This window comes from Leptidea sinapis, chromosome 6 (genome assembly GCF_905404315.1).
Source record: "Leptidea sinapis chromosome 6, ilLepSina1.1, whole genome shotgun sequence".
In the NCBI taxonomy this organism is placed as follows: Eukaryota; Metazoa; Arthropoda; class Insecta; order Lepidoptera; family Pieridae; genus Leptidea; species Leptidea sinapis.
The window spans coordinates 15,504,782-15,629,787 of record NC_066270.1 but is presented as its reverse complement, the minus strand read 5'-3'; the positions used below and the strand labels follow the sequence as shown (position 1 = coordinate 15,629,787).

Sequence of the window (125,006 nt, the reverse complement as noted above, 5' to 3'; positions counted from 1 at the left end):
AGAAGACTACGCGTGTAACATTAGGTACAATAAGATGGCTTTAGCTTACAAAAATGAGTGAACATCGCAGAGCGATAAAGATTTTTAAATACGCTATAATAAGTATATATAGTACATAAAAATTCAATCTGTTCTAAAAACGTTAACAACCTCAAGCTATTAGCAATAGTCAACAATGTTCGTTATTCTACCATTTTATGCACATAGAACATAAAACTACCTAAATAGAGGCTTAGGCGTGTAACAACAAGTTAATGACTAGGAGCAAGTTTTTACATTAGTGATTCAATAGAAATGACGTTATTTTCAAATCAATTTGACTTGTTTGTTAAATATTGTTTATAAATGATAATATAGGTATATCAACAATAACGAAGATTCGAAGCGTTATGCGTCACCTTATAATATGTTGCCACTGTCCCAAAACACTTCTGTTTTTGTTGTTAACCTCTTTATTGATTATGTAAATTTTTTGAATGATTATATTATAAATAAATAACAACATAGAACAGCCATTACGTTCTTGACAAAAATATGATTATGTCAATATTTTGAGCAAGTGGGATTTGAAATATTGACTTAATACTTATTTATTTAAGATGAAATGATAGAACGATTATACATCTGGCCTTAACTTGTCGAGAGTACAATGTACCTAACTATTCATCAATGCGCTATTCAAGAACGAATAAAAAGGGGCAATGGTGCGACCGAATGGCGTAGTAGCATGAATGATTCAGGCTCCAATTGATTAAACGCTAAACATTAAACGTGCAACATTAGACATTGCTTTATTATAATATCAACCATATCGCTCAAATACACCACAACGACAGATACCAAGCAACACACACAGAACAATGGGCTATATTCTCTCTCTTTAAGGCGATTATACAAATTTTAACTCTATTAAATTGCACACCGACCCATTTCACTAAAATTTAAATTGCGATATATATATGTAATGCTGTATAAAAATATTAAAGGAAATCGTCATTTAATATTACATAACATTAATCAGGGAATTATTCCAACATACCTGTTAGTGTATTTTACATTTATACATTGAGACGAACGAATAATTCTTACTTAGAAGCTAACTTGTACCGTAGAAGCCTAATTCACAACAAACTACACGCGACAGATTTTAATTATTACTTTAAAGCAGTTGTTACGGTCTATTTTAATGCAGAGGAAAAACCTTATAGTAAATTTAATATACAACTTTACGTATTACCTATAATTTACAGCATTCTAAGTTTATTATTCATTAAGCATTCAGATACCTAAGTTTAATTTGGCGTCTGTGGGCTTGCAGTAAGCATTCCGGAGTTTCCGAGACCACCAGACTAGATTTTTTTATTTTTCCGAATAAAAATCCATTAGGTACGTACAAAACGGAAACATTGACAATTACTCAAGTCAAATTTCAGCCAAGGCTTGGTACCGATTTTAAAGAACATTGGCCATTTTCCCATGCATGATTTATTTTGCGCGTCCACTTATGAAATATAGAGAGACTGTCTCGATTTGATGTAGGAAATAATATTCAGTATCAATTTTGTACTTAAAAAGCCAAGTTTTTCAATACAGGTTAGGATTATTAGGAGATTAGGATAGGTAGATTAAAACATGTATTTTGATCTACATGTATAAAATTATAATCAAAATAATGGAAGAAAATGCAAAATTACTCAAGAAATACTAAAGTCGTACAACAAGAAAAGAACAATGCAATAAACTGTAAAATATTTGTACTAGGTACCTACACCATACAGCCAAGCTCTTACTTTTGATTAAACATCATTTTTTGTCGCCTTGTTTAAATGTAATTTTAACATTTTAGAGACCAAAAAATAACAATTTTTTTGAAGTAGGTAATATGTCATAACATGACGCTCTTAGTTACAATTTGGCTAAGCTCCTTAAACAGTAATGGTAAAAACCGGTTTGTATTGTGTTACCGGTTTATTATTTCGTAGTGTAAAAGTTTAATTATTATTATATTCACGCTTATCAACCGTTTAATTATGTAAGACTATTCTATACAAGCCGAGCAGTTACCAAAATGTTTGGGTTAAATGTACAATAAAAAATAATAAAGAGTTTTCTAACTAAGAATATTAGGCGCAACGCGCGGTGTGCCACCAATGCCATTTTAGCGATTAAGTTAATTTTTCTAGTCTATTGATTTTTGGTTTCCAAGCCTTGGTATCTAAAGTCGTTGAACATAATTTTGCGACAACATTAGAACCTTTAAACTATTATTTTTTAGAAAATCTGATTTGGTTTTTATAAGTATTTGAAATTTTATGTTTTATCCGTTAATAAATAAAACTTATAGCAAGTACATACTTCAACTAATTTTCTTATTATATAATTTCGTACCATACATATCTACACATTAATATCTTTGTTTCTTACCTTATTAAATATACTTTTATTATGTAAGTAGGTAATCCAATTTATTAAATCATAAAAATTTCAAAGAATCGACATAAGTGATTCTTAATAATTGGCTGTATATTGGGATATTTAGGTGGGTATGGCAATCTTATAGCATTTTTTTTATTTTGAAATAAAATACTTATGCAGGTAAGGCCTCCAATTTTCAATCAGCATATTCATACTACAGACATAAAAAGCGAAGTACTATGAACATGGATTTACATCCTACCACAGATGAAAATTGAGTAACAACAGCTCAATGTACATTCATGATTGAATTTTGAATAATGGAGACGGGTAGTAGGAAGGTAAGATCAGTTTTATTTTCATGGTAATTCCAAAGAAGTAATGAAAAACTTAAAGGTTTAATATCCTATCTAACGTGCACAACCATCTCAAATTTATACATTATAATTTTATATATCTATTGAATATAAACTATACTAATAATGATATACGTGTACCTAAGTGTAATGATGTTACATGAATTTATACACAAAAATATGTGTTATGAATAGGTTTTATATCTTATAACATTATATTCACAATTGCTTTTTATTTTACGTTGTTTTATGTAAACCGTAACCACAATTATTATAAATACTTGTTCACAGTTAAAGAACAACGGAAAACGAAAGCCAACGAAAGGACTATCTCACTCGCTTTCGGTGGCCCTCCCACTGTCCCTCTCTCTCCTTCGTAAGCTTTCTTACGTCGAATCGTCATATTATTATGTGGACTCGGTATAACAGTGGTTTATGACCTCATAGAACCCCTTGAGGCTCGAACTTTTGTACTTATTCTCACATTTTATAGACATTTTGTCACATAATTACAAAAATATGGCAGTATCCGTTCAATTCCTTATTGAACTAACGCAAATGGACTAATTCATTAATATTAATCGTTAGTGACGAAAGAAAATAGTAATTTCTATCTAAGTTTAGGGCCGGTTTATACCTATTCCTAAATATATGATGGATTATAGAAGTAACAGCAAAATGCCGCAAAATTGACCAGAAGCGCCAATGAAGAATATCATTAAATTTTAATTTTTATGATACAATATGCTCTATTAAAGTAAAAAAAAAATGTACGTGATGTATATTCTGTTTGCATAATATTAAGTTTTTCTATACGCTGCGAAACGGGATCGCTGACCACTGTGACTTTACTACACTTAACTCATACCAGCGCGCAGTGTTATGACGTCACGCGCCATTTTAAATATTTAAATAATGCGAAAACGAAAATTATGGGGTAACTTCAAAACTATTCTAGTGATCTTATTGAAACAGAAACTTATGTATTGTTTGCTAGGCGTATAAGCTATACGCTCAGTTTTTTTATTGAGCTGATTGGACGAACTTATTGATAGTCCTCATTAACGTCCGAATTGCGATATTTTACCTTACTTGTACTAAAATATGCAAATAATATAACAAAGGAATTTTGACGTTCGTGTCATTAAATTCGTGTGTGGAAAGTCAAAACTCCCCTGAACTTGTAGATTTGTGTATTTGCATTAACTTCGACGCTCTATAAAAATAGCTCACTAAAGAATATAATATAAAAAATGTTTGAATATCTAACAAAATGTCTAAGTACGTAACACTAACTGCATGAAATGTTTAATGGTAACGATAGTAATTATTAATGTATACGGAGTAAGAACTTAAGCGGGTGCAATCAATGCGCGAAACACACACGAAATGCGGGATCTGACGGCTGTCACAACAAACTTTGACGTCTGTCATATTTGACGTATATCTAAGTGATTGGTCATCGCGTATAGTGAATTTCAAATTGGTCTCACACGAAATTCCAAACTAAAAGCACGCGGAAAATGTGAGTGATTCCGCAGGTGCGATGAGTGTCACTCAAACCAATTGGCAAGATTTAAAGGTTCGAACATTTATGTTAATCTGGACACTACAGTCAGCAGTCCGCAATTGCGTTGTGTATTTATCGCATAAGGGTCTAACCTTTTAGCTACGTTCAACCCAGAAGATACGATGTAGGTATCTCATGTGAGGGACATCATACGGTTGAATGATCGACAACAACTTATACATAATGACCCTATTTCTAAACAAACGCATTCAATTAAGACCACTATCGTTAAAGCACCCGGAGTTAGCACTAGGTACACTGCAGGCTTCTGAAGCCTAGAACGCGAAAATAATATCACACTAAACATCAATTCGCAAAAATCCGTCTTGACACAATGACGTTAAAGTTCATTTATGCTTGTAATTGTGCAGCGCCGCTTTCGTACACCGTGGACAATCCCCGCCCAGGATAAAAGAAAAAAAAAACAAAAATAATAAAAATTTATTAATAATGAATTCTAAAGGATATAAATTAAAATTGATAACATGTGCATTGTGATAGCAGAATAGCAATAATCTAGGAACTACTGTGTAACCATTACCCATATTATAATGTAACTAAATAATAATTCAAATGAGCAATGATTCAATGCAAACTACAATAGTGATACATACAAGGTGGTAACTATTAAGCAAATATCAAATAAATCACAAAATATGCATTCAATGAATGTTATTCATTCAATCAGTCAACATGTTGCCTTATATGTCAAAAATCTATCGAGTAGCACGTTATTCTATAGAATAAGGAATGGACGCACTTATAATTATGAATTAATTATAATAAATATAATAGGCACTGCCTTATATAATGTCTTAAATATTGCAATTGTTTGAGATAGGAAGTTAATTTACGAGGCCAATACCTCTCCAATAAAGAAAGATGATTTTAATCTTGTAAGTAAAGATGTTATCTTAATTGTAAATCCAAAAATAGCTTTGTTGGGAGAAAACATTGAAGCAACTTGAAAAAGTATAGCAAATTAAAAAGTGTGGACAGAAGGCTCTGGAGTATTTAAGGAAAGGATATTGGAAAGTAATTGAAGAGTTTTGTGTTATGTTATAAAGCCTTATCAGTACTTACTGTGGGTGTTTTGTATATAATACGAACGGGGCCTTACAAATAAATAATTTTATAGTAAGTATAAACGAATGTTTAATATTTAACAAAACTGTGAGGTAAAATTGTCAGTCTAGGAATAGCTTATACCCACCATAAAATTATTTTTTCCAGACCCTTCCTTTTTCGGCATGATTAGGTCTGATTCACCGAAGGTGTAAATGTAGGTATATTATCCCCAATTTCACCATTGGAGTATAACGCGGTGAGATCACTTTGAACTAAGCTTTATTAGTTAACAGATTTAATGCAGATTTCACCAACACAAACTAAACGCAGTTATAGCCTAAACACGTTTAAACGCCAACCGCCGAATTTTGAACGTTCAACATATTGGATCGCGTTCAAGAGCTGTCACTGTCATTGTCGTAAGAGAAACATTGACATTTAACAATTTTGATTATAATCATACTTATCGATGATAGTTTTGACAGGTATTTGATACATTCTTTTGTGTATGGACATGTAAACTCAGTTTACGAAAACGTCGCTCAAACGGTATTGGTGAAATCGCTTGTATTTAATCTAGATCAAAACTGGCTTTTGAACTCGTTTACGTAAAACTGAGTTTTATTGGAATCAGTTTGAAATGTCAATGGTGAAATCGGGGCTAAATGTATTATTAAAACACCGTTAATATTTTTTTCAAGTTATAATTATCCTAGTCCGTGATTTTTTAGGTAGCGCTTAGATATTATTGTAGATTTTTTATTGAGATTAACTTTTATGCTCTACGATAGAATCAATCTATTGATGGCAGATAATTTATTTAAAATGTATTTAAACCATCGCATATAAATCGCTTACTGGAATTTTATTGAATGTAATGAACATTCATTAATGCCGGAACTATCTGGGTTGATTTCCTTTTGATTCTATCGGTTAAAATATTTTATATAGCCAAATTTGTCATTGCAAGTATAAAAAAGCTCTGATTGCGCAATACATTAATGTAGTGAAGTTGCGTGGTAGTCCAAAACTGAAACTCAATTTTATCATCTTTGATAACGTTCTCGTTGCTTACTAAGTACTTGTTTCTAATCAAAGTTTATAAATTTGAATAACAGTGTATAGTTTGCCGCTACAAAGCTGTGAGTTTCAATATATTGGGATCACACCAACAAATCACTCTTAATGCCAAATTGTTTCCGCTAGCTAATTGAGAAAATACGATGGAATTGGCTTAGAGAAGCTTTAACGGTATAGTGACACGTTGTAGAACTAACATTAATTGACAGTTGAATTCATAAGTTCTTATTTTAAATTGACGCTAGTTTTAACTTCATAATTTCAAATGGATAATGGTGTTTAACCAGAGAGATATGGCTCTCTGGTTAAAGAAGAAAGGTTTTACTTAAAGATATTCTCGCCATTTATACCATAGACTATCTAAATAGCATTAGTTCTACAAACAGTTCATTTTGTGTTTATTGTTGGATACTTGGATGTTGTGTCTTAATAAACCAATATATATTGTAAAGTGTTAGGAAAGGGCGGGGAATGGATTGTCGCGAGTGACGTCACGGGCCCAGCCCCGTATAGTTTATATATAGGAGTAGGGTCCGTCAGTGAGGGCGCTGCACAGCAATAGTCAGGAGGCGTCGTCTTTGCCTGGATTGGCAACCGGCCCCGCACCAGTGGCTGCGCCCGCTCGCCGGCCTGAACGATATTCCACGCCAGGGTCGAATTGCATCAGTACGAATACCTGGAAAATTGAAGATCATTTTTAGATTCCTATTTTCGAGACCAGTATTGAAGAATGTACTGAAGGCTGCATCTAGTGCTCGTCCGACGGTGAGCGCTGACGACGGTCGAGCGTAGCGCGTATCCATATGCGCTGACCACGTTCCGTTTAGCGCTCAGCGGACCGCCAGCAAACTTGATTGCGAGTGTACAATTGAAAGTATATTATCGCTATAGCGCATCAGCAGTCCGACGTATGCCGGACCGACGACTCTCCTCAGCGTGACGTAGTTGTACGCGCGTAGCAATACATCAGCGCTGGACTGAACGTTGTATTTATCAAAACAATAATTACCTATAGATAAGCTAAAAATCATCAAACAGATAACGTAACTGTTACTGGTAATGTCATACAATGATGACTTGTATCTGAACCTAATTTAGATTTGCTAGGGCCAGATTTCACCATTAAAATAGAAGGCGATTAGAACATTTTGAATTAAGCTTACGCGTGTAAACGAGTTTAAAGATTCAATTCGGATTTCACCAATATAAACTGTAGTTTACCTTGTAAGGTATAGGCCTAAACACGTTAAAAATTTAACTGCTCACCGCCAAATTTTGGACGTTCAACATTCAATTCAATTTTTGTGATATGGCATGTGGCTGCACCAGTCGGGCGTAAATTATTTCGCCAATGTCGAGTGGAAGGACGTTCAACATATTTGATCACGTTCAAGAGCTGTCACTGTCGTTATCGTAATAGAAACATTGCCATTTAACAATTTTGATTTTATTCACACTTATCGATGACAGTTTTGACAGGTACCTATTTGATACATTCTATTGTGACAACATGTTCAAAAGATATTGGTGAAATCGGTTTGTGTTTAATCGATATCAAGACTGGCATTTGAACTCGTTTACGTAAAGCTGAGATTAATTGAACTCAGTTTGAAGTGTCAATGGTGAAATCGGAGCTAAGATGAACTAATAGGCAAACGTAGAGTAGGTATTATCAAACATAAATTATACCTGATCTGTAGGCAGTAAGCAGAAGTCATCAGGCGGGTTCGTAATGACGTATCTCTTGCTGGACGCGTCACACGATGACGACGTATCCCTGAACCTGTAGAGGCCGATGCACAGCATGCCGTATGTGCGTAACGCTGCCACAAACAAGTCGCCGTACATGCCTGCTTCACCAAATTGAGCTAGTGGACCATCGTAGAGAGAAATTTGACCCACACGACATCTGTCTCTGTAACAAAATACATTTTTGACGAGATGAGCAGGACGTTCAGCTTATGGATAATTTATATGCTCTGACCATCACAATGCAGTGCCGATCAGGATTCTTGAAGAACCCCAAAACTTCTAAGCGGCACTACAATTGCGGTCATCACCTTGAGACATGAGATGTTAAGTCTCATTTGTCCAATTATTTCACTAGTTACGGCGCCCTTCAGACCGAAATACAATAATGCTTACATTACTGTTTCACGGTAGTAAAAGGTGCCTTTGTGGTACTCATAATCTAGCCGACATCCTGTGCAACGGGCTTCCCACATTTTGATAATTCCTCTAAAATCGCTGACCCAAACTAAAAGTCAAAGCCTGCTAGAAAAAATATCGAAAAAATTTCGTTCACACCATTAAATTTGAGTCAAATAATGAATTTTTTTAAAAAATATGTTAAGGATTTTAAAAGATATAATGCCTTGTGTGAAAAAATTAAAATGGAATTGAGGTCGCGTCTAGGTCGGCATAATGATTGCATCTGAAGTGGATGATTCTCCAGGGCGTCTCTAACAATCGACGATGAGAAGAGAAGAAGACGAAGAAGAAACTAATGGTACATAAATGATATATGACATATAGATTACATAATACCTGTTAGCCAAGCTCTCGGGGGTAGAGTACCCTCCCCGAAGCCCCGCACCTTCAGCTAGTATCAGCTCTAGTTCGGGAGTAGCTCCGCCCGTTATCAGCGACCGTATCAATGTCAACGCGTTTTGATTGAAGTATGTCTGAAATAATACAAAAGTTGTCGGAACTTGGTCAGAGCTTGCGATTAAAGTACAGTCAGCGCGTGAGTTGAATACAGTCGGGACAATCTCCCCCGCTGTCCGCACGCCTCCCCCCTCGCGCGGCTGCAGTGTAGTGCTGTGCCGTAGACGTCGCTTACCGTACTAATATAATACTAAAATTGCGAAGCGTCTTATTTATTTTAATTTTAATAGTGACTGATCGGAGTGCATCAAGTTCCGTTCCAAAAAAATTGAGTTTTTATTCATCGCCAAGCACGAGAAATGGCGAATAATGTTTTAGACATGTGTGTTGAAGAAAGGCTTATAATATGATTATTAAGTTAATATATAGTGAACTTGAAGCATTGTTCTAATTTATCGACACACTCATGATTATAGTCATCAATTATAATTGACCTAATTTATGCATTTCTGAACTATGAATTCAACTCAAGTGATATCTGAATATAATTAAAAAAAAAATAAAACAAATCTTATATCTATATTTACAATATTATGACTACATTATAATTAAAACTATCGTTACGTGGAAGCGTACCAGAATACTGGCAGCATATCCAACGCGGGAATGCTGGTATATCTTGATACAAAAAATTACGCGCCATGAGGATGAGACAGGACGCCATTTTAGTGACGTCATAGTGACGCCATCTTAGACTTCAGGTCCAGTCAGACGTCACTAGACGTTCATTAAATAATGTTACCTCCCCTTTGTATATTTCAAGGTTAGGTATTGGGCTTATCATATCAAACGGATGGGACAGGTATAGGTCACTCCCATACAATCCCAATAAATAATAAATAAAATCATTTAGTTGCAGGTCCAGGGACCCATATAAAACATGTTTACATACAAGTAGTCAGAATATTTTGAAATTATAAAAAAATATGTATAAAGATAATTAATGAATATTAAATTTAAGGTCATTTAAGAAATATTAAGAGTTTTTTTTACGTTAGCGAACTGGTTTAAATAACCTTAGCCTAATAGATTTCAAGTTATGATTTATCCTATTTTTTGTCGTTTCCTGACTTACATGAGATAATAGTCACAGAGACAAGAAATATTGGCATGTGTGTTTGATTTTCATTCTTAAATAAATCTACTGGTAGGTTCCATATGTGTATAGAAAGTCATTGATAGAGAATAACATAGAAAAAAAAACTCACTGTTGACATGAGCGAGTCGAGCACGCTGACAGCGAACGCGGTACCGCACGCGAAGGGCTGCGTGAGGTACAGTTCGGTGTCTGGGTCGTCATCGTCGTCTTGGTCCAAGAACTGGACGTTGCTGTCATTGACTAACTCTGCAACATGAATAAACAATGTTGACTCATTTTGATTTTTAGCTTTTCGTATTCTCTATAGAAAATATAAAAATTATTTCGATACTGCAATTATTAGTTTCCGAGATATGAAATTGTAAATATATGCGCATGGCGCGAGTTACGACCGGCGGGTGCTTGCTACGTGTGACGTCACAAGTCAACACTCGCGCATACGGGTCACCAGGAGATTACGCAAAATATATTGTTTGGAATTTTTAATTTAAATATAAGAAACTCATGTGTTTTGACGAAATGTAAAAGCATATCCACTAAATAAGGAAATAAAGGAGTAACCCCCTTATTCATAATGGTCCGCTAACTTTAAACAGCCGCTAAGGAGTGTTTTTTCTCATTCTGACTTAGTTCAATAGAAGAAGACAGAGTGCGAATCAGCAATGCTTTAAGTTAGCAGAGTATTATGAATAAGGGGGTAAATGTTGAACTGTGACGTCACACAGCGACTACGCGCCCGCGCGGAAAATAAATATTTGTGGGAACTTTAGATGTGTGTAAAATCTAAACAAATTGGTATTTTGAAATAAAACAAAGACCAGTGTATGTATATAGGTACATATAGACTTTATTGTGACAAAGTTTCAAGCGATTTCGCATTCAACACTCATTAACATTCTTAATTATTTATTTATTTGTTTTTATTTATTGAACCACCAACAGTTTAACATACAAAAAATACAGTGTAATTATTTTATAATTGATTGAAAATAAGTTGCACAAATTTAATTTAATTTTTGAGACCAATAGAAATAGAACGTTTGGCTCAGTTAGTAAGAGCGCTCGGACGGAGCCCTAGAGGTCGCGGGTTTGAGTCCCGCATCGTTCATAAAGTTCGCGTACAAATTTAATTTGTATAATTTTATTTATCACTTCTGTGAGGGATATCATTTTAAATTGTAAATAATAGATGCAGTAGAACTAAATGTATGTGCATGATTGTGGCTATTATTTACTGCAAATCCGATTCTGGTGTGACTAATTTAGAGCCGGTTTAAAAATCAACGGTTGCTAACTGTTAAAATCATTTTGTACCTATTAATTCAATTATTTGAGAATTGTTTTATAAGCCTTCTGTGTTATTAATAAACTTGAAGTAAAGTTATTTCAAATTTTAAACTAAGTCTTTATCTTACCTTCGTTACTACAGAATAACATGACAGGGAGAAGTTATTTCAAACATGGCGTAAATTTACACAGCGTTTATTAATAAGACAGTATTTATTTGATGCTTATTTTCTATATTAGAGTCAAAACCAACGAAAATGTAAGCTACGTTTCTTGCGCTGTTGTAATAAACTTTAAGGTAAATAACACTCAAATTAAAACTATGTTCTAGCAAATGATTGTTTGATGAAAGAACCGTCCCCAACTAGTTTTTAAAACCTGTATCTTTAACATAATATTAAAATAACTGAAGAGCGCAAAACTTTTTTTTAATGAAAAAATTACATAATGTCAAGCCGTCTTTGTGTAGCCACCTGCCAATATCGAGGGAAAATAGAACAAAATATAACACCCTACAGTTGTATACAAGCCGAAAGAAAATCTCAGACGTCAAAAGTAAATCTGTAAATATTGCAAGGGTCCGGTTAGGAGCATGTTTTTGGCATAAAATGATAATTATTCTTTAAAATATTTTTTACAAGCGTCAAGGCTTAGTACACTTACCCGTAGACTTGGAATATCCTATCGTTCAGACGACCTTACAGCCTGATTATTCGTGACAAAGTTTTATTTGTCGATGTGTGCGTAAGCAAGTGTTTTAATATTCTAAATAATAAGGAGTTTATTACAAACGAGACTGACTGTTCACGATATGTTAATCAAAATCGGTTACATTAACAATAGATTCAATTTCCTTTTCTATCTTGCTGTAATAATGTTCGTTAGAGATATTCTTCTGTTTCGCATTCAAATCAAATCACTTTATTCATGTGGGTCACGGAAATGACACTTATGAAAGTAAAAAAATATTTTTTTCGTCTTGAATCTACTGCTACTTCGTAAAGGGTTGAGCTAATGAGAAGAAGTAGCAAGAAACTCATTGCCACTCTTTTAAATCAAGATTTACATTTTCAACGTTTTACAAATCATTTCAATTATAATATAATATGTAAAGTGATGCAACAAAACATACTCAAACGTCAAATAGTCAATGCCTTACACTAGTACATCAAAAAAGTAAATTAATAATAATTAATACAAAACAAAAGTTAATGAGTACAGTAGCTGTATCTTATAAGCGATTATATAAAAATATATATGTGAAATTGTATTTGTTTGTGTTTTCACTTACCCGTAATCATAGGTACATTGGCACCGTAGACAGATCCCCTTCTCTGCAGCAGCACAGGCGCAGGAGACGTGCCAGCCGCTTGCGTGGCATTGCCATTAACTCCGCTAAGAACGCCGATCGTGTCATCAAACGTCATCGCCTTGATGTTCAACGAAGCCAGGATAGCTTCCTTGTCAGCCAGCGTCGGGTCATCGTTGGATGGCACCTTCGCTGACAGGATGCAGCACATGTCGCATAAGTTTACATTAACTGCACGCAAGTCGGCTCGGCTTAGCGGTGAACCCTGCACGAAACCATCAAAAAATTTTAATCTGCATAAATATATATTTTTTATGACAGTAAGGAACGTGACGAGCAGGACGTTCAGCTGATGGTTATTGATACGCCCTCCCCATTACAATGCTGTGCCGCTCAGGATTCTTGAAAAGCGCAAAAATTCTGATCGGCACCGCAATTGCGCTCGTCACCTTGAGACATAAAATGTTAAGTCTCATTTGCCCAGTAATATCACTAGCTACGGCGCCCTTCAGACCGAAACACAGTAATGTCTACACATTGCTGCTTCACGACAGAAATAGGCCGTTTTGGTACCCATAATCTAGCCGGCATCCTGTGCAAAGGAGCCTCCCACTGGTAACTGGCTCAACGTAGTGGGGTTTTGCCTTAACAGTAACCTGTTTGACCTTTGCATTCTTGGGGAAGTAACCATTAGCCCCCTTTTTCATAATAGTCTGCTAACTTAAAGCATTGCTAATTCTCACTCTCTCTTGACCATTATGAATAAGGGGGTAAGTGTTTTAGTAGCCAACTGAGTAAATTGACTACTCTTAATCCTAGCAAAAAGAACATATACGAGTACATACATACATACACATAACATGCGTTCAGTTTGTATAATTGTGTAGAAAGGGGGCTCTGACTTTTTCAAGAAGTCAAAAATTCAACTCCTCTGATCTATCATTATATTAGCCAGTGTTATCGTAAACAATAAACAATCTAAATTATTATTCAAAAACAGTTTCAAGAGTAATACTAATAACATTTGGTTCCATATTGGCTGTCAGCAAGTTGACCCTCTTGGTCCAGCAATATTTAGCATTCCATCCCATTTCATGCCATTGATTATGCCATAAAAAAAATAAAATTACTTGGATAATGGTACTTTGGTTGGTGAACTGCACTCTGTTTTAAATGATTTCAAATTTGTAATAGAAACTTTTAGCAATCGGCCTTGACTTAGATTGTTCGGAAATCTTTTGTAGAGTGAATTTGACCAAATTTCAGACCGGGTTGATATTCCGGCCCCGATTATTAAAGTTTTAGATATGAATTCATTTCACCTTTTTGGAACTCCATTATTTCCTGTTGAATTCGGACAGACTATTTAAGATTAATGCTCAGATGGCCTGAGCCATTATTCGATATTTCTTAAGTGTTCTAAACTTACTTACTTCTTAAGGTCTAGCTTGTTAAATTTCCAAATTTACTAAGTGTGATTGATATTTCATTTAAAAATATTTTCGAAACCGTTTTGAATTCTTTGCCGACACAATTTAGTGGTTTGGGTACGCGTAAAGTTTCCGGCGTTACCTTAGCAGCGTTTCTATCTTGAGTTCAGTGCGTGCATCCTTTAGTGACTTTGTTAATAACGACCAGGTAACTCATACAATAGTAACAGTATTTGAATGAAGCTAAAAATTGTTGGTTAATTATTGCTGGGGCTGCTGCTTCAACTGCTTGACTAACATCTTTGTAGACACTTGGCCCGTGGGGCCAGAGGCAAGCAGAATGTAAAAATTACTATCTATGAGTACCAATACAGTAAATCGAAGCCCAAGCGCTGGCAACTGTTTCGGCCAACGGACCAGTCCAGCAATCGCGGAAATGCTGGCGGTATTCTTGGAACACTTCCCCGTATAATCATGTATAAATGGAAATATATTGCCCTAGAATGTTATGCTAATTATGATTGTTCATATATATTTGAAAAGACATGTACTGTGTGAACAGTAGCGTATTTTTTTTTTGTATATAACAAACATTAGTTAAATTAACCACAAAATTAGAGTAGATAAGAACTTACATTCAAAACAGAAATCTTTGGTAGATTCTGCAACATCTTCCACTCGCGCCGTATATAATCGACACTGCCCACGATCACGACGTGCTTCAGCTCGTGGTAATGGAAATTAGAAGCTCGCAGCGGCATCACCAGGTTCCTCAGACCAATGAGAGGGGAGTCTGGGTCAGCGAACAGACACACGACCACGTGTCCGTTGAGGACTGTCATGGCCGCTTGGTTTCTATCCTGTTTATACATGAAATTGATAATTCGAATTCAAATATTTTTATTCAAAATAGGATATAATTCTTCTTCAAAAACTATCACCCATTCGAAAAAGTATACCTCAAACCTGAGAAGAGCGTTCGCGTGAACGGGCGCAAGGAACTCAGTGGGTGTTTATATATATATAGATGTATTTAATGGCCTGAGGGCGGTCGCTCCATTCCCAATCTGTTGTATCATTAAGAAAGTAATTTTAGTAACATTTTCTGTGATCTTGTTATAAAAATCATATACATCGCCCCACACAATTATAATTAAAAGTTATTCCAAATTTAAAACTTTTTTGTCTTTATCTTACCTTTTTCACTAAGGCGATTTTTAATAGATAGAGTGATTCAAGAGGAAGGTTTATATTATTATACATACATAATATTGTAGAGAAACATTGATAATTTTAGTAATGTTATGAAGTAAAAGAACACATTTTTTGCGATTTCATTACAAACGCTGGCTAAATATGGTCTGTTCGGGCAACTAGTATAGTATAAGAGTAGAAAAAACAAAAGATTGTAAGATACACGTTATGTAAGCAATACCTGCTGTCTATAATTCCTTACAGGCTTACATCACTACAAAGAAATATCTGGCATTAAAAATATGGCCATAAATGAAACTTTTTCCATTTTGTGAACGTAGGTTAAATACTACGTACCTAATTTATTGTTTGTTTCCAAAGGGGAAAACATGGTGTCAAAAGCCATCAATTAATCAATTCTATTTGTAATTATCTTTATGTATACCTTGGTAGTTATGGGTAAGTACTAAATTGAAAAAAAAAACTGATTACTTTAAAGACGGTATTAACTTGATCAAGGCTAGTTTATAAAACAAAATGCAGCTATATATTTTATAGTCTATACCCATTCATAAAATAATCAAATTCATATAAAGTCGACTCGAGGCGACAAGACAAGCCGAGCGTGAGAAATCAGGCACATAAAATGTAGCGGGCCTAAATAAATTTTCACTTGAAAATAATTCAAATTGAACATACTAATATACAATCTTCTAGATTTCTTGCAGGGCTCCAATGAAACATCCCAGTGGAGTCATATTTCATTTCAGTCTTTTCAAAGTCGAAGTCTTTCGACTGGTCGTCAGCTAGGCCCGCTGGCAAACTGACACCGTTATTGTTTTGATTACCACCGCTACTGCGACTCGTTGGCCTGTCAAATTAAAAAAAAAAGATTACTGTCACATGTCATGTAGTATGCTTTGGCGGGAAACTATGTGCATGTTTGTTTATTACCTAATTTTGAGTGTTAACTTGTATTTTGTTGTTACATTAGTGTTTCAAACATATAAGTGACAAACTAAATAAAATAATCCGCTAATATTCCAAAAGATATTGTTCATTTAATTAATGTTTATTTTTTAATGAATTTCTGAAAGTAAGCAGATAAGATTGAAAATAGATGCAGAGAGAAAAATTCATAACATCCAAAAAATAAAAAAATACAACTTCCGACTTTTATAATTATAATAAAGCACCATTTATGTTGTTTTAAGTGATTAATTATTTATTTGCAAATATAAGTACCTGAGTAGGTAATTAAACTTTGCATTTTTTTTTCAAAACGTGTCAACAACGTTATTCTTCGACAGTTTTATTAACTCTCATAATATAATATAATTTACTATCAAGAGAGAGACACTCACATTGGTACAAATAAAAAATACTCAAGGCACATCTAATCTCAACACTGATATACAATATAATTTTTAATTAATAAATTGAAAATTTGTGCCACATATCTACAGTTAATCACATCAATCAAAACTAAATGACTCAATAAAAAATTTGTTTTACACGACAATTTTATGAATAAATTAGGATTAATTAAACATTGTAAAAGCGATCCGAGAAGTTGTATGACTAACAAGAACAGGTTCAGTGACAAAAAGATGCATCAACATAATATGTAGGGCTGTGTATCGCAAAACTAATTATTGTGCAGACTCTTGGTAGATAAAGACCTACTTACAACTACATACTATTTCTACACGCAAATAAATTATCAATGGTTTCTTGATTAAAACACATTATACTGTCGTGCTGCTACTAAGTGCAAAAATAAACATAAGTATCGAAAAACCCACAGACAAGAAGCACTAATGTCTAAAGACGTCTACACTCAAACTGTTACTCTACGGAGAAAAATATATGGAAAATATTGGAATTACATGAGTTTTTTCACTTCGTAGGCTAGATGATAGGCCTGGTAATTCGTATCTTGATCTTGCTGATTCCTGCAAACAGGGTCAAAGAATCTCCAATGTTTTCAGGAGTTTCAATACACGTGCGGAGTAGGTCCTAGATTATATTAGTTGCATTTCACGAAGCCCAGATTCGTCAAACACAAAAACATTCTAAATTTTGTGAAAAATAATTGAGTAGATGTTTTCATTCACCTACTTATAATTATAATATAATAAATAGATATCTAATATAAAGTGAATCATTTCTTTTAAAATTACTCTGTAGTTCTGTAGCTTAACGACATCCAATAAAAAATAGAATAACGAAATATATTTATAAATATAAGCTACTTCAACGCATTTTTGTAATTAGTGTTGTTGAAACTTGCGCGGCTTCGTCAAATGCATAGACAATTCTAAACAGTCATGAAGTATTTTGACTCTGTGCCGTGCATAGTGCATCGTGCCCTTTACACGTATATAAACAACATAGACATTAAAATATCTTAATATGAAGCGCCATAAAATAAAAACATTGATGAACAGTTTTCATTTTCTCTAACAGTTAGAGGCGAAATAATTTAAATTAATATTCGAATGAGGAGGAAAACAAAAAATAAGCTCAGATTAACATTAAATTAATACATGTACAATATTTTATTAAGAACTTTTATTGAGGACCTCAAAGCACGCTGAAAAATATTTAATGTAGCATTGTTGCATAGTGTTAAGTTATATCTACTTTCTTTAAATATTTTTTTTGCGGTTAGTTCTAAAACAATTGATTACTTTGTACTTTTATTACACATAGACGATTGTCTATCATGTTTTACAATAAAAGTGTTTCTTAAAGTCACCAGGTATCAGTAATGTGTAGATTTCAATACAAATTAACGACTTTTATTTAATTTGTACAATTTGAGGGTAGATAACGTATTACAATACGAAGCAGTAGTCGATCCTCTTGTGTTCTATTATGTAAAATAATTGTATTATTTATGTACCTTATAAACCTTAAAAATAAACCTAATTCTATATCTTCATAAGGGCAGTCAACGATCATAACTTTTAATTTAAATAATTGATATAATATTAATTAAAATATGACCGTATTGTGGCTCTTCATTGGAATCCTAATAATTTATGGAATATTGAAATGTGTTATATTAGCAACAAAGTTTATTAAAGTGCCCTTTTTCACCACGCTAACAGTTGCGACAGTTGTCTAAATTTCATTTAATAAATTTTACAGAAATTTTTAGTAATTCGATATTTTTATTGATATGGGTCTATATTATGTTCTACTTCGTTCGCAAGATGACCCTTAGTAACTAACACGAAAGCCTGACACAGCTCCGATGTGTGTTACCTATTTACCGGTAATTAGTTTTTATAGTTATGTTATATAGTTTTTTTCGGTAATTGTCACCGAATGATCCATAAATATGTCGACTTGGAATATTAGATATATTCCAAATACGGTTGACGGAAGCCAGGGCTGGTTGGTCGTGAGCGGGCGCTCTATGTGGTGCCTGGACGATACTGTCATAGGAAACTCTGCTTCAGGTTTTAAAATCAAATAAAATTATAGTTATTTAATATATTTATTGTTTCTTATCTAAATCTTTATAATCGTTAATATTATGCAACCATTACACCTTTATTTATTTTATATACTCAAATATCATAAACCGTCCATAATGCGTTCAAGAACCGCATATGACCACCATAAATAAATAATAGTTAAGCCTTTTTATGCCTTTTTTTATCTTAAAAAGCACCCCACCCTTTTTTTTACAATAAAATATATTTTTATTACACTATTTTCAATTTAAATTTATTTTCTATTTTTTAGTTGAATTTTATATAAAGCGTGCTTTTAAAACTATTAAGTACTTTAACATCAATTCCTGCCTTATCGACTATATAGATGAAAATTATTATTATATTATAATTATTGCAAATTGAAAAATTGAATAATTCTATCAAATTGGTGTAATGTCATCGGTCCTCGATAAATCTACAAAGTTTGAACGAAATCTAGCCGTTTAAGGTGGGTCAAAATCGCGCCCAAAGAAGTCGGTTACAAACATACATACAAACATACTGGTGAAGCTAATATAAAGCGTATAAAAAAGACTGTTCTGTTAGAAAAAGATTGCATATGTAAAAAAGTTATTATTGCTAAGGCTGCATTTAATGCTCGACCGATGGTCAGCGGTGACGTCGGTCGAGCGTAGCTATAACTATGATAACGCGTTCAGTCCAGTGCTGATGAATTGCTACGCGCGTAGAGCTACGTCGCGCTGACGAGAATCGTCGCTCCGAAAACTTTTCATTACCGTGATTAGTGGTTAGTATTTATGGTGGTCGTAATAATATGTGGCTCCTTAATGCATCATGGAGGCTTATGATATGTGGGTAGATGAAGTAGTGTATCATGTAACTGTACATAATAAATTTAAAATTATGTACAGTTACATAAAGTACTATAAAGTGTGTATGGATTGATGCAGCTGTTGCACTTAATCTTGTGGTTTTTTATTAATCTTAATATATATTTCTTTTGTGCGTTTGTTGTAACTGAACTCCTCCTAAACGGCTGGACGGTTTTTGATGCTTTTTTTGTATGTTCCAGTGAATTTCAGATTGGTTTAGATTCTCAATTCCGTCCATATCTTAATCTTAGTAACTTAATATATATAAATTACGTGACACGTTGTTTGTCTGCGATGGACACCTAAACTAATGAACGGATTTAAATGGGGATTACTTCATGGAGTGCAGCTTAGTCCAACTTGAGAGATAGGATAGTTTTTACGCACGGTTTGACAGTTCCGCTGTGAAACAATTTCATTATAACAACAGGGAGCATTTTTTACGAAATAATTCTTGATGTTTTGAAATATTATTGGCAAATTCCTATGAAAAAGTTTTTTTTTAATCCACAGAACAACGTCTGTAGAGTTAGCTAGTATATCTTATATATAAAATTATCGTGTCACAATGTTCGTTCCCGTACTCCTCCGAAACGGCTTGACCGATTCTCATGAAATTTTGTGAGCATATTGAGTAGGTCTGAGAACCGGCCAACATCTATTTTCATACCCCTAAATGTTAAGGGTGGTCCGCACGAAATTTTTTTTGACATTTTTTTTTAAATTTGTTTGATTATGAGTCAGCATTAAAAAATACATACAACTTCAATTTTCACCCATCTACGATCAACAGTTACTTTTGTATCGCGATTTTAATATCGGCAATACAACGTTTGCTGGGTCAGCTAGTATATTATATATATATATATATATATATATACTAGCTGACCAGACAGACGTTGTTCTGTACATAATAAATAAAATACCGTTTTTGATGAATTTGTGAATAATTTTTCATTGTAACATAATAATATGCTCCTTGTTGTTTTAATGAAATTGTTTCACAGCAGAACTGTCAAACCGCGCGTCAAAAATACTCTCACAGAAAATATGTCCAAACAAAACAAATATTGGAAATAAAAATAATTATGGGTCCCAAATCGAAATAAAAACTATCCTATCTCTTAAGTTGGACTAAACTGCACTCCATGAAGTAATCCCCATTGAAATCCGTTCATTAGTTTAGGAGTCCATTGAGGACAAACATTGTGACACGAGATTTATATATATTAAGATATGAAACACGTTGTTTGTCCACGATGGACTCCTAAACTAATGAACGGATTTTAATGGGCATTACTTCATGGAGTGCAGTTTGCTCCAACTTAAGAGATAGGATAGTTTTTATTTCGATTTGGGACCCATAATTATTTTCATTTTCAATATTTGTTTTGTATGGACATATTTTCTATGAGAGAATTTAGTGACGCACGGTTTGACAGTCCCGCTGTGAAACAATTTCATTGTAACAACAGGGAGCATTTTTTACGAAATAATTCTTGATGTTTTGAAATATTATTGGCAAATTCCTATAAAACAGTATTTTTTTTATTATCTACAGAACAACGTCTGTCGGTTCAGCTAGTACAATATATTTTTTAACTTACTCCTATAAGTCATTGAAGTTTCGACGTTTGCGTATTTTTGACATAGATTGTAGGTACTTAAGATAATTTAAATAACTTAAAACGATGAAGCTGTAAATGTTGATCTAAAAGAGTATCAATCAGTTTCTTGAAAATTCTTCTCTTTAAAGCTCAACCGTTTCCAAATTGTTGATAAATCGTAGAAAGTATAACTTTGGACATTCATAATTGACATTTCTTTGATAAATTTGACAATCCTAAATGAATGGAGTTATTTTGTTTATATTATATAATACGACCGTCTCACAACATAACTGTTATAAAACTAAGAGTTTGCGGTTAAATAAAAAAATGACAGCTGTCACTCAACATTTGTCGAAATGTCAGGAGATATATCTTGTCATCAATTGTCAGCTTGGTGAAATAGGGCCCAAATGTGTGTCACGAAACGTGAAATGGGTCGTGAAACAAAAGTTGTATATCACTAAGTTATCGGTAGTTATATTATATGCAAATGGTTGGTCGAGCTTTACTGTCACTTAACATTTTTAGATTTTTGGTGCTTGAGTTATGTAGCCAAAGCATTGATGTATAATAAACAACTAGACTCGCCTATTAAAAAGTCGCATTAAATATCTGAGGGGCGTTGTATGTAATAATGTAGACGACATTACCTTATACAGATAACATTAACACATTTATTCAAATTATCATCTTATTTCGTAGCAGTAATGTTCAAAGTCTATTTTACTCAGAAGCTCGGATGCGAAAACGATGCAAGAACACTTTGTTTTAGTAATTGAAATGTAATTATTTAGCAAACGCTTTAAAAACGCGAAGTTGCTCCCCCAATTTTGTTAATTTAAAGGGACCTGAAATACGGCACCATGCTTCTTATGTTTGGATACATGTTGTTATTATGACAGTTTTTCAATGAACACTTTATCATTGCGTGGCGTTGTATTCAAAGCGCGGTCGAAATAAAACTATAGCCTTTTAGACGTGTAGCAGGATTTTGCTTCAGACAATTTTCGAGTGTTACGGTGAGACTAGCTGTTTATTGTATTTTTGAGTTTTCACTGACTTACTTTCATTTTCTCCCTTGTATAGTTGAAAACATAAATGAGTCCTCGACTTACCAATAACATATTATCGCACTAAGCTTAGATAATGTATTCGTCTAGATAGTCTCTTCATGAAAACAGGTCAGATTTATTGCTCCATGTGCGTGACAAGCAACGTCTTGCACTCGTGATTTGTATGTAAGTTATGTTATTATTATTCAAAATACACGTTAACCGTGAACTTCAATTCTTATCGACATATCCACAGCTATCCTAGTCTATCTAGACGTATAAATGATCTAAGTGATTTGGGCTTAAGACATCAAACATGTGATAATGAAGGACACTAGACGACCCAAATACATTAATAATTTAATCCAATTAAAAAAAAACTCACGAAACGTCACTGTCTTTTATAGTAACTAATTTGATAAATGACGTTCTATGACGTTAATAATAAAACCTCTAACTTAGTAGTACCGTCCAATGTCTTTCGAGGTAGATTAAATATATTATATCTAATTATAAAATATAAAAAATGACTTACGTATCAGGTGGTTGTCTAGTTACGTTCGGCTTCACCTTATTGACCTGTCTTGTAGTGGTGGAGTTCATGAGCTGGTTGGCCATCGGTGATAAAAGTGCTGTGGGGGCAGCACTGCGATGGTTGCGGTTTATTACTTTGAAAACAAACAGGACATATAAGTTTGCTTGGAATTCATTTGATCATTTTGCCCTGTGCTTCCCCGGGGCAAAAAAAGAAAAGGGAAGTGCCAGGCCCAAGGGTGTCCTAAAAGGTGATGAAAGGGCATTTACCATCAGTGGGAGGCTTCTTTGCACAAGATGCCGGCTGCAACATCATTTCGGAACATTCTGTAAGTAATCTAGTAGCCGCAAGCTAGCGTAGGCACTGACACCTACGTCTTACACGTCGCGCCGTAGTCGTCAGAACTCGTAGGTTAGTAGTACCCGCGTAAGGGTGATTCAAAATTTGTTTTCTAAGTGTATAATTTCTTTGTTTGAAAATTTCATAATGTCAATTATATAACTTTAATTTTTAAATTTATTTTTTATGACTAGTGGCTCCATTATAACTCCACGTGCTATATATGAGATTTATAAGATATAAGTCTCATTAGTGATTAGCCCAGTAATTTCAATTGCGCTCTTCGAACAAATCTTACCCATCATGTGCAAAGAAACCTCTCTACTTAATTATAATATAATATATCTCTGTTTTATTTTTCACCAGTTGTACAACAAGATATATTAACTCACAAAGTTCATGAAGGTTTTGACATTATAAAGTATTTAAGTAAGATTGAACAATGGATTACTGCTTGAAATATACTTACAACTTATCTCTTCCCCTCTATCCCTAGCAACGTCACCTGCAGAAAAAAATGGAAAATAGTTTAGGGTTTGTATTAGAAAAAATCTATTACAAATTATAAAGGCACTGAATTGCAAACTACGACAGAAGCTCATTTACATCAAAGCATTATTGTTTCTCAATACAGCAATACATCGCACTTTTTACTACTTATCCGCACTTTAACCGCATAACAATAATCTTATAACGTAAGTATTTTTTTAACTTTCTACCTTTGAAATTATATAAATTGTTTTAACTATTAGATACAGTACTATGCATTGATACTAAGACATCTTAAAGTATGCTGCTAGTCCTGAGATTGCAACTAGTTTTCCTAAATTGACGGTAGTTGTGAAAAAGTTAACTATCGATAATAGATATTATATGCAAAGGTACGGTCAAAATAATAATCTCAATGTGTTACGCTGTGGGAATTGTACACACCCCGAGCAGGGTAAGGTGTTGGTTAACGATAAGTGCGTTTACGTTTGGTCCTTCGAGCCGGATTTGAACCAGCAACATATAGATATATATATATAAGTAAGTTGTGGTTGTATATAGTAACTGCCATAGTACGCAACTTTATTTACTCTTTATTACACTGACTTATAATGTAGCTCACTTTGTTTCTAATTTCTATGATGTCCTTCGCAATGATTCTAGTAAAAAAAGCGTGCGTATTGCTGCATGAGGTCAGGATGCTGTGGATTCTTGCAGGGCTCGGCGAAGGGTAGCAATCCATGAGTTTACTTCCGCTTTAGAGTTTACCAAGAAGCATAGCCATTTAATTGCATCATTAGACATTCTGTGAAAGTGATGTAACGACTCTTGTGTGAGAGTTCGATAGTGTAACGGATCTAGATTCTAAGGTGTTCAGAAATATACCGCTGAAGCGACTTAGTGTATTCAGTTCAAGCTCTGAAGGCCCGGTTTCGTTCAGTGCCATCTATGATGCGTGTCAAGCAACTAAGTGCAACATTGTAAGCCGGCTGTTCGCCAATGATAAAATAAAATAAAAACCACTCGGCTGATGTACCTCGGACATGGACCTTCTTGGGCAACTCTGGCGGCGTGAACGTGGGGGGAGGATGGTGTTCATCTGCAAAACATCACATAGACGCATTCCATTACGTGTTACATAACGACACCCATAGAACGAGTACACTACCCGACAGTCAATGTACACGTTACATTAGCTATAACATAATTTTATGCAACGTATAATAAGTTCCCCTTTTCTGCCATATAAACAAGAGCTACGCCAGTAGGTATTGACTCCAACATTACCCCAATTAAAACAAATACGAATATTCGTACTCCATCAAATTTTTTCTTCTAATCTCTAATATTTAAAGGAATAATTAAAAATATATTTTACTTTAAAATTAAAAACTGTGAACTATAATATCACACAACGAATGTAAAATTATATTTACCTAAAAAACTGGTGTATTAATTATTAACAATACTGGTGTAGCTCCTAATAGTGATAAATTAATAAATTCACTACAACACTGTTATGACCCAGATTATAAAAAATATCATTCATTTATTTTCATTATTTAAACCATGCAACATGCAGTTACCTATCGTAACACATCATGCAGAGCGTGCGTTCTCCTAATGCAAAATTTAACAAGTCTAAATTTATTACTGTTACTTTAGATCAATTTTATTTAAATCAAAAGAATCTAATGGCGGATATGATTTATGAGTTACATGACATGATTGGTGTATCTGGATTCTGGATATGGAATACATTTTTGGAAATCTAAATTGGGCTTGAAATTTTACAAGTCTAGTAAAATACCAGATTATTACGGAATCTGACCTTTGGACCACTGCAAGCCCTTATCTACCGAGGCGGGATCATCTAAATTTAATAAAACCTACACAATAAAATATAAATTGTAATCAAAGCGTTATAAAGTTAAAATTATCTATGACTTTACGACACCGATAAGACTATTGATGCATAGAAATTGAATATACCTAAGAAACATCAAATCGACGGTTGCAAATAACATCACATTAAACCTTCCGAAATACTTCGGCTAATGGTAATAATACATCTAACTGTAATGCACATAGATAACGTTTACAAGACAATTACAGAACAGTTAGGGCTTGCCCAGTCACTATGAGTACATACATACCGAAACAACATAATTATGATAGTATTATCTGTGATGGGAATACTTATACATGAAACCAAAAACAAAGGAAGACAAAAAATCTTCAATTGTTTTGTTTTCAAAACTATTATAAGTATTATAAAATCAATGGATCTTGCTTAAAATAAAATGATTCGTATAAAATATTCCAACACAGTTAAGTATATTCGCTTTAATTCTTTTATTGTAGAAGTCAGAAGAGTTTAATATTCATCTGTTCTAGCATTGGCTCTAAAAAGTTTTAAAGTTTTAATATCTTCATACTAAATATATCAATCGTCTCCTCAAAGCTTTAGTATAAATAAAGCTGATATTGACAAATCACATTAAGAAGTATGTTGAATCGATAGTACACTATAGTGACCATGCATCAGCACATTTATCAAGAGCAGCTCTAGCAGACTTGAGCGACTATGTCAAATATTTCACTCCTTAAGGTATTATATTTAGCGCAGCCGTTTCCAAGTCTGTTAGAGTAAGACCCGTGACAGATGCACACAACCCTTTAGATGGTTGGTTGCTATAAACAAGTTGCGAGTCTCGCACAATTGCGCCATACACCACATTGACAATACATTGACGTGTTTTGAGTTACGTACTTGCCCGCCCGACCATCTGAACGGCACGTACGCCTTTCCTGAACGTAGCCACTGAACCGAGAAAAATAGTTTCAAAGTTTTAATACCATATGAAAAGGATAGCGGGTTTATGCATAAGCTCAGTATTTTCTGGGTATTTAAGGTTATTTTGCGTGGCTTTTGCGTGGCTTTTGCGTATGCATTGCTTTTCACCGACTAAAGCCTGTTAATATACTTTGTGTGATTTACTATTGTACTATTTGCGTGTCGAATTTGTGAGTTAGCGTTTTGCTTGCAGACTTATTGACAGTTAGTTTGCAAACAAGTGTACGGTACTGTATAGTACTGTATAAACCTATTACCGTACCGTCTCTTACACATCGATATGTACTCGCATTAACATTTTGTTTCACCATTCCGCTCTGCATCATCATCATTCCAACATCTGGAAAAATCCAAATACTGACCTCCTGGACGAATCGTCAAATGTATTTCTTTGAAAATGGTAGATTTTTAAATAATGACTTTGTACTCAATATTTTGAAAACACAACATTCAAACTATGTATTGATTAAAGTTAATAGTTCTTATTTACACTTGATTACCTTAATTTATTTTGTAGAAAAGATATATTCATAAACCATAGATAACTATTACAAATAATCTGCGAATTAAGTTATATATAACTTGTTGCTTATCACAAGTAAATCTACCAGTTTCAAATCCTTAATGAATGAGTGGCACATATCTGACTTCAAGTTAATCACAGTCAAGATCAAGCTAGAACTGTCCTTAAAGCCTTTATTTTACATTTTCACATATTTTCAGGGGTCATGTCTTAAGAACTGTCCGAGACATGTTTTCGTGGATTCACATACTGTGTTCATGGGAAGTGCAAATTGCGATTCTACATTTCCTTCATGCATTGAATGTGCATCATATTTATTTATATACTAAGTTAGTATCGCTAGTTATAGTGCGTATAAATAGTGTATGATGCACTGAGGTAGCGACAGTAGGCATAGATATATATGTCTGTGAAACTGTAGTTGTTATATATGTTGCGAGCGGACATATACAATGATCTATATATTATGAATGCGGATCCGAATGCTTTCAAGCCGATCCAGTGAAGTAAAATTGCTATATACTCTGATATTTACTCCACTAGAATTCTGACATTTTGTACTAACGCTAATTTCAAACAGGTGCACAGAAAATTGAGTGCACTGAACGTATCTATTTAAAAATATCTACTTAAATATTTTGTTTATTAAATCAACTGTCAAAATTCCACGGAATCAACATGAGGGTTAGAAGCAGCGTATACATATACAAGTAAATTAGTTTTAAGAAAACGTAAATCATTTATGGTTATGTGTTTTGTGCAGTTACCTATATCGGCTCCAAATTTCCGCTGGTGCGCGGTCACTAAAAGTTTAGCCGAACATTATTTCATTATTATCTCGCAAACAATTATATATTCGCAGTATTAATGTGTTAGCCCTAACATATATGCCGGAACCCTCTCGTGAATTGGTCTAAGTATTTTGTTAACACACGTCGAATAGGCCGTATTATAGTATATACGTTTGAATGATATAAAGGCCTAACAGCGTAGAGCTACAATGGCGGCATAAAATATCATTTCGGAACATCCTGTCAATAATCTCGTAGCCGCGAGCTAGCGTAGGCACTGATACCTACTTCTTACAGGCCGCGCCGTAGCCGTCAGAACTCGTAGGTAAATAGCGCCCACGTAACAGTGATTAAAATTATGTTTCTTTTAATTTTTACATTTATTTTTTATGCTTAAAGTAGTTATGTCCGTGTGTTGCATTAATATCGCCATTTAAACGCTATGCTCTCTTCTGTGACTAGCAAAATATTTTATTAATTCAAACGACCAACTACTAAATACTTTTCTAACAATGGATCATATTTATATGAAAATAAACGTTTTTTTAAAGATATAAAAGCCCTTGAATTAATAAAAGAAGAAAAAAACATAAGTATGCCTGTTTGTGTCTTTTTTATTAGTTTTAAATTTCTTTTTTATAGTTAATAAACTATGCTTATTTTTATCTAATAAGTCTATAGTCTATAGATAGTCTCTTGTTGTTAGACAACCGATAAAAATAAGACAGGTTTAATACTATAGTGTAGCGCCGTTTTCACAGCTGTCACAGTCGTGATAGACGTATAAATGATCAAAGGTAATAGTAATATTGCGTATCCGTTACGAAATTTAAATTGTAGTGCTCTAAGGCTCTTGATGAAACCTACTTCAGGCAGGTTAACAATAAACTGTTAACTAATAAAGTATTATTATAATGTAAGTGTTATTAGTGAATCTCTATTATCGTTTATTATTGTACACATCATAAGAATGATAATATCTATAAAGATCACGAGGCTGATATATTTTGTAAGTTCTGTTAAATGGCCAATTAGATAATAACTGATCATTAGAAATTTAATTTAACTTAGAATATAATAGTTATAAATATTGTTTAACAATAAACAAGTTGGCCGTCCATATAGAGATGTTTGTTATAATTCTGTTTACCAAAGATAGTGTATTACAAAATATCTTACCAACCAATTCAACGATGGGCCAATAAGATACATAAAATAATAATACAATTAGTGTATTCTGTCCAAGCATTGGTGTTATTTCCAGAAAGTATGTCACAGCGTATTATCGATCGAATTCAATTTGAATAAATACGAAATAGAATAATTAAGAAGATCTTACAGTTTTTGCATTTGCATTTTTTGATCAGCGTTTCATCCTTAATGTCTTCATGACACGCTTTGCAGTAGTACCAGGCTCTGAAATGAGAAATATCATAGTTAAAGTTTTTACCTTTGTACCACACATTGATAAAATTCTTAAAAAATCGTAAAAAAATAATGGCCTTACAAATAAAATTGGCATAAAGTTATAACTAATCATAAACCAAGAAAATAACAAATGTTTACAAATAGACAAATAGGCTTATGATTGGTTCATTCGGACGTATAACGTTTCCCGCGTTTATTTGCAAGGCTGCTTGTCATTCGGAAAACTTCATAATTATCATTATATTGACAGTGTTGTCAACAATATTGTAAACATTTTTAACAAGTTTTAACTTTATACCAAGTTTATTTGAAAGGCCATAAGAATTTAAATTGAGAATAGGAACCATTTAAAAACACACAAACTTAAATAACGAATGTCGCAAACGTCAGAATGAGAACTGTTATTTATTACAAAGTAGTCATAAATGAACAAATACACTTGGAGATATTCCGAAAATATCACTGAGCAGTTTGAAACAATTTTTTAAACCATTCAATTATAATGGTTTAGAACTTTTTCAATTGACTTTTTTCTTCCGGAAGTACTAACGTTACTTGCGTCGGAAAAATAATCTGATTTATCCCCAAGTCATACCTAAAGAAGTTTTACTTCAAAAATTTTGTTTAATAGTTTTGCTAGAAGTTATTTAGAATTTGCATCCTCTGTTTGGAACCCATTTTTCAAAATTCATCTTGATCGAATATAAAGGATCCAAAAAAAAATTAACTAACGCTTTAGATTATAAAACCGGTAATATACAGAGTGGTTTTTTGAGAAGGGCGGTGATGGCCAAGTCGGAAACTACGAGACCTAGAGAAAAGTCAAGAAAGGAGTCATGCCCTCGATTTATATGAAAAGCAATTTGTAAAGTTACTCTATTTGCTTTAATTTTTAGTAAAACATTTCTTTGCAAAGATTGATCCTTATCAGTAACAGAGTCCATTGGTTCATGAATACAGGATGAAAGTTTTTTGATAAACACATTCGGGTCTATTTGCATCAAAAGTTCAATAAATTAAAAAAAACTAAATATACAGTTTTTGGTTTCTTATAAATGGGGAGGGGATGACTCCTTTCACGATTTTCCTCTAAGTAGTTTCCGACATGGCCATCACCGCCCTTATGACATATCGGCAAACAGACCTAGAATTGAAGATCTTGAAAAACGACGTCATTTTATTGATACTGTTATTTTGCATATAATAATTAATAATATTATGGATTGTCCCTTGTTGTTGCAATGCAAACATAAACATAACTTCGCCCTCAAAAACGCACATGTCATTCAAACGAATTATTTAATCTTGTTCTAGTTATTATTTAGAAAATAGTTTTGTTCGTCGTGCGAGTAAATTTTACAATAATAATTTTCACCACGATTATAGTGTAAATAATTTTATTTAAATTCTCATAGGATTAGTATGATCTCTTAAAGTATTTTATTTGCTTGTATAATTATAATAGACTGTTCGCTATTAAACTTGTTAATTAAGGAAACTATAGGTGTGGTATATGTTATTTAAATAAGTAATTGATTTGTTAGACTGTCTGTTTCTGAATAAATAAATAAAAAACAATTCGCCGTAGCACGGACTGTTTGAATTTACTTAAAATGCGAAAATATATTTGTACTAGTAGTTGCCCGTTGCATTCGCAACTAAAGGTTTTATCTCAATAAAGTGTTTAGGTAGGGATAACAGAGAGAGAGTTGTCATACTGAAATATGCAGGGCAAGCCTGTCAGCCATTAAGTTGTCATAGCGACATCCCATTCTGCACGGACGCACGCCAAGAAAGGGAAGATAATATATTCCCTTTGAGAAGAGTCAGTGGAGATTGCAAGTCCAGTATATCAAACCTGTTATTTAAGTATCGTAAGCGTATATTTTTCATAACGCGCCTATATTATATACACCACTTAGGACTATTTATATTAGAGGGCGTAAACACCAGGTGGACATGTGAGATACCAAGATGAGATCAAAAGATACGTTGCTGGCCTTTTAAGCATGCTCTAAGGGATCTTAGTCCAATTGATTTTGAGGTTGAAAGTTCCCAAGTACTATCAATTCGGCAATAATGAAGGAATTTGAAGCAAGTTCTTAGGTTGAAAGTCCCCAAGTACAATCTATTCGGCAATATTTCAGCTGGCTTATGTTTCCATAAAGTTTCTGTGCGACGTTTCTTGTGACATATCATTTGAGTAATGCACAAAATGTCGAATCACCTTAATATTATGACAGGTTGTGATGGCAGTAATGGATAGGGATAATTGTTTGCATGAGTTTGTTTATGATCGTCCCTGGCTAATATACAAAAAAAAGTGTGTGTACAAAGTACACATGTCAGAAGTGAAACCTGCATTGTGCATGAACCTCTAAACTGTATATGAAGTTCTGGTACATGTTGCTACGATGACACATGATTTCAAACGCTATGATTTACTTACGCGATGACATTACTAACACCGCTACCATATTTATGTTCTCCTGGTGTCTATGCAGTTATAAGTCGTTCGTATGACATAAGAATATATTAAGGTATACCTACTCGCGTCATACATAAAAATAAAATAGTATGCATATTCCTGTCTCATTCTTTGCCGCCTTCATCCTACACATTTTTGTATTTGTGTCTCTTACCTGTCGTTTTTTCCGTTGCATCCGGTTTGAAATCACAACGATTCTAAAGAAGTTTCACTTCAAAAAGAATGAAATATCACTGTACCTCTTAACCTCATCGGCACTCTGCGCAATAAAGAATCCCTGAGTGTTCGCGTGAATCTTCACATTGCGAGGGTTAATGGAGATCTTGCAGTCGGCGCCCTCCTCCCCTTTTATTTCTATCGCCAACAGTAGTAGCTTTAATTTCGTGAAACATAACCTGCGAACAGTTTTTGTTTCATCAACACATTTATATTTAGCTTATTATAACTTACCAGTGTTAAGAAGAAGTTTTACTTAGAAATAGCTTTTTGTTTTGTTTTATCTTATTATTTGTCATTGTTAGGAATTTTTAATTATAATTACTCTTTTTATGTTTGTTCTTGTTTTTAAGTTTACTTTAGTAGTTAATTGTTTTTAAGTTTAGTTAAGTAGTTAATTGTTGTAAGTTTTATTATTATTGTAATACTGTTATTCAGGCGGTGTGCCCTTGAGGTTCATGTGTCACGCGAGGGTCACAGAAAATCAGCGTTGCAGCACACTTGTGTTGAAACACATACTGAGTGGCTCCTCTTTAAACACAACACGTTTTTATATTTGTATATTTTTAAGTTTGTTATTTTTGTTATTTGTGTGTGTGTTAAAATAAATAGTTTTAATTCTTTCTTTCTTTCTTATAATTTAGTAAGGCAACTGCCTTAGCGTTTGATCAACAGAAGTAAAATAGCGCATAAAAAAATTAAGTTGTAATATTTCATATCAGTAATTTATTTTAATAATATACAGCATGACTTGTCAGACAGTATAACATTAAAAATAAATACTCATAATTTTCTCCTTTCCTATCAACTAAATTCATCCCAACTCGGTTTCGGCTGCAAAGATGGTTGCGAAGCCTGATATTGTGACGATGATTGAATGAACATTATCAGCGATGTTTGTTTGAAAATGAAATATCTAATTAGAATATTACAAAGTAAGAACGAAGATCTAGTAACAAGTATTCTCCTCAAATGTCGTTTGTATTTTACCCGTCATGGTGTATATATTAAATAAATAATTAAAGTAGCATAATTAATGTATACTAATATTACAAAGATTTGATTGTTTGTTTGCTTGCATTGAATTGGCACCGAAACTACTGAACCGATTTGAAAAATTCACTGTTGGGAAGCTACACCATCCCCAGATGACATAGGCTATATTAAATTTTCAAAAAACTTGAGATCCTTACTAAAACTCCAATAACGTAACCCAAGGTGTAAAAAAAAATCCTAAAATATTCCTAAAAAATATTATTCGCGTGCGCTGAGAAAAGTATTGATGATAGAATAAAATAATGAACTACGACCTTGAAGAACATATCATTATTTACAAAAAGTGTCGCGACAGAATACGTTATTAGTGTTGTTTAATTTTAATGAAAAACTGAATAACAATAAGTAACCGTATGGTAATAGCTTAAATAATTAAGTGTAAGTAAATGTTCATCGGAGCAAATAACATATCAAATAGAAAATAGAAATGCAGATATAGCCGGGAAGCTGGCTCAAGTTTATGTTCAACGGTCTTACTCGCTCGCCTGAGGAAACGTCATTCCGGTGAACGATGTGGAGAGAGTTTCTGTGTACATCTCGCATCCCGTGCCCTGGAGATAATCGTTCTGCCAAGCTTGTGTGTCTGGGGACTGCAATCAATATTTATAAGCACGTGCTTAGTTAGTAACAGCCTCTATATCTAAGGATCGATTAGTCTCTGGGTATACTATTTGCAACTCTGCAGATTTTCCTATATTTGTCCAAGGTTTTTGGAGTATTTTTGGAGTAGTTATGAGTAATAAAACTATATGAAGAAGAAATGCATGTGCCAATGTATTTCCAAAATATTTAGCTATGTGTTAATTCTAATCTATTTGACATTTGGTCGATTTTAAAGGATATTAAATTTATAATGTGGTCTAAAAACATCTCCGTATTAAATAGGATATATTTGACACAAGTTATCGTTGAGAATTTTAATATTAGTACTTAAAACCTTGAACAAGCACAGCTTAACATTCAACCGTCGCGTCTCAGACTATTCTAGTCCTGTGCATTTCATTCTTAATGTGCAAATCTAATAATAATTATGTTAAGCATGGGTTAATAATGGCATCATGTACACTTGGGGTGACGTCACGGCTGCAAGCCCATTCGTTCGTTGACTTACAGCGTGGCCTGTCTGAAGAACATGCCGACAAAGGCTAGACTAAGCCTTTCTGTGTACATCTCCAAGCCAGCACCTCGTAAGTAGTCATTTTTCCATATAGCTAGTCGTTTGGACTGTGAAAATGTCGTATTATATTTATGTCTAAGACTAAGTGGGATTTCGTTGAAATAATATAGTGCTATTATCTTTAAGTGACCAAATTCTTATGCATTAATACCTACTCATGTATTTCTATAATAAATCGCGACTGTCAAATACAGTTTATGAGTATCTAAATTAATAAGAATAATACTTTAAAGTTTCAAACCGTTTTCGTTTTAGCGGTGAAAAAGTACAATCTAAATTATGTCCAAATTATTTAGAAATAAACAATGATTTAAATTATACTGACCGTTTTGAAACTTCTCATTGCGAATAAGTTTGCCATCATTGTAGAGAAGCCTGGAGCAAGGCAACTCTGTGCAATGAAGCCTAATTTGAGCTCAGCAAGACATATTACGTCGTCTCCTTGTTTCCAGTCCCAGGATGGAATGTTCAATAAGTAGGCCTGTTGCATACCAAACCAATTTAGATATTATAGATATAGACATTTTCATAAAAACCGAAGAATAAATACATAATAATTGTAACGATGAAAAAGAATTTAAAAAACAACAAACGGAAAATATAAAATCAAGCTCACAAATTTCTTATAAATAACAACTCGTTGTTATCTGATGTATGGTAGCTTAATATTTATTTTTTAATTAAATTTTTCACGTAACTGTTAAATTTTAAGGTTAAAATACTAGGAAAACTTTGGATTGGACATTGTTCAAGCCTTCAAAATCGCGGACTTAAGTATTCTAACTACACCAAATAGTGATTGAACACAATCCTTCTTATTTACTGATTTCGTTATTCTTATTAGTGGATATTTATAAGTAAAAGAAAATTCTCCCTTCTTCCTACCCTCACATGTAAAAACTTTTTAAAATTTAAAAGAAATTCTGTAGTATTTAGCACAAAACCTACATGTACATAATATGGAAAAAGAGACACATCAAAGAAGAATTTCAGCCTGGGAAAAAGGATTAAAAGAACTAATGAAAAATCACAATATAAAATATAATATTAAAAAGACTATATGAAGTAGCCGTACGTTATATATGATTGCCAGACGCAGTTCATAACACAATAGTATGAGAAATAAATTCTATATGGAAAAGAAACTTTCTTGGTTTAAGGTTATCTGATAAAATTAGTAAGAAACACAAAAGAAAGACGACAAAAGTAATAGATGTACTAAAAAGAGTTAGCTCACTTAAATAATATTGGGCACGAAATATTTATAGAATGGAATACAGCAGATAGATGAAGTGTTTAAAACAGTGAGTAACAGTAAGCCACGGAAAACCAGAAAAGGTAGACCATAGTAAAGATGGAGATACATCTCCAATAACACATGTGCTTATGCTATAGAAGCGACTACTACTCCTAAATTTTACTAAAATACACGAATAAAACTATTTTAATTACCGATTTACATAATTAAAATAACGTATGTTACTCAAACTAGAACATGCTTCCGATGTAAAGCTATATTCTAGTAGAAAAAAGGCAATTTCTATATTTTATTTAATAACTAGAAAGTACTAGTTTTGTATTGTTCAGAAGATTACTGCTGTTACATCATTCACTGACTCGAAAAGCACAATAATAGATAAAAACAGTGAAAATGTTATGTAATTTTTCTAGAGTTCGAAATTGAGAATTACCCCTAAGAAAATATGGATGAACTCGAAATACAATTACCTTATTATGATATTGCATTAGTTGTATGATAACTCTGATGTCGTCAGAGTAATTCTTGATTGATATAACCCTCATGATATTGGCTGCATCTTCAGCATCAGGATCTTGGCAGTACTTATTTGCTAGCACAAGGCAAGCATCAGCTTCATGGACCTAAAGTTTCAGGGAATAGATTAGCTTTTGAAATTGCGAATTCTTGGTCGAAATTTAGGAATTTCCACATATCTTTAGACTGGGTTGCACCGACTAACTTTAGGAATAACAACCATGTTAAAGTACCGGTTAAGCAAAAAATGAGTTTCACCATTTTGACAATTTTTAGACGACGTCATAACTTTGACTGTTAACCGTAAACGTCCAAATTCGTCGGTTAAAGCTATTGTTAATGTCTCAAAAGTTTCAGTGCCATGTAATGGAACAACATTTTCCGCAATCTATATTAACGTCAGCGGTACTGTTAACATTGATTTTGACTTAAACCGTAACTATAACAGCTAATATGATGCAAACCAGCCTAAGACTATCAATATTATTATAAGTATCGTTTTAGAAACAATTATATTATGTAAGAAATAGTTCTTAGACCTCAATTCCCAATAGACAGTTAGTTAGCAGCACAATACTGCAAACACCAGAAATCTCGTTAGGTAAATATAATATTGTTCTTTGGAGGTTTTCATTAGATAGATAATAATACATTTTGTTGCAACAAGGACCAATTTCACCAATGGTGTCATTATACGAGAATAATTCCAGGTATAAAATTATTCACTGCATTCACTCTCAGAATAACTCAACTATTCTTTGATAAGTATAAACGCAAACAAATTAAACAGGCTTGTCATTGTCTTAGTACAGTGTAGCATAACAGGACATTTATAATTTTGTCGTCACTTTGAACTTGTTTCAATATGTCAAGTGCTGTTTTATCAAACAAATTATACATAAAGTCACTCTGCTTGGAGTTTAAATTATCTTCAGTTTACTTTGTGTTTTATTTGCTGTTTTCTCAAACGCTGCAATTTTAATAAGATTTTCTCTGAATAGCATCTAATGTGTACAATTATGAATCAATATTCGCTCAGTAATAATGTACTCTATGCGCTCAGATGAGATAAAAATTTGACACCTGAGAGTAAATAATAGCGTTAACCGAGGAATAAAACTTATTCTACTTTGGTGAAACACGCCCTTAGTGACACAATCTAAAATAATGAAACAGTAAGGGAATCGGAAGAAATACATTCCAAAATTGACATGCAATAACTATCAAGGTTAATATTCCATATAAAAAAGCGTATGTATACAATCTCTCATACCATGCATTCAAATATTTAAGATAAAGAAGCCATGCACACACCAAAACTTACCGTGAACACTCGACAATATCGATAATGGTAATCATCTGTACATTTCTAATAAGCAAAACCCAACCCAAATTGGAAACCCATTCCTCGGCAACCATTAGCAAGTACAATCAGCACTATTGTGTAACCTGTACAGTCAGAGTCAGTATCGATTGTTTATTGTGTTAGTATTACAGTTAGCATTGCACACAACACCCAGTTAGGTATGGATTGACACTTAGGAGGGATACAGGAGCGACGGCTCGTATAGAAGTATGCACTTCGGGCAACGTGCTGGGAAACCACACACATGGAAAACAACATTAGCTTTAGAACCACAAACAGCCTTCATTCACGACACCAGAAGGTACTGTCTCCACTGAAAGTCTTCGGGACAGAATAGTGAGCATCGCTCTAACTCTATAGGAAAGACAGTGACAGCCTCAAACGGACACCACTCCCAAAATATGATCCTCAGTGCAGTGCTACTTACTTTAACCCGCTGTAGGTCGATGGGGTTCATAATGGTGCCTTGGAAGAATTCCACAGTGGTAAAGTGTCTCTTGAACAGCCCTTCGAGTTCCAGGTCGGGCGGTTTCCTGTCATCAACGCTCAGTTATCACTACGGACTATTATTGAGGCGAATGTGCCACCGCCATTATTACCATGCAACTATGTACCAAAATACGCGGAAGTGAGATGGAATGACATTCCTTCACCTGGCCGGCCAAAGTACTGCCATCCCAACGTGAAAGCGATGATTGCATTAATAATTTTAATAAAGTTACGTGATCAAATCCTACGGTGACTATAAACAGTATCTTGGATCTGTCTCCACATACAAATAATAAAAGTACTGATTTAATTGATTGCGTATCAATGATAAGGGCCGTGCAGTTCTAATGCCTGCGCTAGTCGTTCTTACTCTAACCTTGACTCGTTCAAGGTCCACGGCATTCATCATAGTACCCTGAAAAAACTCGACGGTGGTGTAGTGACGCTTCAGCAAACCTTCCAGCTCAAGGTCAGGCTCTTTTCTGAAAGCGTCCGTTGATAACACATGACACGACCCCATCATAATTGAAATTGATATATTTACCGTTTAATATTAATTAGAATAGTTCAATTTAAAATATATTATGAAATGATTCCTGCAAAGACCAGATAAAAAAGGTTTGAAAGGCAATATTACCTTACTTAAATGTAAAACGTGTACTTTGTTTTTTATTTAAGTTACCAAAAATAGTAAACTTCATTCCATGTACTACGCTATTTAGCTCTTGTTTGCATAATCATTATGCCAATATTATGCTATTTGTGACAACCGAAAAAGGGCCTTATGAATTTATATATATCGCAGGCAAATCGCATAATTTGGCGTTTTACAAATGGCGTCGTCCGTTTACAAACGCTCGCAGTTATGAATTATGCCTTGAGCAAAATGGCTACTCCTTCAATTCCTATATTTATGATATTGATAATAGTAATTGTAGGGTAACCTTGATAGAAAAAACAGGTTGGACAAAGCAGACCTTATTTCAGTAATCAGGGACCATGGAGTATTAAAATAAGAGTATAATAGATATTTGTATAGCATTTTCAATGAAAAGACAAAAACAAAAAGGTACATTATAATAAAAAAAAACAATTCTTTGATGTCTGATATTTAAAACTTCAAGAAAATATATAAAATGACCAGACATATAGATAAACATATGATACGAAAAATCAGTTGTTTAGTCTTACATATTTTATCATATCATGCCAGAACAGAATCAGCCATTGTTCACTAAGAGGTCCCAAAAACATATTTATTTTGTTGTATTGATCCGCAGCAACGCGCGTGGTCAGAAATAAAACTAAATACTTCAAACGCTGTTAAAAACTGCCGCGGAAAAAAATATTGCGGCATATCATATAATGACAAAGCAATTTACATTTTGCCAAATGCATATTTCATAACAGCGAGCGTTTCTAAACGGACGACGCCGTTTGTGAAATTAACTTGCCTTTCCAAGCTTTTTTCTCGTCTTACAGAAACAAATAAGAATATAACTCTTAATTATATAAATTACAGAAATACAACCATTACATATCTCATTGTTATCTATCTTCTTCATTTGTGTACGTACGCGTTCCATATTGGAAAATATATTGAAAATGTATTAATTATACTAATAGGAGACTTTAATATCGATACCAGCTAGTTAACATATACATATAAGGAAATCATTCGCATCATTTGAAGACAATGTAAGAACACTTTTCCCCTTAGTCGTATGTTTTTGTAAGACGTGCAGTATTATTATAAAATGTTACTGGCCGCGTAGCTATTGATATCACTGGGCTTGATCCTAAACATCTTATGTCTCGCAGTGACGGGCGCTGCACTGTAACGGCCTGGACCTATCACTTACCATCATTTGAACGTCTTGCCACTTAAGCTGAGATCTGTAGAGCGTACTTACACTTTGCTCAGACTTTACTTACGTAAAATGTAACGTCAACCAGAAAATTATTACGTTTATTATTAAATTATTATATAATATTATTAAACTTCATTGCAGTTTTTGTTGAGTATTAAAATATAGTCTAACCAAATCAATCAGCTAGAGTTTATTTCAATTTCGAATACTGAACCCAGCTCTTCTATGTTCTTATTTAATTGTATCTGTCACATTGCACCTGCCTCAATCGGGGCCCGAATTGGGGGAGGGTAACACACAAAATAGGGGACCCAACAATAGTCATCGGAAAAAAATCAAATTCAAACTAGTCAACAAGTTTTCTTTGATATTTTATCCCATTATATTTATATGTTTGTTAAATAATAAAAGTTATACTTAGTTTCACAATAAATTTGTAAACCTGAGTGGGGCCCGGGACCTCCAGATCTTTGTTGCCCCAAAGCCTCCAAATCCAGCATTGAGCTCGACATGATATATGTTACTAGAGGAACGCCCCTGGATCGCCAAAATTAATAGCCCCGAGAGCATGTATAGTTGTAAGATACGTACTGGTTATTTTTTTTATAGTATATCCAGAGTTGCATTTAATAATTAATTAGGAGAAAACTATCGACTATAATATTAGAGTATTCTATGGAATTCTAAAAACAGTATTAATATTTTTTAACAAATATTGGTCAATTATTACTATTATAATATTTTACCTGTGTAAAAAAACAACCTCAACATCAACATCCTCCCTGTCTTCATGAAGGAAATCCTTCAAAAAATGGCTGACCGATTCATATGTTATGTGACCACATACAACAATGTGCCTGAAAACGTACAAGCATATTAAAGTTAACGCTCGACGTGTAACACAGAAACTACAGCATTTACATTGAAAGCAGAGATAAAGCAATCTAAAATAATCTTGGATTTAATTTAACAATAAGCGAAAACTAATTCGAAAATAGCTTTTAAGTAATTTACTTACTCAGTAATCTTTAAGCAAGACTTTAAGCTGTAGCACTTAGAGAAGAAAATAGTAAAGGGACAGCAATTTGAAGTCTTATTTAACACCTGGGACCTCAAGACAATGTGTTGACTGACATGATAATTGGAAAATATGAAAATTCAGTCGCAACAGGGTTAAATAAAACGATACATGACAAAGCATGATTACACAACTACGATGATAAATATATCCACGTCTTCATTTACCTATGTTAAAATGCTTCTTCAGAACTCTGCAGTTTTGAGTCTACTAAACTTTGAATGATAAATAGCAAATATATTCAAACACATTCAGATGAAGACGTAAATAACCTGCACATTACACAAACAGCTTTGTTCATCATTTTGCAATAAAACATTTCGACGAGCTCATTTTGAATGAATAAATAAATAAAATAGCTCTAATGTTTTACGTAGCACAAAGCGATGAACAATCTCAGTTTCGTTCAGGATTGTGTTCTATCTACCACACTATACAAAATTAAAATCAACTTAAATTGAAACGCAATACCTCAACAATTCAAAAAAAACCAAACCACATTAAAATTTACACACAGTTGTAATATATGTATGAGTTGATATGATCAGTTGAATGATTTGATTTATTTATGACTTAAAAGTGAATGCCCTTTCATATTTTGAAATAAGTACAAAAAGACCAAATTTTTTCCTATATTGTAAACAAGGCGAAAATAGCACCGATGTTAAATTCTCTTTAAAGTGCGTTCTAAGTAATAGCAATATTTGATACATATTCTTCATAAGTTCAAGTTAGGGTAGTGTCAGAGGTTAAGCAAGTGATTAGGAATGTGGGTGTGGACAGACAGAGAAACAGTAATTGTTATATGTAGTGAAACAATAATGGAAGTTTGCGGCAACGTCTCGAAACAATCACCAAGCTAAAGCTAAACCAAAACAAAAAAAAACAACACATAGAAAAAAGAAAGTTAGAAGTGAATGGCAACATGCAGTCTACATAATTCATCTAAGGTGTGGCAAAGGAACTGTTATTGCTGTCATTACAAGGTAAATAATAATCTACAATATTAAATATGTAATCGTTAACACGACAAAACTATTTATAAAACAATATTTTAATATGAATGATTGTGTAAATTTCTAAGATGATCTCGGTAGTTTGATACAAATGTTGATAACTATAAATTCTAAACTGCGTTAAAATGTCCTCAATGCACACAGCCTTGCCACGCTCTATGAATTTTTTACGATATTAATTAAGTACACTAAATAGTAAATTACCGAGGGATCGTATAATAAATTACAATTTACACAATTTTACAGAGGGAACACCAAGAGTACATTACATCAACATTAATCGTGCAGGTAGGGAGTGGAGTCAGAGGTTAAGGCGAGCGTCCATCGGTCGGTAGCGGTCGGTCCGAGGTCCGGCTTGCAGTCGGCGCCGGCGCACACTGGCGACAACTCCAACAACACACTACTGTACCACGCAACATTTAACTCGCCGTAACTAAGCTTTACGAATACCATTAACATTCCTTACACGTACGTTCATTCATGTACACTAACAGAACATTTAACCTATTGACGAGCGATAACACTAGCCACTATCTGCTGTTCTATTCAACTGAACTCAAATAAATTCAAAATTTACAATTTACAATCAATATCGACTCATAAATAAAGACAACATAGCGGGATCCGCGTCCCGCTAAGATAAAGTGATAACACAGAAGCGTGCTAAGAGAGGAAAAGGAAGATAGATTCACAACACGGAACACATTCAACGGATCAACGGATGTAGACAGCGGCTCACCTGCGTCCCCGCTCATTCTTGAGGGTGCCGCCGTACTTGGGTCTAGTGCCGATTAAGTCAATTATCTCTGGGATACAACTGGCAAATATCGCCTAGACGCCGACAGAAAACAAGACATTCACATTCAAGTCGAGTGAGCGATGGTGCGCGGCGCGGAAGCGAGCCGGCGGCGTCGCGGGTGACGCGGGCGGCTCGCTTGCGGTGCGCGCGCAGCGACCAGCGGTCGCGAGGTGGTCGCGAGGTGGTCGCGAGGTGGTCGCGAGGTGGTCGCGAGGTGGTCGCGAGGTGGTCGCGAGGTGGTCGCGAGGTGGTCGCGAGGTGGTCCGAGGTGTCGCGGGGCGCGGGGCGCGCGGGCGCGGGCACTGGCTGTGTGTGATCTCGGGCCTCGGGCGAGGTGCCGGAGCTAGCGCTACAGCGTGGCGACAGGCATCGTGTGCAAGCGAACAAATCAAACACTACGTTATCGACAGCATCACAAAACTTTACATCGGCTCTCTCCAAATCTAGTCTCGTTAGAAGGATTAAAAAGCTCAAATGGCAACTCGTGTGTGATTTACGAAAAGGCATGTTCTTCGACGGTCGACCGCGCGCCTGTCTCTCGTGTTCGGGGAGAGGGGCGCGGCCGCCGCGATCTAACTCTTCGAGCATGCGCCACGGCACCGAGAGACCGATTCTAGTGAAGGATTAATAATTTAATTAGCAAACTCCGCATTCAATCAACCAAGTCAGATCGAAACCGTGAGAGGAAGCCGTGTGGAGCGGGGGCGTGAGAGCAGGGTACCTGCGGCGGATGTCCTTGTTGTATCGGCCGCCGTATTTGTTGCGCTGCGCCGCCAGCTCCGTGATCTCGGGGATCCAGCTGGCGAACACAGCCTACGATACACAGCAAACACCGTGAGGTGTGGGAAATAGAGTGGCGCCCGCGCCCCCCGGCCGAGACCCTCGCGCTCGCACAAGGCTGTGTGGCTTGAGTGTCATCTGTCTGCGTGTGGCTGTGGCGTGTGGACGGGTGCGGGACTTGGGTGCCGTGCCGAGCTACGCTAGCGGGAGCTACGGGACGTGTGATTGGGTGCATGCAAAGCCTGATTACGTACGCTAACTAGTCGATGAAGAGAACTTAAAAAAGAAATTGGTTTCGTCGGTACTTCAACTAATAAGATGAACGATCGATATAGACGCATGGTAGAGCGCGCACACGAGCCGATGGTTTCGAAGCCGCGTCGGAGATGATTCACCCTCGTCTCACGCGACTGTTGTCGGATGACGCGAGGGTGACAACACTCGTCGCAAACGGCTGAGTCATCGACGGGTATTCGCGAGTAGATAACACAATACATCTGACGGCACTGAGCAAGCTTCGGATGATATCACATCATTTCAGAGAGATGAAGCGAATCAAGCCGCAGACGGCCCGGTCTACGGTTTCCGCGGCATGAGTCGCTCCCTCTCCCGATCCCAATCTAAACATTAAACAGATACCTTTTTCCATGTTCACGCTTCAGCTCGCCACTGTACTTGGAACTACTTCCTACCAGCTCTATAATTTCGGGAATGCTACTAGCGAACATTGCCTGCAACAGACCATGGTGTCGATCGAACATCAAGTCTGCGGACACCATCGCGTGGTGCACGACAACATCCTCGAGACTTAAAACTATGGTGACACAAGTGTAGCCGGTAGCGGAGCGAAAATAAAAAAGAAAAGGATCGAGTGTGTATCTACTGGTGATGTGAGCAACAGAACACAGCCAGGCACAGGTGCGCATGCAGATCGCGAGGTGGGAGGGAGGCGCGCGACGGTCCGGCCGTCTCGGTCCACGAGGTCCACGGGCAACATCTGCACATAGCTGCACTGCGCGCCACAGTGAGGAAACTCAGCACAGGGACACGGTCCGGGGACAACACGTCAGAGAGCAGACTAACAAGATTGATTGAAGCTCGCGTCCCCCAGCCACTTCATGACGCGTTCTCAAACAATCTGATTAGCCTATTCCTGTCCGCAACGCGTAGCTCCGCTCGAGTGGACACGCATCTTAACGCGGCGCACGCACCCGTACACAGCGCGCAATCCGCGATAGTTTTTAAACATTACTCAGATCGACTCTCATTCAAGCCTATCCATAAAGCCCAGTACCATTAACATTACCTACAAACTTTTTGATAATTTTGAATAACAGCCACAATAAAATGATCTCTCTGTAATAAGATTTAACTTATGATTGTATAACGTAATTAGAGTAAGAAGCAGAGTTTCCATACTGTGCTTGTCCCACTGTCTCCATAAGCTCAAAGTGGAAATTTCCGAGCCCCAAAAACAATTATTTACGGACACGAAATATTATGTCTCAAAGATCTCCAGAAATATAAGCTTTAATTGAATGTCCTGAAGCACAGTTGTGGTAGTACATAACAAAGCAAAAGAAAAATAACACACATGCACATTATTCTCAAAATATATGGCTGTGACGATCTGATGAAGTTTTCTTAGATTTCTTTTTAATTTTCAAGGTTTTGTACCTTCACATTTCAAGAATGTTTGTTCTTCCATTTATATTATTATAGCCAGTGAGTACCTGTTTGTAATATTATAGCAAAATACATCTTTGGATCTGTATTCAATCAATCAGAATCCCTTTAACAATCATGCAAATAATCGTCTTCCAGTTTTAAAATTGTTTTATAAATATGCCAACTTGAATGTCCTCCGACTATTAAAAACAATATTCTCGCATTGGATGTCACCATAGAAATCTAATATGAAGGTACTAAAACGGACAAAGTCACGTCAAACATGTGACATAAAGACCACCATCGAGAAAGAAGTGATTTAGTATTCATAAGTACGGCGGACGTGAAACAAAGCGTGGTTTATATGCGTTTGCCCGGTAAATCTTCCATAGCTTGCAACTGCACCAATCAAAATATTGCATTTTTTCGGTGAGTCTTTTTTAATGAAATCACTGTTATTTTAGATCAAATATATATGAATTATTTGTCACTATGAGATTCAAAATTTATTGGTATTGTCGTCAGTTTGTAAACCATTGCTGCAATTGGAGGAATTACCTCCAATTGCTGCATAACGATCCAGAGGGTTGTAGGCGTACAAAGCAATGTATAGGTCTGTCACAGGATTAGCACATAACACATTTCTATTACATTCTTATTTAGATTTCTATGGGTTACTCAATTCTGAACAACTCATCATTAATATTTTATTAATCTGACTTGACTACTTTAGTTTTGACTATTTTGATTTTGAACAGTCTGATCTCTTTAAGATTAATTTATCTGATCGGTGATATTATAAAAAAACACAAATAAATTTCTGACAGTTTAAAAATTTCTCCGATTGTATTTCTAATTAAATCCTTAGTTATAATCATATTGAATTTTCTAATAAAAACTATAGCAATGCACAAATAATTAAGCTAAACATGCAAGTTGGCATAGTAGAGTCAGAATAAAGTTTGAAAGATAGCCTTACAGTAGAGAATAGGCCATTGGAAGAAGTCCATTCGACTTTTCCATTTAAATCTCATGCTATAAGTGCTTCTACAGGCTTACGTAGACGAGCAGTGCGTATCACATTTTAAACTACCAAGTCCCTTATGATCTAAAACTGATGTATCTGTATTTCCTTTGCTTTGTTATTCATGTTATTTTGTCAAGGAATCTTAAGCTTAAGGATCTGTGAAATTTATTCGTTAATATCTAACATAAAATTAAATGAACTTAAGACTCCTTGTGTATTAAAACTAATTTAATAGTACTCTTAACATACATAAATGGGAATAAAACTTACCAAGCCAACGAGGAGAAAAAAAACCAAAAATGTCCTGCCAAGTACCGTATGACAGAACACATCACCGTAACCTACTGTGGACATAGTGACTATTAGAAAGTACACACATGTCCAATACGACAACGATTGTGCGTTGTCAAAATCCAATGGGTCACCAGAATTTTCCAACTGAAAAATTTAATTATGATCAAAAATGAAAGTCACTTTATCAATAATAACATAACGAGAACATTAAAAACTACAAACAAAATTTCTCTAACAATTGAATTTTATAACAATTCTAATAATAAGCAATCATAAAGAAAATAAGCAAGCCTAAATGTTTCAAGCAGTGTTAGTTACCATACTTATAAAGTTTTTCTCAAAATTTTTGGTCCTTCGAGACGGATTGGACAATAATTACGTAGTGTTTTATTTTATTAAAGAATTACAAGAACGAACATCTTTTACAATCAAAATCATTTTATGATTGACATAGCTTGTTTTATCAAACGCATTCTTTGTACTTACCAAATGTATAATGCCGGCGGCAGTAAGCCACACTGATATAAATATAGAAACTAATTGCGCCAAACGAATTGAGCTCGATGTTTTTAGTATATTGAGGTACTGCAAAATATCAGGCACGGTCATTAAGCGAAGAGCTCGGAGAAACCTTAGCCCTGTAACATAGTAAATATAATTTTAACAGTTTTCTGGCTTCTTTTGCAGCTGGGATCCTGGGTAGTGGGAACCCCAGGGGCTCCTTTTTCTGATGAAGTTATGTGCAAGAATTATTGAGTTTCGCTTTGTGTCTCAAAGCAATCGCGATGCCTACCAGAATATAGGCACTGCACTGTAGGGTAGAGGGTATAATTTACCAACCAAAAACCCGTAAATCAAACAATTTGAGGATTTTTATTTCATTAGATTTCAACATTTAATACTATATATTTTATACTAATTACTTACTTCATTTTGGTATTTGTTGAACTGTTACATTTAAAAGGTTTAAAAACAATCTACGTCATATTTTACACTTATGCTATTATGTCTTTATAGTAAAATATCTTACCTATCCACGTTCTGTCCAGATATATCGATACAAAGGAAGGGGGTATCGTGAAATAATCTACAAATGAATACATCTCGACCATGAACCACAGTTTGTCACTAGCTGCAATAAACTGAAACAAAATCGTCACCACTGTTAATACGACCAAGTAAGCTATGTGTCATTTGTTGTCTATGCAAGCCTCTAGATGTCGCCCTAACGAAGTGTGTTCTTTTTGCATCGCGGTATATAAATTTATTAACAATTTGTTGGCTTTCTGGTTTTTTGGTTGGTTGAAAAAATATATATTAACCCCCATATTCGTAATAGTCTGCTAACTTAAAGCATTGCTCACTCTGTCTTCTTCTATTGGCCTTGTCAGAATGAGAAAAAACACTCCTAAGCGGCTGTTTAAAGCGGACCATTATGAATAAGGGGGTAAGTTTTCGAAATATATAGTTTCATTTAATCCTTATAGGACCTTTCGTCGCATTGAACAACCACTTCCATTACAATGTTAATTTTCATTATGTAATAATACTATAAATATTTATTTGACATAATGTTTCAATTTAAAATTTGTCATTATGTCGATCACAGCATAGAATGAAAATATACTAACACTAGTTGACCCGACAGACGTTGTTCTGTGTATAATAAATAAAATAAAGTTTTTTATTAATTTGTCAATAATATATCATAACATCAAGAATTATTTCGTACAATATGCTCCCTGTTGTTGTAATCAAATTGTTTCACAGCAGAACTGTCAAACCGTGCGTAAATAAATTCTCTCATAGAAAAGACGGGGGACACATCAAAGGAAAAACAAAATTGTTGTTTTTATTTAATTCCGAACACTTTCATATTTATTCACCTTTTAAACCTTCCCTGGACTTCCACAAATAATTCAAGACCAAAATTAGCCAAATCGGTCCAGCCGTTCTCGAGTTTTAGCGAGACTAACGAACAGCAATTAATTTTTAGATATATAGATATAGAAGATCGAAGCGTAGAGAAAAACATTTCTAACGAAAGTACAGCTAGACAGAATAGAGGGGATCTATTGTTACTGTAACCGATTTTGAATAACAACTCGTAAACAGTCAGCCACGCTTGGCATTAGCTCCTTCGTATTTTGAATATTAAACCACTATCGAACGCATACATTGAGAAATCAAAATTGGTCACGCAGTGAACCATAGACTAAGAATCCAGAAAACGTTAAGAACTATAGAGCGTACTTAGAATTTGCTCGGACTTAACTTATATAAAACTTAGCTGAGAGTAAGCATAAAGGCATAAAGAGGCGTTTATTTTATCAAAATTTATTTCTTTAGAATTCTTTTTGATGTCATTTCTTATACTAGATACTACTACCGCTTCGGAAACAAATGGCGCTCTGAGAGAGAAGAAGCGGCGCAAGAAACTCTCCCAGCATTTTTTTTTTGCGCTCTTTTCAATAAAAATATACAATATTGTACAGTCATTTCTATAGCTATAAAATAATCACAATCTAGTCCCAGGCTGTCCGATCATTTAGATATTCAGCAGTGGAGTAATAGGATTAACTACAGAGCCATTTTTTTATAAAACATTTAAATTTATTTATAGATAATGCCTGAACAGTGGCTGGGACCTTATTGTAGAAGTGTATACATTTACCCTTTAAGCTATTATGTATCTTATGAAGCCTACTAGAATTAGTTACAATAAATCCCTTATTTCTAGTGTTATAATAATGAAAATCACTATTAAGAGCAAAAAGGTGACGATTTTTGTGAACATATATTAAATTTTCATAAATGTACTGACAATGAACAGTCATAATATTTATTTCTTTAAATTTTTCTTTGAGAGACTGTCTATAACCAAGCTGATATATAACACGAACAGCTCTCTTTTGCAGTGCAAACACTACATCAATGTCAGCAGCATGACCCCATAGTAATATACCGTACGTCATGATGCTGTGAAAATAACTAAAGTACACTAATCTAGCGGTCGCAACATTCGTGTACTCTCTAATCTTTCTAACTGCATATGCCGCAGAGCTGAGTCTATCTGCTAGATGGGTAATGTGTGGACCCCATTGAAGCTTTTTATCTTACGTGATACTCAAGAATACGGTCTTCTTGTCCACAAGTTCCAATCTCTGGTCATTTATAAGTACGTTGGTTTGTACCTCCGCTGTGTTTGGTGTAATGAACCGTAAACACTTTGTTTTTTTACTGTTTAAGTGCAGATTATTCGTCTCAAACCAACGCACTATTTTTGAGAGTGCATTGCTTACTTCGTCATCAATATCCGCACGTCGCTTCACTTTAAAAATAAGTGAAGTATCATCAGCAAACAATACAATCTCATGGCTATCATCTACCACAAACGGTAGATCGTTAATATATATAAGAAACAAGAAAGGACCGAGAATAGAACCCTATGGAACACCTATTCCCACAGGTTTAGCCGAAGACCGTTTGCCATTTACATCGACTATCTGAACTCTTTCGCTTAAATATGATTTTATCAGATTTAGGGCTCTATTTTTCACTCCATAATGTTTTAGTTTTAGGAGTAAAGTTTCATGGTGGACGCAGTCAAATGCTTTTGTCAAATCACAAAAAATGTCCAATGCATCCTGTGACTCTTCCCAGGCGTCAAAGTTGTGCTCAATGAGTCTAGTACCCGCATTAATTGTTGATAAGCCCCTAGTGAAACCAAACTGATTTTTGTTCATTAATTTACAAAAATGCATTTGTAGCTGTTGAAGCAAAAGTTTTTCAAAAGTTTTACTAAAAACAGGCAGCACTGAAAAAGGTCTGAAATTAGCAGGGTCAAAAGAACTGCCCGATTTAAACAAAGGTATAACTTTGCTGTATTTCATGAGGTCAGGGAACACACCCTCATCTATGCATTCATTAAATATTATTGCTAATTCAGGTGCTATAATGTCAAGTATGTATTTTACAATATTAGTCGAATGGCCCCATAGGTCTTTTGTATTTTTTAGGTTAATTAATTTGAAGATTTTTATTATATCGCTACCTGTAACATACTTAAATTTCAAATCAGTGGAAGATACTGGTAATGTAAGTGTAATTTAAGCATATCATATGCTGCTTTTGGCGAAGAGTTAAGGTCTTTGGTCGTGACAATCAGGATTTCGGAGAAGTATTTATCAAATTCATTTGCAATTTCTATTTCCGAATTTATAACGCAATTATTAATATTTAAACAGATAGAGGTGTTACGGCAATTCGATCTACCAGTTTCATTGTTAATTACACTCCAAGTCGCTTTTACTTTATTATTACTGTTTTTAATTTTATCTGCAATGAAACGTGTTTTCGCTTCGCATAGCATAATTTTCGGTTTTAAACTCATTTAACAGCTTGTTCGAAGTACTTTAGAGTTCAATAGCATAATATGGAACCCTTTCTATAAATGCCACATAAAACGCATGGAAAAAATTCAAAAATCATTTACAAAATTCTTATCATTCGAAGATTCTTGCTTCTCAAATCGATCTCGTTACTGTGACAGATTATATCATTTTAAGATAGTTTCTCTGTCCAACAGACGAAAGTTTCTGGACCTTTGCGGCATTTTTAAAATTATACACGGATTCTTAGAAACTAACATAATATCTAACTTAAATTTCTCCATTCCTAGATGTTTACCAAGACAACCGATTAGTAAAATATTTTCAAATAATTACTCTAGAACGAATGTGAAACAATACGGTCCTTATAATAGAATATCTACAACATTCAATGATATCAACGATTATGACGTTGACATTTTTCACGACACGTTTAAGTCATATAGAAAAAGTTTTACAAAAAAATAACGACCATGGTACATACTAGTTTGTATTAGATTGTTAATGACTAATTAATTCTTACTTTTATTTCTTGTAATTTCACACTTTAAGTGTAGTAATACCACATTATAATTATTTACATTGTATAGTTTCTAGAATTAAGAGTTATTATACTATGTTACTTAATTTTTTCTTATTTAAAATGTTGAATGTACCTAATTAGAATAACCAAGCTAGAATTAGTATGTAAGTGCAAAACAATTGTTAATGTTAAGTTGAGTTATTGTTGGTACATCTAAAATAAATAAATAAAAGGAAATTCGCGTTTTATCACACTCAGTAAAGTCTAAGTAAGCTCTATAGATCTCAGCCGAAGTTTATGGTTCCCTGTGTGTTTCCAGATTGATACTCTAATCATAAGAAGTATTTTTTTCATTTCGGTTAATAAATGATATTCATTATCAATGTCAAAATTGTATATTCGTCCACTATTAAGTTCAGCTTAATTGAGAGGAAGACTCTTTGAAATCCATATTTAAAGCTTCATCATTTTATTTATTAATTAAATACAATCTGTGCAAAATGGCGAAACCAAAATATTCAAACGTTTTCATTTACTAAATATTTAACAAGCTTCCAACTAAAATCACAGAACTTAACTTGATGTGTTTTAAAATGAAGCTATAGGTAATCTCCTATTGACAAAATCATACTATTCTAAAAGACTTTTATTCATATTAACTCTTCACTTCACTCAATTGACATTCTAAAATTTCATTTAAGTGCTTAATTTTATTACTAACTAACGAATGTTTTTAGAGATGTGCCGAATTGCCGGTAAAGCCGAATATCCTGCAACACTTGTCACGCACACTAAACTAATATTCCTGGCCTGTTGTTATCGGTATAAGGTTTATACTTCGCGCCTGTTTCTGCCATGAAGCAGTATTGAGTAAACATTATTGTGTTTAGATTTGAAGCGCGCTGTAGCTAGTGAATTACTGGGCAAATGAGACTTAACATCTTAGGTGACGAGGACAATTGTAGTGCCATTTAGAGTTTTACAAGAATCCTGAAAGACATCTACATTAAACTGGGCAGGGCGTATCAATTACTATCAGCTGAATGTCCCGCTAGTCTCGTCCCTTATTGTCATAAAGAAAAAAATATTAATAGAATACTTACTCGTATAAAAAAGTAGACCATAAAAAATATGTTAAAGGCAAGATCGATTTGCTGAGTAGCATTGTCACTCCATTTCTGACACCGCTCCACCTCTTCACTGAAAACAAAATAATTTAATGGCAAACGAGAAAACCGTAGGCACAAATACACAACCAACAATTAAGGCATCTAATAACTTCATCAGCTGATAATATACACAAAGCTTACATACAGTGATACAGTATACAGTACAGCGAGTTAACATGGAACACATTCAATTGAACTTTCACTCACGTATTCCTTATGTTATCAGCATTATTAAGATATCATCGAATTAATACAGCTTCTACATTTTATGGTTTAATCTGTGGATTGAGCTTCAGAGGTCACATTGACGGTTTGTTGTATTTCAATACTAATGCCTTTGCAGCAATGACGTTCTATAATATAGATATTGACATATCATTCACAGTCTGATAGCAGAACGGCAAAAGTGTTCTTAAAGTCAATGTAAGCACACTTTTCTCCTTTGTCGTTTATCAACTGTATGTCAATCAACAAGCCTAAGTGTGCTATAAAATAGGGCTTACATAATAATTATGTTAACGATGCAAAAAAAGATGGTGTGACTTATCATCGGTAAGTTTATTTTATTTATATAAGATTGGTTTGCAAAAACCTTAAATAATTTAGTAAAACGAATATTTTTTCATTAAATATAGTAAAAATTATAAATAAATAAACATCCAAACTTTCTCCTTTATAATATTTATCGAATTTTTGATTAAAAACGTAAAAAACCTCCGACTGAAAAGATCTTGATCAGAAAATAGGGACAGACTTACAAACGTAAAACTTATAGCAACCCTCTTTTTCGTCAGGGTTTAAAAAATACCTAACTGCAACTCCACTGATGTCACTGTCCAAATCGGGTTCTAAGTTCAACATACGTAGCTGAAACTAAAAAAAATGTTTACATTGCTGCCTATTGACCAATACTATTTTAAACAACTGGTGTAAACGCAGTAATGTATAGATGTGGTAGCCGAAGCAGAAGAATTTTGGTGTCATTTGTGGCATGTGCCATATTTCGGCTGAATTTTTGTATGACGGGAATTGTCTATATGTATAGAACGTCATTGCTTTGCAGAGTGAATTTATTATTTAAAAAGAAGTATCGAAGTCAATTTTAATTTCAATAGATATACTAACTATTTGATACGGCAGGCTAAGGAGAAGCTACTAGGCTGAGTTACCAAAACTGAAATAGTTTTGGTTGGCTGTGTGTAATATTTTTACCAAAACAGAGAATCTTCACTCCTTTTGTCTGGTTGAAAAATGGTAGGAATTAATTTTGGTATTCATATATCAGATATTATCGGATTTGGACGAAAACTGCGTCGTGGTGAGCTACTACTACTTCAAACTTTGATTATAATAAGACCTTAATAAATTCCGAAGCCAGTTCGAAGTTGACCTCTGAAGCTAAGCCAGTTTAAAAAAAAATATTACCTGGACGCGTCAATGAAGTAGATGATGAGCGATGCTATACTTAGTATGAACACCAACACTACCTGTAAACAAAATAGATAATTTAGTTTAAATTATATTTTTTGTATTTTTTGTATTTTTTGTAGTGAAAATAATATAGATTATTTAATTAAGTACCTATATAGGTTCCGACGCGAGTTCCGAAACCTACACGAGAGCTGATCGCCGACATAATTGAATAAATAAAATAATTATTTTCGTATTATATTAAATTTATGTGCAATTTTTATCTGACTATATATCGTCAGGTAAAGTGTGAATTAATGTAATTAAATCTGTGCTGTACATGTATACTAAGGAATTCAAGTTTTAAAATTCGTGAGTTTAAACAAAATATCGGAACATTAAGTTTTACAGGAAAGTGAACATTTGAATTCATCAAAAACGTTGATAAATATAATAATTCACCAATAATAAAACAATAATATATATTTTATAAACAAAACAATTATTATTTTGAAATGATTGTGACTTAAAAAGTGCAGGGTAGTTGTAAAACATTTGTGTGAATCAGCCGAGTGCCGGATTACCTTGTCTCCACAGTACGCTCGACATTGAAGACAATTTAACTAGTGCTAACAGACTAATAAATTCGCAAGTTTGGTCATAGCAGCGTTGGAGTATTGTGTAGTGAGGTGGACTGATTCGGCGGAACGTCGAGGGTTCTATCCACGGTGCCATTTCGACATCATTTTTTTTCTATGTTTTTTTTTTTTGTTTATTCTTATTTGAAGTATTTTAATTCTTATTATTATTATTTATTTTGTTATTCTTTAATTAACCGCGTGGTACAGTAGATTTTTAAATTTTACAAACCATGGAGACTAATAACATTACTCTGAGAAAAAGAAAACCCAAATTTCACACTTCATTTTGTCTAGAACAAGACGAGTCAATGGACTCATTATGTTCGGAAACAGCAAGAAGCCTGCCAGACTTGTCTACAATAGTTACACAAGAAGAAATGATAGATTTAAAAGAAGAAATCACAAGTCTTAACATGCAGCTAAATAGTGCACACACGGAGATTTTCACACTATCAGGAGAAATTAATGAGTTGAAGAAACTAATAACGGAACAGAGAAATCAAATAGAAGTCCTTAAAAAAGTGTGTTTTAGTCCAAGAAACAATAGCCCTATAAACACTTCTTTAAAAAAAAGGAATAATCCTAGATTATTGGAATTAGCTCAAACCTTACAATTAGATTCGAGTTATACTGAAACAAATCAAGAATTGGAATTTCCCACCAATTCAAGTACTAAGGAGTCCCTACAAGAATCGGAGTCATCCTGCATTTGTTTAGAAAAAACTTATGAGAAGACAGCAGTATGTTCGAGTGAGGGATGCGTCCCTACGCCAACTACGAGTGCACAGGGAGAAACCTTCAAAATAAGGGAAGATGAAATAAATCCTTCATCGGTTAGTGACACGGACACCAAACCTGAAAATTCAAAAGAGAATTCAGACAAAATGCGAATTATGATACTTGGCGGACAACAATGTGTTAATTTAGCAAGATCCCTTATCCAATCACGTCAGAATACTAAATACGAAAACTATCAAATATTTTCTTTCGTTAAACCTCATGCAACGTGCGATGAACTCGTTGCGACGTTTAATAATACTGAATTTAATCATAATGATAAAATAATTTTATGTTTAGGCGAACAGGATAGTAATCCTTACAAAATTATAATGGAACTTGGTTTTTTCTTAAAGCTTCATAATAAAGCAACAGTTATTGTAACCAGTGTACTGCAAAATTACTACATTAATGAAAGAAAACTGAATAATTTATTGGAACTGACTTGTAAAAATTATAAAAATTGTACATACTTGACTTTAGCAAAATCGTACCCTGGCAAGAAACACTTTATTCATGATTTTTGTTATAGAATAAATAAGCTTATCGACTCAATGTATTATAGGCAAAAATATTTAGTACCCGGTAGTAAAATTATCATGGCTCGTAGTGCGAAAGGCAGTCAACATCAAGCTCAAATATCGCAGTCTGCCAAAACTATGACCAATAGTAAAATAATAAAAGGTACTATACCATATTATTTCAAACTAAAAAGTAAAGAACAAAATAATGACCTCAAAAGCGATTCATTTTTTCGAGTCCAAATTTTATCTTAATATAATGCATCAGAATATAGCAAGCGTTTTAAGTAAAAAAGATCTACTAAACATAGCTCTAACTGAACTTTTTGAAAATGGAAAAGTAGTAGATGTTATATGTCTATCCGAAACATTCGTGAATGCAGAAAACAGATCTAATATTAAGTTGAATGGATATACAATGGTATCTGCTTTTTGTAGACTTAAGCAAAAGCGTGGTGGGGTCTGCATTCTAGTCAGAGACTATATTGAGGCTGTAAAATTTGATGTCATGGATGAGCTATGTGTAGAATATTCTTTCGAATGTTGTGGTTTAAGAATACCAAAGCACAAATTAATTGTAATATGTCTATACAGGACGCCGAATTCGAACGTTGCGGAATTTTTGAATAAGCTTGATTTACTTTTACACAAATTAAGATATTGGGAGACCAGTAATATTGTGATTGTTGGTGATTTTAATATCGACACTCTAAAAAATACTAAAACGAATCTGGAGTTTACAAATTTATTGCGAAATTATAATTTTTTTAAACATATTAATGAACCGACTCGGCAAAAATCCTGTATTGACCTCTTTGTTAGTAATATAGAAAATGCCACAGGGGAGATTCGTCAGTTAGGCCTATCGGATCATGACACAGCACAATTCTTAGTAGTACCGACAAAAATAAATAATTCAACACCGTCGTATAAGTTAATTTTCAAAAGAGATTTATGTAATCAAAACATAAACAAATTTAAGGACTGTATAAAAAGTCTTAACTGGATAGACGTGTATGATGCCCAGAAATTGGACGAATCTTTTGATGAATTTTACAATACATTAATCATATTTTATAAATTATGTTTTCCTCTTCTTAAGTATAAAATTAATGTTTCAAATTCAAAAATAAAATGGTTGTCCAGAGGTATAAAAAAATCATGTGCAACAAAAAGAAAATTAAGGTATCAATATTATAAGAATAAAATACCTGCCAACAAAAACAAATTTAATAATTATTCAAAGATTCTCAACAAGTGTATAGACCTAGCTCAGAGAAGTAGTAACAACAAATATATACTTTACTCGAAAAATAAATGCAAAGCGTCGTGGAATGTGATTAAAAATAAAACTAACTCTAATGTAGGAAGTATCGATGAAATTAAATATGAAAATAAAATTATAAATAATCCAACTCAGATTGCTACTATTTTTAATAATTATTTTATAAATACAGTCACACAAAGTCAAAGTCAAAATGTAAAAAATAAAAAACCTACATATAAATTAAAACATAACAATTCAAATATTTTCTTAATGCCAACTGATGAAATGGAGATAATAACCGTTATTAAGTCACTTAATAATTCAAATTCCACGGGCTGCGATGAAATAGCAACAAAGGTAATAAAGGAATGTGCAAAGGAACTAGCTCCAGTCCTAGCCTACTTAATAAATCTATCTTTTGAAGAAGGTACTTTCCCATCAAATTTAAAAAAGGCAAAAGTAACACCTTTACTCAAAGCGGGTGATAAAAAGGATATTAACAACTATCGACCAATCACACTCATTCCTGTTATCTCAAAAATTTTTGAAAAGATACTGCACAAGCGATTAACATCTTTTTTAACTAAACATAATATCATTTTGGAGGAACAAAATGGTTTCCAAAAAGGAAAATCAACAACTTTAGCGTGTTTTTCGCTAATAAAAGAAATATCGGAATGCATGGATACAAAAATTCCAGTAACATCAGTATTTTTTGATATGAGCAAAGCTTTTGACAATGTTTGTCATGAAAAACTATTAGATAAATGCGCTCAATATGGTATTCGAGGTCTAGCAAATGACTGGCTTAAAAGTTATCTTTCAAACCGTACTCAATACGTTGAAATTGCTAAATTAAATAATAAACAAGAAGTAATACCTTATCGATCAGAACTTAGACTTAAAACAAAAGGTGTACCACAGGGAAGTATATTGGGTCCACTTCTATTCATAATCTACATAAACGACTTACCTAGCATTACTACTAATAACTGTACTCTTTTTGCTGATGACATCTCTATTGTAATTAAATGTAACAATGAATTGACATATGATATAGAAATTAATAAAACAATAAAGGACACAATTGAATGGCTTACTGAAAATAACCTGACTGTAAATATAAAAAAAACAATGTATATGCAGTATTATAATAAGAATGGGAAAGGAAAAGATATTAATTTTAATTATCATAATGAGAATATTAAAGAAGCACAACTTGTCAATTTTCTTGGTATTTCTTTAGACAGCAACTTGTCCTTCAAGTCACATGTTGACAAAATTAGCAAAAAAATTAACCAACATGTATTTGTCCTCAAACGCGTATCAAAAACAATAGGTGAAAAAACAGCGCTAATGGCATATCATGCATTCGTGGTTTCAGCTTTAAGATATGGATTGGTCATATGGGGCAACTCGGTGAGCATAGGGCATTTATTTATTGGACAGAAGAAGTGTATCAGGGCGGTTTGTGGAGCCGGCCCCCTAGATTCTTGTCGACCGCTATTTAAAAAATTGAAAATTCTATCGCTGCCATGCCTATACATTTATGAAATAAGCCTATTTGTTCAAAAACATATGTGTGATTTCTATACAAAAAAAAGCCAGAAGGTTTTAAATACAAGGTATCCAAATAAACTCATAATGCCCTTCTGTAGAACTGCATCTTTTAGTAGAAATTGTTTCAGCATGTCTGTGAATATATATAATAAATTGCCCAATGAATTGAAAGATTTACCGTTCAAAGTTTTTAAAAGAAGACTGCATCAGTGGTTAACAAATAAGTGCTTCTATAGTTTAAATGAATTTTTCAATACAAAATGAATTAGTCTATTTGATAATAATATATGTAAATTAATATACTTTTATGACATTGAATTTGTTAATATTATACATAGGTACTAAATGAATTATTAAGTTATTTACGTCTCATATTATAATATTATATAAGTATTAAAATTTCATTTTATAAATATTATTGATATCATTGTGAAATCCGACATGTTTCAATATAACAGTACGATTAGTGTTTAGACAATTTTGTAACATATTTTGCATGTCAATTGACGAAACATATTGGATTATCCATTATATTGTTAACACCTTAAGTACAATGTTTCCTGCAAATAAATTTCATTTCATTTCATTTCATTTCATTAAATAAACGGGTTATAAATCCTATCAACGCTGGAGACGGTTTAGTTTATACTATGCTAGCCGCAATATACAGCGTCGCGCTACATTGGCTATATTAAATAAACATACTTAACGGTAATCATAAAAAAATATTAGTTTACAGAAAACTAAAAAACACGCTTCATATAAAATTCAATTAAAAAATAGAAAATAAATTTTAATAAATTTAAATTGAAAATAGTGTAAAAAAATATATATTTTATTGTAAAAAAATCTTAGCGTGTAGAAGAAAAATATATTTTTTTACACTATTTTCAATTTAAATTTATTAAAATTTATTGTGTATTTTTTAGTTGAATTATATAATATAAAGCGTGCTTTTTAGTTTTTTTTTTTAACTATTATTTATTTTTCATTTTTTAGTTAAATTTTCTATTAAAGCGTATTTTTAAAACTATGAAGTACCTACTTTAACATTAATTCCTGCCTTATCGACTATAGATTAAAATTATATAAATTGACAAAAAGCTTAGTTTGCAAATTGAATAATGGAATAATCTTATCAAATAAGTAGTGTATTGTCATCGGTCCTCGATAAATCTACAAAGTTCGAATGAAATCTGGCCGTTTAAAGTGGGTCAAAATCGCTTTTAAAGGAGTCAGTTACAAACATATAAGTGAAGCTAATATAAAGCGTACAAAAATAGAAAACATATTTCATCTAAATACATAAATTTTCAATAATATAATTTCAGAACAACCTGTGAGAAATCTATTTGCGCTGGCGTGGGCACTGACACCTACTTCTTGCCGTCTTATGAGACTTAAGGGTGATTAAATGGAAAAGACACTTAATAGATGCTTACATCCACTACTATGTTTGAAGCACAGAACAGTATGTCTTTTACCTGATCTGTGGTTTGAACCATTTTTGTGACTGTTTTATATATTTTTCAATGTAAGAAAAATATAAACGTGTAGCTGAAAACTAAACAGTTTTTCAAGTGAAACTTCTTTGGGCGCATGAGGGTTAAAATGTGAGACGTTTTTGTCAAATAAGAGGGAGGGAGCAATTGAGACCGATTGAGAGATAGTGAGAAAGGCCGAACGTAGTATAAAGCACACAGCGCCACTTTACTCGCCGCCGCGCGTTAAACCTGCACGATACAACGCTAGTAGGAAAGAAGTTACTTAAGTGAAATTTCAAGGAGAACATCTTTATTACAAACACTAAATTAAAACTTAAAGAATAATAATCAATAATTTCTAATGTTGACAAAAAACATTTGGTTTAGAGAACAGATTAGGATATTTAATATAAATGAGATTTAAAAATTACTTTTCCAAAGAAGTTTCACTTCTGACATGTATACTTTGTACGCACGACATTTTTTTATATTTATATTTATTCTCGTCTAATGAAGCAAATTACCAATTGTCAAATGCCTGGCTTCTATACATGCGAGTCCCCTTATGTCTTCATCCTTGGCGTAAAGTCAAAGTTAAATAAACTTAATTCAAATAGACTTAAACTAAGCGCTTTTGAATCGTCACTACAAATATTTCTTTTAAATTACTGAATTTACCATAATGTTCGTAAAAAGTTGAATTCGTGAGAAGAACATTTTGGAACCTCAACGGCCACTCGTTTCAATCAAATAGAGTATATTCAAATAATATTAATTATTTCATAAAAAGTAATAAATAATTAATTGTGTAAATATAAGTTATCGTATAATGTATGTATCAACCTTTAGAGCTTGGACTCATTGTTTGTGTAAAGATGCTTCGTGAACATGGTCGTGATTACTGTCACAATTAGTTCGATAGCATTCAACGTTTTGCTCGCGTTAATTGACAAATTATTCACACTGGAACCAACTAGGAATGTTTTCCAAGGACAGGTTTATTTTATGTAAATTCTGTGAATGCATATTAATATTATAAACGAATGAAGGGTCGTCTATGAAAAGAACAATTTCACATTCTTTCGAGGCTACAAATGGCAAATCAATAATGTAGACGAGGAATAAGAAAGGTCTTAGGATTGAACCCTGAGGCACGCCCATCCACATTACAGCTCCTGATGGATGTTCATTATTAATTACTACTTTCCGAGTTCTATTAGTTAAGTATGAAGTAATAAGATTAAGTGATTTGCTACTTATTCCATAATAATTCAATAAATAGTCAGTCGAACACAGTCAGTTTAAGGCGCAGTTTTATCGATATTTTAAGGTCTTGAGTATATGATATAGTTATAGTTTCGACATATGAGTCATTAATACAAAGAGTGAGTCAACTCCATTGATTTGTATCTAATATCAACACTGTGTCAATTAAATAATGAGTTTTATTGTACGATATTACAATGTAACCATATTTTTTATGAAAAAAAAATGAAGCCCGCTGAGTTTCTTGCGCCCGTTCGAGGCATACCTTTTCGAATGGTTTGTAGTTTGTGACCTTTCGCAACAAGTGATATCATATCCTATTTTGAATAAAAATATATGAATTTGAATTCATAAAAAACAAAGCAATAAGTAATAACTTGCTTTTTATCTTTTAGTCATATAAAGCTTATGCCCATATTTTTACTTTACAGAAATTAGAAATTACATATTTCGTATTCATGAAAATATAATAAATGCATACACATGTTTTAAACTTATAGCCTAAGTTTAAGTAAATATTAAGTGTCTACAAGTTTAGGTTCACTGCACGCTAACAAGGTTTCATCCCCTAATGAATTAATGTTAATTAATTTTCATTTTTCAAACATAACTTATATTAAGATTGTTTGCATCTAATATTTCTGTTTGGATAAAATTACTTTTTGTTTAATAATCTATATATTGAATATTAATTCGTTTCCGTTTAATTTATTAATTCGTTAATTGGAATACCAATCAAATATATCGTTTACGTGATACATGATACACGATAAATTCAAATATGTATATTCAAAATACGGTTATAAATAACTTTTTGAACGTCAAAAACTACCACACATTCAAAATTTCATACGTCAGACGACCAAAGAACGGGCGTAGCTCATCGGGTTTTTGTTAAATAAAATTTCATTACAATATAATGTATTTGTATTAAATAAAGCCTGATGGCGGTCGCTCCATACCAAATTTGTGGTATCATTAAGAAAGTCATCTAGGTTGAAGTAAGGTTTACAACAGTATAATATTTAAGAAAAGTCCAGTGGCGCGGGCTTGGATCCTGCATTATCCTAACATTTTATATATGTTATCTCTGTATATGTATATCCTTATAAATTGATATACCTCTGAATTTCAAAACAAGAGACTTGGCTACGGCCTTTAAAAAATGATCGGACTTGACATAATAACCGGCTGTATGGGCTCGAACCCTATGCCTGTTTTTATCTTGGACGAAGAAACCTGTAGTGGGGAAATACCTACTTAAAAATTATTTAGATTTGTAAGAGATCTTGGGTAAACTTCATAATTGAATTATTGAGGTTGGGCGGGTTATTTTTATTTATGGAAAAGGAGGACAAACAAGTGTACGGTGACCCGTACCTGGTGTTAAGTGGTGATCACTTAACCGCCACATTCTCGAGTATGCTTTTTTTGAAACAGGTACAACCTGGAAATATGGCTTGTGGGGCAAAGGAATTCTGGAATTGAGACCTCGGGGTAAAAAGACAGACCATAGATGTCATGGAAGGATCGAGGTAGGGCAACACCGAAACGGTACAGCTAAGGGAGGCTTACACAAAACTATATTTTTTTACACAAAAAATAACATAAAATCGGAGTGATTTAATGATCCTAAGTTCCAAAACTCCATAACAACTTATTTATATCCATTATATGATTTCGTTGTTGTTGTACTTGACCCTCAGTGGATCTATAAATCTTATAAAAATCTCATATAAGAGTAATAATGGAATACCTTTTACATGCAGCTACAAATTGTGAAGTTTTAATAAAGGATACCATGAAATCAATAACAGGTAGGTCTGCACCGGAGATCTTAATTAATATTCATCACGTACTGCGGTATTAGTCAGGCTCGAATATTTTATCCTTGTGAATGATCTAAGTGTGATGTAAGCATCTATTTATAACACCTATTAATGCAGTGTTTTTGCATTTTATATAATGTTTTCTGCATGCTGTTTCTTATAAATTATTAGCAGTATTTTCAAATTTGTGGGTGTCATTATATTATAATAATAATATTAATAATATTGACAAACTTTTTACATAAATTATCTTGCCCCAAATGAGGCATATATAAGCCTTATATACTTTTTTTTTTTTTATTGAATAGGAGGACAAACGAGCGTACGGGTCACCTGGTCTTAAGTGATCACCGCCGCTCACATTCTCTTGCAACACCAGAGGTGGAGAAGGTGTACGCGCTTTTTTTGAAGGTACCCATGTCGTATTGTCCCGGAAACACCGCACAAGGAAGCTTACTTAAACATACTACTTACTTAAACATACCTACATAAATACAAATTAACGTTCACGTAAACAAACGTTCCCCGCGGTAGACTGTCTATTTACACGACAGCCTACCAACATTTATGTATAGGGTTTAAAAGCCCTACCAACATCCATGACTCGTAAACAAACATCCATATTCATCATATAAATGCTTGCACCTACCAGGATTCGAACCCGGGACCTCTATCTAGCTTAGTAGGTAGGATCGCTAACCACTCAGCTATACAGGTCATCAATATAATAATATTATGAAACTCATGTATTCAATCTCTAATAAATAATATAGCACACAGTTAAGTAACCGGTATAAGTAAGCCTTTATAAGCAACAAGCTTTATTTTTAAATGGATTTCAGTTATGCCCCCGATGCAACTACCAACCTTTACAGTCTTTTTACCGAAGCTTAAGGGACTGAGCTTTTCTCGTTTTAAAGAATATTTTTATGTTCATAATAGAAGAAATAAAGAATACTATCCAAATCTCACCATTTATTATTTTGTTTCTTTCAATAGGCGATTAAATTAAACAATAGGTAAATAGAGCGATCAGTAACTGACACTAAAATTTTCTAGAAACAACGTAATCACAGGCATTCCTTGCACGTGTTCGAAGTCAATATCAAAGCTATGGCAGTTCTGTACAACAGTAGGGTGTTTTTCATTTAAAAGTTTATTTTAACGAAATAAACAACCGACTTCAAAAACACGATTCCAAAACATTAGATATAATGTGCACTAAGAAGTATAAAAATAATTGTGTATTTTTATACAATCTAATTAATTAATCTAATTCTAGTTACAATTATTGTTATTTTTGGAATCGGTGTCCTTCCGCCGCGACCCGCTATCGCCTCTCGCCCCCTCACGACTCAAGCACATCTCACTTATAATAGTTATAGGTATATGTATGTTTGTAGTATGTAGTCACAAACCTATCTTGGATGACACGGACTCCAAAAATTAAAAAGAGTTCCGTTACTTTGCCATGGATTCCGTAATCAGAACCTAACCAAACTCTCACTAAACTATCTTTGAAGTGAAAAAGTCATTTCCAATAAAAAAAGAATCATCGAAATCGATTGGCGCGATATTGAGTTATTCGTAAATTTATCATTCACTTTGCTACACGTATGACCAATTACAATGGGACAACACGGGAAGTACCAGCTTTCAAATAATAAAAGAATTATCAAAATAGGTTCACCCAGTCGAAAGTCAGAAAGAAAATACCGACGAATTGAGAACCTCCTCCTTTTTTGAAGTCGGTTAAAAATTTGGTATCTAAAAGATATAGTTACAACCTTTTGTAAGATAACAATAATTATTATACTTCTGTTAATACTAGATTATTAATATTAATGGCGCCGTCGTGGTACCCATAACCTAGCCGGCATCCTGTGCAAAGGAGCCTCCCACTTATTACCACTTTTTATTACGGCAACTTTATATAATGTGTATTGGCTATTTGTAAAGATGCTTGTGTGCGTGTCATCTTCACACTCAATGGCATCTTTCAAATTTTGTAACTTATATAGGGCTTTCAGTTATTTTACATTGAAATTAATAAAATACAAAATAGATGATATGTGATCCCATGGCTTGTATCTTGTAGTAATATTTTTACAAAGTTTTACTAGGGAGGCTCCTTTGCACAGGATGTCGGCTAGATTATGGGTACCTCACGGCCGTATTTCTGCCGTGAAGCAGCAGTGTGTAAGCATTATCGTGTTTCGGTCTGAAGGGCGCCGCTAGCTGGTGAAATTACTGGGCAAATGAGACGTAACATCTTATGTCTCATGGTGACTAATGTTTTCCAAGAATCCTGAGCGGCATTGCATTGCAATGGGTAGAACGTAATAATCACCGTCATCTGAACGTCCTGCTCGTCGCGTCCCTTATTTTCATAAAAAAAACCTGGCATTTTAGTTTCAATAAGTTATTAGCAAAGTTTAACAGAATATACGCACGTACGCGTCAAACATTGTTCGAGACTGGCTCGAATTCGCCCAGATGGGATGGGCGTAGTATTAGTTGCCGCACTTTGCGACTACGCCTGCGTTATCTAATTGAAGCGCAGCGGAGACCAATCCTTAATCTAAGTGAGAAAAATATAATATATACTAGCTGCCCCGACAGACGTTGTTCTGTAGATAGTAAAAAAACAACTGTTTTATATTTCAAAACATCAAAAATTATTTCGTAAATATGCTCCCTGTTGTTAGAATGAAATTGTTTCACAGCGGAACTGTCAAACCGTGCGTCACTAAATTCTCTCATAGAAAATATGTCCATACAAAACAAATATTGAAAATAAAAATATGTATGGGTCCCAAATCGATGGGTCAAAAACTACCCTATCTCTCAAGTTGGACCAAACTGCACTCAATGAAGTAATCACCATTAAAATCCGTTCATTAGTTTAGGAGTACATTGAGGACAAACATTGTGACACGAGATTTATATATATTAAGAAGATATGCAAAGTGTCAAGGAACTAGTAAATTTCAATATACCAAGTGTGTCAAATTGTTATTGTTTAAAGTCTCAGAGCAATTAGATATCATAAATATTTTAAAATAATTTAATAAAACCGCTTGGTTTTATAATAAAAATGCTTATTTTTGATCGGAAAATCGGTCATCAATCAATGTCGCCGAGAAATTTGAAAATTGAACTTTCAGAAGCTTCTTAAAACTTCATAAATCACAATTTTACGTTGAAATACTATTTTTTTCTCTCGCGGATATTATTGATATCTTATAAAAAGATGAAATGTTTTTGTGTTAGGCATAAATTAATGTTTATGTTAATAGTTTTTTTTTTTAGGACTGGTATAAAAAAATTATATAAATTCGACTAATGGTTACAATACAATATTGCAATTTAGTATTAATTTAAATTATTATTTCTTTTATTAGTATCCGACCGAAAGTTATTGTCATATCGGAAAAACATTTACCATTTTTACTTACATTTCCACGAGAAATGTACAGAATTTTCTGCACGTAAATAACACTTAATTTTTCCTAAGTAAATGCTTTGGCTTTCAAATATGTTAATAGAAGTTCTCTTCGGTGTATTCATAAATTCGAAGTTAGATAGAGATAAACTGTGGGCTTACTCTGGAGAACCAATTATTCCAATACGAAACCAATGAAAATTCAATTTCAACGATATTTAAATTTAATAATTCCCCACTATGTTTGACAGCAATTTTTTTGTGCCTATTTGAAGCGCCACTCGCGAGCGTCCAGAAAACTAATTTTGACGTATTTAATACAAATGGATGCGAGAGAAACGTGCAATACTCTGAAGTATTTTGCATTTTGTCCTAATTACGGCCGTTTTCCATGTTATTTATACTTTAAGAATCAACGTAATAAATTACACACAATTCTTTTTTGTAAATAGTTTCCCTCTTGATGTTTGTTTTGCTGTGGTTATCATCACTAGTTTTAGTACCGCACTCTCTCACTACATGGCCAACAGCGCCAAAATGGCGAATATCAAACAAGCACAAAAGCACTTTGTCAGCCGCCAGTCCAGTGGTATTAAGTAGGGGTCAGTGATATTCCCGCTATCAAGAGCGTCTATTACTGTCAACAGTATTACTCTAACATTGGTTATTGTGCACGTTTTATATTTACTACGCTACCGCCACGGAAATTAAAGAAATTAATTGATCATTGCCAAATTTGTACGCTATTTTGACAGATTAGATTTTATTCAAATGATTTAAGTTTTCTTTAGTGTTAATCCCGCCAATATTTGTTTTTAAAACAATTCGACACGTGTTTCGCCTCTACACGAGGCATCCTCAGGACGTGTTGTCTCGCCAAAATCTGGCACGAGACTCAAGTCAAGGCAGAGTCTCGTGCCATTATGGATTTCCGAAAAGTAACGCCTAATTCAATAGATTAGGTTTTGACAGTTTGAAATTGACAATGCTTTCGATTCTTGTCCGTATATTATAATAACTTTGGAGGTGATTTTTCGAATTCAATAATTTAATTTTGGGGATGATCAATATTATTTTTATTCATATTAAAATGTAATTCAATTCAAATACGAGTATCAATAGTTAGAGTAGCAAAATGTTTGCTCTTGTCTACAGCTTGAATTGTCGGGGAACCAGTGCTCTGTGAACGGCTGGATAACTTGTCGTTGCGTAGAGACATCGCTTAATTGTGTGTCCTCTCCCGCATTTATCACGGAGACTGTTTCGAAGAGCTGCTTCACCTGATTCCTGTCGCCAAATTCCACCTTCGCACGACACGCCACTAGTTAGGATATCATCCCCACCATCTGGATGTGTGGCGGTCCTCTACAGTGCGGTTTTCAAGGAGCTTTCTCTCACGTTGTACAAAGCTGTGGAATGAACTTCCTTGTGCGGTGTTTCCGGGACGATACGACATGGGCACTTTCAAAAAAAGCGCGTACACCTTCCTTAAAGGCCGGCAAGGCTCCTGTGATTCCTCTGGTGTTGCAAGAGAATGTGGGCGGCGGTGATCACTTAACACCAGGTGACCCGTACGCTCGTTTGTCCCCCTTTTCCATAAAAAAAAACAATTATATTAATCTAGAGATTAATATAATTGTTTTTATTTCTTAAGTCGTTTGTGTGTTCTAACACACAAACGACTTAAGAATTCTTTTAAATTTCGTAATACTGTTTTTCTTATTATTCTCTTTTCTCTCTTTCTCTCGTTATATGTATATATATATTTAGCACATCTCTCATTGCATTTAATACTGCTGTTCAGACATTGTTAAGTAATGTTAAGTAGTATTTAAATTTGTTATAATTCTTTAGATATAGTTCATGTAGTTTTGAACTAAATGAACTTGATATATTTTTGTTACTATTTGCATGTTGTGGAACCTATATTCAGTGCACTTATTATTTTGTTTAGACATTAACTTATATTAAGAATAATTTTAGTGTAACTGTCACCGGTTGTCCTTAAATAAATAAAATAAAATATTTACAATGTTTCAATCACAGCGCCATTATATCTTTATTAAATTTGAATTCATATCGCAAAATGTTTGCTCTTGTCTATAATATTAATTCAACATCCACCGAATTTATGTTATAGTAACCTTTACCAAACAAACGTTTTATAACAATTCTTTTGAACTTCGTAATACTATATACGATATATCTTTATTAAAGTTGAATACATATGAGTAAGTATAGTGAAGAAATTACTAATATTATATTGATACGGCCAGTGACCGATATTGGGGACGCCAACCCTATGATCAATATTGCACAGAAATATATTTATCTACCTCCTCAACGCTGAATACACATTCCCGAACCATCTCGGATATCCTATTTCGTTTCCGATAAGTGAAATTGAATATATATTATGTAAATGATTCGTTATTTTATTACCAAAGTTATTTATAATATTTTTATATTATATATATATTTGTTATCTTTGAAGTAGAACTTTTTTAGACGCTACTTGAGGGTAGCTAAATTTTTTATGTGACGAAAGTAATTATGCACAATGTTTTTCAACCTTTAAAATTTAACAGTTTTCTAAAAACTGCTTCAAATTACTCAGTAATATTTTTGGAAAATCTCCAAGTATATTTGTATATTTATGACTATTTTTACCAGTGGGAGGCTTCTTTGCACAGGATGCCGGCTAAATTATGGGTATCACAACGGCGGACGCCTATTTCTGCAGTGATTGTGAGCAGTAATGTGTAAGCATTATTGTATTTCTGTCTGAAGGGCGCCGAGCTAGTGAAATTACTGGGCAAACGAGACTTAACATCTTATCTCAAGTAGACGAACGCATTGTATTGCCGCTCAGAATTGTTGGGTTTTTCAAGAATCTTGAGCGACACTGCATTTTAGTGGGCGGGGCGTATCAAATACCATTAACTGAACGACCTGCTCATATCGTTCCTTATTATCATTAAAAAAATATTTATAACCTAGGTCCTAAAGAACCACTAAAAGAAAAAAATTAAGAAATAAACATTTTAACTGTTGCATCACAAAATATTCTTCATAATCTTATATTTCATGATAGGTAAATTTGCGAACTTGTTATGCCTACTAGTCCATAAAGTCGAGTTAATTAGTCCTTATATATGATCAAATGAAATTAAAATAAACAGTTAAGTTAACTTTTAAGTGGTAAAGGTTATTGTAGATTATTATTATTTTAGGTTATAACATAAACGACTTTCTTAATGATACCACGGATTGGAAATTGAGCTTCCGCCCTCAGGCTATTTAAAAAGAAATTAAAGTGTTACGAAACTTTATGAAAAAAAGAAGCCATATTTCTTTTATGAAAATAAGGGACGCGACGAGCAGGACATTCAGCTGATGGTAATTGATACGCCCTGCCCATTACAATTAAGTGCCGCTCAGGATTCTTGAAAAACACAAATTTCTGAGCGGCACTACAACTGCGCTCGTCAACTTGAGACATAAGATGTTAAGTCTCATTTGCCCAGTAATTTCACTAGCTACGGCGCCCTTCAGACCGAAACACAGCAATGTTTACACATTACTGCCTCACGGCAGAAATAGGCGCCGTTGTGGTACCCATAATCTAGCCAGCATCCAATTTTCGAAAGCGTTGTAGTTTTAAACGTTCAATAAATGATTCTAATTCCTATTTTGAATAAAATTACTATTTTGAGAAGAGTTTTGAGAGAGAGAACATTTTTCTATGGCTGAATCTATAATGGAGAACCCTATTGTAGTATCAATTCTTCTTAAAATATTTAAAATTACCTGCTACCAAATTTCAAAACTGTTTAATTCTGTAGGCACTACGTAATTCAAGTTATTGCCTATTGGTATATTATTGGATAATAGGGATTACGTGGCAATAAGTCATAATCCATTTAAAAATGTTACTAGGTCAGTCATTACCTATGTACATCCAATTATTATTCAACAGGAAAGAAAAGGCGGGGGCGTTGATACCTAGCAAGAAGTTACTAAATAAAACACTTTTACAAAAACATGAAAACATTATCGGTCTTGCAAATAAACTTGGTATATAGTTATACTAGATATTAAACCAAGTATATGCAATTTGTTTATAAATAGAGATTGATTGGTTTGTTCGGACGTATAACGTTTCCCGCGTTTATTTGCATGGCTGTTTGACATTCGGAAAACTTCAGAATTATCATTGTATTGACAGTGTTGTCAGTGATATAGTTAACAGTTTGCATTTTCTTGGTTTATTCTCAGTTATAACTTTATACCAAGTTTATTTGTAAGGCCGTCTTTGTTTAATATTAACAATAAAGTAAAAAGTTACATTTTACCACTTAGCATCACTTTGGAATAGGTTAAGTTTAGAGAAAAAGTGTAAAGCAACTCATTGCCACTTCGCTGATAATTCTTTTAAAATCATAAAAACAGACTGAGCTGCATCAACTAACTATAGCAATAACAAACATGTTAAAGTACCGGTTAAGCAAAAAAGGTTTGACAATTTTTAGATGACGTCATAACTTTAAAGTTTAACTGTTAACTGTAACCGTGGGTCGGTTACAGTTAACATTATTCGCTGGTCAAAGCTTTTGATAATGTTAAATAGCTTAGCTATTATAGCTAGCGACTGGTCAAAAGTGTTAAATAAATAATTGATATGGATTTGATATTTCACTTTTTAACTTTAATATTAACTATGCCAAGGAATACGTTAAATTTGACTTAAGCCTTAACTATAAAAGCTAATATGATGGAACTTTTAAATTTGCACGATAAAATTGTATGATATTTGGTGCACTGTCACTGTCAGTGCCAGTGACTTTGAAACAATAATTTTTTAGTAATTAGATTTTCTCGTAGTTAGAAAATGAACAATAGATATGTCACTAAAATAATAATAATTATGTGACAGAGACACATAAATTAGATTGGTATTGAGAGTAAGCGAGATACACTACAATATCTGGTATACCTTTCACGTATGCGATTTTTTTGTTTGGACCCAGTTCATCGGCTCCCAACAAACAATGGTTGCCATGGTGATTTCAGTTATTATTAAAATATGGGACGTTGTTGTCTATTACGTTGTACAAATCGTCCAGAACGCAACATGAAAACATAATACACGCCACAGACTATTTCTCTCTCATTAAGTCTTAGTAATCTAGTCTTAATCCTTTATCTACGGTTTTCTTTCTATTTTCTATGTCTAGGAAGATATAATAAACTGGCCTTCATATTTCTGTTGTATTTGATTTTTGTGCAAGATCTGGCAATGGCCAAGTTCATCGACTTGCAAAGTCGTGCATTTTTGGCAAGAACTTCGTTTTAGTTCACGGACAAGGCACTTGTTGCAGTTTGGACTCGCATCTAAAACAAAATAAGTTTAGGATTTTTTAGGTTTGAATATTTTAAGTAAAATATTGCCCCGATTTGACCTTGTGAGAATTGTTTGCAAAGAAATAACTATCACAAGAATTACACTAAGGCTGAGATCTGTACTACTAAGGCGTACTAAGACTTTGCTCAGACTTTACTTAAACTTAGCTAAGTATGATGAAACGCGAACTCAACTACTGCATTGGACTGTCTTACCCTAAACACAGCATAATTTCATCCGTCAAATGACTATAAAAACGGAATCAAAGATTATGCTGAGCTTATACTCTGCTACAACGTAAGTAAAGTCTGAGCAAAATTTTTACTTCATATCGGCAGGCAGTTATCAGTATGCGGTTTAATTGTTTGATGTTTTTTGCATACCAGTCTGTACCTAACAATATTAGGATGGTTGCCTGTCCCTATACCAACACGCGTACATGAATAAATGAACATGGAAACTTAAATATTATTGTCAATTAAAATTACACTATGAAGTGCTGCGAGGCTTGCATTTTTTCGCACTCCATGCTATAAAAAATAACTTTTGTAACTCGAACACCTACCCAGGCTCGACTACAGTGAGAACCATCTATCTAGATTCAACAACAGAATTTCTGTATATAATATAAAGATATAACATTCCCATTTAGAGTTGAAACGATATTCGAAGGCAACGTGAATTTGTAATTTTTTTATATAAGTAGAGGTCCGTTTGACAACAGGCTCACGTAATGGGGAGTGGCGAGGCAACGGTCTATGGACATCCGCAACACCAGGGGTCAAGAGATGCGTTGCCGGCCTTTAAGATTTTTTTAATGGAATAGGAGGACAAACGAGCGTATGGGTCACCTGTTGTTAAGTGATTACCGCCGCCCACAATCTCTTGCAACACCAGAGGAATCACAGGAGCGTTGCCAGCCTTTAAGGAAGGTGTAACTAACTTGTGGCGTATCGTGCGAAGGTGGAAGGCGGCAGGAATCAGGTAAAACAGCTCTTCGGAACACTCCCCGTGATAAATGCGGTAGAAGATACACAATGAAGCGACATCTCTACGCAACGCCAAGTGATCCAGCCGTTCACAGAGCACTGAGTCCTCGACAATTCGAGCTGCTCTACGTTGCACGCGGTCAAATGGATCGAGCTGATACTGGGGTGCGCCAGACCAGAGATGACAGCAATACTCCATGTGTGGCCGGACCTGCGCTTTGTAGAGCGCTAGTATGTGGGCCGGCTTGAAGTATTGCCGTGCTCTATTTATGAAGCCCAGTTTCTTCGAAGCCAATTTGGCTTTGCTCTCCAAATGGCCGCGGAATTGGCAATCGCTCGAGATTCCGAGACTCAGTATTCCAATACTAGGGGAGGCTCTAAGGGAAGTGTCGTTGAAGAGCGGCGATACGACAAATGGGGTTATTTTAGTGGTAAATGCGCAAACTTGAGTCTTCTGGGGGTTAAATTGCACAAGCTTCAATTTACCCCATTCCGCGACCTTTTCAAGAGAGGAATCGATAAAAGACACAAGTTTCACTGTCGTCTGCATAGCAATGTATGTTGGAAGTGTCCAACATATCATTGATATGCAGAAGAAATAGCGTGGGATATAGCAAACAGCCTTGGAGCACTCCAGCATTCACAGGCTTCGGGTTCGAGCAATATCCGTCGACTACGACCTATATGCTGCGCCCAGTGACGAAGCTGGAGGTCCACTTGCACAAGCTCTATGGAAGCCCAAATAATGAAGTTTTGAGAGCATATGCAAAAAATTGTACACAATTTTGTACCCAGGGTACGTTAAATATGACGTATCGCTAGGTCGAGATGTCTGCGTCTCCGTAAGAAACACAAGGCCGGCTGCGCCGTCTCAAGGTGGTGGTGGACGGCGTTTAAATTAGAGTGAATTCCCCTGATATTGCAAAAGTCCACGTTGAGCGTGGAGCGGGAGCCGTGGTGTTACTGCCTCGTTTGTCCTCGGTCATGCGCGGTTCTGTGCCCTTCCCGGAATACGAAGGGCAGCCCGAGTAAGAGTGCTCGGGGAGGGATTCTCCGGCTCTGGTAGAGCCGGTACCCTCCTGGGGTAATTTCTTTTTTAAGACCGCTCACATATTTTGTTGGGGGGAGGGGAAGGGATGGCCTCCCGTCCTCGACACTAACCTATGCGAAACATAGCGGCACTAGGTCTAGTGGCCTATTCTACGTTTGTAGAAAGAACAATATTTTAAAAATCTTGCAACGACTTTGGCTTTTACTATTAATTATTAAATAACGAATACGGCTGTACGGGCTTAAACCCTTTGCCTATCGTAATAATGGACGAAGAAACCAATAAAAAATAACGAATGTCGCAAACGTCAGAAAATTTTAGGAACCAACTTCACCCTGTTACTTTTGTGTTACAGAGATGCGCACGCATTTTAAAATTTCACTCTCATAAGTAGAAGTATGAAGTAGCTTTCACGCCGGTATTCTGTGCGAGTGTGGTAATTAACCCGGACGAGTCTGGCACGATTGTCTCTGCCACTTCTAAAAAGCCCTTAGTCGCCTCTTACGACACCCATGGGCCTGGGACTCCCCTATTCTTTTTACGCCCCGGGGAAAGTACAGGGCAAATTGTTTGCTTTATTTAACACGCTTTATTTTTGTAGGTCCCTAAGTCGTATCGGTTCGGGAAAACCGCAGCCGGTAATTGATTCCACAAAGTGGCTGTGCGAGGCAAGAAATTTCTTGCAAAACGCGTCGTTGTGGAATGCAAGACGTCAACGTGCGGGAGGTATTTTGCATTTTGACTTAATGTCTGCTGGTGGAATTTGGACGCTGGAATCAACCCTGACACCTGATCTAAGCACTTCCCGTGATAAATGCAGTAGAAGATGCAGAGAGAACCCACATCTCTACGCAACGCCAAAGAATCAAGCATTACATTTACCCAAATCTGCGAAATGAATTCTATTTATAACTCACAGATAACCGATAGGATAAATGGAAGTTAATACCTTATCAATAAGTAATGCGCAGCATTTTATTTTATGATGAAACACCAATTAAAATGAATAAATTACAAAGTTCGGTTCCCTTCCTTAGGTTTTTATGTCTTTTTTACGAACCAAATTACGATCGTATAAATTCTAATGCTTACGGTTTGTTTGCTGTAAAACGTTAAGAAATTTATTGCCTTCTAGCTGACCGCTGAAAGTGTTGAAGTAGCGAACAAATTTAATTAAATAAGCACGATTGGCGATACGAATTGTAATGCAAGGAAATAGAATCTACAGAAGAAAAGTGGTATTTACCAGTGGAAGGCTCCTTTGCACCGGATGCCGGCTAGATTATAGGTACCACATCGGCGCCTATTTCTGCCGTAAAGCAGTAATGTGTAAGCATTACTGTGTTTTCGGTCTGAAGGGCGCCGTAGCTAGTTACATTACTGGGCAAATGATACTTGACTTGATTGAGGGGATCCAGTGCTCTTTGAATGGCCGGATTACTTAGCGGTGCGTAGAGACGTCGCTTCATTGTGTTTCATCTATCTCGGGGAGAGTTCCGAAGAGCTGTTTGAAATTATTCCTGCCGCCGAATTTCACCTTCGCCACGACGCGCTATATATTACTTCCTCCACAATGTGGTTTTCAAGGAACTTTCTTGCACGAACAACCAAGCCGTGATTCCGGGCCTACTAAGCCCAAATTTGCCTAATTAGTAGATATTTATACATATTTCAGTTTTACCAAAGTACACGCTTAATTTGCTTATTTATAGGTTCAAGTAGGAAGTTATTTAAAATATTTTCTTGGATCCAAACTTCCGACTTGTGTATTAATTAAAGCATTGTTCCCGCTTCATTAGTATTAAATACTTCCACAATTGAAAACGAAATGTCTAACTTCTTGTCATGCTATTCCCAAAGCAATTCTTTGGCGGTGCTACATAAAAAATAAAAAGTAATAAATAGGTCAAACCATAGCAACCAGTCTTATGGCAGACCTCAAATAATGCCCTCATAGAGAAATGATGAAATAGCATTATAACTACAGGGAAACTGCAGTTTTTGATAGATGAGCAGTCATCCCGACAAGTTTAAAAAATACATAATTTAAATCAAAAATTTGTAGCTATATTGCAGGAACATACATATCTTTCTTTTTCTCATGTCTTTCTCTTTGTATTACAAATGGTTGCCTGGAAGAGATCACTATATAGTGATAAGGCCGCCATTTGCACCATATCATGTAATTATGTATGTTAGTAGTTAAGTTATATTTTGTTAATCTGGTGTCAAAAAAGTGTAATAAATAAAAATAAATAAATAAATATCTCATCAAAAAAGTACATCTACTTAAAACGATAGCGTATTATTTGAAAATAATTACGCTTGTAAAAATTAATATTTATAGATTTTAAGGTTATAAAAATTGTAGTATTAGTAACCATATTTTATAGCATAACTCTGATTCTTTGTATTTCTTTTTTGGCTTTCAAAATTTCCCTTCATAATCAAAGACAATAAAAAGTTAAATGAAAAAGTTCAACGTTTTATAAAGCGTGTTTCATAAACGCGGCTTTGTAAACGTAAGTGAATCGTAGTTTAACTATTTACAACTCGTATTGTCAAGAATTTCGGTTGATTATTTTTATTTCACTAAATTGCTTGCTTTCATTGTGTTCTATTCAATTTCGTTTTGCTCAAATTTACTGTTTTTAAAAGAGTTTGTTCGACACTTTTGTTTATTTAATTTACTAAGGCCTGTATTTACTTTGATAACCGAAAGTTCACTCTAGATATCTCACTCTCTAAACAATCTAATATAACATATCTATTACTTGCGAGACACATTGTATTTAAATAAAGAAAAAGTGTGTGTGTGTACTTATATATGCACGCAAGAAGTTATACTTCCTTACGTACCTACATAATATTCTACGTTTGTACAGAACAATATTGTAAAAATCTTGCAACGATGGCTTTGACAATTCATTATTAAATAACGAATACGGCTGTACGAGCTTGAAACCTTTGCCTATCCTAATAATGGACGAAGATACCAAAAAAATAACGAATGTCGCAAACATCAGAAAATTTTATTATTTTAGCGCCTAAAGAAGTATAACTTCAAAAAGATACACTGTGTCATACGAAGACCAAGATAATCTATTTATTTAAAACATAAATACTTTTAATATTATACGGCCGTAATTGTGATACAACAAATACAATATTACTATAACAGTTCGATCTGCCACCACAAATAACACAAGCTATAGATAAGAGTTGATAAATCATTCACGAAATAGTTCAGCTCGAATAAGACAATTTGTAATATAAAATACCTCAAATAACCGCACATAGACAAGAGCAAAACTTGTCGCTAGATGTGACATAGTCTCGGTAAATATAGATCGAATAAAAATAGCATACTCGAGAACTGTTAGCAGTGCTGGCTTCCAAACCAAACTTGTAATAAACTCGGTGGACTTCGAATACGGAAATGGAACAAACTTGTATAAGTGCAATGAGCAAATGCTTATCTTAACTTCGCTGAAGCGGCTTCAGCGATTTTGCATCCGTTGAGATTATTTGATTTAGCGTCATTTTTGTCTATATTTCTCGTTCGCTGTAGGGCTGCGACGCTTACGCAAATATATCTGGTGTTGCATATTCGAATGCGGGTTTTCGTCAATTAGCCGTTTTAACAGTAGCCATATTATTTTCGTTGACGGCAGTTGAAGGCCGCCCTTCAAGAAATTCGTCATGTCACCTCTCTTAAATTCAGCAAACCATCGCCTCATGGCGCTCAAGCAAGTTGCGTATCTCCCAAAAGCATTTTGAAGACGAGCGGCACAGTCATGCGCAGAGAGAGAACTTTTAAAATCATAAAAAATCATCGCTCTAAAATCTTTTCGACTTAATTAGCACATTGCGCACGTAGAACTTTGATGAGTGATAAAAAACAATTGATAAATGATTTCCCGCCAATTGTTTTTATTACTGAGAAGGTTGCAACGTTTCAAAAAATATAAAATTCGAAATTCAAATAGTTTCGATTAGCTAGAAGTGCAAAACTTTTAGTGTACCCCATGTTTTCATAATTTAATTAATAAATAATAATAAACTTTATTTTACAAAAACAGAGGTTCACAACACTTAAATACATATGTACTACGTCTTAAAAATTAAAATTGTGTTTAAACATTATGAAATTTCAAATTTTAATATTTATAAGTTTCACTACTTCGAATCACTTCTTTGTTTCCCCACAACAAAATGATGAAATAGAAAAAAAGCTAATCATTGTTCAGATGGCCACGTACTAGAAAATGGATTGCAGACGTCTTTTCATTAATAAAACAGGACCTGGACCCTGTTTGGTTTAAGACTCGTAAAAACACGTTTACAGGGATGAAAAAACTAGCTAGATCGACTTTTCGCTCCCAAAAACCCCGATATAATCAATTTCATCCAGTCGAAAGAACTTATTCCGATATACGTAATAGAATTGCTCGTATATATTATTTCAAAGATCATTAAAACTAATAAAAAAATAAAAAAATTAAGCGTTACTTTGCGGTAATTCATTGATTGCTATTTTAAATTTTATAAGTGGTGATGTTTAGTGTTGATTCCGTTAAGCTTAAAAAATCTATTCAACAAGTGGATGACCCGAAATTATTATTTTGATTGTTATTTGGTTTTGGCAAATTAATTCCGCTGTCGATTTCCAGTAGACAGAGAAGTACCATAGACAACAGACGAATTGGCATTTGTGAGGTTAACATAATGACAGTTGTCTATTTCGGCGCCTGATAATATAACCAAAATTGTCACTGAGCAAAATAGTTCTCACGCAAATCGTCACATACGCATATATCTAAGTAACACTGAAAATGTTTAGAAAATGAAAAACGGCTTAATGTAGACAGTTGCCAATACTTTTATTGTTTTTCGAAGTAATCTCCGTTCCTCTCTACACATCGTCGCATTCGATGGAACCACTGAGAAAAGCAGTGGGCCCATTCATCCTCAGGGGTCTCTTCTATGGCATTTTCGTACACTTTCACCGCTTCTTCAGGGCTCGTAAAGCGAATACCTCGAATTTTATCTTTAGTTATTGGGAATAAATAAAAGTAGCAGGGCGCCAGGTCAGGACTGTATAGCGGATGACTCATTATCTCGACACCTGCCATATTCAAATATTCAACAGTCCGTTTTGCGGAATGCGCTGAAGCATTGTCGTGGTGAAGTAGGATCCTGATTCGAGGGCGCTGCTGTCGAATTTTTTCCAAGACAACAGGCAAACAGCGATTGACATACCAGTCTCTAGTAACTGTCCTTCCATCTTCTAGCACAACTGTCGTGAAATGACCTTTCCGACCAAAGAATGAGGAAATCATCTTTTTTCCTTAACTTCTTTACCTTACCTTTCCTCTTTCTTTACCTTAGTTGGCCGATCCTCGAAAGGAAACACCCACTGAGCTGATTGTTTTTTGGTTTCGGGTTCGTAGCAATATATCCAGCTTTCATCACCTGTGACGATGTCAAATACAGCATTTGAGTCACCGCCGTTGAACTTATTAAGGTGTTCCTGGTCGTCGGCTAAAGTATGGGGAATCCATCTGGTACAAAGCTTCCTAACGCCTAAATGTTCGTGTAATATTTTTTGAACTTGACTCATACCAATGCCTAGGCTTACCGCTTATCTGCTGATAGGTCACTCTCTTATCTTCCTCTATCATGTTCGCACAGCACTGATGTTATCTTCAGTAGTCGCTGTTAAAGGACGTCCCTCACGCGGATCATCATTGAGATTGTTACGTTCACGCTTAAACTCGTTACGCCAATTGTAAATAGTGGCACGAGATGGGGATTTATTAAGACATGCTAATCGCATCCTATCATAGCTTTGTTGTTGAGTAAGCCCACAACGAAAGTCATAATAAATCATTGACAGAAAATTTTCTCGCGTTAGGTTCATTTTCACGTGTAACAAGAGGTTTAGATTTGCCGCTAATAAATTTGCCAAACAAAAACAAATAAATGCAATATACTACATTAGGTTACCAAAGAGTTCTAAAATTGAAATTGAAAAAAAGTTTTCATTAGCAATGTTTCTAACTGGCCAGTTCTAAAAATTTTCAGTGTTACCCACGTACATAATCTTAATATAATTATGCAAGTTCTTCAGAAGACTTCATGAGTGATCTAATCGATAAGTTTTCGGTGTAACGCATCGCAAAGTCTTTTCCTACACACGCCAAGAGGAAGTAGCACGCACCTTACCACCAGGAGCTCTTAAAGGACTAGCGGGGGCCCCCAGCTGCAGACCATCGCGTCCAGGAACACCATTTTAGCCATAACTAATTTGACAATTTTAATTATAATCATATCTTAAACACGCACGCGCGCATACAACATGTGTTTTGTCTCTACACGAGGAATCATTAGGAGCTTTTGCCTCGCCGAACGCGGAACACTATATAGAATCTGTCTATAACATACATATTTTTTTTACATCGAAATAAAGTTAGGTACGTAAGAAGCCACTAACGAAGCAAATTTTCTTTGACGTTCACATTTTCTTGGAAATTAAGCGTCTCCCTCAAGACTCGTCCCATTTACGAGAATAGTTTTTAGTGAAGCACTTAAGACGGTACTCGGCTTACTTAGAGTTGCTATTTGTCTAACAGTTTCCGTGCCGTTGTAGTTTGTGGTATCATTTGCTTCACCTACATTAAATTGTCGAAAGTATTAATGTATTTCGGTCATTCTACTCCCGGCGTTTCTGAATCGTCACTATAAATATTTCTTATAAATTACAGAATTTACCAAATTATGTTCGTAAAAAGTTGAGCTCGTAAGAAGAGGATATAAGAAACTCAACGGCCACTCTTTTCAATAAAATATAGTATTTTACGATGGCTGTAATATACATAACAAAATAGTTTGTAAGGTGCCATATACCATCGAATATCTCGTATATTGCGTGTTTATATAATAAAAAATATTTCATCAAAAGTAATTAAGAATTAAATGCATAAATATAAATTATTGTATATTGAATGCATCTACCTTTAGAGCTTGAACACAATGTTTGTGTAAGGATGCTTCGTGAACACGATGGTCGTGATTACTGTCACAATTAGATAATTCATACGTCTGGATAGACTCTCTTGCTGTTAGACAACTGAATAAAACAGGCCAGGAATATTAGCTCAGTGTCCGTGACAAGCTAAGTCTTACACTCGCGATTTGTATGACACTTTGTGATTGTGTGCGTGATTTGCTCAAAATGGAGGTTAAACCTAAACTGAATTCTTTCGATGTTTTCACAGCTGTCATAGTCTATCTAGACGTATAAATGATCTATGGTTTTATCAAAAATTACTCTTATATAATCTGAAAAATTAATAATGATTGATATAATATTATTATGTTTTAATAATAATATCTAATAATAATATTAATAATATATCTACGCGATAATGACTGGATAGAGAAACAGCTCAGAGTAACTTATCTACACTAGTAAATGGAGAGCTGTTTTTTCCTAGGGTTATACTGTAAAAACTACTGAACTGTTAGGAATAATACTTATAACATATGATGCAGCGCGTTTCGGAGTTTCGTTTTAGTATATAATGTATAATGATCACTTATCTGGAACCTATATTTTTTGACATAGAAATACCTATATATTCGCTATACCAGTTATTTATGCCACTGTTGTGTAATAAGGGGTATTAAAACACGAACGTGGGTTTATCACACGAGCCGAAGCCGAGTGTGATAATAGTATCACATGAATGTTTTAACCTAACTATCAACAGTTGCATACAAGACTTTATCTACACCCATTATATGAATCCTCTATAAATGATTCTGAAATATTTAGCTTACTGGTAACATTAAAAAGTCAGTCCTAAAAGCCATTACATCGTCCAAAAGAGTGTTGTAATGTTGTACTGAATTTCATTACAACACTCGTTTGGATAATGTAATGGATATTTTCCTATTATTGTGCGCTAAGTTGGATTTTGCGCATACATTTACGTTCGCAAAGTATTACTTTCCCACACGTTGACAAGAGAGTGCGGGAATGTGGAGAGGGTGCGGGAATGTTTGAAAATAATTATAGTGGTCAAACTTTGCGCAACTTAATAGGAAAAATAGTATACGATACTCGTGCGCACGTAGGTCATACTGTCATACATACATACCTACCTTGCGAACTTTTATCGTAATGTACTATAGGACATTGGGTATTTTAATGTTGGCAATAATCTAACTGTTTTAGAATATTTAATAGGGGATTTAAAGCATGGATGTAGATTAAAATGATTCAGTCACTGACATTTCATTACATATAACAATTCATACAATGAGAGGTACTTCATTTATATGGCAAAACTAACGTTTGCTGACTCTACTATTTTCTTATAATTACAGTAGCATATGGCTTGTTCCTGTTGAATTACTTAAATATAGTGTACCATAAATTCAAATATTATCATTCAAAATAGGATTTAAAAACACTTATTGAACATCAAAAACTACCACCTATTCGAAATATTGTGCCTCAGACCTGAGAAGAACGGGTGCAAGAACCTCAGCGAGCTTTTTTTCATAAAAATATGGTTTCAACGTAATATCGTACAACAAATATACTTTCGGAACTATATGATAGTGCCTACTTAAATACAATAAGCATATTTTTCTACAAAATCAACAGATACAGGTCTAAAGCTATCGACAAATATGACCTACATTTGTATATTGACCTATTTTTACGATGAATGCTTTAATAATCCATTGATAAAATGCCTGAGGGTGGCATTCGTTCTGGTGCCAAGTCACATGAAAGCGATGGGCAAAACAGCTTTAAAGTTTGCATTTAAACATTATATTCATAATTGCAATATTTTTGTATCTTAAGCGGAACATTTGCTAGTGTTGTGGTGAAATAAATTAAAAGGCGAACATTGTTAATATAATGCTTCTGTACGTGTACTGTGTGTGTGATTCAAGAAGTTTCTGGGTGGTTTAGTATCATAATTTTTATTCTTACATCTTCTTGTATCCGACGTTCGACGAATTCGACGAATCCAGCTTTAAGCAGATATTATATATACATTACATAAGCAGAAACACTTAGAAGAAAACACAAAGAAGTGGAAGACAAAGTATGTATTGGGACAAGGAATAGGTTTTACAGTCTAGTGTTATATTGCAACATAAAGTTAAGTAAAATCAAGGAGAAGTCTTCTCATATACCGTCAAAATAACTTTAGTTAATCAGATATTATAATAATAAATGATAATCAAGTATTATAGGTATTAAAAAGGCAGAAACACTTTGTAGAAAATATAAAGAAGGGGCCGCCAATGTAAGTGTTGAGACAACTTTGAATAAAGAAGATATAGGGGAAGAAAGAGTAGACTTACGGCCGTTCCCAATATTCAGTCTATCTCTTACTTGAGATAAAAATAGTAACTAATGTTGACTTTTCTGTCCCAATAAACTTATCAACAGTAACTCACCTTATCTGTACACGCTGTCTGTCAATGGGACGACGTATAGCTTACCAGCGATAGAAGTTTGTATGGAAATTTCAATTCACGCGTCCCAATATAAGGCGATAAGAATGACTTATGGGGTATATAGGGACAGCTTCAGATTATTGACAGGTAATTACTGACAGAAGAAGGTAGTAATTTATTTCTATCTGTAGATAGTATATTGGGAACAACAAATACAGTATATCGATCAAAATGATATTTTGTACATTCAATACACAGAAAACGTTAAAGAAATCAAGCAAAGGGACAGTGTAGGGAAAATTTTGAATTATTACGAGAAAAGGCTTTGGTGGAGCACTTTGGATTGCTATTCAACTGGCATTTCCGTGCCGTTGTAGACTGTCGTATCAATTTCTTTACTTACGTAAATTGTCGAAAGATTTATTGTATTTTGGTCGCTATTTCATTAGACTCGACTGTTAAACAAAGTTGAAAATTGTGTTCATCAATTTACTAATTAGTACACGATAATATATAAAATTGTATATTTATTATAAATTATAATATATTCCTTATGTTAGCGATTCAGTGTACATTAAATCAGCGAAGCGATTGTTACCAGATATAAATAAACAATATAATTGGGATTTGGTACTTTTTCATAAAATAAAGGTTGATGATCACATCTTAATCTATCAAGATTAAAACACAGATTCGTATATCGACACAGGAGATCAAAGAACTGTCAAAGTATTTCTGTGGACCAACTGAAATATTTGACTGTGATGATGATTTTAGGCTATGCCTAATTTGTATAGAAGATAATATATGAGATATTAAATACACAGAAAAATGTTATTAAAGTCAGGAGAGGATGCTTTAGCACTCTGAATTAGATATGAGTTGTAGTGTCTTGACATCTAGTCTGAATTTATTGTGTGTAAACAATTATTGTCACTGTCATGACATCAACAGTGACATTGTACCTGTGACATTACGTGCTATACTCGTATAAAGAATGCACAACACAAAGGGAGCGTCAGTTCTAATAGGGCATCGGTTGAGTTGATTATTTAAAAGCCTGAGGGCGGTCGATTCATTCCCAATCTGTGGTATAATTAAGAAAGTCATTTATGTTATAAACCTTTAACACAAACGTTTTTTAACAATTATTTTGAATATTGTAACTCAGTTAAAGAATCTTATTGTAAAAAAACACACAAAAGACTCACTAACTCGACTTAGCCGAGTAGTAGGTATAGGAAGTTTATAACATTATGGTTTTGACAGTTTCTAACAAATCGGCTTATGTGCCTATGTTCATACGTAGCATTATCAAGAATATAGATGATATTAGAATAAGAGAATAAGAATAGATAGATAAATAGATGATATTAGTACAGTTATAATAATTAATTCGACATAAGCAGGGCGTCATGAAATAACTTTTATCGTGGGAGCGTGAGATGCTGTGACGAGCGTCATCTAATGATTATCATTCAAAACAAACATTTTATAAATAATACGCACGAATATTGTAAGTGCCGTGGGGACAGCTGACATGGCTCCGAGCCAACTGGACACTAGAGCTATGCCAAACGTAACGCGTGATGTACGAACGATATCTAGCAATTATTGGAGACAACTTATTAACAGTAATGAGGTTTTACTGTGAGCGACGCAATCAAATTTTTTAAATTAAAGTTATTATAATTCGGAGAGTCAAGCTAACCGATCGCATTAGAAATACGGAATTGGGCTACAAAACAGGCATTGCTAGTGTGGGGGGAAAAACCGCCATACTAAAGTGGAACTTGGCTGGGCATGTATGTCGGATGCACACAGAGCGATGGGCACAGGTCGTCACGCATTGGACGGGCAAAGACGTCGAGGCACATCCCGAAAACGATCGCGTGACTATCTGAATGCCTTTAATAAGACCTGGTTGGCAGAGGATCGGGATAAATGGAGTATAGCAGGGAAGGTCCACGGATCCGTTACGCTAATAAAAAAAAATATTCGCTACTTAAATGCTCGTAAAATACAAGACAGTTTTGTATTATTTTTTGACGAACCTATAGCCCCGTGTCCAGTGACACAGCTTATTGAGCTAGAGGTCTCGAGTTTAAATCCTGGTAGGTGCAAACATTTATATAAACATCATTGGATGTTTGTTTCCGAGTCATTGATGTTTATAAGTATTTATGTATGTTTAAGTAAGTATATTGTATTATTATATCATTGTCTTGTAGTACAGATTATGCCTAGTTTGGGGTAAGCTGGTTTGTATTAAAAAAAAACTACGTTTAAAAAAACCGTCTTCGAACACTGAAAAGTTAATTATGTGTTAATTTTATTCACCTCATATGCATACCTTTACCTTTAATATTAATAAAATACTATTATTTGTATATGCTACATATAAAATGAAAACTCCTAAAAAAACCGTACATAAAAAACAATTATATCATACACTTAGACAAAAATTTTAATATATATAAATTTTTTATGGGACCAAATTGCATCTATTCCACAACTAACTAAAGAAGAATTACGTAAATCGGATCATAAATCTCAGAGTAATCGGAGAACCTCTTCCTTTTTGAAGTCTGTTAAAAAGTGTGTCAATATTATTAATATATTTACTGTACCTAATTAGGTACAATTTACAATTACAATTTACAATTGTAAAATAACATATATCCACAGATCGAAGCTATATTTACAAAGGCCACGTGATCGTCAATCGTTTGAAACCTTCAACCCTCCCTCATGACCGTTAGTCTTGATAGTAGCGCAACTCCTGTGAACCGCACAAGTGGCAATCGATAGGACTCCGCCCACTGACCTATTTCCAGGGTTTAGGGGCGCTTCGAGCTTGTCTTGCATTTTTGTCTCTTCAGAAAGGCTTCACTGTATTAACTGAGCAATCGGTATTGAAGCGACAGTAATGATAATCCACTCGTTTATAACTAAAGGGACTATATATATAATATTATTAAAGGGTTTTATCTATTCGTCTTCGAAAGTGAAATTGTTAATTCAAATAATTTTTATCAGTATTAATCACGGAATTTGTAGAAGTTTAATAAATACAATAATTATTAGTTATTGCCTGTTCTTGTAATAATGTAACAGAACTGTCAATCTGTTCGTGAAAAATTTATTGCATAGAATTATTCATACAAAAACAAAATTTTAAATTAAAAAATATTTAGGGTCACCAATCGAAATAAAAACTATCCTAAACAATTTGTTATGTTTCAAAGTGATAACCCTCACTTCTAGGATTAATACACATATGAAATTTGAAAACAAAATTTTATGAACGTTGCGGGACTCGAACCCGCGACCTCTCGCGTTCCGTGCGAGCTCTCGTTCCAACTGTACGAGCTTTATAAAATCTTATTATTCAGTTTGTGCCCACGACCTGAGGTTCTATGAGTGTTCCTGTGCAACCTGCATGAAATTTCGAAAATCAGAACAATAATAATAGTGCGGCAACTAATACTATGCCCAAGTGGGCTAAGTCGAGCCAGTCTCGAACAATATGTGACGTTGACGTGCCACATGTTCTGTTAAATTTTTGTTAATAAATAAAACTTCAATGCCAGGTTGCGTAGTATAACTTTATTAAAATAATAAGACAAGTAATAATAAAGACACTAGGATCACTGTAATAATTTCAATGTAAAATAACACGAAGCGTATGTTAAAAAATTTGAAAGATGCCATTGAGTGTCAACTGTGAGTGTCAAGATACCACGCACACAAGCATTTAATACTTGCCGTTATAAAAAAGCTATTGTTCTTAGGTAGTGGGGTATTTAGTTGGAGTGCAGCGGCGACCAATCCTTAATCTATGATACTAATATTGATTTTTCATATTGACAGCAATACTAAATTACACTACACTTCTGGTGGGGTAGACACCTCAACGTTTTGTAAATCAGTAGGCTGTGGTAGCAAGTGTAAGAAAAGGCGAATGGAAATTGAGTCTACCAATCAGTTGAGGTCCACCATCATTATCAATAATGCTGTATTTAAATCAACAATAACAATTGGTATACAAATGATTTGAGTTTTCTTTAGTGTTAATTCCGCCAATATTTGTACGAGACTGCAAGTGCAGTCTGGTGCCAGATTTTGGCGAGACAACACGTCCTGAGGATGCCTCGTGTAGAGGCGAAACACGTGTCGAATTGTTTAAAGACAAATATTGGCGGAATTAGCACTAAAGAAAACTCAAATAATTTGTATAATTATGGATTTCCGCAAAGTAACGCCTACTTCAATATTTTTTTTTAATAACAATTGGTGCAAATTGTCAAAACAATTTACGCGGCAAACAGAAATGTCAATAGGTACATTTGCCTACACTAAAATTGTATTAATTCAGTGTTTGTTTTCCATATTATATTATACTAACGTTGCTTTATGCTACAAGTAAGAATTAAAATTACGTACAAGTCTTATAAATTTTTTTTTTAATGAAAATAAGGGACGAGAAGAGCATGACGTTCAGCTGATGGTAATTGAGACGCCCTGCCCATAACAATGCGTTGCCGCTCAGGATTCTTGAAAAACCCAAAAATTCCGAGCGGCACTACAATTGCGCTCGCCACCTTGAGATATAAGATGTTAAGTCTTATTTGCCCAGTAATTTCACTAGCTACAAGCACCCTTCAGACTGAAACACAGTAATGTTTACACATTACTGCTTCACTGCAGAAAAAAGCGCCGTTGTGGTACCAATAATCTAGCAGGCATCCAGTGCAAAGGAGCCTCCCACTGGTTATAAACCATTTCAATACCAAAGAAAAGACTTTTTGCCATTTCACGGAACCAATTCTTCGAGAAATGATAAAATCCTGTTGTTATTTTAACATCCTCCGTCATAATATGATCAAATCACTGTTTTTATCATATTCCTGCGATAAACATTTGAAGTAAGAAAATCCACAAAGCTCGATTAAATCCCTTAATGGTCTCCGAGTTGTTCTTACAAAACGGAGGTACATGCGCAGTAGGCTTTTAGCCCAGGAAGGTTTTGCTGACGTCCGGCGTGATCTACTTTCCGATACTTAGTTTTAGTTCCCGTACATTACGACTGCAAGCGGTTTGTAAGTATGTCATGTGCACGTAATTCCCCTTTCATAGTCTATGGAAAACATTTCGAGATTCATATACTAGTATGAGAATGTTTTATGATAGTAGCGAGAGATAAATAATAATAGTAACTTTGTATATCAACAGCGCAACAAAGAATACTGTGAGAGCTTTAAAACTGAAAATTATTTTGGTAAGCTGAGCATTTTTAACCGACATCAAAAAAGAAGAAAGTTTCTCAGAACTTTCGATTGGGTGATTTTGACGATTCATTCTTTAATTGAAAGCTGATGCTGTGATCCCCTTTTCAATTTGGTCCAGTTTAGACAATGGCTTCCTTGAGAAAATCACATAAGTCTCAAACATCCATTAAGTATGTGCCCGACAAATGGAGGATTATCACGCCAACCGATTTTGATGATGCTGTTTTCATTGGAAAGGATTTACTTCAAAAGGTAATTTGATAAGAGTTTATGTAGGTTCTGATTATGGGATCCATGACAAAGTATCGGAACTCTTCTATTCTTAGGAGCAAATTATGGTCAAGTTATTGCTAAACTTATACTCGAATATGATGATCAATGGGAACTCCTTAACGTCTTACAGTAGGGGTGGGATCTGTAGCAGAATTTCTAACAGTCTGTAATAAAATTACAATACGCTTACGTTCGTTACTGCATTGTAACATGACGCAAGTGTTCTATCTATTTTTGCGCTCTTCGTAAGTCTCTTTTATAAAAATTGTCCTCGAGGTATATTTCCTCTCTTGAGACTGACGTATCTCCCTAGCTTCGTTTGTTACATTTAAAAGGCGCTATCTCATAATAGCATCTCTTTTAGTACTTCTACACATATTTAGACAATTTAGTTAGTGTAGTACTTCAGATTCAATTCATATGAAAGAAATTTAAAAAAAAAACAACAGAATTTGAAAAAAAAGTATTACAAATTAAATATAATACGTACTAAAAAGTAAAAAAAAATACTTGCGTAATCTTCTTATTTGCGTCAATCAACTTATTTTTAATAAAATAACAAATATTAAACTACCTAAAAGAAAATAAATTGATTACTACATAATACATCATTTACAATTATATATTATATATACGATACGATACTTTATATGAATTCAAAACAATTTGTTATGTTTTTAAAGTGAAACCCTCACTTCTAGGATTGACACACTAATAATATTTGAAAACAAAATTTTATGAACGATGCGGGACTCGAATGGTAAGCTCAGTTGGCAGAGCACTGGCACGGAACGCCCCGCATCGTTCTCTAATTTTTTTATGTGTATTCAAAAATCGAAAAGCACATTGGTACGTGGTGGTCCATAATCGAATTGTTAGCTCCGTGTTGAGAGTCCACGGTACTAACTATTGCACCAACGATCCTTCTAAACTTATACTGATATGGAAATATCAATAAAAACAGCATTTAATTAATTAGATCTAGAATATACAGAAATCAGCCATTAGTGAGGTCAGTTCTAACTCGATGGATGACGGCCGAACACCGATATTTCCATTTTAGGTATTAAGCTTTCTGGGACAGCTAATATTAGTAGGTTAACTGAAGTTTACCAGTATTATATTCTAGAATGGATATTTTAGAGACAATGTTACAAATAATCAATACTTTACTTAAATTATGTTGGTGAATGCATTGATCGAGCCATGTAGGTTAAACAATGGAAATATTACTTTTATATCTTTCCATGTGTGGCTCTTTCTAACGTCTTTTGACCTTAGATCATTTATACGTCTAAATAGACTGTGACAGCTGCGAAATCTTCGAAAAAAATTGAGGTTTATTGTTAACCTCTATTTTGAGCAATGCACGCACACTAACACAAAGTGTCATACAAATCGCGAGTTTAAGACGCAGCTTGTTTTCATCGGTCTAGTCTAGACTATATCTAGACTTATAAATGATGTACGCTTTTGAACATTCATTAGTGTTATTTTTTTGATCTAAATTTATAATATTGTATGCATATACGTCTATTTAAAGACATTTCATTCGCAATCTGATAGTGAAACGGCAAAAGTGTGCATAAAGACAATGTAAGCACACTTTTCTCCATAGCTGTGTGTTAACTGTCACTGTCCGAATCGGGTTCAAAATTCAAAATATATAACCTGAACTGAATAAATGTTATATATTGCTGCTTATTGACCAAGAATATTTTAAGCAACTGGAGTAAATGCGGCAATGTATAGATATAGCAGTCGAAGCTTATAATGATATAATTTGTGACTTGTTCCATATTTCGGCTTTGTTTTAATACGACGTGATTTGTGTATAATGTATAGAAAGTCCTCGACCTTAATGAATAAATTAATATGATTTTATTCGATTTAAACCTACATTTAAAAACCCTCCCGCAATAAGTTTAGTTTTATGATCATTCTGTTTGGATAGTAGCAGTGTAATTTAGTAACATTCGGCAGTAAAATCAACTATTTGGGCAGTATTTGTTTGTGGTTTTACTACATGTGTATTAATTACAGTGACTAAACTTAGCCACTAGAAAGAGATATAATGGGGTGCGGATTACCCCCCCTGCCCGCACCGCCTGCGGAAGTACCGATTCCTTCAATTGCAAATCAGTACTCTTATTTAAAAGCGTCTTAAGTAGATGAAATTGGATATACGTTACACAACAAGACTTGAAATGATCATAATATTAGTACTTTATATCTAAATATGCTTTTTACCTGTGCTGCTTCAACATTCTATAACCAGTTTTGAGTATGTAGTGGCAGTACAATAAATATATACTACTACATTATCTCTTAGACCTGACATCGATGACGTCACATGGTCGCTTTGCTACGGTGTGCAAAACAAGCATCACTAGGATATTATTATTACGAATATAAGAAGAGATTATTTTGTGAGTAATATAGATATTATAATTATGAAAAATCAATGAAAGAATTTGGTAAAAATAGATTTCATATTTATGGCAGAGCTATTATAGTGACACAGAACAACACAACAAAAATTAGGGGGTGAAGTGGGAACGGGAGGGCCTTAACGTTCCAGCGAGGTCAATAGATAATGTGGTCGTGTAATATGTATTACAGGTATGGTAGTACTGTCACCACCCGTATTTCTATTGCAGGGGGAGTGTTCCGAAGTGCTGTTTAACCTGATTCCTGCCGCCGAATTTCACCTTCGCACGACACGCCACAAATAAGGATATCATCCCCACCATCTGGATGTGTGGCGGTCCTCCACAGTGCAGTTTACAAGGAGCTTTCTTCCTCGTACTACTAAGCTGTGGAATGAGCTTCCTTGTGCGGTGTTTCCGGGGCGATACGATATGGGTACCTTCAAAAAAAGCGCGTACATCTTCCTTAAAGGCCGGCAACGCTCTTGTGATTCCTCAGGTGTTGCAAGAGAATGTAGGCGGCGGTGATCAATTAACACCAGGTGACCCGTACGCTCGTTTGTCCTCCTATTCCATAAAAAAAAGAATAGTGGTGGGTTTGTACTATTCAGTTATTATTTGACGAGTGTACAGAGCTGCTGTAAACTCAGCCATTCCTCAGTGATTCCTCTAACATAATTTGTGCGTTCTTATTTTGTTCACTTATATAGAACAAGAACGCGGAAAACTAAAATAAATAAAATATACTATATATAAATCATTACTAATGTCCATAGGTACTGCCCAAGTTAAACACATAAATAAATAATAATATGTAAGAAGTCGCGCGGCGTTAAGTAACTTTGCAATGCTTGACGAATTAATTAAGTGCTCCTCCGGTTATCTTTTGATAAATGATATTATACCAAATATATAAAATTCTCGTGTCATGGTGTTAAACTTTGAACTCCTCCGAAACGGCTTGACCTATTCTCATGAAATTTGGAGTGCATATTGGGTCTGTGAATCGGACAACATCTATTTTTCATCCCCCTAAATGTTAAGGGTGGTCCACACGATTTTTTTTTATTTTTTATTTAATTTGTTTGATTATGAGTCAGCATTAAAATACATACAACTTCAAATTTTCACCCATCTACGATCAACAGTTATTTTTGTATCGCGATTATAATATCGGCAATACAACGTTTGCTGGGTCAGCTAGTATAATTATAAGTTTATATAATCTAATGCGTTTTCTACATATAGTGAACATAGACAGCGAAATATTTTCTGTTTCACTCGTTTCGCGACACACCCTCTACCTCTATCTCTTTTGTTTATTACATTCTTAACCGTTGTTCGTTATATGTGGACAAGGCCTTAACACAAAAGAACATTAAAACCTTTATAATATACATGTCTCTTCAACTTGCATTCGCAAATGCGAAGGGTTTAAGAACCGCGAAAAGAAATTATGCATGAATGTCAAGGAATACTCGTTTTGAAAGATGTTCTTTTCATCGTATATTATGCACGGACCACTCAGGTCGCGGTTTCGAGTCCCGCATCGTTCATAAATTTAGTTGGTAAATTTAATTTGTGTAACTAATCCCAGAATTGAGGGTTATCACTTTAAGAAATAACAAATTGTTTAGATTTGCAAGAGCGAAATCATAAGTCACTTTCCTAATATGCAAATATTGGGGTTGAGCAGGTTATCAACTGTAAAATAGATACTATACATGAAGCCACAACCTGAGAGTTGAATCAGACATATACAAGATTTATCAACGATACTTCACTCGAACGGTTGGCTCAGTGGAAGAGCACTCGCACGGAACGAGGGAGGTCACGGGTTCGAGTCCCGCATTGTTCATAAATTTTGTTTATAAATTTTATTTGTGTAGTATATTATTTTTAATAAACATTACATTATTGGTTAATAAATATAAATAAAATAATTTCTAGCATCTGAGAGCAATTAAATGAAACGGAGCCGTAACTATGAATTAAAGGAATTGTAGAAAATTTTGTAATTAACTTGCCATCAAAAAAATAACTTGAAAAAAAAAATCTAGTCTCGCAATTCAGTTCTTCTACAGTCAGTCAGTGAGTGACGAAATTAAGAAACTTTGACTAGATATAAATTATTACATTGCTGGTTAAAATTGAATGAAATCTGAAATACAGCGTGTATATACAATGTTTGCTTGCATACTGAAAATTCAGGCTTCTAATTTGATCCACAACGAAGTTATAGCGGTTCAAATATCACCTGAACTGCTTCGAGAAATGGATAGTACGGCCGTGCCACTTGTTTTTGCTCGACTTGGCGATATAAAGATATAATTTTTGAGTTTAAAAATAAATTTTTTATTGTACGTCATTCAAAAATAATAATTCACTCTAAACTTCATCAGCGTATTAATAATTAATCTAATACTATATCTGCGCAGGCGCAGGCGGTGCAATATTATTGGCTGCTTTGAACCAATAAGCGCGCACCTATGACTGGGCACAGCCAACAGCATACACGATATGGATAACCGTATATTCTATCGAAAGGGTTGTGCCAGAAAAATTACCTCACCTAACAAGTCTTTGTAACTTCTGCTGGATTTTGAAATACTTTCTTTTAGGACAATAAGGGACGAGGCGACCTGCCCATTACAATGCAGTGCAGCTCAAGATTTTTGAAAATCCCAAAAAACACTAGGCACTACAATTATTAGCCATCGTCACCTTGTGACATAAGATTTTAAGTCTCATTTGCCCAGTAACTTCACTTGCTACGGCACCCTTCAGACCGAAACACAATAATGCTTACACATTACTGCTACACGGCAGAAAAAGGCGCCGCTGTGGTACCCAAAATCTAGCCGGCATCCTGTTTAAAGAGGCCTCTTTATATATATAGAAAATTTATTGAATTTGCAGTTAATTTTCAGAAAACAACAAAAAAAAGAGTCAACATCTCCCTAAATGCCTCGTATAGAGGCGAAACATGTGTCTAATTGGTTAAAGATAAATCTTAGTGGAATTAACAAAACAATACTCATAACATTTGGATAATTTATAAATAGAACTTCTTAAATAAATAAAAATAACATTCACTTACAGAGTGTAAGATGTCCTTGAAGATACCTGGAGTTTCTCACAATTCTCCATTAACTCAATAATAAATACTTTTATTATATTTAGACTTAACCTAGGTACTTGATTGTTTTTAGTGTTAAGAGGGTTTATATGGCAAAAACGTTTCACACAGATGAACGCGTAACACTGAGCAATCAAACGCAGATATTTCAAGATTTTCATTTCAGCTCTTTATGCAGATCTGAAAGCTTTTCAAGCGTTCGGTTAAAAAAAATATACATTTTTTTCAAACAATGCTGCTAGTATCTAGTAAATTTAATTCCATATACAATGAGGTGAATTTTATTCCAAAATTATTAACCAGTATATTATGGAAAACACAGAGTCGGGATGGATACGTAAAATATAATAATTATCGATTATTGTCCTACATAATCCTCTTAACTCCGGCTAAGTTACACAAACAGTTAGGTTAGGTTTTTCAGGAGTTACATTAGAATTTTGAGGAGTTGTTGACTCAATTTGTCGGTTTGTTCACTCATACTACTCTGGACCTCTCTGGAACGTGAAATCCCCTCCCGTCCCCCTTTCACCCACGTTGGCCCTGTTGCGTCAGTACGTATTATCGTGCTATTACTGCTTTTTTTTTTGAAGTTTTCATTGTTATATTTTGACTTTTGTAGTTAGTAGTTCAGTTGTTGTGTCGCTATGAAAAATTAATACTTTTACACTTAACCCAGATTCTTTCATTGATTTTTCATTATAATAATAATAATCAGCATCACATCACAACACCTTTACATCAATATATATGTTACAAATATTAAAACCATAAGTCGACTCTACTTTAATTCCATAGACAGTGTTGGTTCTCTCTAATCTGCCAACCTCCTCTTTGTTCAGTAAGCTGTCAATCGGTTACTAACGTTTTTAACACAAACGATTAGCAAGCCAGTCGAGCTTCAACAGTCGCCTGGCAAGGTTGCCTTCTAAGGGCAAGTTCGTACATTAAGTGAAGTAATTTAAGAAGTTTATATAAATTCTAATAAACCGCTTATTGTAAAGACGACGTTTTACTGGATCGACCTAAAATATAATACTGACAAAATTTATCGGTGTTTATTTATTAATAATAATATCCTAGTGATGCTTGTTTGCACCCCGTAACAAAGCGACGATGTGACGTCATAGAAATCAAGTCCAGAGATAATTCGAGGAAGCAAAACTTAAGTCATCTCCCTCTTATTTCTGTTGAATTCATTATTTTAATGAATGTAAAGGCGTTGTTCGAACGTATTAAAGAAAGCGATATCGCTCTTGAAATAGGGACGGGGCATCGATACAGGAATCAGGTCACGGTTCAAACACGGCTCCGGCATGTAAAGGAATTCTTTTATGGAAGCCTTATTGGATCTAAATTCGATTGTTTACTACGAACAATATCCTCACAATAAATTAAAGCGGGGTTCTATAATCTATAGATCTATATTAATACTATTATTGTAGGTATTTGTATTTATAATATTATAAGAGGAAATAATTGTTTTTTTATTTGTTTGAATTGAATAGATTCTGAAATTACTGAACCAATTTGAAATATTATTTCACTGTTGGGAAGCTACAATATACCCGGATGAACTAAGCTATATTATATTTTCAAAAATATTAGAGATACTTACTAAAACTCCAATAACGTAACCCAAGCTGGGAAATAATTACCTAAAATATTCTTTACATCGCGAGCGCTGCGAAAAGTATTGATTATGAATAAAATAATGTATGACTTTGACACATCATTATTTACAAAAAGTGTCACGGCAGCCACGGACGAGTAAAAAATAAGGACTCCGTGTCACCGTACTATGTATAGGCCTATGCATTTACACGTTTACCGGCCTGTTTTAGTGCCTCACTGTTATGTAATGTGTCCCGGAGTCCTTATTCCGTGCTCCACGCATACACTTACACTAATACAAGCCGATCGGCCGCCATTATGAGATTTGCCATCGTCTGTTACAGATCAGTTTGCGTCGCAATAAAATATTTTAAAAATGCCGTCGTGCGTTGTGAGAAAGTGTAAAAACAATACTATAAAAGTATTTGTGGATATATGATTATTAAGGGAGAAAAAATTGTGTAACTGGTATACCCCGTAACACACACTAGCATAAAGGTGCTTCACTTGCTATTAATATCACGGCACGGAGTCCTTTTTTTACTAGTCCGTGACGGCAGCTTATAAGTATATATAATAAATATATGTGATTTTATTTAAAAAATTTAATTGAAATGTGGCTACTAAATGCTCAGTCCTGTGTGTACGCGGACGAAATCACGGGGTATCAGCTAGTATAATATAATCATAATAAAAGAAAAATCTGAATCTTGAATATAATACTTTGTCTACAAAAAGTATATTATAATAGAGCCTTTGTCCGTTTGTATGTCCGGGCAGAACGTAAAAACTACTACATAGATTTAATTCTAAATTTACATTAATATTACCTAATCTACCTAAGATCGAATCATTTTATCAGTTTTAACAAAGTTAAGGTAAGTCTTAACTTAACGTAGCAATAACAACAAAAGTATAAATTTATTTTAATTTTATTAAGAAGGAGCGCTAAAAATATCCTTAAAATAATGCCTTATTCTATTAATTTCCATTCTAACAGAAATCAAGTGGATACAATTATTCACAAAGTTCATTTTCAATCAAAAAAGCGGCCAAGTGTGAGTCGGACTCGCCCATGAAGGGTTCCGTAGCAGCAAGTAACATAATATAAAATGTATGATGTATATTTTTTTCAGTTTTATCATTCTCTTATTTTAGAAGTTTCCGGGGGGACACATTTTACCTATCATTTTTGAAGACCTATCCATAGATATATATACACGTATATAGGTTGATTGAAAAAAAAAATTGTGTTTCATTTTTAAGTAAGTATGGGGAACCCCCAAAATTTTTTTGTTTTTTTTTTATTTTTGTGTGAAAATGTTAATACGGTTCACAGAACACATCTATGTACTTACCAAGTTTCAACAGCATAGTTCTTATAGTTTTGGAAAAAAGTGGCTGTGACATACACGGACAGACAGACATGAGGAATCTATAATAGAGATCCGTTTTTTGCCATTTGGCTACGGAACCCTTATAAATGCTAATACCACTTCTAATACTCCATATAATGTCAATATTTAGAGAAAAACTTTGTGGTGGTTTGGATAGATAAAATTAGTAGTGTACAAATTTGTAAGTAAGTGTTGGGAAAGCCTTCCTGGTGAGTCGTACTTTCCGTGATCATACAGATGAACACCGGGAATGAACATGAACTTGTTATGCCTACTACACGCTTTATTCGAGTTGGTAAAGCTTTTGTTGGACGATGGATATGCTTTTACAACATGATCCCAGAAACTTTACAAAAACAATGTGCTACGAAATTCAAAATAAATTGTTAAAAAACGTTTATGTGGTAACGGTTAGTAAAAAATATATTATTTTATGAACCACAGATTGGGAATGGAGCGACTGCTCACATGCGATGTACGAGAATATATTGTGACGAAATATTATTAAAAACATGAAGAAGTCTTTTAGTGTTAGGCATAAATTATCGAATGGGTGGTATGTTTTTGGTGTTCAATAAGTGATTTTAAATTCCATTATGAATAAAAAAATTAAATTTGATCAGCTCTCAAATGTGCATACGTGTGAAGGACTTGATGTGAATGCAAGAAGACTGGCAAGTATTGACATATCTGACGGACTGTGGCAAGACGAAGTCAGTAACCTGTGCCTATCCCTCTGGAAGTCGAGCGCGGTTATATGTCTATGAAGTTTAGTACAAAATTGATAAAACTAACTTAAACTGTTAATTTGTTTATTTTTTTTAATAAAGAATGAGAATAATGTTTTACAACTCTTGAAACTTGATATTTTATTTGTAACATAAAATTACGGTCCCACGAAATTGGGCCATGCATGAAACTGCATAATGAAGATAATAATATGAAATGTAATGCATATTTGGTCCACATATAAAGCCTCGCGCTTGCGTCACTGTACGATGATGACGTCATACTTGTGTTCACATACAACCATAGATAACTAACCTTCATTGTTGCTTTAAGTTCATGCTTTTTCAATACTGACACAAATTGAACTTAGATAAAAATCATAAGGTAAAATTTTGTTAATAGCACAAACGAACTTTTTTTTATTAAATGGAAAAGGAGGACAAACGAGAGTACGAGTCACCTGGTGTTAAGTGATCACCGCCACCCACATTCTCTTGATTCTCAACACCAGAGAAATCACGTTAGAATCAGTTACCAGTCTTTATGGAAGGTTTATGCGCTTTTTTTGAAGGTACCCATATCGTATCGTTTCGAAAACACCGCACAAGGAAATTTATTCCACTGAAATCATATTTTTTTAATGCTTAAATTCAATTTAGTGATATTTTTGTTGTGTCAACAATATACACAACGTTTACAAGGGAATTATTATACGAAATCTGTCGGTATTCATTACCTATGTGACAGTATTTCAATAACCTGTGCTGACAAGTTTTAAAGGAATCCTAAATCTAGGTCACTTGTCATTTTGAATTTAGATTATTATAGAACAATTTAGTTATTTATCTGTGGTTCGATAGGTTTACATATTAACTGAAGCCATTTCTTCATCAATTCAACTCAAACTTGTGATTACCATTTATTCCAGTTTTAAGCCTGTCCTGGGAGGAACACATTTAGTACATGTTCGAACATAAATTAGTTATTTAAAGATGTCAGCCGCTTCTGTGAGACATCTCATGACATGATGAAGAGAATACGTAATGTTTTTTTAGTTTAGATAATTATTATTTAAGGCTGACAAGTTAAAAGCGGCCTAACCTTAACCCACATTTTTTGTGTTCTTACTTATAAATATCTTTAGCTTACATTATTAATTTTAAAGCATCTAAAGATGTCTACTCAAATAGTACATAGTTGGCATTAATAGCTGAATCGTTAAATATTATATGGGCTAGCCGGTTGGGTTATATTTGAAATACTTAACCGTTTGATTTAAAAGCACTCGTAATGCGGTTAAAAGAAGGTGAGCACTTACTAGAATACGGCCGGTGGTTGTTTGACCTGAGATCAGTTCTCCGGCCCAATCCTTGGCCTCGGTCATGAAGGTCCCTTCGAACTCCTGTTTGTTCTGGCGTGCCGCTTTCTGCTCCTTCTGCTTGGGGTCGTTCGGCGACAGCTCCGGCTCCTTGCGGCACAACATATACGTGACGGTACGCCATGTTCCCACGATGAAAATTCCCGCGGCGAACGTGATGATAGACGAGAGTAGGAAGCACCACCATTTTCGCACACTGAGGCAGTCATCTTCAGGATTCGACGTGGTTGTCGCCTCTTCCTCGGACGAAGCCATTCCCCGAGGACACGAGGCATTCAGGCAAGCGCGCCATGCACGTGCAACGACGCGCGCGTTGGCACGTCACCCGCGCACGACTGACAGTCGAGCTCGAGCGGCGACGGACGAGGCCTCTGGCCGACAGCCGAGTGCTCACTGCCCGCGCTGAGCTGTCTATTGCCGTCGCCCCCGCGTCCCCCCGCGGCGCCCGGACCCCCGGGCGCCCCGCTCGATGTCGCGCGATCGATCCGCGCCTGCGTGTTCCGCTACCGACGGCTCATCACCTCCACACGCGACCCTTTGGATCCCTGCCCTTCTATCACGCCTCGTTCTCCGACCCTGGGCTCAAACTGACCCCTTGCACGCGCCGCTGTTCCAATCACTTCAACTCCTAGCAACTCTTCGCCTATCACAACTTCAATCGTTTCACAACTTCTAGCTCAATTATCTATCGCTGAAAAGAGCAATCACTCTGTTGTCAATAAGTACACCGAACTTTGTCCTTATCAATCACGCAGCCTAACAACACTGGCTTTAATTTTAAAACGCCACAGATTTACTCGACTTCGAGACAGGCAGAACTGCCACGTTCGGGTTTATACGAGGCTTTACTTTGAGTGGTACGCGCGTCGCGCGGCGTCTATGTTTCTGTATCGACTGTAAGCCGATGTATGCGCCCTCTACGCGTTCGACGGTCGACGTGAATGCCCAGTGCTACAGAATACAGATGCGGTAATCGCTTCCGTTAAGTACCTACGCTACGACGCTACGGTCTACGTCTTAATACTTTCAGGTTTACTTTGACGAAATCAATTTTCGTATTCGAAAATATTGTTCATTTGCATTTGTAGCGTATATTTATTATAATATACTTTATTAATATTAAACTGATAGTGTACTTTGTGGTTAGGAATATTTTACTGATTTGTCAATTCTAATTCAAATATTTCTTATTAAAATTGGACATGAAATCACTTATTAAAAGTCAAAAACTACAATTTATAAATTTTATAGATACTTATTCCTACTTAATATTTCTGTTTAGCGTTCGATATAATGGTACCTATGGTAATGACAAATTTTGTACCAATTATTCGTAGTAGGTTTATTTGTTTATAGGTAGCCTTTATTTGTTTTTTTATTGTCCTAGGTAGGTACCTACCTGATTTAATTCAACTTTATTTTATAACGTAACATTTAATCATGCAATTGAACCAAATTGATCATGTTAAAAAATTAAGGTTAATGCAAAGATTTTGATTATGACCTTTATTACTCGTTTTTAATACCAAATATTTAACGATTAGTTAATAAGAGTGACTACACTTTGAAATTCAGAGCCTTTATTTATTGTTTTATAAAATTCTGATGTTGGTCCATACGTGGTGCGGTGCAGACATAACTTAAACGATAAGTTGAACAATTTAATATTGAAATTGTTTAACTTGAGAAAGGCATGTAGGTATTTTAAAATTATAATGTAGGGAAAGGTTATGTTTTAAATATATTTTATTCTAAGTTATAATTCTTGAATATGTACATTTGAATTTTGTGTATGTAGGTACATTAATAGTTGGGGTAAGTCCTCGAATGTCGACCACGTACCGGAAGACGCAATGTTAGTAGACTAGATGGACCGATGATCTAATAATAAGATAACTGATAAGAAGTTATCACTTTAAAAATAATTATTAATTTTTTAATATTTTTTTTAACTCAAATGGATACTATTTAGTAGATATATGAAGCAACAGTATCTTCATCCAACGATGACCACGATCTTTAGTTATGAGGGAACGACCGCAAGAGTGAAAAGGGAATTCTTGCTCAAGAAAGAAAATCTTCTGTTTAGTGTTCTTCTTCAACTGACCAAAAGAATTTCTGGTAAGTGCTTGTCAGTTCATACTAACTTCTTTTGTATGGAAGAGGATGACAAACGAGCGTACAGGTTACCTGGTGTTTAGTGATCACCACCGCCCACATTCCCTTGCAACACCAAGAGGAATTAACTACAGGAGCGTTGCCGGCCTTCAAGGAAGGTGTACTCGATATACCCATGGCGTCGTATGGTCACCTAGTCTGTCTGGTATGGTCTGGAAACACCGCACAAGGAAGCTCATTCCACAGCCTGGTTATAATCATAAAACTGCATTATGAAGGACGCACACATCTAGATGGTGGGGATGATATTCTAAATTGTTAATATGGAGTCAGTCGATGGAGGCGAGTAGAATAACCATAGCCGTGGGAATGGTGGATGTTGGTTTTCGGTAACAGGCTGTATCAATCGCTGTGGGCTCTAATTACCTACATTATTGTGTCATAAGTCAACTTGAAGCGGCAGTGTGTTACAGTGTTTCTTTTATGATAATAAGAGATGAGACGAGCAGGACGTTCAGTTGATGGTAATTGATTCGCCCTGCCCATCACAATGCAGGATTCTTGCAAAATCCAAACATTCTGAGCGGCACTATAATTCGTAACCTTGAGACAAAAGATGTTAAGATCTAATTTCACTAACTACGGCGCCTATTTGACCGAAACACAATAATGCTTACACATTACTGCTCCACGGCAGAAAAAGGCGAAGTTGTGGTATCCATAATCTAGCAGGCATCTTGTACAAAGGAGCCTCCCACTGGTTAATACCCAACCACACCCACACTCGACGAGCTCGCTTCTCTAAACGAACATAACATCGTTCGTTACATTCAAATTTCTACGCGACAAAATCATACAATGACCTCGATGGTTTATCGATAATAGTTACGTCCATACCAAAATAAACCATAAAAAATATCGCCAGCTTGAAGACAATCTCTGTTCCTGAAGGCCACGTGTATCTATCAATTTAGCCCCGCAATCACAGAGTCCATTTACATTGGGGAAATGAACACAGAAATTAGACAGAAGAAGAGTAGGTTTAGTTATGTATTCTATGACGAATCACGCTTTTTTTATGAGGCCATATATAATACGGTATTGAAAGACACCCTGACTTTTAGAACCTTAAAAATCATACCAGGGCGTCTTATGCATATACAGTGGGGAAACAATAATGGATAGGCCGGCTATTTGAAAAGACGGAATTCTGATTTGGAGCAGAATGCACATATATACCTACTCTCTGATGTTTCATTTCTGTTTGTGAATGATAGTGCACGTCCACACACTGCTGAAGTTACTGCAATAAGACAAACACTTGCTAAAATCATTGTACGACCGTGGCCTGCACCAAACGCCGAGCAGACTTTAATGATGAATCACGCATTGAGCACGCATAAATTTTGGTTCAATGAAGGACTCTTCCTAATATGGACACCACAAAATTTCTATCGTCTAATTACTAATACAATGGACGTAGGAGGTTATTCCATTCATTTGCATGCACCCAAATGGAACACCTAGGTATCATCACTACAACAAAATACAAACTATTTACGGTCTTAATACAATTTTATTTATTTATTTTCAGGGACATTACAGTCTCTAACAAATGATATACATGATATAGTTAAAATTAATGTCGACAACGAGTCCCATACAGGTTAAACATAAGAATTTTTTTAAAGTATAGACACATCTGATACATACTTATCACAATTTTGACAATTATCTAAAAAGAGTACAATATTTTTCTTATATGTATCTTAAATTTTCCAAATGAAAGATGAAATATATCAACTTCTAAAAGAGTGCTGTGTACAAGTTAATAGTTCTTCTAAAATAAGTATTTTTTCATAGTTGGTATGACACATATCTATGGAAAATAAATTGCGAGAACGAGATGATTTGTCTGGAATTGTAAAACTTATTTTATTTATTAGAGAGGGTGAGTCGACAATGTTAATTAATATTTTATATAAGAATATGGTGTCTTAATATCTACGCCGACTGTTGAGTGATGGGATATTATGACGTTTGACAGAAACATGAGAGTCTTTGAATACTTTTCCCGTGCGGTAATCAAGTTAATATAATCGTAATATTAATTGTATGCATTGTGCAATATTTTTTCACGTTTAATAACTTGATTCGTAGAACAAAAACACAAAGTTATTCAAATGTTTTAAGTTTTCTTAAGTGTTAATTCCGCCATTCCGCAAAGTAACGGCTACTTCAATAAATTTTCTAAAAACATAAAGGCTTAGTTCACTTAAGTACTACTGGCACTGCAACAGTTACAGATTTAACCCTTATGTCAGTAACGAGGTACCTGAGTACCTTCAGCATTTTCAAATTTAAAGAGAAGTTTCTTTTACGCCCTGTAGGTAGCTGTGATTTCCTGACAGCTCTTAACTATTTATAAAATATATATTTTTTTTTAATGTTTTGACCCATTCAACTATTTACAATGATTTGTGTAAACCAAAACATATTTTAAACTCACAATAGAGTGACAACTTACCCGGGTACCTCTTTCTATTTTTGTATGACTATGAAAAAAGTATTTAGCATTTCATACAACAATGAAATAATAAAATATTGTTAAAATGTTTTTAATCCATAATAACAAAAAAATTAACAAAAAAACAACCGACTTCAAAAATACTATTCCAAAACAATAGATATAATATGCACTAAAAAGTATATATTGCGTATTTTTATACAATCTAATTCTAGTTGCGATTATTGTCATTTTTGGAATCGGTGTCCTTCCATCGCGGCCCCACTCTCGCCACCTCACGTGCGACTTAAGCACATCTCACTTATAACAGCTATGTATATAGTTACAAACCTATCTTGGATGACACCGACTCCAAAAATTATAATAATTGTAACTAGAATTTGTTTAATTAATTAGATTGTATGAAAATACGCAATTATTTTAATACTTTTTAGTGCATAATATCTATTGTTTTGGAATAGCGTTTTTGAAGTCGGTTGTTTTTAGTTATTTATTTTTATTTTTAGTGAATTTGAAGTAGGTACTACTTCAAATTCAAAAAGTTCGCTGGTTTTCTGTAGTAAGTGCAAGTTTTTCGTGTTTTTCTTAACTTGTGTTCCAGTTCTCTTCATATGTAGCAAGTTCTGACGACTACAACATGCCATGTAAAATCTCACTTATAGAAGTTGTAGATCCAGAAGAAATCGACAGCCTTAGTTCTTGGCCAAGCAAGTCCTGCATTGCAGATCTCATATGTAATTTTGATGTCACATAGTTCCTACTAGTGTCATATTCTACTAGGTAATTCAAGGAATGAGCCAGTTGAAGAGACGTTAAAAATAATCCGTAGTAACATTCAGTCCTGAATTTTTATTCAGCCAGAGTGCACAGTCCATTAGATCTCTAACACAGTGCATTCTCCAACATTTGTTTGACGATTGCCATCACTTGGTTTTTTCTGTGTATTTTAGCAGTCCATTTAGGGGGAAGGAATAATTTGTATCACAAGCTCAGAATATTTTAATGCCATAGTTTTCAGGTTCGATGCCATGTATTGAGTCCGCCCACGATAACCAAATGGCTGTTCATCAACAGTTATATATATATATATATATATATATATATATCGTTATATATATATACATATATATATATATTATATATTCACGAGGCTTGTAGATTTTATTCAAATTTGAAATGAAACTACACTGGCCTTCAAAAGTAAGTATCACACTTTTAAAATTGGGATAACGTTTTAAGTTCACAAGATATACTTTCGAAATAAAAAGGACTCCAAAGAGAATTTAATTTTGTACATAAAAACTTTATAGTCGGTAATCTTCTTTTAAGAATTGGCTGAAAAAAAACTTCAAAAACAAAACCATTACTTTTTCAAAGTAGACGTTTCCGAATTACGATTTTACCATTCACATTTTTCTTTCTGTTTTAAATTTTTTTCAAGATCGATGGGTCTTGTTTTAAAAATTTATGCTAAAAAGCACATAACATTTATTTATCATGCCTCTTTCAGTTGAAGAATGTGCTAGGATCATGGCTTTTCTGGAACTAGGCATCAGTATGCGTCGCACTGCAAGAATGGTGGGTGTGACGGTACGAACGGTCCAGAAGGTAAAGCGAAGGTACGAAGAGACTGGACACCATCTGAGGAGACCTTGTAATGGCAGACCCAGGTGTACCAGTGCCCGAGAATCGTTACATTATTTCCACTGTGCTAAGAAATCGCCACCAAAATGCAGTTGAAGTCCAGCAACAGCTGCTTCAGATCCGGAGGGACTACATTAGTGACAGTACAGTGAGAAGAAGACTTGCTGAAGCAAATTCGAAACCCCGAAGACCAGCGAGTGGCCCAAAACTCGAGAGACAGCATCGAGTAGCGAGACTGCGATACGCCCGTGAACACATGCAGTGGGATGAAGAAGAATGGTCAAGAATTTTGTTTGCAGATGAGTCTCGATTCTCCCTTTACACTTCTGATGGAAGGGGCGAAGTGTTTACAGGCGACCTGGTGAGCGATACCTTCAAGCCTGCATCTTAGAAAGAGTCCAATACGGTGGAGGCAGTGTACATGTATGGGCTGGCATATCTTCAGAAGGTCGCACAGAGCTAGTAGCGATAGAAAATGGCACCCTCACTGGGCAAAGATATGCTCAAGAGATTCTCAATGAGTTAGGGCCGTATTTAGCAAATATGGGTGATGGATCGATGCTGATGCATGATAATGCCCGGCCACACACGGCTCATATCGTACAAGAGTATATTCAGAAGGTCGGTATCAGCGTGATGGCTTGGCCATCAAGAAGTCCTGATCTCAACCCGATTGAACATGCCTGGGATGAGCTTGGGAGGCTAGTCAGAAATCGCAGACCACCACCTACTACCCTCAGGGCACTTAAGCAGGCCCTGGTAGAAGAATGGGAGAATATTCCCCAACATCGGCTCCGAAACCTAGTGTTCAGTATGCCAAACCGGCTCGAAGCTGTAATCAGAGCTCGAGGAGGCAATACCAGTTATTAAAAATTAAATAACATGTAATACATTTTAGTTGAATTTTTTTACACTAAACTAAAAATGTCTATTTTCATTGTTTTATCTTTTTTAAGTTAAAAATGTTACTACTTAATGTATAATTTTAGTTTCTAAGAATTAAAAGCCTATAAAATTTGCAACAAAACGTTTTTAATCTTAAATCTCTACCTTCTATAGTTAAGAAAAAAAATTAATTTGAAAAGTGTGATACTTACTTTTGCAGGCCAGTGTAGTCTAAATATGCTACTGCTGTATCAGCTAACAAACGTCCAGGGCGCGTTAAATCATTATCAAACCTATTTCCACTTGACTGAAAGATTTAACTCCGCCCCGTTGACGAATGATGTTTCGAATATTAGTTTGTGTTCTGGGAAATAAATCAGACTGCCGACGCGTTCCATCTTTTGCAATAAGAGTATTTTCAACCGATTCCCATTCAAAACTCGCATCGGATAGTAAGAGTCAAACTTATTTTGAATTTTAGCTTTTGGCGCACTATCCGAAATTTCCAATCGACCTCCTCAGCCAAAGGCGTATAAAATCATAATATTCATTATCAGAAGCAACAAACTCACCTTCGTCTCTAGAAGATTCTGCTAATATCGCTAGTAATTCTGTTGAATTAATTATATCCTCGAACACGTGATCTTTGTTTAGAAGTACTCGCTTATTATTATATAATTATCAACTCAAAAAATATAATAATATAAATAATCTCATACAACACAAACAAACGTAAGTAACATTGAATTGATTCAGTGTTTCTTGCGCGCTGATAGCCATGTAATGTACCGCACTACAACCCTCCTCCGCTTTAATCACCACAGATCGTCAACTGTTAAGCTTAACTAAAATCATAATATTCAATAAGTTATGACTAACTTATAAGCACATCTTGCTTGATTGCATTACGTATAAACAGTATGAAGGTACCCGTCACTCTGTTAAGGGTGTTTTATTTGTCACTCACATAACACATCCATTCTCCGACAGAGCTATATGAAGTCAAATAAATAAAATTGTCGACAATCGAATGAATACGCTGCCACAGTGTAAGTACCAATAGGAGATATGATAGAATTCTCTCGTAGTCACTTAGGTACTTCAAAATTCTACTGAACATGTCAATTGAACAGCACATTATGTACCCTTATCGGTACTAACTACATCCACCGATACTCAGCGTATTATGTGGCGTCCCCTACAGTGTGGTTTTAACGTACATCTGTGAAGCTTCCCTGCACGGTGGTAGGTTAGGTATCTCCAAAAAGCGCTCATACGATTCCTCTGGTTATGCAAGAATTTGGATGGCGGTGATCACGTCCCACCAGGCTGCACTAAAAGTATCGGGAATGGAATATTTCCACTGTTCCTGTCATATTAAAATCTTTTTAATTGAAAACTCCTTGGTTTTAAAAATTTAATACCATTTATTTATTTAAAAAAAGATTCTCGGTCTTGTCAAACTTGTTTAGTCGTTGAGGAAATGGAATTGACTCGAGAAAATTCTAGAGCGATGATTAATTATGACTTTCGAAGTGGTTTAACACAAAAACAGTGTGTTGACCGGATGATTTCTTCATTTGGTGATGAAGCCCCATCCAAAACCATAATTCATCGCTAGTTTGCTGAATTTCAACGTGGTCGTGTCAAGCTCAGTGATGATCGTCGTCCAAAAACTGCAGTCATCAAAGAAAACGTTAATGCTGTGCGTAAGCTGATTGAGGAAGATCGACATGTGACATACCGCGAAATTCAGGCAACTTTAGACATTGGCATGAGTCGAATACAAATAATCTTGCATGAACAAACAGGTGTAAAAAAGTTGTTTTCCCGATGGATACCGCATTTGCTCTGTGAAGAGCAAAAAGCGGCTCGCGTTACTTGGTGCGTCAGAACTCTCAAAAGATTCCACGCAGGATCCTCAAATGCTGGATACAAGATCGTATCAGGTGACGGATCCTGGATATACGCATACGAACCCGAAAGAAAAATCCAGTCACGAGTTTGGGTGTTCGAAAATGAGTTTAATCCAACAAAAATTGTTCGTTCACGGAGTGTTGCAAAAAAAATGGTGGCCACGTTTGTCTCCAAAACCGGCCATTTTGCGACTATTCGTCTTGAGGGACAAAGAACGGTTAATGCAGAATGGTATGCTACCATTTGTTTGCCACAGGTCGTTTCTGAACTCCGTAAAGAGAACTGCAACCGCCGCATCATCCTCCATCACGACAATGCGAGTTCTCACACCGCGCACAGAGCAAAAGAGTTTTTAGAGCAAGAAAACATAGAATTATTAGACCATCCGCCGTACAGCCCCGACAAAAGCCCTAATGATTTCTATACTTTCCCTAAAATAAAGAATAAATTGCGTGGTCAGAGATTTTCATCACCTGAAGAAGCTGTGGACGCCTACAAAACGGCCATTTTGGAGACCCCAACTTCCGAATGGAATGGTTGCTTCAATGATTGGTTCCATCGTATGGAAAAATGTGTCAAATTTCGCGGAGAATACTTCGAAAAGCAAAAAATACATTTTGAAATAGTAATGTTGTGTCACTTCCTTGATTCCTGAAATTTTCAGTGCCCCCCTCGTAAAGTCAAAACATTATTAAATTAGGCTTAAGCGCTTTTGAATAGTCACTTTAAATATTTCTTTTAAAATTACTGAATCAACCATAAGTATTGGGCTCGTGAGAAGAACATACAAGAAACTCAACCGCCAACCTCTTTCCAATCAATAGAGTATTTTACAATGGATGTAAAATACCTACCTACATAATAAATTAGTTTGTAACGTGCTTTATCCAATTTAGTGGATTGTGTTATATATTTTAAATATATTTCATAAAAAAAAAGTTATAAATAATTAACTGCATAAAAATTATCGTATATTAGGTGACCCGGCAAAACGTTGTTTTGCCATATAAATTGTATTGATCTTTTCCTTGCTAGTTGATAAGAGATGGCGCTAGTTGTATTCATTAGTAACAATCACACATCTTTTATATTTTGTATAATTCACACTATAGTTTTATAAATTATAGCCTATTTGTTATTCTGGTGTGTAAGCTATATTATTGTAAAGTTTCATCAAAATCTATTCAGTAGATTTTGCGTTAAAGAAGTTCAAACATACATCCAGACATACAAACTTTCACATTTATAATATTAGTAGGATTGGATGCATCAACCCTTAGAGCTTGGATTATTTATTATCATACTGCCATAATTAGTAATCGCATCCAATAAATACAATGATTTATTTACTATAAGAGATCGCCTGGCACCACAAGCAGCCCCCGTTTACGAGTTGACGGATCGACTAGCCATCGCTCCCTTCGCACATATTTGAAGGAAGGAGACGATCCGGGACACGACGCCGCCGTAAACAACACCATTTTAGTGAGCATGATGAACGAGTTATAGCATATACGATGGCGGCACTGAAAATTTCGGGAATCCAGGAAGTGACACAACATTACTATTTCAAAATGTATTTATTGCTTTTCGAAGTATTCTCCGCGATATTTGACACATTTTTCCATACGATAGAACCAATCATTGAAGCAACCATTCCATTCGGAAATTGGGTCTCCAAAATGGCCGTTTTGTAGGCGTCCACAGCTTCTTCAGGTGATGAAAATCTCTGACCACGCAATTTATTTTTTATTTTAGGAAAAGTATAGAAATCATTAGGGCTTAGGTCGGGGCTGTACGGCGGATGGTCTAATAATTCTATGTTTTCTTGCTCTAAAAACTCTTTTATTCTGTGCGCGGTGTGAGAACTCGCATTGTCGTGATGGAGGATGATGCAGCGGTTGCCTCTTTACGGAGTTCAGAAACGACCTGTGGCAAACAAATGCTAGCATACCATTCTGCATTAACCGTTCTTAAATGTAAATAAAATTAAATGTCTAAAGTTGCCTGAATTTCGCGGTATGTCACATGTCGATCGTCCTCAATTAGCTTACGCACAGCATCAACGTTTTCTTTGGTGACTGCAGCTTTTGGACGACCTTGACGGGGATCATCACTGAGCTTGACACATCCACGTTGAAATTCAGTAAACCAGCGATAAATTGTTGTTTTGGATGGGGCTTCATCACCAAATGCAGGAATCATCCGGTCAACACACTGTTTTTGTGTTAAGCCCCTTCGAAAGTCATAATAAATCATCGCTATAGAATTTTCTCAAGTCAATTCCATTTTCTAACGACTAAACAAGTTTGAAAAGACCTTGTGGCAAGACCGAGAATCTATTTTTAAATAAATAAATGGTATTCGATTTTTTAAACCAAGGAGTTTTCAATTAAAAAGATTTTAATATGACAGTAACAGTGGAAATATTCCATTCCCGATACTTTTAGTACAGCCCTCGTACATAACTATACCAATAACTACAATAGTGCTCACAAAGCAATTTGCCGTGTTTCCCCGGGGCTTTTTAGAAGTGAGAGAGTCACGCTGCCATCTTATGCCCTCAGTACAATCGGGCCAGACTAGTCCGGTTTAATTACCACATTGGCACAAAATACCGTTGCGAAATAGCGGCCTAGCGCCGCTATGTTTCGCATAGGTTAGTGTCGAGGACTGGAGGCTATCTCCCTGTCTCTATAGACCTCCTCTCTTAGGCGAGAGGGAATGGTCTGTAGCCCCCACGCTAGCCCAATGTGTGGCGGTCCTCCACAGAACGGTTTTCAAGGAGCTTTCTTCCACATACTACAAAGCTGTGGAATGAACTACCTTGTGCGGTGTTTCCGGGACGATACGACAAAAAAAAGTGTGTACACCTTCATTTAAGGCCGGCAACGCTCCTGTGATTCCTCTGGTGTTGCAAGATAATGTGGGTGGTGGTGATCACTTAACACCAGGTGACCCATATATTCAATATAATATGAAAAAGCAATTTGTGTAAATATAAAACTATTATACATTGGATGCACCTTTAGAGCTTGAGTTCATTGTTTGTGTAAGGATGCTTCGTGAACATAATGGTTGTGACCACTGTCATAATTAGTAATCACATATAACAAATACAATGATTTATGAACTTTGACAGGTCAACCTGGCTCCACAAGCAGCACTCATTCATGAGTTACCTATTAAATTTATAGGCACATAATAATACAATTAAAGTGGAGTACTTTTTTAGTATCAAATAACATTTTGCAGTCCATAAATACTTCTGCAGTTGAATAATATTTATTCTACTAATAATATTTCAACTTAATTTTCAGTTTTCACTATCCATATAAGTGAACAGCCAGTGCTTTAAAGCACATATTACGATATGAAATATATACAATATTTGAAAAATCTTCTTAATCTACATTAGGCAATGTCTCTCCGATCCATTTCAAATATGGGGGATTTCCATTTTTTATTGGGAATGAGATGACTTCACAAACTTTATACGGATGGATGGCACGAACAAATGTTGTAAGGCTGTCAACTAGGGATGTGCGTGTTTTGATTATCAATAAAGCCTGTAACAAAAAATTGCATAATAATTAACAAAATCTTTTAAATCTTTGAATAACATAGGACAATATGGTTCACAAAATTTGAAACAATAGAAAATCTTAAGAAAATGAAATCCGATGCTAAGAAGACATACATATCTATATCTAGAAAGATTTGGATACATAAGTACTCATGAGTTTTGTACCTTTGTGTTATGCATGCTGTGATTACCTTTAATTGTAGGAAGTTAGATTTCATAAATAATGCAATGTAAACATAAACACTGTGAGCACTCTTTCTGTTAGTGATCCATTAAATAAATAAAAGAATTAAACTGCTGACAAGCCCGTCACAGCAGAGTGTGATATCGGAATATCAATTATTATAATAAGAATGACCTTAACAAAATTACAATGAGACTTGGACATTGTGAAATAGTGCCTCAAAATGGAAAGAATTGAACATAGAATAGTTCTTCTTAAGCCTACAAACTAGCCTGTTACAGGTCCAACGAACTGCTGGAGTGATATAGTCCGGAATTATCTAAGTACACTTTAAATGATCTTGATGTAGGGTTTAACTTGCGTAAGATTGGCAGGTGTTGCACACTCTAGTGTCTAGTCTAGAGGGCAATTTTGGTTTTGGACCACCTTAATAGTGAAGTTAAAAATACAATGAATTTTAATAATGATAAATGGCCCCTATAATTGCATTGTTATATCCGGAAGTCATTACAGGTAAAGATAGAGATACAGACATGTTTATGTATATTCATTTTGTTCATCATTAATCATCATAATTTTAACAAATACATTTAAAAATATATTATGTAATACTTTTCAGTTTGATTTATTTTTTGTGCTAGTATATGCTGTAGGGTGTTTACTATTTTCATTGAAAATGAAAAAGTTTTAATTTACATAAACTTATTAAAATTAAAGCATTTGTAAATAGTCATAAAATGTTCACAAGTGCACAAAAGTGTCATAAAGTAAATTATGTAAGCAATTAAAAATACAGTCGCAGAGACTCGCAATTGCAAGTTACCATACTGCAAAGATCATTATCCTCAATATACTCTTTAATATTATAATAACTTCTTCCCGTTAAAACAGTTTTTATATATGTCTTAAATGTTTTGTCAGACAATTCTGTTACCTGTAGTTGTTGTACCCCAGAGCAGTATACTTTAAGACATAATACTGTGGAGACACACAAAATATACCAATCTAGCCTAGCAGATATATCAGATATATCATTGTTATATCTGATATGAATATGAAGCGGAACTTAATATAGATGACAATTTCTCAATATGGGGGCCCCATTGCAATCCAGAACCTAGTGTAACTCTTAAGAACACTGAGATCAGAAACTAAGTCTAGAGTTCAATTCACTACTCCAACATGTGTACAATAACCAAAGTATAAACAATATCATTTTCTAAACAAGTTCAGAATATCACTTTATAACTGAACTTCGACGACTTGTATAGCCGAGTGGTTAGCAATCCTACCTACTAAGCTAGAGGTCCCGGGTTCGAATCCCGGGAGGTGCAAGCATTTATATGATGAATATGGATGTTTGTTTTCAAGTCATGGTTGTTTAAATGTATTTGTGTATGTTTAAGTAAGTATATTGTATTAAATATATCGTAGACTTGCAACCCATAACACAATCTATAATGCTTAATTTGAGGCAAGATAATTTGTGGAAAAAGTGTGTCAATATTATTATTAAAAAAAAAACATATTAACTTGTAAATATATACCTAGATTGTCTATAACTTAAAGATAAAGGTTATCATAGTTGCTGCCCAATTTGGGAATGTAAATAAAAGCTCTTCATATCGTTGGCAGAAAACTCCTGTTGCAATATATAGAATTTCTAAGGATTTGTTAAGTGATTCATTAAAAATTAAAAATAGTTGCTACACCTTGCCTCATTGTTACATTGTAGCCAAATAAACTCAGTACTAAAGTATGCTTTAAATTCAAAAGACTTAGATTTAATGTTGCTACAGCTCAGCTAAATGCTCGCTACCACCAAGTTTACTTGATTATTCGTTCGTATTATTACTCACCTCACTATCTTCATTGATTTCATTTTCCCATTCATAAATAGAAGTCACCTGCGGAATAATATTAACACAAGCAGCTAATTTATGTTTAACAACAGCGTATCCAATTTTTTTGCCGGCATTCGTACTTGGTACAGTTACATACGCAACGGAATATATGTCTGAAAAAAGCAAGTTAATATGACAGGTTACATGAATTGATCTACCTACACAAGAAATTTCGTGGAGGCTTTGAACACTTTACCTGCATCGACACTACCAGAAGACATATTAAGTGCGAATAAAGGTCTTAATAGTGTGAAGCAAACTGCAAATAAATAATTTTTGTTTGCAACAATGTGCATTTTACTATTGCGGCCGTTCTGCTATACTTCTATCCACTTTGATTTTAAACTTATATACAACTGACCTTACTGAGTTTAAATTTATCCCTTTTTTTCCATTAACACATTGTCATATTAAATTCTGTATTGTGTTTCAACTTTCAATAATAATAATAAGCAAACACCAGCAAACACCAAAGAGAATTTAAGCACTACGTTCAAAGCAAACGGCAAAGATCAAATAATATTTTTCCCCATTTCTAGGCCTGGAGAGCTTGTGCGTGAGCCATGCAAAAAGGTTAGGAAGTGTGTTATTGGATTGGGAATTTGAACGGAATTTGGTAAAAGATCAGGTAAATTTAGTACATGAGTACATAAATAGTTTTAATTTTATATTGTTATAAAAAATTAAACTAGCTAACTTTCTATATACATTAATATTTATATTAGATTAGGACAGAAATTGAAGTAGGAAAAGGAATTTCAATAGACGAAACCGAACAAATTAAAGCGGAAGGGTCATGTCGAGGACAGGCAAAGAATTTATAATTAAAATCCCCAACGTCATTGCCACACTATCTTAAATCGCTACGCAAAAGGTTAAGCCTTGCCAAATGCACGGGAATGCATGCATGGCCCGTCAACGTCACATTTGAAAAACAAGGTTTAGGAGATATATCCACCTAAATCGTACTGTAATATCGACCTTTAGTCTGCCTTAAAGAACGCCACATGTCTGTCTCCTTCCTAAATCACAACAAAAGTTTTGGTACGGAACCAGCGAGCCTACCATGAACTCTTATTACGATTCATTTGACGACCTAAAATGAACTGCTTTGCTATTTCATCATTTAAGCGATCGAATTTAGGTTGCCGTCAAATCAAGTAGGAAATTGAATCCCAAACTGATTTAGTTCGTTCATTCATTCGTACTGTTAGACGGAATATTAAAAACGAACTTTTAAAAAAGAAATTTATTTAGAACTAGAAAATATAATTGAAATGTATGAGTGGCTCAGGATTCGGAAGGAGACTGACCGACTTTATGTTTTAATAGGTGACGCCTTGATCTTAAAGTGCTGACGTTAATGTTATGTCTGCATTAAAGCATACATATATGCATATATAACAACCCCCCTTTAAGAGGAAACTTATCGGAAATAATAAAGATAAGTTTTCAGAATATTTTAACCAACTCTAAGTTGCGGTGGAGGTGGTGATGATTGAAACTCAATATCTATTTCTTCAGAATCCTTAGCCCTTACAAAATATTTTGAAAGGATAGGATACATAATTTCTTACATATAAAAACTACGATAAAACATACAACTAGAAATAGTGAAATTATACTTATAACAGAATTATTTGAATTATCACTAAAGGTATCAACAGGATTTGCAATATATAGATCATCACTGATATCTTCTATGTTAAATTTAAGATCTTTTAATTGATGTAGATTAATATTAGTAATTTCAGAAAAGTTAATTTTGGAAATATTGAAACGGCTAAGATTACAACATTTATCAGATATTATATTATAAGTAGGTTTTATGAGTGGAATATTAATTTCTGGATTGGATACCTTATTAAATTTAATATTCTTAAAATAAGCTGTAAAATTACATGGAATGGTAAGTTTTCCTGTTCCTGAAATGGTTGTTTCAAATAATACATCTTGATTACATTCTATTGTTATTTTATTTAAATTCGATTCTACAAATATCCAATCAGCATTGTTGAGTTTATGCCAAATATCTATATCACCATGTATAAATTTAGTTTGGCAGGTATTTGGAATACTGGATACAGCTTTTGTCATAATTTCTATTTCACAAGACGGATTACCAGGAACAGAGAATATGTTAGTTATTTGACATATGAGTACTTTGGGAGAAATAATTTTACACTCATTAAAATCCTTTAAATATGTAAATGTAGACTTATCAGTATTTATTGCCAGATATCGTTCTGTAGGTATAATGCAAACATATGAATAAGATGAATTAACTTTATGCGGAATAGGTAAAGGAACAGTATCGTAAACATTATAATCTAAGGCAATAACTAATGGAATCTTAACAATAAAAATCAGTTTACCATTATAATAATATGAAATTAAATCTGCTACATTAATCAAAGCATGAATATTACTTAAATCTAAATTAATGGGTAAGTCCTTATACTTAGGTATATTTTTATAGCCTTTTAATAAATCATTATATAATTGCTTGGGTGTTAAGACAGATGGATGTAAAGTATTGCTTTTTATGAATAAAATAGAATTCAATAAGTCTTCAATTTTAAACGCAAGAGTAAACAAATGTGATTGAAGACAATTTAAAATGTTTATTAGTTTTACTTTGTAACTGTCTATAATAATTAAATTCGATATATTTCTCACATTTGTAGATAAATTATTAATGGCATCATTTAGTTTAAATTGATTCTCCAATATTTCATTGATAGATTGATTAATATTAGAAATAGCAGATTTCGAAACTAGAATAGTTTTCTTAATCGAATTCTCTAATCGTTTATCGTTATCATAGAATGTTTCTATTGCTCTATTGTAATTTATCGCATCGTCTTCATCAAGGGTGCCGAATATATGCTTAAAGACTACACCGACGCCAGAGAACCATGCAGATCCTTTGGGTCTCTCGCTAGAGATGATATGAGATATGGAATTATAGTCACGAAGTATATCATTATAGAGTGAATCCAAGGGTTGCATTATATTTTGACAGACGGAAATATCTATCTCTATACTTTCCTGACACTGTAATTTAACAATATTTAAAACGGGTGTACTTAATATTTTTATCAAAAGAAGTAACATCTATCGGAATAACTATATGAAGATAATCGTCTATAAGCTTCAGAGTGCCCACTGGGTCGAAGAGCAAGCCAGGACCTTCCTTGATGTATTTAATATACTCATTTTCGCTAGCGGCTATGGCGCAGTTTGTATTAACCATTCTGTAATGACAAAACTAAACTAAACTATCATGCTTATGTAAATAAACCTATAATTTTGTATATGATAAAAATATAATATAGTAAAATGTAGCTGTATAAAATGAAATAAGTATTAATAATCTTAACTTAATAATTAATAAAAGAAGAATTAGTTACGATCCGCGTTGTATGCAGGTTTTACTTCATCATAATGATGTTTTACATATCTTCGGTTTATAAGAAGAGATAAGGTGTTATTGCCATGGATTTTGACGATCTTATATGGACCTTTCAATATAGGAGATAGCGCCTTCCGAAGTCTTACATGATTTTTAATATAGACATATTCACCGACTTTATACTGTACTGGACGGGTATGTTTATCATAATAATGTTTTGACTTTTCTTTTGAAGAGTTTATATTTTGTATGGCCTTTTCTCTAGACAGTTTAAGGCGATGGTGAAGCATCTTAATATATTCTGGGTATGTGACGTCAGATCGTAAATCAAAAATGGAATCGGGAATGTAGGGCTTGTGCCCGAAAATAAGTTCAAAAGGCGTAAATTGGGTAGTTGTATGGACGGTGCTATTATATGTCAGCATGGCAGTAAATACATATTTATGCCAATTAGTTTGGTTTTCGTTAATATAAGATTTTAAATATTCTTTTAAAGTGGAATGACTTCTCTCCAGAGCACCTTGCGTCTGAGGGTGATAGGGAGATGACCAAATCTCCTTGATTTTTAAAAATTCACAAGTTTTCTTAAAAAGTTCGGCTGTAAAAATTGTTCCTTGATCTGTTAAAATTGACTTAGGTATTACAAATAAAGATATGAAATGAACGAGACATTCACATGATTCTTCAGCCGTAGCATTAGATATTGGGTAAGCTATAGAAAATTTTGTCAAGTCATCTTGTAAAGTAAGTATATATTTTAATTTATAAATTCCAGCTTCAGGCAAAGGTCCCACTATATCGAGACTTATTCTATCGAAAGGTCTAGAAGATGTTGTTGTGATTTGCATAGGTGATATATTAATTTTTCTTAAGGATTTATTGGTTTGGCAAAACTTGCAATTTTTTACATAGTTTTCTATGTCTGATCTCATATTTTTCCAAAAATAACGTTCTTTTACGCGATTAGACATTCTGTTTGACCCTAAATGGCCCGCTATTGGTATATCGTGGTTCTCTTTCAAGATTTTTGTAATTTCTGTAGGCACGGGATATATTATACTATTGTGATGGATATTGACTGTTATATTTGTACCATCAAAAAGATACATGAGCATACTTTATATTTTTACAAATGAATGTTGTTCAAATGAATTCCTAAAGTCGGAAATAGCTATCTCATTGATTGTGCCGGTAAGTAGAATACTGTCTCTAGCAGATTTTAATGCTTTAAATATATCAGGGTAGGTACAAGTATCAAAGAAATAAACTTTAGTAAATAGGAAATAGTAAATTTTACCATTGATTTCAGATATTTTAAACGAATACAGTTCACGTTCTCCTTCTACAACATTGACATTCTCTGAGGCAGAGATTAATCTCTGCCTCAGAGAATGTCAAAGTCGAATCCCTACCTTTCTGACTTAAGTCAGAAAGGTAAGGATTCGACTCATCAAAATCTATTGATACTGGAAGAAGATTTACATTTGCAGAACTCTTAAGAAGGCTCTCGTTGTGCTCTTTTATATATGTATTAAAAATCTTGTTTTTATCTTTAATAGATTTTAAATAATTGGAATAATCTTCACTAATATTTGTTTGATTTTCAGCTATCCGGCTAGTGACGCTAGTTGATGGACTAGCGGATACAGGTAAGTTTTCAGGTAAAGATTGAAGGAGATCGGTGTCATTAGGAATATGCGAAGGTAAGTTTTCAGGATTTTGGTTACTAGTAGAAGGTTGTGGATCAGAATAAGTTTCATGAGGTGAATTGTCCGATGTAAAGAATGGAATCGCAGAGGGCGATAAATTTAAAGGACTCAAATTAGCTGGGTCAAAATCTGTTGATAATAGATCTTCAAGGTTTTGATCTGGCAAACTAGGGATAGATAGATGGGGTGAATTTGGTCTTTGATCTCTGATTTCATCTTCAGCATTATCTGTTGGATCTTTAGAAATTAATGGATTTATTGGGTATCGTGACAATGCATGTGCGTTAGTGTTTCTTTTACCCTTTTTATATTCAATCTCGTAGTCAAATTCTTCAAGTTTGAGCCTCCATCTAACGAGCTTGGAGCCCGGGTCTTTGCAATTAAAGAGCCACTTGAGTGGACGGTGATCTGTTATAATTATGAATCGTCTACCATAAAGGTAGGGACGGAAAACTTTAGTACCATAAATGATCGCTAGACATTCTTTTTCAGTGACGCTGTAATTGCATTCAGCCTTATTTAATGTTCTTGAAGAAAATGCAATGGGGCGAAATTTGAAGCGTCACATGTAAGTAAAAAGGGTTTAGTGAAATCAGGATAAGATAGAACAGGTGCGGAAATAAGAGAATTTTTTAATTTATTAAAAGATAATTCCTGTTCATTATTCCATAGAAATGGGACGTCCTTTTTAAAGGAGATTGGTAAAGGTTTAGCTAGTTTTGACATATCAGGAATGAACCTGCGATAGTAGGAAACTAATCCAAGGAAGGACTTTATGTCCTTAGAGCACTGGGTTGTAGGAAAGTCTGCAACAGCTTTTATTTTCTCTGGGTTCGGTTTTACCCCGTCATCGGTAATGATATGTCCAAGGTAGGAAACTTCCTTGCGGAGAAATTAGCACTTGTCAGGTTGCAACTTTAACCCGTAGGTGCGGAGCCTGTCAAATACATTAGAGAGGTTGTTTATGTGCTGATCAAGTTCGAAGGAGTAGATTACAATGTCATCCAAGTAGACGAAGCATTGTATACCTTGTAACCCAGATAGGGCAGAATTCATAAGTCTTTGAAGTGTTGCAGGTGCATTTTTTAGTCCAAAGAGCATTCTAGTGAATTCAAAATGACCTTGTGGAACTGAGAAGGCTGTTTTGGGTGCATCCTGGGGTGACATTTTAATTTGATGGAAGCCCAACGCGAGATCAAGAGTACTGAAATATTTACATTTGCCCAACTGGTCTAATATATCGGATATGTTTGGGATAGGATAAGAATCGCCGATTGTGATATCATTTAGTTTGCGGTAGTCGATTACTACCCGCCACTTCTTTATTCCGGATGCATCCATCTTTTTTGGGACGACCCAGATTGGAGATGACCAAGGGGATGTTGAAGGCTTAATAATTCCTTCTTCTAACATTTTGTTAATTTGTGATTGAACCTCACCTTTGTGAATGTCAGGGAATCGATAGGATTTTGTATGTATAGGGATTGAGGAGGATGTTTTAATTTCATGCTGAATACCTTCTGTAAAAGTTAACTTATCACTAGGCAAATGAAATATATCAGAGAATGTGGAACATAAATTAAACAGAGCGTCTCTTTCTTCTCAATTTAAATGGGATACTCTCAAAAGATCTAAAACTTTATCAGTTCTATCTGAAATATTTTGATCATTAACCTTTCCGGATCGGCGCGCTCCGGATCTCGCTGTACACTGTAGATCGGCAAGCTTCCGGCATTTTCGCGGCATTTTCCCCGTGTGTATTATTTTACGTGTAGTTATAAAATGCTTATAACTAGGGTGATTTGAGTGACTGTCACTGAAAGCTATTGAAACAAGCTATAAGACCATGTATAAATTATTCATATTGTCTTTCTTTTTTATTTCACACAGACTTTTCATTCGAAAAAAAGTGTAAAAATAGGTATATTTTAAAATAAATATTGTTATTATTGTTAATTACTTGTTTTATTTATTTCCTTTTATGTTTTTGTAATGAATAGTATATGTTAATTATAAAATAAAGCTTAAATCTCCACAAAGAACGATCTTCGTGTAAAGTCTTGATAACGACCGCTCGCTGCGCCGGCCGGGAATAAGTGGACACATAAGTGCTTTGTCCGTAAAGGTATGACGTCGAATATTGGTGGCCTTGAATCGTAACGGATCGAAATGTGTTTGGGAATTCACTCGTTCATAACTGCGTAGGCAAATAAACCATCTTGTACACCTAATAAGGGTGAAAACTGGATGAGGTAAAAGAGTGCCCCGCGGCACAGCCGCTCTCATTGTTTTTTGAATTACCAGTGCCCGCGGGCACGGCCGATGCGGAAAGGTTAATATTCGAATAAAATATAGAGTTATTTTCATTGTACTCTAAAGGATTAATTATTAATTTGAGGTCTGAATTTATCTCTATTTGATTTTCGGATGTATTTACCACGGATATATTAATTCTAGAATTAGGTTTTACTTTAACAATACAGTTAGCGATTAATAGAGAATCCATCATATGTTGATCTAGAATGAGACCTTCTTTGATTTCGGGATTATGTACTGAGCATTCTATTACCATTTCGGTTCTAGGCGCAATTGTATAAATGGGATTATTAAATTTTAAATTGAATTTTACATCATCAATACTAAGTTCCTTCAAAGTATAATCTATTTTACCTTTATGTAAAGAAAGGAAATCATTTCCGATAATACCGTCGAATGGAAAGTCGAAATTAGGTATGAGGTGGAAATCATGTTCTATTGAATTAATTTCGATAGATATACAACCTAACGAATTGATTGGATTGTCGGTATTTCCTAAGCCACTGAATGTTATAATGTTTTTATTCACCTCGGGCATATTTTCTGTTATATGCATTTTAATAAGACTGATTGTAGCTCCACTGTCGACCAGGAGTCGAGAGGGTTCTGAGGAGAGAGATGTTTGGATTTCAATATAAGGTAAGTAATTTTTTAATGGATTTGTGTTAACGTTGTAAGATTTTAATACTTTTTCTTCTTTTATAGGTATTGGATTTAGAGGATTTGACTTCAGGCTTCCGTTTTGGGGCTGGTTACCCTATAGTGTAGCCTTGAGGGTTAGGCTTCCGTTTTGGGGCTGGTTACCTTGTCGTGTAGCCTTGAGCGTTAGGCTTCCGTTTTGGGGCTGGTTACCCTGTCGTGTAGCCTTGAAAGTGGGAATGGTGTCGAAATAATTTTTGGATTTGAGATTTTTATTGCAGGGCTTCGCGTGACACCTACGCGAGCCCACTACGCGTTTAAATGGGTAAGCTGTTGGTCATTATTATCATTAGAGCATAGTTGTCGTGGCTCTGAGTTATCATTATTTAAGTTTTCATTTATGACAAAATTAACATTATCTGCTCTGGGTCTGGTTGGTTGTAGTCTGTTGTTATTAAATTGTCGTCTAAAACAATTTTCTATTGAATGATCTTGTTTTTTACAATAGCGACAGAATGGGCTTCTGTTCTCAAACTGCCTTGTGGTTTGAAATTTTTGGGTATTATTATGTGTAGGACCCCTAAATGGCTGTTGGGGTTTAGGAATTAATCGGTGCAATGATAATTGCTGAGAACTTCTTTTATGAAATAAATTTAAAATTTTCTCTTCTGAGACTGCTAGGTTAATTGCTTCATTAAGATTTAGTGGATCTTTACAACGAACTAAATTTGAAATTTCGGGTTTAAGACCCAATAAAAAGGTATGGAGAGCTAGGTCTTCCATGGCTGCCATTCGACCGGTTAACTCTGATTTCTTCTTATTCGATATAGTTACTTCTGTTAAAAGTTTTGAAAGACATGTCTCTACGCGTAAAGAAAATTGTGACACTGATTCTGTATTATTTTGTTGACATTCCTGCAATTCAAGTAAAAGGTGTGCATAATGCTTTCTTTCTCCAAATTGTGTTTTGAGAAAATCGCTAAGTTGATCCCAATTGTCGAATTCCTTAATATAGCAAGCTAATTCCGCTTTGCCCTCAAGTTGAGAAAGTATGAATTTAAATAAAATCGATTTTTGAGAATCCGGTGCTAGTCCAATAGCATTATTGCAATTATTAATAAAAGAATTTAATTTTTCGCGTGTCCCATCAAAAGGACTAATGAATTTGAATAAAGTGCTAATTTGTAACTCATTTTTTTCATGTTTAATTTGAGATTCTTTAACCGACATGTTTAATAAAATAAAATATTCACTTATAAAATTTAAAATGTACTACGGTGTGATAGACGGCCACCCAGATTGTTTATAAATTCGATGCGATAAGCTACTCGACAAAATGTTCTCGGAACCTAAGATGAAGTAATTAAATTAGAATGTAGATGACAATAACGCTCTTTAGTATAATATTTATGCAATAAACTTTGGATAAAGTATTGTTAGACCTCACACCTTGCACTTTCACTGTAGTTTTAGAAATATGTCTATTTAATATCTCAGTTATTATGGGTTTTGCACTTTCACACTTGAAATATTTAAAATTTGAAGATTTACAGGACCACGGCGATATTCACGGCGAATTCAAATCATAGTTGGCTCAATTTATGGTAAATCGTTAGGTACCAGAGGACTCGGCGTTGATGAAGAGAAGAAGATTCAGCGATGTTGGAGAGCACCACGTAGATAGTTATTTCTTTCCGGTATAGCAGGTCGAAGCTTGTTAGCAGTTCACAATCATTGGATTCAGGCAGTCACTAAGATTTGTATAGTACTCTGGATTAGTACTATTTTGTTAACCACTTATTAAAACCAACCAACACAGATATTATTTTCACTTTTACACTTTTTGGTATCACTATAACTTTTCACTTGAGGCGCTTACCGCGGATTTATAAAATTTTAAATCCTTTGCGCTGCCACCATTTGTTAGACGGAATATTAAAAACGAACTTTTAAAAAAGAAATTTATTTAGAACTAGAAAATATAATTGAAATGTATGAGTGGCTCAGGATTCGGAAGGAGACTGACTGGCTTTATGTTTTAATAGGTGACGCCTTGATTTTAAAGTGCTGACGTTAATGTTATGTCTGCATTAAACCATACATATGTGCATATATAACAGTACCATGAGGTAATATTTCAACCTAAACTGGATAGCTTG

The 125,006-nt window shown here is 34.5% G+C and overlaps 1 protein-coding gene across 19 annotated transcripts; it reads right to left on the bottom strand.

The window, feature by feature from the left end:
* Positions 1 to 4,768: 4,768 nt before the first annotated feature.
* On the bottom strand, positions 4,769 to 100,412 carry LOC126964818 (calcium-activated potassium channel slowpoke). 19 transcript variants are annotated; one of them, XM_050808094.1, is made up of 27 exons: positions 99,944 to 100,406; positions 54,049 to 54,110; positions 52,558 to 52,654; positions 47,571 to 47,682; positions 47,027 to 47,178; positions 46,517 to 46,684; positions 43,493 to 43,584; positions 40,625 to 40,735; positions 37,946 to 38,051; positions 36,107 to 36,259; positions 34,704 to 34,859; positions 33,679 to 33,791; positions 32,169 to 32,324; positions 29,353 to 29,429; positions 27,990 to 28,025; positions 26,962 to 27,039; positions 24,879 to 24,941; positions 23,823 to 23,858; positions 23,015 to 23,147; positions 17,365 to 17,430; positions 16,175 to 16,346; positions 14,917 to 15,141; positions 12,834 to 13,116; positions 10,365 to 10,501; positions 9,037 to 9,173; positions 8,179 to 8,404; positions 4,769 to 7,165 (listed from the first exon to the last, which is right to left on the bottom strand). In XM_050808094.1, exons 1-27 carry the CDS (start codon positions 100,256 to 100,258, stop codon positions 7,052 to 7,054), a joined length of 3,576 nt encoding a protein of 1,191 aa, XP_050664051.1. In that variant the 5' UTR covers positions 100,259 to 100,406; the 3' UTR covers positions 4,769 to 7,051. The 19 variants fall into 19 exon arrangements, with proteins under 19 accessions (XP_050664051.1, XP_050664048.1, XP_050664063.1 ...); XM_050808091.1 differs by lacking the exon at positions 43,493 to 43,584 and adding an exon at positions 44,191 to 44,282 and having other exon boundaries at positions 99,944 to 100,405; XM_050808106.1 differs by lacking the exons at positions 27,990 to 28,025; positions 43,493 to 43,584 and adding exons at positions 26,616 to 26,666; positions 44,191 to 44,282 and having other exon boundaries at positions 99,944 to 100,405.
* Positions 100,413 to 125,006: the final 24,594 nt, after the last annotated feature.

Coding starts and splice junctions, on each gene's coding strand:
- LOC126964818 (XM_050808106.1), bottom strand. CDS start 100,258: ATGGCTTCGTCCGAGGAAGAGGCGACAACCACGTCGAATCCTGAAGAT. Junction 40,736..44,190: donor AAGCGTGAACATGGAAAAAG/GTATCTGTTTAA, acceptor GTACGTTTTCAG/GCACATTGTTGTATGTGGTC. Junction 8,405..9,036: donor CCCGAGAGCTTGGCTAACAG/GTATTATGTAAT, acceptor ATTTTGTTACAG/AGACAGATGTCGTGTGGGTC.